Source organism: Nelumbo lutea, chromosome 1, assembly GCF_056320005.1.
Source record: "Nelumbo lutea isolate HS-2025 chromosome 1, American lotus-T2T, whole genome shotgun sequence".
Classification (NCBI taxonomy): domain Eukaryota; kingdom Viridiplantae; phylum Streptophyta; class Magnoliopsida; order Proteales; family Nelumbonaceae; genus Nelumbo; species Nelumbo lutea.
In genome coordinates this window covers 26,723,825-26,868,003 of record NC_142684.1, presented here as the reverse complement: position 1 = coordinate 26,868,003, position 144,179 = coordinate 26,723,825, and the positions used below count along the sequence as shown (strand labels likewise).

At 39.0% G+C, this 144,179-nt stretch overlaps 5 protein-coding genes across 5 annotated transcripts in view; 4 read left to right on the top strand and 1 right to left on the bottom strand.

Moving 5' to 3' along the window:
• The first annotated feature begins 48,921 nt into the window (after nucleotides 1–48,921).
• Nucleotides 48,922–49,356, top strand: LOC148874049 (uncharacterized). Its single transcript, XM_088952582.1, has one exon. The coding sequence runs from the start codon at nucleotides 48,922–48,924 to the stop codon at nucleotides 49,354–49,356; it is 435 nt and encodes a 144-aa protein (XP_088808708.1).
• A 15,626-nt stretch (nucleotides 49,357–64,982) lies between these two features.
• Nucleotides 64,983–87,121, top strand: LOC148874048 (ChaC-like family protein). The gene is made up of 8 exons (XM_088963803.1): nucleotides 64,983–65,578; nucleotides 65,683–65,759; nucleotides 66,417–66,470; nucleotides 86,016–86,072; nucleotides 86,157–86,197; nucleotides 86,295–86,366; nucleotides 86,479–86,558; nucleotides 86,643–87,121. Exons 1-8 carry the CDS (start codon nucleotides 65,470–65,472, stop codon nucleotides 86,720–86,722), a joined length of 570 nt encoding a protein of 189 aa, XP_088819929.1. The 5' UTR covers nucleotides 64,983–65,469; the 3' UTR covers nucleotides 86,723–87,121.
• A 3,802-nt stretch (nucleotides 87,122–90,923) lies between these two features.
• Nucleotides 90,924–117,384, bottom strand: LOC148874047 (elongation factor). Its single transcript, XM_088963520.1, has 6 exons — nucleotides 116,830–117,384; nucleotides 115,622–115,739; nucleotides 115,320–115,522; nucleotides 115,210–115,237; nucleotides 93,226–93,334; nucleotides 90,924–91,288 (listed from the first exon to the last, which is right to left on the bottom strand). The coding sequence occupies exons 1-6, from the start codon at nucleotides 117,109–117,111 to the stop codon at nucleotides 91,207–91,209; spliced, it is 822 nt and encodes a 273-aa protein (XP_088819646.1). The 5' UTR covers nucleotides 117,112–117,384; the 3' UTR covers nucleotides 90,924–91,206.
• An 8,009-nt stretch (nucleotides 117,385–125,393) lies between these two features.
• On the top strand, nucleotides 125,394–125,840 carry LOC148874046 (self-incompatibility protein S1-like). Its single transcript, XM_088952487.1, has one exon. The coding sequence runs from the start codon at nucleotides 125,394–125,396 to the stop codon at nucleotides 125,838–125,840; it is 447 nt and encodes a 148-aa protein (XP_088808613.1).
• A 17,987-nt stretch (nucleotides 125,841–143,827) lies between these two features.
• Nucleotides 143,828–144,179, top strand: part of LOC148874045 (S-protein homolog 24-like) — a 498-nt gene continuing 146 nt past the window's right edge. Inside the window, exon 1 of the mRNA XM_088952377.1 lies at nucleotides 143,828–144,179. This exon is cut by the window's right edge and continues 146 nt beyond it. Coding sequence (XP_088808503.1) covers nucleotides 143,828–144,179 — 352 coding nt within the window.

The following is a 144,179-nucleotide window of genomic DNA, read 5'->3' as shown; positions in this document are numbered from 1 at the left end:
CATTCAACCCATTCTCATGGCACCCATTAAGCAGATGACTAAATCTCCAGTAAATTCCATCTCACAAATATTCTAACCCACAAAACTGTTCTCATTATACCATCTTGAGACTATAGTTTTAACGTCACCACATTTATAAATAAAATGAATCTCTTATGTGTAAGAATAAATAAAGGGGAGCAAGCAATCTTTAATCTTGCAAAATTATACCAATACCATTCATGTATACGAAGAACAAGAAGTCATGTTGCACCCCAAAGAATATCATGCTGCAGTTATCAAGGAGGTTTAAACGTAAATACCTATACCCATTGCAATAGTTGAAACCATTGCGGAATGAGTGATGAATCAATGGTTGGTCGATTGGTGTGGTTTTCCTCAGTTAAATCTTCTTTCTTTCTTAGGTTTTCTCAGCTCTTTAACTCTAATGGGGTAGAGCAAGGGAACCATAACCTAGGAGCCTTTATATTTTGACCTAATAGGATCCCATTAAGCCTATATGAGCCAAAATGTGGTATCCACTCATTAAGCCCCATACCCTTTTGTTGAAGTCTACGGGCTTTGCATAAATGAATCACTTGACTTAACCCACTTACAAGATAGCCCATCAATGCAATTGTTTCACTGAATATGTAAGCCCACTTAACAGAGATTAAAACCTAACATTATGATGATTCTTAACTCTACGATTAGAGATATAACCCGCCATTGTAACTCTATGATTACTTAATAAAGTTTTTCTTGATCGACGATATCAATAAGAGATTCACTCTCTGCATTTGGACCTTCCCTTGTAACGCATTTTATTTTGATGATTTTTTCATGTCATTTTCTTTTGCTTTTTTGGATCGTGATTTAAATTTGGAATTCAAAGATCTTCCGATATCGATGGTGAGAGTTTTATGATTGTGATCTTGTTATTTTCATTTCAGCTAGTCCATGTAGCTATGTGGCTTGGAAAGTCCAAAAGGTTTGTGATACTCGGTTCGGTTCGGTTCCGTGCGTTATGACTTTCATACATCTTATATTTTGTGGTTGGGGATTGACAGGCAAAAGTGATATTTGGATTACTAATTTTGGATAAAGGAGAGCACATGATTGGAAGTGAACACTCTGGTTTTGGTTTCTCACTGCTCCTAAATTTTTAGATACCCAGCCCGTACGAGACGATGTAAACCTTTGAATGAGGTAGAGAATGATGACATATATGGTGACGATAGTCAACAAAAGAGTTCTTTTTTTTTTTTTGAACAAAAGTTTCAACTAATAAGCTCAATAATCCTTTTCCTTGTAATATTAAGAGAAGATATTGGTACCACTAAGAGACAATGTTGCTCCTGTTGGTAAGATGGGGTCACTGTAACTTTGGAGGAGAAGCTCTGAAGCGCATCTTAAGACACTATCTTTAGAACGTTATTTGCCCCCACTCAGTTTCACTGAGTTTGCTATTGGGTTACAGGCAAATTTGTTCCCAGGATACAACAGAGCCTTGTGTGAGAATCTGCAACCAGCAAAGCTGAAGAGTCTCCAAAAAAACCTTCTGTGAGACTGTAGCAGACCGGGCTAAGAGAGAGAGAGAGTGAATTTCGAAATTGTGTGTTTTGGAGTCTGATTTATGCTCCTTAAATAATTTGTGAAGAGGTATGAAGAAAAGATAGGTGCTGGTTTAGAGAAGGCACCTTGAACAGTCAATTTCAAACATTGTGACTGTTTAAAGAGTAGTTAACAGTTGGTGACTGTTAACTTTAAATTGTGCCTCTTGATCACACCCGATCAAATCGTGACCACTGATCTCATCAACGGTGATCAACGGTCAGTAACGCACCAAAACCAAAGCTGCCCATCACGAGCAAAGTGCGAGCAAAGTGCACCTCTAAAGAGTGTAAATTAGTTTCTATTGAAATACTGAAAACAAAAATTATAATTTTCCAATGTGGGACAAGTTCAAAACTGGGTTTTGTAAGAGAAAAACTCATTTTTCAATCAAGTGTGCAGGTGCAATTTCTTATGTAATTAACCAATCAAACCCATTGGATTTAATCTCTTATGAGATCAAAATCCAATAAACCCCCACATTGATTGATCAATTGCATAGTTCTCTCTCAATCCAAACTACTATGACACAATTATGCATATAAAAAGTGTTTATCAACTTAAACCTCTTGTTAGTATAGTTATCTCAGAGCCTTGTCAAAGTTATTGGTGGTAAGACCTTAAACCAATTACTCTCAAGACAGACCGGAAACACCTATACACACAAAAATGTCCAGTCTCTGCAAGAGTTTCAAGTTTTGCTCAACACTGTTATGGCCATGTGCTTCTTTCCTGGTTTCATGAACAATTCCAAGAACAAATCCAAACCCTCATGAGAAGTGACACCACTTCTATATTCACATAGGTGAAGTTCCACTATGTGCTCCGTTATTTGACATTCAAAACTTCATTAAGAGTTTATCTCAACCTCTCATCATAACGGACAACACTGCTTATGTTGTGATGGGAAATTTCTCAATGTCAGTGCTAACAGTCACATTGTTGTAACTTGTTGTTACCCATTAAACCCAATACTAATGGTTTTCAGTTCAGGTTGGGTTCCATTACAGGTGACTAAGTAAAGAATTTTAATCTCATCTCTTTGGTTGTCATTCTTTCTAATTCTCTGGCCAAGCCCTTGGTAAGAGGATCGGCCAAGTTGTTATTTGACCTCACATATGTTATAGTGATGACTCCATCTTGAATCAGTTGCCTAATAAATTCATGTCTCAGACTTATATGTCTGGATTTACCATTATAGGTACCACTGTAGACCCTTGACAGACTTGTCTCACTATCACAGTAAATGGAAATTTGAGGCATAGGACTAGGCCCAAGTTTTATATCCAATAATAAATTTCTAATCCATTCAGCCTCTTTTCCAGCAGCCGCTAAGGCTATGAATTCGAATTCCATGGTCGAATGAGATATACAAGTTTGTCTCTTGGATGCCCAAGAGATTGCACCCCCACCAAGGACGAAAATCCATCTAGATGTGGACTTGTTATATCCATTATCGATAATCCAACTTGCATCAAAATACCATTCTAGTACAACTGGATAATCATAGTAAAACAAGCCAAGTTCCAATGTTCTCTTGAGATACCAAAGAACTCTCCCAATTTCCTTCCATTGCTCTACATCGGGATTACTTGTAAACCAATTGAATTTACTTACTACAAATGCAATATCAGGTCTGGTACAAAGCATAGCATACATCAAGCTTCCTACTGCACTAGCATACTCAAGTTGTGGAATTGCTCTACCAGTATTTTCTACTAGCTTTATACTAGAATCATATGGTGTGCTATATTCTTTAAACCCTAAATGCTTAAATTTCTAAAGTACTTTCTCAATATAATGTTATTAGCTTAATGCATAGCCCCTACTGTGCTTTTTAACTTTTATTCCCAAGATGGTATCTACTTCTCCTAAATCTTTCATCTTGAAGACAAAGGATAAGTAGTTTTTAGTTTCATTTATGCCAACCATATTGGTACCCACAATAAGCATATCATCAACATAAAGACTTACAATTACTTCATAATTTTTAGTGAATTTTGAGTAGATGTATCTATCAACACTATTATGTTTAAAGCCAAAAGATAGAAATGCAAGAATCAAATTTTTCATGCCACTGTTTAGATGTTTGTTTTAATTCCTATAGTGATTTAACCAGTTTACAGACTTTCTTCTCATTTCTAGGAAGAACAAATCCTTCTAGTTATTCCATGTAAACCTCTTCATTCAAATCACCATTTAAGAAAACAGTTTTAACATCCATTTGGTGAACAGACAAGTGATAAATGGATGCTAATGCTATGAGTGTTCTAATAGAAGTTGTTCTAGCCACTGGTGCATAGGTGTCAAAGTAATCAATCCCTTCCTTTTGACTAAATCATTTTGCTACTAATCTAGCCTTAAAAGTTTGTACAGTTCCATCAGTGTTGTATTTTCTTCTAAACATCCATTTACATTTTATTGGTTTTGATCCTGGAGGCAGGTCTACTAGTACCCATGTGTTATTTGACATTATTGAATCCATTTCATCATTTATAGCTTCCTTCTAAAAGGCAGCATCTCTAGAGGTCATGGTCTCACTATAGGTTTTTGAATCATTTTCAATGTTTAGGACAATAGATATCTTATTTAAAATCTTTTCTCTATCAGCCTCAACCAAAAATACAATTGACTGGGTAGAGATAAAATATGAACCTAAGTGTTTCTCTATTCTTTGTCTTTGACTTCTTCTAAGTCCTACTGTAGGTGTTACAATTGTGTTATTTCTTCTTTCAGTCTCACTATTATCAATAGGTATTGAGATTTGAGTTTCTCTATCATTTTCTATGGATTCATTTTCTGTAGGTTCAGAACACAGTTTATTTTCAAAGAATTCAACATCTCTAGTTTCAATTATTATGTTGGACTCTAAGTTTAGAAGCCTATAGGCCTTGCTATGTTCTGCATATCCAACAAACATACTTTTCTTAGTTCTAAGTCCTAATTTGGTTCTTTTAGGATTTGGAACTCTATAATATGCTAAGCACCCCCACACTTTTAGATATGCTAAATTAGGCTTTTTTCCTACCCATAATTCATATGGGCATTTGTTATTAACTCTAAAAACAATTTTGTTATGTAAATGGCAAGTTGTTAGGAGTGCTTCCTCTCACAGGTTTAAGGGTGCATTAGCTTTTAACAAAATGCAATTTATCATTTATGTAAGTGTTCTATTTTTCCTTTCATCCAGACCATTCTATTGAGGGGTATAGGGAGCAAAACACTGATGTATTATTCCAAATTCTTCACAGAAAGAATTAAACTCATTTTTAAAGTATTCAGCACCCCTATCAATTCTAAGGATTTTAATTTTCTTTTCTAGTTGATTTTCAACTTCAGTCTTATATAGTTTAAATATGTCAAAGGCTTCATCCTTAGTTCTCATAAGGTAGACATAGGTGTACCTAGAAAAGTCATCTATAAATATTATGAAGTATCTCTTACCTCCTCTAGTTAACACACCATTAAGTTTACAGATGTCATAATGGATTAGTTCTAGAAGTTGAGAATTTCTTTTAACACTAGGGAAAGGTTTCTTAGCCATTTTAGATTTTACACATATTTCACATTTTTCAATTGATTCATTACTGTAAGCAATTATACAAGTTTGCTTATGTTTTTTATGGATTTAAAATTCAAGTGTGCTAATCTATCATGCCATAAAGAGAAAGAATCAACAATATAAGTAGAAGTTTTTCCTTCATTAATACTTAATTTGAACATACCATTACAACCATATCCCTTTCCAACAAACATCCCATTCTTGGATATGATTAGTTTGTCGGATTCAAAGACAACTTTGAATCCCCTCTTACAAACAAGATTTATTGAGACCAAGTTCTTTCTAATGTCAGGAACATTGAGAAAATTCAGGAGAGTCAGTGACTTTCCGGAGGTGAAGTTCAACTCTACGCTACCTCTTTCAGCAACTTTGGCACATGTTTGGTTTCCCATCTGTACCTCCTGGCCATCAGTCACTTCTTCATATGTATTGAACAAGGACTTGTCCTTGCAAACATGGACTGTGGCGCCTGAATCAAACCACCATCCAGAAGACGATTCCACCATGTTGACTTCAGTAATCATGGCCACAAGATTGTCTTCTACCATGTTTGCAGACTTGGTTCCGCCTTTCCCATAATGTCCCTTCTTTCCACAAACATAGCAGGATCATTTCTTATTGTTGCTCTTCTTGAAGTTCTCATCCTTCTTCTTTACTTGTAATGCAGGATTAGTCTTTTTCGATCCGTTTTCCACAAAATTGACCTTAGAGTTCAACATGCCGATCAAGGTCTTATCCCTACTATCTCTAATTCGAGACTCTTCTTCAATACGAAGGTGTTGCTGAATTTGCTCCAAGGTAAGTTCTTCAGCCTTGTACAGAAGCTTCTTCCTATAATCCTTCCAAGAGAGTGGAAGTTTGGCAATGATTGCTCCCACATGGAAAGATTCAAGAAGGATGATGTTAAGGGATCGAATTTTGTTGACTATCACCTGTAGTTCATGAACTTGCTCCAGTATAGGTTTATGGTCGTTCATGGTAAAGTCAAAGTATTCTGCAATAAGATACTTATTTGTACTTGCTTCTTGCACCTTGTATTTGAATTCCAGGGCCTTCCAGATTTCTTTTGGAGATGTAAGTTCCTTGTAGAAGTTGTAGAGCCAGTCTGATAAAGCATTCAGTATGTGTCATCGGCACAGAAGTGAGTTCCCTTCTCGTTTTGCTCTTTCTTTCTTTAGTTTCTCTGAGTATTTGTTGGTGGGTTCAAGAAGTGATTGCAGATTCGGGTCCAGCAGATAATATAGCTTCAGTGTGGTCAGAAAGAAGATCATCTTCTCTTGCCATCAGCTGAAATTTGCTCCATCGAACTGGTCTAGTCGAACAAGATCTTGATTCATCATCTTGATCGAAGTCATGCTTGCAAGATAACGTTCTAAAATTGTTGGTAAGATGGGGTCACTGTAACTTTGGAGGAGAAGCTCTGAGGCACGTCTGAAGACACTACCTTTAGAACGTTATTTGCCCCCACTCAGTTTCACTGAGTTTGCTGTTGGGTTACAAGAAAATTCGTTCCCATGATACAATAGAGCCTTGGGCGAGAATCTACAACCAGCAAAGTTGAAGAGTCTCCAAAGAAACCTTCTGTGAGACTGTAGTAGACCGGACTGTGAGAGAGAGAGAGAGATAGTGAATTTCAAAATTATGTGTTTTGGAGTCTGATTCATGCTCCTTAAATAATTTGTGAAGAGGTATAAAGAAAAGGTAGGTGCTGGTTTAGAGAAGGCACCTTGAACAGTCACAATTTCAAACATTGTGATTGTTTAAAAAGTAGTTAACAATTGGTGACTGTTAACTTTGAATTGTGCCTCTTGATCACACCCGATCGAATCGTGACCGTTGATCTCATCAACGGTGATCAACGGTCAGCAATGCACCAAAACCAAAACTGCCCATCAGTTTCACTGAGTTTGCTATTGGGTTACAAGAAAATTCGTTCCCATGATACAATAGAGCCTTGGGCGAGAATCTACAACCAGCAAAGTTGAAGAGTCTCCAAAGAAACCTTCTGTGAGACTGTAGTAGACCGGACTGTGAGAGAGAGAGAGAGATAGTGAATTTCAAAATTATGTGTTTTGGAGTCTGATTCATGCTCCTTAAATAATTTGTGAAGAGGTATAAAGAAAAGGTAGGTGCTGGTTTAGAGAAGGAACCTTGAACAGTCACAATTTCAAACATTGTGATTGTTTAAAAAGTAGTTAACAATTGGTGACTGTTAACTTTGAATTGTGCCTCTTGATCACACCCGATCGAATCGTGACCGTTGATCTCATCAACGGTGATCAACGGTCAGCAATGCACCAAAACCAAAACTGCCCATCAGTTTCACTGAGTTTGCTGTTGGGTTACAAGAAAATTCGTTCCCATGATACAATAGAGCCTTGGGCGAGAATCTACAACCAGCAAAGTTGAAGAGTCTCCAAAGAAACCTTCTGTGAGACTGTAGTAGACCGGACTGTGAGAGAGAGAGAGAGATAGTGAATTTCAAAATTATGTGTTTTGGAGTCTGATTCATGCTCCTTAAATAATTTGTGAAGAGGTATAAAGAAAAGGTAGGTGCTGGTTTAGAGAAGGCACCTTGAACAGTCACAATTTCAAACATTGTGATTGTTTAAAAAGTAGTTAACAATTGGTGACTGTTAACTTTGAATTGTGCCTCTTGATCACACCCGATCGAATCGTGACCGTTGATCTCATCAACGGTGATCAACGGTCAGCAATGCACCAAAACCAAAACTGCCCATCAGTTTCACTGAGTTTGCTGTTGGGTTACAAGAAAATTCGTTCCCATGATACAATAGAGCCTTGGGCGAGAATCTACAACCAGCAAAGTTGAAGAGTCTCCAAAGAAACCTTCTGTGAGACTGTAGTAGACCGGACTGTGAGAGAGAGAGAGAGATAGTGAATTTCAAAATTATGTGTTTTGGAGTCTGATTCATGCTCCTTAAATAATTTGTGAAGAGGTATAAAGAAAAGGTAGGTGCTGGTTTAGAGAAGGCACCTTGAACAGTCACAATTTCAAACATTGTGATTGTTTAAAAAGTAGTTAACAATTGGTGACTGTTAACTTTGAATTGTGCCTCTTGATCACACCCGATCGAATCGTGACCGTTGATCTCATCAACGGTGATCAACGGTCAGCAATGCACCAAAACCAAAACTGCCCATCAGTTTCACTGAGTTTGCTGTTGGGTTACAAGAAAATTCGTTCCCATGATACAATAGAGCCTTGGGCGAGAATCTACAACCAGCAAAGTTGAAGAGTCTCCAAAGAAACCTTCTGTGAGACTGTAGTAGACCGGACTGTGAGAGAGAGAGAGAGATAGTGAATTTCAAAATTATGTGTTTTGGAGTCTGATTCATGCTCCTTAAATAATTTGTGAAGAGGTATAAAGAAAAGGTAGGTGCTGGTTTAGAGAAGGCACCTTGAACAGTCACAATTTCAAACATTGTGATTGTTTAATAAGTAGTTAACAATTGGTGACTGTTAACTTTGAATTGTGCCTCTTGATCACACCCGATCGAATCGTGACCGTTGATCTCATCAACGGTGATCAACGGTCAGCAATGCACCAAAACCAAAACTGCCCATCAGTTTCACTGAGTTTGCTGTTGGGTTACAAGAAAATTCGTTCCCATGATACAATAGAGCCTTGGGCGAGAATCTACAACCAGCAAAGTTGAAGAGTCTCCAAAGAAACCTTCTGTGAGACTGTTGTAGACCGGACTGTGAGAGAGAGAGAGAGATAGTGAATTTCAAAATTATGTGTTTTGGAGTCTGATTCATGCTCCTTAAATAATTTGTGAAGAGGTATAAAGAAAAGGTAGGTGCTGGTTTAGAGAAGGCACCTTGAACAGTCACAATTTCAAACATTGTGATTGTTTAAAAAGTAGTTAACAATTGGTGACTGTTAACTTTGAATTGTGCCTCTTGATCACACCCGATCGAATCGTGACCGTTGATCTCATCAACGGTGATCAACGGTCAGCAATGCACCAAAACCAAAACTGCCCATCAGTTTCACTGAGTTTGCTATTGGGTTACAAGAAAATTCGTTCCCATGATACAATAGAGCCTTGGGCGAGAATCTACAACCAGCAAAGTTGAAGAGTCTCCAAAGAAACCTTCTGTGAGACTGTAGTAGACCGGACTGTGAGAGAGAGAGAGAGATAGTGAATTTCAAAATTATGTGTTTTGGAGTCTGATTCATGCTCCTTAAATAATTTGTGAAGAGGTATAAAGAAAAGGTAGGTGCTGGTTTAGAGAAGGCACCTTGAACAGTCACAATTTCAAACATTGTGATTGTTTAAAAAGTAGTTAACAATTGGTGACTGTTAACTTTGAATTGTGCCTCTTGATCACACCCGATCGAATCGTGACCGTTGATCTCATCAACGGTGATCAACGGTCAGCAATGCACCAAAACCAAAACTGCCCATCAGTTTCACTGAGTTTGCTATTGGGTTACAAGAAAATTCGTTCCCATGATACAATAGAGCCTTGGGCGAGAATCTACAACCAGCAAAGTTGAAGAGTCTCCAAAGAAACCTTCTGTGAGACTGTAGTAGACCGGACTGTGAGAGAGAGAGAGAGATAGTGAATTTCAAAATTATGTGTTTTGGAGTCTGATTCATGCTCCTTAAATAATTTGTGAAGAGGTATAAAGAAAAGGTAGGTGCTGGTTTAGAGAAGGCACCTTGAACAGTCACAATTTCAAACATTGTGATTGTTTAAAAAGTAGTTAACAATTGGTGACTGTTAACTTTGAATTGTGCCTCTTGATCACACCCGATCGAATCGTGACCGTTGATCTCATCAACGGTGATCAACGGTCAGCAATGCACCAAAACCAAAACTGCCCATCACGAGCAAAGTGTGAGCAAAGTGCGCCTCATTGTATTGCACACATTGTGCGCGCGTTGCGCGGTATCGAATCCCCATACTCTTCTCTACTAATTCTAAAGAATGTAAATCAGCTCCTATTGAAATACTGAAAACAAAACTTATAATTTTCCAATGTGGGACAAGTTCAAAATTGGGTTTTGCAAGAGAAAAACTCATTTTTCAATTAAGTGTGCAGGTGCAATTTCTCATGTAATTGACCATTCAAACCCATTGGATTTAATCTCTTATGAGATCAAAATCCAACAACTCCATTTCGACAAGACCTTGGGTGGAAAACTTGATGATAAATCATTTCCTCTGAAACCACCACCCACTTTGATGATAAATCTTGATTTTCTTTTTCGCTTTGGTTTTTACCCACTTTTAAACAATACCCACATCACGATTTTCAAATTTCAGAACAAAATTAAATAGGACTAGAAGGTTCAACCCCAACGGAACATCCCATAAACATACAATGAACCATACCCATATCAAGACTTTTCAAATTTTAGAACATAATTAGCGATGATCGATATACAGCACAACCAACGAGAATAGAAAAAAAAAAATGTAGATTGAAGGAAGAAAAAACGTAACAAAGAAATTGAACAAAAAATTGTTATAAAGAAAGCTACGTACCTATAAGGGTGTCGTTCCTAGCCAGCCCAGCCCACAATATCTAGGATTAGTCCAAAGGTTTCCCATACAGGCCCATCCTAGCCCACAATTAATGTGAGGCCAATTCACTTGGGAGTGAGGGAGGGTTATAAAATAACCTTATCGTAGTAGGACTCTTAAAATCTAATGAGCCAAGTCACCGAAACAAAGTAGAACTCTTAGTCAAACTAATGATTAGGATTATACTCTTTTTATTACACATACATAAGGTCAACCTTTGGTTTCTTCTTTCTTTGTCATCTCGTTTTTGTTGTTTCTGTTGACTCTTTAGTGGAAGACTAGAGAATTACAATGAAAAGAAAACCATGGAAAAACGGTGAATCGCTAATTCTCCCACCAAGTATATATAATGAATCCATAACCCTCTAGACTTGGGAAGGCATGAGGAGTCCTCTAGTGGGTATGTTGGAGAGAAACTTGATAAAGGATGTAGTAAGATTTTAGGTGGATTGGGTCATGAACAAGAGGGAAATAGAGAGAAACTTGACGTCTATTATTACTTCTGTTGTCTTTATCTACCAAGTCAAAAGGTAGGAGGAGAAAAATTTTCCTTAGCTGTGAAACTTTTGGTAGAGTTCCAGTTGAATATACATTCTCAAAATCTGAGAGCGCATTTATTCTATCCATGAATCCAACGCATTCAAAGTGAGAGCAGCACCCTAATTGTGCTGATTGAGTCACACTATGTCTTTGACGTTGTTATATGATTTTCTAGAGTCTGCTAAACTGCTAAAGTGGTGCATGAAGCATTGTTTACAAAATTTAAAACCTAGAACCCAAGCCCAGGATCGTTCCATAGAGTGGGCTTGGGCTTCTAATTTGTATGATACAGATGAACATACAACTTCATGTTGGGCTATTCCTACTGCTATGGTTATTTTTTTAATGGATAAGCTATGTTCTTACAATCATGAACTCATCTTTATGTTTTTTAGCCTTCATCTCAGTCTCCGTGGCGAAAATCTAAATTAGATACAATTTTTTTTCACATGGTTAGGATTTGCACATGTTTGTAACCATGATTTGCATCCCTACTTGGTGCAAAATCTGCATCTTATTACCTAATATAAGTGAAATGGGGATTGCACCAACTTCACTTCCTTCACTCTTCTTGGACAGAAATCTTCCTCATTCCTTTAGTCTCTTTTATATAAGGTAGGGGCCATATCATTCTACTTTCCATTTTTTACTATTCACAAGCAAACAAAACAACAATAAATCTCAAACAAAAATAAATGAGAAATTTCATTCAGTGCATTTGCACCATTGCAAATGAAATTTGCATTGCAAACTAACCGAATCTTCATGACAAAACAATTTACAATACAAGTTAATGGACGATCAGGCCTGTCCCTGCTGAGGATGGTTGTAATGAGTTCTTAGTTTTCTAACCAAGGCTCCATTTGGAAGGAGTACAAATACAAATACATAGAGTGCAAAACTTTATATTTTGTATTATTCTATATGTATTTGTATTGTACATATTTGCATTTGTACTCCTTCCAAACTGAGCCCAACGATCATATCTGTATCGATATTTTGATCCTGGTTTGTAACAATACTAGTTAATGAGCAATCCGATTAATAAACAACCATATACCTACATATTTTACTTGGAAACCCCTATCTACATGGCATTTGATGTTTCCTATATATTCATGGCATCTTCCATTATTGTTAAATAATCTATTCCTGAATAATAATCTATTGTTAAATAATCCATTAGTTATAAAAATTATTAAAACTTTCTTGAAAATATTGTACCAAAAATTATGAAATAATTATTTCAGAAACAATACATTATTTAACAAAAATTAAATAATTTAATAATCTAGAAAAAATTAATAAACGATCCATTATTTTGTTCAAAATTTCAATATTTAGAATAATTTACTTAATCATTGTAATTTAATAAGTTTTCATAATTTTTACAATATTAATTTATTAATAACAGATATTACTAATTAGCATAATTTACTAATTTCTATAAAACCAAAAGTTGTAGTTAACAATTACCAAATAATTTAGGGAAAATAACTAATAATCCATGATTAATTTTTAAATAAGTAATTAAAAAAAATAAAAATTAATATATAAAAAAATATTTTCTAAAACTATTTAAATAATAATCCATTGTTACTATTATTATCCAACTAAATAATTATTAAAAAGTTTAGGAAAATTGAATTAGGAAATTAATCTATCAGAAATAGTTTCATAATTATTTAAATAACAATCTATTATTATTATTTCAATAAATAATTACTAAATAAATTTAAGAAAATTATTAAGTCTATCCATACTGATCTAGACCACTTTGTTGACTTCAATCATACCTGGTTTTACATTAATTAACAAAAAATGATTTACTTTTATTTAAAAATGATGTAATTTACCATAATTACATTATTTTCACTATTATTACATTTACTTTGATTAATAGTAAATAATTTAGGCTTAAAAGCAAATAATTTACATTAATTTATTGTTATTGTAAATAATTATACATTGCTACTAATCAATAGCAATTTCAATATTTTTTTTTAAACTATCATAAAATATTATAATTTATTGTTATTTAATTTACCATTAATTAATTAGGTACAAAAAATTATCAAAATTGTAGGGAAGGCAATTTTCCCTATAAAACTGGGAACCTACCCTACTTCGCCTTGAACGGGGCAAATTTTCTCAAGTCTTAAATGAGGATGGGGCAGAGATAAGGTGGTGACAAGGAAAATATTTTTGCCCCAAATTAGGGATGGGGTTTGCATATAATTCCCTGGACCCGATGGTAAATTAGTAAAATATCCATAGATTTAATATTAATTTTTAAATTATCTCTAAGTTTTCCTCATATTCTTATAATCCTAGGATCCCATAATTTCATTTATAAAATACCCCCAAATTGTCATAATCCAATTCCTAAAATACCCCCAAATTTCCATAATCCAATTCCTAAAATACCCCCAAATTTCCATAATCCTATTTGTAAAATATCCATAAATTTGATTTTTTTTAGGTGATTACCTTAGGGTGGGGAAATTTTGGGGATTCCCCATCCCCGACGGGGAATGGGTGCTTTGCCCCAAACTCGCCCTGCCACTAAGGTTTGGGTAGGGATGGCATAGAGTATCTTGACTTATGGAAGTGATGTACAAGCCCCCACTAGTATATATGTATGTAAATATAGAAAGATAAAATTTTTATATGGATATAAACATACTAATTTAAATTTTATTGGATCATATGGTCAGATATAGAAGTGTAAATCGGGTTGGGCTGCTCGCGGCCCGGCACAATTTTGGACCAGGCCAGCACGACGGTTAGCAGGTCGTGCTAGGCCCGACACAAATGTTTGTGTCGTGTTGGGCCAAGGGTTCAAGGCCCATGGGCCGGCACGGCATGGCACGAAGCATGGCTCACCACAGGCTGGCACGGCACATCCCGCCAAGCTCGTAACGGGCCGTGCTCAGCCCGCTTGGGAATATAGCCATTGGGCCCCCCTCCCAAAGGGGCCCAATGGTTACTTTCAGCTTTTGGGGGAGTTTATAGAAATACCCCTCAACAATTATAAACAGCCATATTAGGGGGTATTTCTGTAGTTTGCTTATGGGGGTTGAAAAAATGACATAAATGCCCCCCAATAGCTATATAACAACTAGTTTAGGGGGCCATTTTGGGTAAAGTTATAAGTAACTTTACAATGACCAAAATACCCCTCCCAATAACTAAATAACATATAATTTTTTGGGTATTTTGGGCAATTGAATTATGTTCAATTCCTATAAATAGCCCTATCCTCCACCATTCTCATCACACCAATTCAACAATTCTCTTAATTTTCTCTCTCTCATACTCATACATTCTCAATTATCTACAATCTAAGAAATTATGTTTAGCTGATTGTCTGATTATGCATTCTCCAGTTCTCAAATCTCAACTTTATCGAAGTTTCAACTTTCAACAAGAAGAAGGCTTGCTTAACCAGCTCAAGTATCTCAATTCGGGAGGCTTGGACGTTTAAAGGTTTCAACCATTGAAATCAAGCTAGGACTTTGAACCAGCAATCGAGGTAAGTCGAATTATATTAATTTTTATCTTTTTAGGATTAAAAAAAATGGCATGCCCTTCTCAAAACCAATTTCCCAACATGTTCACCATGGATGACATTCAATCACATCACGATAGTATTAGTGTTAGCACTGATGCCAATGCGTTTGATGTCTATGGAAGTGGATCTTTCACCCCCGGTAGTAGTGATACTAGGGGACAAAGGAGGGCTTCTAAACTAAGTAGCCCGGTTTAGAGTTTTCCAAGTAGAGGATATTGAGGGGAAGGGGAAAAGGGTTGTTTGCCAAAAATGTAGAAAAGACTTTAGTTATTGTAACAAGGGTGGTATGGGTCATTTAAGCAGACATCTGCTCACACATGAGTGAGAGAAAGATGAAGGGAGAGAAACAACCCAAACATAGATTGGGAGGGGGACTAGTTTTGGTATTTTTAGATATTCACAAGAAAAAATAAGACAAGAACTTGCTAAGTATATTGTACATGTAGAACAACCATTTATGTTAGCTCAAGATCCAAAGCTAGAAAAATGGTTGTGTGGTTCTGTAAATTCACAATATAAAAAAGTTTCTAGGAGTACTATAAGAACTGATGCTTTAAAAATTTTTTATTCATATACACAAAATTTAATTTCTTTGTTAGCAAATCTTAATTCTAAAGTTACAATTACTTCAGATGTTTGGACATCCAAATTTGATTTTAGTTATATCTGTGTCACCAACCATTTCATTAATGAAAATTGACTTTTGAATAAAAGAATTTTAAGTTTTACTAGGCTTGAATGGCCACATAGTGGCCCGTTTATTGTTGCAATTATTTTAAATACTTTGCATGCTTATGGAATTGTTTTCTATTAGTGTTGATAATGCTAGCAATAATGATTCTGCAATAAATATTTTAAAATCTCAATTAAAATCATGCTTAAATGGTAAATTATTTCATATTAAATGTGCATGTCACATCTTAAATTTATGTATTCAAGATGCCTTGAATATTATTTCAAATCGTATTTCAAAAATTAGAAATTGTATTATATATATAAAGTTCAGAGGCAAGAAAACAAGAATTTAAATATTTATGCCAAAATTATGGTTTAAAATATAAACATTTTATATCATATGTAAAGCATAGGTGGAATTTTACCTATGCTATGCTAGAAAGTTGTATATCTCATAAACAAATTCTTTCTGATTTTTATAATTTAAAAATGCCTAATGATATGATATTTGAGGAGATTGGGAAATGACGGTCTGTATAAGAGGTTTTTTAAAACATTTTTATGATGCAACAAATGAATTATCTGGAATTTATTATCCAATTAGTTCTAATTTACCGTATCAATTAATGGTAATTAGTGATTGTTTTGCCAAATATAAAAATAATCCACAATTTCAATGTATTATTGAAATTATGGAAAATAAATTTAAAAAATGTTGGGAGAACATTTCTCCCATTTATTGTTTAACTACAATATTAGACCCTAGGATTAGGAAAGATGGTTTAGATATTTTACTTGAAACATATTATGAAAATATGGATATTGATATAGGAAATAAAAAAAAAGAAATTAATAATTTATTATTTGAAATGTATAGTTTGTATGAATCTGAAGTTATAGAAAATATTCTTACAACTTGTTCATCTTCTTCTTCTTCTCCTTCTGACTTTGAGCCCAGTAGTAGAAGAGAAAAGCTTTTTTATTTAATAAGTAGAAGGCGGAAATTTGCTAGTTCTACAACAAGTTCATTTACTGAACTTAATTTTTATTTGCAAGCAATTTTTTTCTAATTTAGTTGAAGTATCAAATAATTTTGATATTTTAGCCTGGTGGAGTGAATACTTGAAAAATTATATGGTTCTCGCATCCATGGCACGTGATCTACTAATCCCTCCAATGTCTACAGTTCTATCAGAGTCTTGTTTTAGTATAGGTACCAGGGTGCTGGATGACAAAAGAAGCTGCATGAATGATGAGAGCATAGATATGTTCATTTGATATATTTTTACAAGACAAGGGAGGGCATGATACAATACCGGATATTTCACCTGAAGCAGATGATGAAAGTCATGAATGATGATTCATGAATTTGACTACTTGTAGAATTTTTCAATTTTTCAAATTATTGTAAAATTTTTAAATTTTATTTAATTTATTTGATATATATTTTTTTATTTTTTAACAATGTAATTTTGTATTTTCAATTTGTAACCATATTGTATTTTTTTATATTTTATTAATTTATTCCATTTTTATATTTCATTCGTCCAAGTATGCAATGATCCAATTATTGTATTTATAATTCACTAATTTGTACCATTCAAATTTAAATGAAATAAAATTTTTATTTTTCTTCCAATTTGTTATTCCATCATTCTTATTTCAATTTGGTTAAGTATTTTTTTTCATTTATGTATTAAATAACTTAGATTTCTCATTTCTTTATTTTTTTAAATAGTTCCTAATTCCCAAAGTTCATAGGAAAGTTAAATATTTTAGTTTTACAATTTTACTTAGAAAATAAATCAAAAATTTCAAAAATAAATAAAAAATAAAAAAAGAAAACAGTGTAGCCGATTTGGCCTAGAACCAAAGGCCCGCCCTGTGACCCAGCCTGGCATGGTCCAAGCCCATGGCACGACCTACAGCCCGGCCTGGCCCAGGCTCACATGCCGGCACAGCATGACATAGGTCCGCTTGGGCCTAGACCATGGGCCTTGCCAGGCCGACCCCCAAAATTTCCATCGGGGAGGACAGCACGGCCCGTGGTGGCCCACGAGCCAACAAAGCATGGCCCGCCTTTAGGGCGAGCCGCCCACAGGTCGTTCCGTGCTGGCCCGGCACAACCCACTTTACACCTCTAGTCAGATAGGGTTAGATCAATATTTGAATTTAAAATTTGATAACCATTAACTAGATTTTATTTGGTAAGCGTAACTAGATGGGGTTTGAAGTTGAATTTAAAAAATGAAATAGGAGAAACAAAATGAAACTACACTTGTTTGAAAATACACTAGTTGGTTTCATGAAAGTACACTTTGTATAAACAAAATGAAATAGGAGGAATAAAGAATCCAGTGCATACATCAAGCAATGGGTATGTGTTTGAAATTTAATCTTCATTCATAGGCCAATCTTGGGATTTCTACAAAGCCTGTTCCTTGGCTTGGGCTTACCCACTAAAGATAGGTATGTCAAGTTGTCAAGAGTACAAGGCATTGTACTCTCATTAAGGGTTTCGATGGATTGTACCCTGTTCAATCCAAAATCAATTTGAACTAATTTCATACACGAACGAAATATTTATTAGATTGATTTGGACCTGATCCGTCCATTAATATAAGACAAGAATATAGGTGTCGAAGGATTAGGTTGAAACCAAATTAAATTAAAACAAATTTAAATAGATTGAAGAAACAGAAATTACATTAATCATTATTCATCAAATTAATGGTTTAGGTAGAAACAGAGATTGTATTAATCATTATTCTCGTATGTAATGTGATAATACATTTCTCTGGTAAATTTGTATTGATCAATTCAAACTGTTTCCCGTAGAAACAACAGTGAGTACTAAATTCGATCTAAACTCAAGGTAAGGTAGGGACCTTCATTCAACACGTGTAAAAAGAGTCCGGATACACTGCTACCCACTACCGTACCTACAACTCAAGACAATACCCGAATATTTATGGTATTTTGGGGTGGATTACAAATAATTCATCTTTATATTTGGTTTTGGATATTTATACTAATTTAAAAAGTACAAATAGCCTCAAGAATATTTATGTAATTTTTTAAAGATAAAACTTCTTTATATTTAAATTTATTGATAAAAAATGAGGGCAAATAGGATAGTTGGTTATTGATATTAAATGAGTTGAAAAGAAGTAATTTTAAGATATTCAATTCTATCTCATTAAATCTAACATTTAAGGTATTAATTTGCATTCAATTTCATTGAATCATATAATTAATGCTTTTTTGTTTTATCTCAACATTAAAATCTATAATTAAATACATACATAATAAATTAATAATTTCAATAACATAAAAACTTATAATTTTAATATCTACCTAGAAAAATAGTATTTTCATCTAGCGGTGGTAAGAAATTAAACCATTTGGGTCAATCGAGCCAATCCATATTGCCACAATTAAATAATAAAATTCAAAAATATATAAAATGCAAAAAATATAGAAATTAAAAAAAATGTGATTGTTTTTAACATCATATATTTGACATATTAAATAATAATCAATATGATAAACAATGTTTCAAAACCAGCCAGAGGTTGACCCACTTTTGCCTTTGGGTCATAGGTCACAGGTCACCGGTTCGACAATCAAGGTCAAATGAGTCAAATAGCTCTGCATCAATACTATGTGAGTGTGTGTGTGTGTGTGTGTGTGTGTGTGTGTGTGTGTGTGTGTGTGTGTAAAAATACATATTTCATCAATAAATAGTACAATTATATTTTACGACATATAATATATGTATTATGTTACATTTATTTATGTTTTTTAATTCAGATTTTAATTTTTTATTTATAAAAATATTAAAATTTCAATTTGGGGCCAAAAAAGGATTTTTTTTCATGAAAATGGCAAGGCAAGGTGCCTAAGGCCCTTGGGATGTATATATCTTGAAAAGTTACTCAAACTAATAAAAAAAATATAACCCCAATCAAACATCGAAGTGCAAAGTTTTAGCTTCCAAAAGTTTGCACATAATTAAGTTTGCAACCTATAACCTGGTTATTAGTTCAAACAGGGCAATGGTTGAACCACTTGGGTTAGATGGTTTTTAATTGAAAGTGAGAGTTTCAACATAACCAAACCTAGGATCAAGGATGAGTGATAGTTCAAACGGTTCAATCGGCCAAGTCAACAATAGGTTGAAAACATTGATGATAAATAAGAAATATTTTTTTTATTAATGATTGAAATGGAATATAAAATTTAAAACCAATTGGAAGTAAAACTGGTTTCCTATTATCTCTCACTAAATCTCATATCTAAGGTATATTCTCTTATTAAATCCTATATTTAAGATATATTTTTCTCATTATTAAATTCTACTAACTAAATCCACAATATTAGTTTTGATAATATAAAAATAAATATTTTGGAAAATAATTTGAAAACAAAACCATTTTTCCCTCTCAGTGGTGGGTAAGCAATTCAATAATTTGGGGTCAAATGCGTTAATAAATAATACCATAATTAAATAATAAAAAATAAAATATATAAAAAAAAAGAATTAGGCATGTCACTAATATTGTATATTCATTATATTGAACAAAAATAAGTATGAAATGTAAGAAGTGTTTTTATAAATGATGAAAATGGAATGTCAAAATAAAAATCAACCTAGAAATGAAATGATGTCATAGTCAAATAATAAAATTTTTAAAAATAGAAAATACAAAGAATCACAAAAATAAATGTTATACATAAGATATAATGTTATATATTTATAAAAAATAAAATATTGGGTACATCTATAATATTATACATTCATTATATTGAACAAAAATAAATATTATACATAAGATATAATTTTATCAATAATGGAAATGTAATACAAAATTTAATGTCAACCTAGAAATCAAACTTTTTTTGAGTCGTGGATTAGTGGTTTGGGTCAAATGGATTAATCAATGATATGATAGTTAAATAATTAATATTTAAAAAGTAATAAAAAGTACAAGTAATCAAAAGAATATATAAAAAATTATATGTTAATTATGTCAAACAAAAATTAAGTGTGATAAGTAAAAATAATTTATATAATGTAGATGGAATATATAATTTAAAACTGATCCAAAAGCAAAGCTATTTTCTTATCTAAATGATGGGTCAGTTATCCAACTTTTCAAAGAAATTTATGATGTCGTAATTGAATAATAAATATTAAAAAAAAAGATTGAACACAAAATAAAAAAAGTAAAAAGTTTTGTCAAAGACATTTTAATTTGAAGCACATCTAATGTTATATAATCATCATATTAAATAAAAATAATTGTTAAAATAAAAATTATATTTATTTAAGACATAAATGGAACACAAAATTCAGTAGTGTAATAGTAGTAATTGTAATTGTAATATAAAATTTCTGCACATACACATCTTGTACAAGTATTAAAGCTTATTTTTAGTCATATTGTTACTTTTATTAATTTTCAATTTATATCTTAACTACGATATATGTAAAATTAAAGTAATTAATATGAAAAAAAAATCCATATGTGCAAGACATATGCTTAATTACTAGTATTTAAATAAGTACATAATATTTTGGTGATTCAATTTGCAGCCCTACTTACATTTAGGTAGCTCAAGTATGTCGTATTCGATATATTGATACACAATTGTATGAATGAATATGGGATATAACTGATATATCATCTGGATGGATCTATTAAAAGCCACTAATTTAATACTGTTTCGGAGGGCTGAATTGAAGATTCAGCATAAATATTTGGAGGGCTGAACAGCCCAATCACCAAGTGACAGGTAATTTGAGCTCTCATTTTTCACCAAACATATATGATTGTTCTTGTCATACCCACGTGGAGAGTCTGAATCTCCTACACTCGGTTGTCCTACACAACTTCTTACACTTCCACAAGATGCCATGATAACATCACATTGGGGTGTTTGGAATTATGGGCGTTCATTTTTTCAATAAATGCTGCCACATAGGTGCCACCTCAGTGTTTGGCGTGATAAATGTTTATTAGAATTTAAATGGCTGTTTGGTGTGATTATTTATTGAGAAAACACTGATAAATGGAAATGGTGGATTTTTGTGCAAGGAGTTTGATGGATGATGATTTGACCCGACCCCTTGAGACGATGACAGATGGACTTGACTCAGCATGAGCAACAGCTCAGCACCATAGCCTAACTGTGACTAAGTAACAAGCCCACAGGGCAGCTTGCTACACCATAGCTCGCTATAAGGGAAGCTCACTACTACGCGAGCTCGCGGTCCCCCAAGCTACTGAAAGGGAATACTCCAAGACAAGTCTATCCCAGCTCGCGAGTTAAGGTAGCCAGCTCACTCCAGCACTTAGGCAGAAAAATTGCCCCAAAGGCAACCTTGAGAGGGGTCACCTCGAAGTACCCCAAGGAGCTCGCTAGCTCACGACAGGATAGCTCGCGACTAAGTGACACAATGCTTTCAGGAAGCTTCTATCTGACAAGACCATACCCGTCAGACTACACCACGTCTCTTGACCGACGACGCAGTCCCTGCCAATTCAACAGACTGCACCCACGTCTCTTGACAGATGGTGGTGTGCCTGTCCTCTCGGGACGTGTCAATCACCCGATTGGGTAGTACCCTACAACGGTTACCTGCGCAGCCCTGGCAGATAATGGCTATGGCAGAAGCCCAATGGTGGTTACGCCCGATTTGACAAGAATGCCTATATAAGAGCCCCTTAGTCGAAGGGGAGGGGATCTGATCTGATTTTGGATCTTGAATCATCTTACTTGCTCTCGAGCTAATCTTGAACACTTAATCTTGCGCGACCTACACTCTTAGCCTTCTTTACACTCTTCACTATTTTTTCCGGCTTTCTAACTTAAGCATCAGAGTATTCCCACCGGGCAAGTCCCCTGGGAGTTCTTCACCATCTTCTTCTCAGGTGTCGCCCGTTGCCAGCTAGAAGCCAGTCAGCATCCAACTAGGAGTGCCCAGATTGCATAGCATCATTTGGCGTCGTTTGTGGGAAGCGCTTCAAAAAGCCTTCCTCTAACCTTCTACAGTTTCCTTTTTGAAAACTTAGCATTCATGGCTTCCTCCAGCAATGTCGGACGTGGTGCTAGCTAGAACACTTATGGGGAGCAACCCCAATTTCCTACTATCTGTATTGGATAGTTCACCGCCTCCCTCTCTATTGACGGGATTCTCAATCTAAGTGTGCCTCTCATAGTGGCACCCGCGATCGCTCCACTCCCTTCCACAGTTGGAGCAACCTTTGCTGAACCTTCGGTTGTGCCCCCAATGGCCAACCCGAACCAGTTGGAAGACTTAATGCAATACATGCGAGCCATGCAAGCTCAAATGCAACAGTTTTAGCAATTCCAGCTCTACCAACAACAAGTGTTGCATCAGGTCTCCCAATACCAGTACCAACAACAGTTTCCATCCTTGCCTCAGACCCAGCTGTCGCTTCCCCCTCGACACCCGGCCACGAAGCAAACCAAGCCCTCCCGCCAGAGCGAACAACCTCACCAGGGAGAAGCCACCAAGGCCCAGGATCCCGCCAAGAGCCAAGCCTCTTCCCATGGTAGGAAGGAGAGGCCAGCCACCCCTGCCTTGCAGCCTGTGGGCAAGTCAGGGGCCTCCCAGCCAACCAAGCCTGTATCGCCCCAACATTCGCAATTCGAGCTCCCACTCACAAAGAACCCGTTCAAGGTCCTAGCCGCAGACTACAGGCAGGGCCCTTTGGTTTAGAGCCACCACCAGCAGTCCGAGCCCATCGAGCTCAATGACACTGAAGCATCAAGCACTAGTGTTGAGCCAGCAAAGCAACAATGAAGACGCCAGTGAGCTTGCCGAACTGCTACCCGGGTATCTCCCGAGCTTAGAGGAAAAGAGGAGGTATGCTTAGGTGAAGTGAAAGTTGCCCCTCTCCTCTCAGTTTCTTCCCCACTGTCTCTAGAACTCCTTGTTGTCCCCATGCCAAGGGACTTCAAGCTCCCTCCACTAGACCAGTATGATGGATCCTTCGATCTGAATGATCATGTGAACACCTTTCACTCCTAGATAAACCAGGCAAGAGCCAGCGAGTCCTGCATGTGCGTGGGCTTTTCCACCACCTTCAAAGGGGTAGCCCGCACCTGGTATCGAAACCTCGCGCCCAGTTCGATAAGAAGCTGAGTGCAGTTCGTGCAAGTTTTCACCTCTCACTTCGTCACTAGCAAGAGGTGCCCGAGAACTCAGGAAAGCCTCCTCGACATAGTTCAAAAGGAAGGGGAGTCCATTCGGAGTTACATCAAGTGGTTCAACGACGCTTGTTTGCAGATACCCGACCTGGATCCCGTAGTTCACCTCAACGTAGCCAAGTGAGGTTTCACCCACAAAGAGTTCAAGTGGCACGTAGTTGTCAATCAGCCCAAGACCTTGACCGAGTTCCTCAAGTTCGCGGACCGATTTATAGGGACGGAGGAAGAGATCAACTAGAAGGGCGAACAGGCCCTCAAGAAAAGGAAGAGGGAACCAGAGCCCCTATCTCAGGGCGACAATAGGAAGAAGAAGGACCCAGCTGGAGGGGCAAAGCCGAATCAGCCTTTCCAAGCTCCAGTAGTAGAAAGGGACTACACACCCCTCAACACGAAGCGGCTCGAGATCCTTATGGCGATCAAGGACGCCCCGTATGTGAAGTGGACACCTCGGCTGAAGGCCGACCCTAATGCTAGAAATAAAAAATTGTATTGTAGCTTTCATAAAGATCACAGTCGTAGCATCGAAACTTGTAAAAATCTCCACGATGAGATAGAAGAACTCATCCATCGCAATATCTGAGAAATTTTGTACAAAGTAATAATAATAATAAAGCAGGTCGGCAAGGGGAGCAGAGTAGAAACGCTCTTGAGTCCAGGAGGCAAGCGGAACAGCCGTAGAAGTAGCCCCCTGAAGAGAGACCAGTTCGGGGGACCATCCACGTCATAGTTGGAGGTTCGATTGTAGCGGGCTTTACCTTAGCTACAGCTCTCGCATCAGCTCGCGAGGCCGCTAGAGAAGAGCAGAACCCCTTAAAGCAGTCAAAGATAGAAGACCCCATCTTCTTCACAGAAGATGACGCGTGCGGGGTCCACTACCCCCATGATGATGCGCTTGTCATAAAGGTGAAGATCAACGATTTTGAAGTCAGGTGCGCCCGCGTCGACTCGGGCAGCTCAGTAGACATCCTCTTCAAAGCAGCCTTCGACCAACTTCAGCTCCCAGAGAGCGACCTAAAGCTTGCGAACACTCCCCTGGTAGGCTTCAGCGGAGAGGAAGTCAGACCCCTGGAAATGATTACAGTACCCGTGGAATTCGGCACTTGGCCTAGCATAGTGAGGTTCAACCATGATTTCTTAGTGGTCGCAACCCCCTCTCCATATAACGCCATAGTAGGTTGGCCGATTACCCATGCCAAATGGGCTGTGGTGTCCACTTACTACTTGGCCATGGAGTTCCCCATGGACTTCAGAATCGGGATAGCGCGAGGTGACCAGCTTGAGTCTCGCAAGTGCTACGTCACCGCCCTCAAAGGGAAAGCCAAGGTGGTCGATGACCTCGAGTTGGAGCATCCTACGGAGCAGAGCGAAGAGTGAGCTGCGCCCACCGAAGAAACCGTCTCCATCCTAGCCTCGACAGAGGACCTAAACTGATATACTTTTCACTTGAAAATGTAGATGTTTTTGCATGGTCCGCGGCATAAATGCCCAACATAGACCCTAGCATCAAAACTCATAAGTTTAATACTGATCATGTAGTTAGGTCCGTTAGACAGAAGAAATGCAACCTAGCCCTAGAGCGATGAAGGGTAGTCGACGAGGAGGTCGGAAAGCTCCTTGCAATTGATTTCATCAGGGGGAAGTCCATTACCTGAGATGGGTGGCCAACCCCGTTCTGGTGAAAATGGCTAACAATAAATGGCGCATGTGCGTTGACTACACCGACCTGAATCGAGTTTGCCCAAAGGACTGCTTCCCACTTCCCAGGATTGACCGTCTGGTGGATGCGACCTTGGGGCATGAGTTGCTGAGCTTTCTAGACACCTACTCGGGCTACAACCAGATCAGGATGGACCCGACAGATGAAGAAAAGACTGCCTTTATAACCAAGCTTGGCCTGTACTACTACAAGGTCATGCCCTTTAGGCTAAAAAATGTTAGGGCAACCTTTCAAAGACTTGTAAATAAGCTGTTTGAGCCATTGATTGGCCAAAAAGTAGAATGTTATGTAGACGACATGGTTGTAAAACCCAGTTTTCATGCGACTTAATACAATACTTGCATTCAGTTTTTGAAATTCTACATAGATTTATTATGAAGTAGAAACTGAATAAGTGTGTCTTTGGCATCACCTCGGGTAAATTCCTGGGATACATTGTAAACCGACGCAACATTGAAACCAACCCAAACAAAATAAAGGCCATTCTAGATATGAGACTACCCCAGAAAATGAAGGAGGTTCACAGGTTGAATGATAGAATAGCCGCTCTGAACCGCTTCATGTCCAAGTCGGCAGACCGCTGCCAACCTTTCTTTAAGGCAATTAAAAGAAAAGGGTTGAATGGACCCCCAGATTGCCAGCTCGCGTTTGACGAGCTCAAGAAGTACCTCGCTAGCATACCGGTCTTAACCCAGCCCGAAGAGGGCGATGTTTTAAAGTTGTACCTCTCGGAAAGTGACAAAGTGGTCAGCTCGGTACTAATAAAAGAAGTAGAACGGGTTTAACGACCTATCTACTATGTTAGTAAAGTGTTGCAGGGAACAGAAACAAGATATCCGGAGATAGAAGAATTAGCCTATGCACTGGTTATTGCAGCCCGAAAGCTCCAACCGTACTTTCAGGCTCAAACTGTTATCGTCCTCAACAACAAACCTCTGAGACAAGTCCTACTCAAGCCCGATGTCTCTAATCGACTGACTAAGTGGATCATTAAGCTCAGCGAGTACGATCTCCAATACAAGCCACGAACTGCTATTAAGGCCCAAGCCTTAGCAGACTTCATCGTGGAGTGCACTTTCAACTCCAAAGTCCCCAGGCCGGTTGAGCATGAGGTCCCTAGTTTGGGTGAGCCCGGAGCTCCCAGAAACTCTGAGACAAGTCCTACTCAAGCCCGATGTCTCTGATCGACTGACGAAGTGGGTCATTAAGCTCAGCGAGTATGATCTCCAATACAAGCCACGAAGTGCTATTACGGCCCAAGCCTTAGCAAACTTCGTTGTGAAGTGTACTTTCAGGTCCAAAGTCCCTAGGCTAGTTGAGCATGAGGTCCCCAGTTCGGGTGAGCCCAGAGCTCCCAGGCCGGTTGAGTCCGAGCACCGTGAGGTAGCCAGCCAATGCAGCACCTCTCCTAGTTAGGCCAAGCGCAAATTGGGATGAGGAGCCCTGGATCCTTCACGTAGATGGCTCCTCGAACTAGTAGGGCAGCGAAGCTGAAATAGTTCTGCACGGCCCAAGTGGCACGAAACTGGAGTACGCACTACGCTTCGAGTTCGCAGCATCCAACAATGAAGCAGAGTACGAAGCGTCGATAGTCGGGCTAGCTCTAGCCAAAGAAATGAAAGCCAAGCATATTATCATCTGCAGCGATTCCCAGCTCGTGGTTAATTAGGCCATAGAAGAATACGAAGCTCACGAACCGACTATGATTGCCTAGTTAGCCAAAGTAAAAGAGACTCTGCTCAACTTCTAGTCACACTTCATCAGGCAAGTCCCGAGGTCGGAGAACGCTGAGGCCGATGCCCTATCCCGGTTATCCAGCACCAGTGATAACACCATGAGAACAGTGTACATAGAGAACCTGCCTCGGACTAGCATCCTCGTGGGGGTAGAGGAGGTCGCTCCTGTCGTTCAAGCAGAGATGAGCTAGATTGGCCCGCTCGCGAGCTTCCTGCTACACGTGACCCTCCCTGTAGACCGCAATGCCGCCAGAAGGGTAGAGCGTCAAGCGGCCAAATACGTCATGATAGACGAACGGCTGCACTGAAGATCCTATACGCTCCCTATCTGTGTTGCTTGCAACCTTCCGAAGCCAAGCTCGTACTCCACAACACTCATGAGGGCCTATGTGGCGGACACTTGGGGGGCAGGGCCCTCGCCCAAAAAGTGCTACGACAGGGGTACTATTAGCCAACAATGAAAGCAAATGCTATTGAGCTTGTCAGAAAGTGTGACAAGTGCCAGAAGCATGCCAATATCCACCATCAGCCCACTGCCGACCTCAAGTATCTCACCAGCCCATGGCCTTTCGCACAATGGGGCATCAATATACTCGGATCGTTTCCACCAGCGTCAAGCCAGAGGATGTTCTTAGTGGTAGTGGTGGATTATTTCACCAAGTGGGTAGAAGTTGAACCTCTCATGACGATCACAGCTCGAAACGTCCAAAACTTCTTTTGGAAGAACATAGTGTGCCACTTCGGGTTACCTTGGGTATTGATTTCTGATAACGGTAAGTAGTTCGAGGACATTAAATTCTAGAACTGGTGCTAAGACATGAGGATCTGACAGAACTTCACTTCAGTCGCACACCCTTAGGCAAACGGTCAAGCAAAAGTCACGAACAGAGTTATCCTCCGTGGACTGAAGGCACGATTAGACCGAGCTAAAGGACTATGGGCGGATGAGCTACCCAGTGTCCTATGGGCCTACCGGACCACAGAGAAGACCGCCACAAGAAAGACTCCCTTCAACCTCACCTACGGCACCGAAGCAGTCATCCTAGCTGAGATCAAGGTTCCCTCGCTACGACTGGAAGCATATGACGACAAGGCAAATGAAGATGAGCTACGTACCAACCTTGACCTACTCGGCGAAATAAGGGACCTCGCATATATCAGGACCGTAGCTTACCAACAAAGAGTAGTTCGGTACTACAATGCCAGGGTCAAAAAGCAAAATCTCCACGTCGGCGACCTGGTCCTTCGTAAAGTTATGGTACCTGAGCCCGGGATTGACAAGCTCGAACCGAATTAGGAAGGACCCTACCGAGTGAAATGGGTGCTCGAGGAAGGATTGTACGCGCTTGAAACCCTTGAAGGGAAACAAGTACATCGGGCATGGAATATTGTCAACTTAAGGCAATTAACCTATAACTACTGAGTAGACCATGCATCACTCTCAAAGCCTAAGTGCCAAAATGCTGAGCTAACACGACCTCAGCGCAATAAGACCCAATCACCTCTATGGCATGGGTGAACTACTGAGTAGATCATGTGTCACTCTCAAAGCCTAAGGGCCAAAATGTTGAGCTAACACGTCCTCGACACAATAAGACCCAATCGCCTCTATGGCATGGGCAAACTCCAAGAGCAGACTATAATTCACGCTCTCAGCCTAAGGGCTAAAATACCAAGCTAACTAAGACCTTGGCATTGTGAAAGACTCAACCGCTTCATTGGTAAAGGCAAGTGTGAAGTACTAGAGACGTAAGTAGCTCGGGTCTGAACCCTATAAAGCATAGCTTGTCTCAGTACATTGGTTGAACCAAATAAGGAACAACCTACAAACATACAGTTCGGGCATACATGATAACTACTTTGCGGCATACGATAAAAATGCCTCAAAACACTAAGGGATAGCTCGGGGTAATAATTACCGAAAAATCCTATTTTGGGTATGTAGCTCTAATAGTTCGAGTGATGAGATCGCTTTGGCAAAAAAATAAAAGAGCACACCATAATTAGCAGAAAAAGGAAAATTTTCAATACTATTTCATAAATAAAAACCGAGCTAAAAAGCTTGGGAAAGTTCAACAATAAGTAAAAAAGGGCACAACTGCCCAAGAAGAAGATTTTTGAAAACCGGGTTCTGGCACCCAGGAACCACCAGAAGTCAATCAGAAGAATAGAAAAACAGAAGAGCCGCCAGCCTCAAGGGTCCACCTCCTCCACCTCGTCGTTGTCCTCCAGGGAGTCAAGCTCCTCCTCCTCTTCCTAGTCTGCCATCTCGGGAACCAAGTTCTTATTGTGATGTCGTCGAGGTTGAGCCCAGAGAATTTCTTTCGGACCAACCAGCGACAAAGCTTGAACCGAAGCGGTACGAGCTTGAGCCATACTCCACTTGGAGGTCGTGAAACTCTTGGGAGTCCTTGAAGTCCCAGACCACCTTAGCCAGCTCGGCCTCCACCATGGTGTCGAAGTTCCGAGTTTGGTCCAGAAGTGTAGACTCCAAGTCTCGAACCTGCTAGCGAAGGAGCTCCCTCTCTGCTACCACCCTCGATGACTCCTCCCTGTAGCGTGCACTCTCCTTAGAAAGCCTGGCGATCTGCGCCTCCTAGTCATGGGCGATCAGCTCCTGGGCCTCGCTCCCTTGCGAGCCTGAAGGATCTCACCTTGGGCCTGTTCAAGCTTGCCTTAGAGCTTTTGGACGTCGGCCCTCTGATTGCGAGCATCGCCGGAGTGGATGTTGGTCTGGAGGGCCATGGCGGGCATGGTGGAGTTCACCTATCAACAAGAGACTAAGGTTAGAAAACAGGAAAAGAAAGGAAAGAATGAGAAGAAAGAGAAAAGACCACTTACCACCATACAGTGAGAAGCGGCGAGCGCCTTGGGCTCCATCTCTCTCCACCTAGTGACCTCCTCATGGCAGATTGCCCTTCGGCTCTTCTACCCAGCCACGATATAGTCATTGACACCCTCCTAGTTCCCCACCAGGAACTGTGGGTAGGGGAATGGACAGGGTGGCCCAAGAGGAAACAGCCCTAGCCTTGGGAGCTCGCCCTCCTTGAGGCCACCTTCTCCCGCAACTCCTTTAGATGGAACCGGTGGAATCTCAGGCGGTGGAGAAAGAAAGTCTGGCTCAGTAGACTCGAACTCAGTGTCCCTAGAAGTGGAAGCTCGATCAAGACGTGACATCTTCGCCTTACGCTTCTGATTATTGGAAAGAAGGTGGCGCACGCCAACACTAGACATGATGGCTGCCAAAAAACCATAAGGTATTAGTCCAGTAAAAAAAAAAAGCAACCTACCTAGACTCAGGCCAGCCTGCGTGAGCTTTTCCTCGATCAAGTAGTCTGAACAAAGAAGACCTACTGCTGCCCAGGACAACAATGTTTTCTGAGTTTCAGGGTCCAACTCAACCCCAGAATCCTAAATGGCAACCCTCCAAGAAGTTGGGAAGGGCCACCCCTTGGGGTTACGGACCACAAAATAGTCTCGCTTCTAGGTCGGAATCCTGTTCGGCAACTCATGCAAGAGCCTGAAGCCGCGGAAGGGGAGAAAAGTAGTAGGAACACTTTTCCGGAGGTGCTCTGGGAGTAGCAATCTTGATTCAGAGAATAGAAGAAAAGATATCAAGATCAAGGAGAAGACAATACTCATAGCACAGAGAAATAGTCCCAACTACATTCCGGATGGCGTTGGGATGGAGCTGGTCAATGGTGACATTGATATGATTCAACACCTCCACTATTAGAGGGTGTAGAGTAAGATGCAGGCTAGCCTCGAGCTATTCCTAGAAAATCACTATGTCATTGGGACCATGCTCCCAGGGAAAGTTACTAGAGGGGAGACTGTAGATGAGGTCCCCGGGAAGGTTAAAGTAGTGAACTAGAGATCTAAGTCTCTCCATCGTCATAGAGAAGGGACCGAAGGTGTCGGGCTCTCTGTCGTGAGAAGTAGAAGCCACCTCGACGGAGGCCTCCCGAGCCTCCGAAGCCTGCTCCCAAGCTCTCCCTGAGCTCGAGGGGGCGTCATCCTTGTTATCGTCCCAGGGATAAACGTGGTACGGATACCCAGACATGATTGACAAAATTATTAGACTCACCGGAAAAGATGAAACGGTGTGAACAGGAGAAGAGCTCGGGCAGACTAAATGGATGCGCGACCTCAGAATCCGAAGACAAAGCAAGTTAACGTGAAAGAAAATGAGACATGGGGGACCTCCTATTTATAGCCACTATGCCCCCAGATCAATGGCCCAGATTGAGACAGATATGACGGTTCACAATCAAGCTGACCGCACGTCTTCTGAAACCGAAATGTGACTGACTGCACGTCTCCCATGATTGAGGTAATGACGGTTTCATGACTCCGGAGTTAAGGTAACCAGCTCGCTCCAGCACTTAGGCAGAAAAACTGCCCCAAAGGCAACCTTGAGAGGGGTCACCTCAAAGTACCCCAAGGAGCTCGCTACAAAGTAGCTCGCTACGCAATGGCATAGCTCGCGACTAAGCGACGCAATGCTTTCAGGAAGCTTCTATCTGACAAGATCGTACCCGTCAGACTACGCCACATCTCCTGACTGGTGGCGTAGTCCCTGCCAATTCAACAGACTTTACCCACGTCTCTCGACAGATGGTGGTGTGCCTGTCTTCCCGGGACGTGTCACTCACCCGATTGGGTAGTACCCTGCAACGGTTACCTGCGCAGCCCTGGCAGATAATGACTACAACAGAAGCCCAGTGGCAGTTACACCAGATTTGACAAGAACGCCTATATAAGAGCCCCTTACTCGAAGGGGAGGAGATCTGATCTGATTTTGGATCTTGAATCGTCTTACTTGCTCTTGAGCTAATCTTGAGCACTCAGTGATCTAGCGCGACCTACACTCTTAGCCTTCTTTACACTCTTCACTATTTTTTCCAACGTTTTAATTTAAGCATCGGAGTATTCCCACTGGGCAAATCCTCGTGGAATTCTTCACCGTCTTCTTCTTAGGTGCCGTCCATTGCCAGTTAGGAACCATTCAACAACCAGCTAGGAGTTTCCGGATTGCACAGCATCTGAGTTGTTGGGGGAATTCATGTTTCACGAAGTGCACATCTGACGTGGTGCTAATGTGGACAATGTGGCGATTGAGGGAGAGAGATTTGATGCTTCGCAGATCATTGAAATTTGACAAAAAAAAACTACCCTACCCTGAACCCTTACCGTTGTGTTTGAGGGACTTTCGCAAGGATAGCCACAAGAGATCCAGAGTCACGAGAGACTTGCACATGGAGATTGCTTTTCACGCAAACTAGAGGGTGTGACACCGGTAAGTTTGTCGTCGACAGCATCAAACCCATCACCTCAACACACCGGCCGTATGTTTCATATTGACCACTTTGCAATTTTTCTTTTTGTTTGGCAAACTTGAAATCCCATGCAAGGTGTTTCGTACAATGAGGAGTCAATCCCTAATCCGACAAGGTGTTGCTGTTGCGTACACCCGAAAGGTACTTCATTGCTGGACGGTATGTCATACCTACCCCTTCCTCTGAAGGTCGATCTTTCGGATGATATCATTTGCTTCAATACGGGTGTTTTCATGATTCCCATATGGCCACTTCTTGAAAGGTGCTACACTGAATCACCCATGTGGTCACTTCTTGAAACGCCCTTCCAAGCAGCACAAGATAGGAAACGTTTCTCATTGCTGAGTTGGCAAGTTCCTTTAAGCGCTATTTCTTGAAACGCCCACAAACTAACTCAACCAAATTACCAAACAACAAAAAGAGAAAACGTTTAAAGTGGCATTTATCACGTAAACATTTTTCTGATAAGCGCCCCCCTAAGAAACTCCAACGGAACCAAATATATACATTATGTGCAGGTCTCCCATGTGTGGTAATCAACATTTCAAATGTCCATTTTATTTTCATTGTCTTCTAATTCCATAGTTTCCCACCCAAATTAAAATTTCCATTGCAATTCAAAACGCCTAGGTGGTGCTGATGTGGCAGGGCTTAAGCTAGAAACGACAATGGTACCTGATGTGTCATGATCTGGGCACTCCTAACTGGCTGCTGACTGGCTCCTATCTGGCTACGAATGGCACCTAAGAAGAAGAAGATGAAGGACTCCTGGGGGATTTGCCCCGTAGGAATACTCTAAAGCTTAAGTTAGAACGCTAGGGAGAAAGCAAAGAGTGTAAAGAGGCTAAGAGTGTAGGTTGTGCTAGATCACTAAGTTCTCAAGATTAGCTCGAGAGTAAGTTTCAGATAGGTCCCTGATGTTCGAGAGAGAGCTTCCCTTTAACTAGGGAGCTCTTATATAAGTGTTCTTGTCAAATCGGGCGTATCCACCACTGGGCTTCTGTCGCAGCCGTTACCTGCTAGGGTTGCGCAGGTGACTGTTACAGGGTACTACCCAATTGGATGGGTGACATGTCCCGGAAGGACAGGCACGCCACCATCTGTCAAGAGACATGGGCACAGTTTGCCGAATGGACAGGGACTGCATCATCAGTTGAGAGAAGTGGTGTAGTCTGATGGGTATGGTCTCGTTAGATAGAAGCTGCCTTGAGAGCGTCGGGTTGCTTAGTTGCGAGCTACCCAGTCATGCAGCGAGCTATCTTGTTACGAGCTACTTCATACCGAGTTACCAGGGGTACTTCGTGGTGACCCTTCTCAAGGTTGTTTTTTTTTGCCTAAGTGTTGGAATGAGTTGGTTACCCTAGCTCGTGGGTTGGGATAGTCTTGGAGTATTCCCTTCTGGTAGCTTGGGGAGCTCGAGCTCGTGCGGTAGTGAGCTCCCCCTATAGAGAGCTATGATGTAGCGAACTGTCCTGCACGCCCGTTACTTAGTCGCAACCAGGCTGCGGTGCTGAGCTGTTGCTCGTGCTGAGTCAGGTCCATGTGTCACTGTATCAAGGGGTTGGGTCAAATCTTCCTCCATCAATTGCCCCCCATTCCTCGAGCTAAGAGTGCTACCTTAGCATGAGGAGTTCATGAAGTGGGACAGGTGGATTTGACCGAAGTTCAAACTTGATTGAATGCACGCATTAAATGCGTGTGCCGAAGTCAAGAGATTTCTACCATTTCGAATGCCGAGAAATGCGCCAAAGCAGCTCTTAACTCTGGGTGTCGTGCAACCGTCATTACCTCAATCATGGGAGACGTGCAGCTAGTCACATTTCGATTTCAGAAGACGTGCGGTCAGCTTGACTGTGAACCGTCAGATATGTCTCAATCTGGGCCGTTGGTCTAGGGGCACAATGGCTATAAATAAGAGGGCCTCCAGGCCTCATTTTCTTCCATGCCAACTTGCTGTTTTCGGATTCTGAGGCCGCACATCCATCTAATCTGCCCGAACTCTCCGGTTCACACCGTTTCATCTTTCTGGTGAGTCATTCATTCTGTCAATCATGTCTGGGTATCCATACCATGTTTATCCCTGGGACGGTGACCAGGATGACAATGCCCCCTCGAGCTCGGAGGGAGCTTGGGTGCAGGCTCTGGAGGCTTGGGAGGCCTCCTGCGATGTGGCTTCTACCTCTCGAGGCAGAGAGCCCGACACCTTCGGTCCCTCCTCTATGACGATGGGGAGGCTCAGATCTCTAGTCTGTCGTTTTCACCTTCCCAAGGACCTTATATACGGTCTCCCCTCGAGTAACTTTCCTTGGGAGCATGGCCCCAATGATATAGTGGTTTTCCAAGAACAGCTCGAGGCTAGCCTGCTTCTTCCTCTGCACCCCCTAATAGTGGAGGTGTTGAATCATTTTAACGTTACCATTGACCAACTCCATCCCAATGCCATCCAGAATGTGGTTGGGACCATTTCCTTGTGCTATGAGTATTGCCTCCCCCTTGACTTCGATATTTTTTCTTCCATTCTCTGTATTAAAATGCTACTCCTGGAGCACCTCTAGAAAGGCGTTCTTATTACTTTTCTCCCCGCCGCGACTTTAAGCTTCTACACAACCTTTCGAATAGGGTTCCTGCCTGGAAGCGAGACTATTTTGTGATCTGTAACCCTGAGGGGTGGCCCTTCCCAACTTCTTGGAGGGGCGCCATCTAGGACCCCGGGGCTGAGTTGGACTCTAAAACTCGAAAAACGCTGTTGTCCTGAGCAGCTGTAGGCTTTTTCTGTTCATATTACATGACCGAGGAGAAGCTCGTGCAGGCTGGCCTGAGCCCGGGTAGGTTGCCTTTTAGGTCACGTAGTGCCCTGTAAATATATCATGTGTATACATATATTTCCTTTTTATTGGACTAATACCTTGTGGTTCCTTGGCAGCCATCATGTCTAGTGTTGACGCGCGCCGCCTTCTCTCTAGCAACCAGAAGCGTAAGGTGAAGAGGTTGCATCCCGACCGAACTCTCACTTCCAGGGGCACTGAGTTTGAGTCTATTGAGCCAGATTTTGTTTCTCCACCGCCTGAAGTTCCACCAGTCCCATCCAAAGGAGGTGCCAGAGAAGGTGGCCTCGAGGAGGACGAGCTCCTGAGGCAAGGAGTGATTCCTTCTGGTCCCTCCCACCCATTTCCCTACCCGTAGTTCCCTATCGGGAACTGGGAGGGTGTTAACGACTACATCATGGCTGGGCAGAAGAGCTGAAGGGCAATCTTCCACGAGGAGGTCGCTAGGTGGGGGGAGATGGAGCCCAAGGCGCTCACTGCATTTGCTGCCTGAAGGGATAGGAAATCCATCACATGGACACCCAAGATTGCGGAATAAAGGGGGCGAATTTCAAAAATTTTTCTCTCCGTTCAACTAGGAATTGAATTCCCTATTTAGAAAATCATATTTTCAAGGATCATTCTTGAACCACAAACTGAACCAGATCTGAACCAAAAGGAGGAGAGAGAGATAATACCTGATACAGAGAAATAATATCTCTCAATGGAGGTGTTCACACCCAAGGTAGAAACTAAAAACTGCTCCCACTGAAGATGGCACAGTGCAAGGTGGAGCAGAATCACCAGTGTCCTTCCTAAGAACTTGATTCTTCCCAAGAATCACCTGGATGGCTTGTGAATACAACTCCTACCAATCTTTTCTCCAAAAGATTGGAATCAAGATCCAATCTTGATTTCTCCCAAACAATGGAGATCGAACTGCTATAGGCGGCGGCTGCAGGAAGGAGGTGCTAGAAAGAATTTGCAGGGTGCAAAATTCTCTCCTCTGTGATCTCAGCTTTGAAGACAAGACTTGAGTCTGTTGGATGTTGTTTGTCTAAAGGCTGCCGTACCCTCTTCCTTTTATAGACTTAAAGGGATCAGCTCCTAATCCCATTAGGAGTTGCTAACCCAAATCATATCTGGATTAGAAGTCCCTTTAAGATAAGGGATAATCCTTATCTTATATGTAGATTAGATCAGCTAGTTCCTAATCTAATTAAGAAGTTTCCAAATCTAAATCTCATTTAGATCTTAGACTCTCTGAGTGGATAGGGTGTGGGCCCAATCCTATCAGCTGATCTTATCTCAGAATTCGCCCCTTAAAGACTAATCAAATTAGCCCAGTTTGAAATGGGCTTAAGGCCCATTTAGGGTTATGTATTCATCAAGCCTTTCAAACTGCTGCCCAGTTGGGCTTCCTTGTATGGCATGGGACCCAAACATTGATCTACACATCAGCCACATGGGTTCAGCCCAGCCTTTGTTACAAGGCCTGGCGAAATACACTGTTATGGACAGTGCACCCCCTGAAACCCATCAGATGGGCTCTATGGGCCCAACACTTACCCTAAGTGGTCCCTGGGCCAAGCCACCTTGTAACACCTAAGGACTGTGGGCAGATGCAAGATTAGCCCATTAGGTATTATCCTCAATGGCCTTACACTTAACCTCTCAGTCCATAATGATCATACACTGCCCGACAAGAGAGGACCTCTCCCTCGGCTGTAAGGAACAGTGTTGCACTCTCTCAAGTATGGATCCCGGGAATTAAAACCTATTTGCAAACATTTTGAAACCATAATATATATACTTTTATATCTCATATAAAATATATTTTGCAAAAAAAAATCTCAACGATTGAAATCGGCTGTCGACAGTCTTGGTTTCCATCCACGCCATCCACGCAATGGCCCTCCAGACCAACATCCACTCCGACAACGCTCGCAATCAAAGGGCCATCGTCCAGAAGCTCCAAGGTGAGCTCCTTCACACTCGCAAGGGGAGCGAGGCCCAGGAGCTGCTCGTCCATGACCAGGAGGTGCAGATCACCAGGCTTTCTGAGGAGAGCACGCACTATAGGGAGGAGTCATCGAGGGTGGCAACAGAGAGGGAGCTCCTTCGCCAACAAGTTCAGGACTTGGAGTCTACACTTCTGGACCAAACTCGAAGCTTCGACACCATGGTGGAGGCCGAGCGGGAGAAGGCAATCTGGGACTTCAAGGACTCCTAGGAGTATCACGACTCCCAAGTGGAGGTATGGCTCGAGCTCATACCGCTTCAGGTTCAAGCTCTGCCATTGGTTGGTCCGAAACAAGTTCTTTGGGCTCAACCTCAACGGCATCACCATGAAGGGCCTGGCTCTTGAGACGGTGGACCAGGTGGAGGAGGAAGAGCCTGATTCCCCGGAGGACGAGGACAAGGTGGAGGAGGTGGACCCTTGAGGCTGGCGGCTCTGTTTTTCTATTCTTCTGACTGATCACTGGTGGTTCCCGAGTGCCAGAACCCGGTCTTCAAAGATCTTCTTGGGTGGTTTTGCCCTTTTTTATCCCTTATTGAACTTTCTCGAGCTGTTTGGCTTGGTTTTTTTTCTTTTGGAATAGCAATGAAATTTCTCTTTTTCTTCTAAGTATGGTTTGCTCTTTTATTTTTTGCCAAAGCGATCTCATCACTCGATCTGTTAGAGCTGCATACCGAAGTAGGATTTTTTGGTAATCGTTATCCCGAGCTATCCCTTAGCATTTAAGGCATCTCTATGGTATACCGCGAAGCGATTACCATGTATGCTCAAACTATATGTTTGTAGGTTGTTCCTTGGTCCAACCGATGTACTAAGATGAGGTACGCTTCGTAGGGCTTAGACCCGAGTTGCTTACGCCTCTAATACTTTGTATTTTCACTGAAGTGGCTAAGCCTTTCTTGATGTCGAGGTCTTAGTTAGCTCGGTGTTTTAGCCCTTAGGCTAGGGGGTGACTTATAGTCTACCCTTAGAGTTTGCCCATGCCATGGAGGTGACTGGGTTTCACTGCACCGAGGTCGTGTTAGCTCGACATTTTGGCCTTAGGCTCTGAGAGTGACACATGATCTACTCAATAGTTGCAGGTAATACTGCCTTAAGTTGACAATATTCCATGCCTGAGGTACTTGTTTCCCTTTAAGGGTTTCGAGCTCGTATGTTCCTTCCCCGAGCACCCATTTCACTCAATAGGGTCCTTCTCAATTCGGTCTGAGCTTGCCAACACCGGGCTTAGGTATCATAACTTTACGAAGGACCAAGTCGCTGACGCAGAGGTTTCGCTTCTTGACCCTGGCATTATAGTATCAAGCTACTCTTTGCTGGTAAGCTACAGTCCTGATATATGTGAGGTCCCTTACTTCGTCGAGTAGGTTGAGGTTGGTGTGTAGCTCGTCTTCATTTGTCTTGTCATCATATGCTTCCATTCGTAGCGAGGGAACATCGACCTCAGCTTGGATAACTACCTCAGTGCCGTAGGTGAGGTTGAAGGGAGTTTCTCCTGTGACGGTCTTCTCGGTGGTTCGGTAGGCCGACAGAACACTATGTAGCTCATCTACCCATAGTTCTTTAGCTCGGTCTAACCGTGCCTTCAGTCCGTGGAGGACAGCTCTGTTCATGACCTCTGCTTGACCGTTTGCTTGAGGGTGTGCGACTGAAGTGAAGTTCTATCGGATCCCCATGTCTTGGCACCAGTTCTAGAATTTAATATCCTCGAACTACTTACCGTTATTAGAAATCAGTACCCGAGGTAGCCTGAAGTGGCATACTATGTTCTTCCAAAAGAAGTTCTGGATGTTTCAAGCTATGATCGTCACGAGAGGTTCATCTTCTACCCACTTGGTGAAATAATCCACTGCTACCACTAGAAACTTCCTCTGACCTGTTGTTGGTGGGAATGGTCCAAGTATATCGATGCCCCATTGTACGAAAGGCCACAGGCTAGTGAGATACTTGAGATCGGCAGTGGGCTGATGGTGGATATTGGCATGCTTCTGGCACTTGTCACACTTTTCGACGAGCTCAATAGCATCTGCTTTCATTGTCGGCCAGTAGAATCCATGCCATAGCGCTTTTCGGGAGGGGGAACTGCCCCCAAGTGTCTGCCGCATAGAACCTCATGAGTGTCGTGGAGTATGAACTCATCCTCAGAAGGTCGCAAGCAGCGTAGGTAGGGGAGCGTGTAGGATCTCTGGTACAGTCGTTCGTCTATCATGACGTATTTGGCCGCCTGACTCTCTACCCTTATGGTAGCATTGCGATCTGTAGGGAGGGTCCCATGTAATAGGAATCTCGCGAGTGGGTTAATCCAGTTTGGCTCTGCTTGAACGACAGGAGCGACCTCCTCTGCCCCCCTGAGAATGATAGGCCGAGGTAGGTTCTCTATGTACACGGTTCTCATGGTGTTATCACTGGTGCTGGCTAACAGGGACAGGGCATCAGCCTCAGCGTTCTCCGACCTCGGGACTTGCCTGATGAAGTGTGACTGGAAATTGAGTAGAGCCTCTCTTACTTTGGCTAACTGGGCAATCATAGTTAGTTCGCGAGCTTCGTATTCACCTATAACCTGATTGACCACGAGTTGGGAGTCGCTACAGATGATAATGTGCTCGGCTTTCATTTCTTTGGCTAGGGCTAGCCCGACTATTAATGCCTCGTACACCGCCTCTTTGTTGGATACCTTGAACTTGAAGCATAGTGCACTCCGTGAGGTACAGTTCTAAAACATTGTCCTCTTAGGGTGACAATCTTGGGTCCATTCAAACCCTTTGCTTTTAATTTCTTTGAAGAAACGTAGGTAGCAATCTGCCGACTTGGACATGAAGCGGATCAGAGCAGCTATTCAGCCATTCAACCTCTGAACCTCCTTCATTTTTTGGGGTGGTCTCATATTTAGGATGGCATTTATTTTGTCCGGGTTGGCTTCAATACCGCACCCGTTTATGATGTATACCAAGAATTACCCGAGTTGACACCAAAGACACTTATTCGGGTTTAGCTTCATATTGAATCTATGCAGGATTTCAAAAACTAAGTTTAAGTCTTGTATTAAATCACATGAGAATTGGGTTTTGACGACTATGTCGTCTACATAACATTCTACTTTTTGGCCAATCAATGGCTCAAACAGTTTATCTATAAGTCTTTGAAAGGTCACCCCAGCATTTTTTAGCCCAAAGGGCATGACCTTGTAGCAGTACAGGCCAAGCTCAGTTATGAAGGCAGTCTTTTCTTCATCTGTCAGGTCCATCCTAATCTGGTTGTAGCCCGAATAGGTGTCTAGAAAGCTGAGCAATTTGTGCCCCGAGGTCGCGTCCACCAGTCGATCGATTATGGGGAGTGGGAAGCAGTCCTTTGGGCAAGCTCGGTTCAGGTTGGTGTAGTCAATGCACACGCACCATTTACCGTTAGCCTTTTACACCAGAACGGGGTTGGCCACCCAGCTCAGGTAGTGGACTTCCCTGATAAAATCGGTTGCAAGGAGCTTCCCGACCTCCTCGTCGACTGCCTTCCATCGCTCTAGGGCTAGATTGCGTTTCTTTTGTCTAACGAGCCTAACTACAAGTTCAGTATTAAGTTTATGAGTTATGATGTCGGGGTCTATGCCAGGCATTTCCACCGTAGACCATGCAAAAACATCTAAATTTCCAAGTAAAAAGCGTACCAATTTAGATTGTAGGGGCTCCTAAGTGGAAGCACCGATCTGGAGAGTTTGGGTTGGGTCCTCCATTGAGGCTAGGATGGAGATGGTCTCTTCCATGGGCGTAGCTCGCTCCTCGCTCTGCTCCGTAGGTCGCTCCCAACTCGAGGTCATTGGCCACCTTGGCTTTCCTTTTAAGGGTGGCGACGTAGCACTTGCGAGACTCAAGCTGGTCACCTCGCATTGTCCCGATCCTGAAGTCCGTGGGGAACTTCATGGCCAAGTAGTAGGTGGACACCACAACCTGTAAGGCATGGGCAATCGATCGACCTACTATGGCATTATACGAGGAGGGGGTTGCGACCACTAAGAAATCGTAGTTGAGCCTCACTATGCTAGTTTAAGTGCCGACCTCCACGGGTACTGTAATCCTTCCCAAGGGCCTAACTTCCTCTTCGTTGAAGCCTAATGGGGGAGTGTTCGTGGGCTTTAGGTCACTCTCCTGGAGCTGCAGTTGGTCAAAGGCTGCCTCGAAGAGGATGTCCGCTGAGCTACTTGAGTCAACGAGGACATGCCTAACTTTGAAGTCATTGATCTTCACCTTTATGACGAGTGCGTCATCATGGGGGTAATGGACACCGCGCACATCGTCTTCGGTGAAGAAGATGGGATCTTCCAACCTTGGCCGCTTTGGGGGGTTTTGCTCTTCCCTGGCAGCTTCGCGAGCTGATGTACAAGCTACAACTAAGGTACAACCTGCCACAATCGAGCCTCCAACTATGACGTGGATGGTCCCCCGAACCGGTCTCTCTTTGGGGGGTTGCTTCTGCGGTTGCCCCGCTTGCCTACTGGACTCGGGAGCGTCCCTACTCTGCTCCCCTTTTCGACTTGTTTTATTATTATTATTATTACTTTGTACAAAATTTCTCAAATATCCACGACGGATGAGTTCTTCTATCTCATCGCGAAAATTTTTACAACTTTTAGTGCTATGATCGTGATCTTTATGAAAGCTACAATACAAATTTTTATTTCTAACATTAGGGTCCACCTTCAATCGAGGTGGCCACTTCATGTATGGAGCATCCTTGATCACCATGAGGATCTCGGCCCGCTTCGCGTTGAAGGGTGTATAGTTCCTTTCTGTTGTTGGAGCTCGGAAAGGCTAACTTGGCTTTGCCCCCCAAGCTTGGTCCTTCTTCTTCCTGTTGTCGCTCTGGGCTGGGGGCTCTGGTTCCCTCTTCCTTTTCTCAAGGGTCTACTCGCCCTTCTAGTTTATTTCCTCCTCCGTCCCTATGAACCGATCCGCGAGCTTAAAGAACTCAGTCATGGTCTTGGGTTGATTAACAACTACGTGCCACTTGAACTCTTTGTAGGTGATACATCGCTTGGATGTGGTGAGGTGAACTGTGGGATCCAGGTCGGGTATCTGCAAACAAGCGTCATTGAACTGCTTGATGTAACTCCGAATGGACTCCCCTTCCTTTTGGACTATGTCGTGGAGGCTTTCCTGAGTTCTCGGACACCTTTTGCTAGTGACGAAGTGGGAGGTAAAAACTGGCATGAACTACGCCCAGCTTCTTATCGAACCAGGTGCGAGGTTACGATGCCATGTACGGGCTACCCCTTTGAAGGTGGTGGAAAAGGCCATGCACATGCAAGATTCATTGGCCCTTGCCAGGTGCATTTGGGACTAGAAGGCATCCACATGATCATTTGGATCGAAGGATCCATCATACTTATCCAGTGAAGGGAGCTTGAAGTCCCTTGGCATGGGGACATCAAGGAGTTCTGAAGATAATGGGGAAGGAACTGAGAGGAGAGGGGTAGCTTTCACTTCACCTGAGCATACCTCCTCTTTTCCTTTGAGCTCGAGAGAGACTCGGGTAGCAGTTCGGCGAGCTCATTGGCGTCTTCGCTGCTGCTTTACTGGCTCAGCGTTGGTGCTTGATGCTTCAGTGTCGTCGAGCTTGATGGGCTCAGACTGCTGGTGATGGCTCTGAATCGAAGGGCCCTGCCTAGAGTCTACAGCCAGGACCTTGAATGGGTTCTCTGAGAGCAGGAGCTCGAACCGCGAAGTTCGGGGCGACACGGGCTTGGTTGGCTAGGAGACCCCCGACCTACCCATAGGATGTGAGGTGGGGGTGGCTGGCCTCTCCTTTTGGCTATGGGAAGAGGCTTGACTCTTGGCAGGATCCTGGGCCTGGGAAGCCTCTCCCCGGCGAGGTCGTTCACTCTGGTGGGAGGGCTTGGCCTGCTTCATGGCCGGATGCCGAGGGAGAAGCGATGGTTGGGCCTGAGGCAAAGAAGGAAACTGCTGCTGATACTGGTAGTGGGAAACTTGGTGCAGAACTTCTTGTTGATAGAGTTGGAATTATTGAAATTGTTGCATTTGAGCTTGCATGGCTCGCATGCACTGCATCAAGTCTTCCAACTAGTTTGAGTTGTCCTCTAGGGGCACAACCGAGGGTTCGGCAAAGGTTGCTCCAACTGTGGATGGGAGTGGAGCGACCACGGGTGCCACTGTGAGAGGCACGTTCAAACTGGAAACTTCATCCATGGAGAGGGGGACAGTAAACTGCCCAATGCAGACAGAAGCTGGAGCAGCTCCCCAAAAATGTTCTGGCTGGCACCACGTCCGCCATTGCTAGAGGAAGCCATGAATTGTGAGTTTTCAGAAAAGGAAACTGTAAAAGCTTAGAGGAAGGCTTCTTGAAGTGATTCCCACAGATGGCGCCAAATGATGCGACACGATTCGGGCACTCCTAGTTGGCTGCTGACTGGCTCCTAGCTGGCAACAGACGACACTGAGAAGAAGAAGATGAAGGACTCCCGAGGGATTTGCCCGGTGGGAATACTCCGAAGCTTAAGTTAGAACGCTGAGGAGAAAGCAAAGAGTGTAAAGAGGCTAAGAGTGTAGGTCATACTAGATCACTGAGTTCTCAAGATTAGCTCAAGAGTAAGTTTCAGATAGGTCCTTAATGTTCGAGAGAGAGCTTCCCTTTAACTAGGGAGCTCTTATATAGGCGTTCTTGTCAAATCAGGCATAACTGCCACTGGCTTCTGTCGCAGCCGTTACCTGCCAGGGCTGCACAGGTGACCGTTGTAGGGTACTACCCAATTGGGTGGGTGACACATCCCAGAAGGACAGGCACGTCACCATCTGTCGAGAGACGTGGGTACAGTCTGCTGAATGGATAGGGATTGCACTGTCAGTTGAGAGAAGTGGCGCAGTCTGATGGGTACGGTCTTGTTAGATAGAAACTTCCTTGATAGTATCGCGTTGCTTAGTTGCGAGCTACCCAGTCACGCAGCGAGCTTTCTTGTCACGAGGTACCTCATAGCGAGTTCCCAGGGGTACTTCGAGGTGACCCTTCTCAAGGTTATTTTTTCTGCCTAAGTGTTGGAGTGAGTTGGTTACCCTATCTCGCAGGTTGGGATAGTCTTGGAGTATTCCCTTTCAGTAGCTCGGGGGAGCTCGAGCTCGCACGGTAGCGAACTCCCCCTATAGTGAGCTATGACGTAGCAAGCTGTCCTGCAGGCCCGTTACTTAGTCGCAACCAGGTTGCAGTGCTGAGCTGTTGCTCGTGCTGAGTCAGGTCCACGTGTCACTGTCTCAAGGGGTTAGGTCAAATCTTCCTCCATCAGTACCAAACATACCCTAATTAGTTGCCAAACTCATCATAACTTCCCATTGGCCAGATGTGACTCAACCAAGAAACCTAATAAGTTCCGTTTGAAGGAAAAGGTAGGGAAAGGAGGAAAACCTATACAAGGTTTGTGAAGGGTTTCCCACCTCTCCCTTTTCCCTATTTTTTCCTTCAAACAAAACACATCTGGCAAAGATTTATTCCCAGCTCACAGAGCACTCCTCACACCAACCTCACAATACAACGCATAGGAGGCATCTTCCCAAGAATGACAACATCAAATTCATGAGATTTTCTCAATGCACAACTGAAAGCATTGTAAGGTTGATGTGAAGCACACTTTGTGAGGAGAAAACCCGGATTCAGCTTTGGTTGCTTATGGTAATCTTTGAAGTTTGAATTGAACGTTATCTTAAATTCTTAGTTCTTTATCCCACTTACAAAGTGTGCCTGGGCAAGCATATTTCATTAAGCTAGAGGTGTAAATTGAGTCATGCCACCCGTGGCGTAGCACGATTTTGAGCCGACCTGGCCTAAAGGTTCACGAGCTGCGCAGCGGCCCAACACAATTGTATGGGTCGATGGGCGTGCCGGGCTTGGGGTTTTAGGTCAGCTGGCCAGGTTGGCACGGCCCACACTGTCATATTGTGTCGTCTATGGCCCATGGGCTAGCACAACCCAACCCGATATATATATAATATAAATTATAATTATATAATAATATATAGTATATAATATATTAATAAAATAAACATTTTTTTTAATTTTATTTAATTATTATATATATAAGCAATTATATACATCAAAATTCATATAAAATTAAATTTTAAATTTTTTACATTTTTTTTAAATAAATAACTTTGGCATAACCCACGGCCTAGCTTAGCCCAAGGCTCAGCCCATGAATCAACCCAATCCAACCCGACAGGGAGCTATGCGGACTCGGGCCATGGGCCATACCGGGCTGATCCCCAAAATACCTCAAGAAAAAAGAAACATAGCTTGCAATGACCTACAGGCCAACTCTAACCTGTATAATGCGCGGGCTGTGTCGTACCGGCCCAAGACGGCCCGTTTACACCTCTACGTTAAGCTTGATGGACTATCATAAACTTATTGTTCTTTTTTGGATCTCAAATAATTAAGAGGGGATTTAGCTGAAACTTGATATCTGTTTTATGGGATGTGGAACAAATTATAACATCCCACGCGGCCACAGCCAGCCATAAAGTGCATAAGCGTGTAAAACATCTATCAAGTTCAATTAGTCCTTTTCTCCAAATGTCCAAATAAATATGTTCATAGCCCATGGGGTTTGCCTTGCCTTCGACAACACCAACCCAACTAAATATCAAATCATGTTGCCATTTTCAGGTACTGACCCTAGCTCAATTTTCAACCCAACAATAATTTTTCTGATTGGGTTTGGCGGAATCTATGGTATTTGGTATTATGGCGTTTTAAACTTTTAATGCTGCATTTGCTAAGAATGCAAATGTCAAACTGAGACAAATTTGCAGTCTGATTCATTTTTGTAGCTGTTTGGTAAGAGTGCAAATTCACCTCGCATAAAATACTTTTTCCTACTATGTTTGCACTCTTTTAGGGAAGGTTTACTTCCAAAAGACCAAAAAGATTGCCAACTTTACACGTCCATTGTCAAGGTAAAAAAATAGGATTCCCTCCACACAATGAAAGGAGACCAACGGTCAAATAAACAAACAAACAAACAAACGTCCATTGTCAAGGTAATATCCAACAAACAAACAACGTAACAGCAAAATTATATTTACCTTGCACCCATAGCAGACAAACGAAATACTGTAAAATTTTCAATGCAAAACAAAACTGAATAGAAAAGTTTTTCCTTCCCTTCTTTCAAACAACCAAACACGGCCTTACTTACGTTGCCCAACCAAACTTGGGTAAAACTTGATCAAGAACCTCACTAGTTCTATTGAGACATTTCGTCTTCCCGAGGGTTGACGAGCAACCAACCAATTAGTTCGATTGGACAAAGCATTTCATCAATAGCGTAGTGCTTCATCCATCTCTTGCGTTGGTTTCCAGCAGCATCATTCATCCACAAGGCTGAGTAATTGAGCATATGCTTCCAAAAGAACCCATGGAGCAGCATCCTTCCACTTGCGGAACAAAGGCGGAACAATTGAGATAGACATGTCAGTGGGTAGGGTTAATTGGTAAAACTGCACTGGCTCACTCCTATCGGGTTAGGGTTGAGTCAACCTTAATTGGGTTTTTAGTTTAGCTTTGGACCTTTTGGTTGAAATGAATGCTAAACCAACGATATTGTAGCAATGAAATATTTGTAAATTTAAGGTATGGTTTTCAAAACCGGATTGGAAAAACCGGAATCAGTCAGATGATCGGTTTCGGTTTTCCTCAAAACTGGATTTTTTTTAAAAACCGTTGATTTTGGTCAACAAACCATTGACCCGGGTGGTGAACCGTTCGAACGGTTTTGAATGTTTTTTATTTTTTAATTTTTTTTTATTTTTTGTCAGAATGGGCCGATTGTTCGGTTCAAACGATTGGACTGTTCAACCTGAAAACTGGACTCCTGACCGATTCATTCTCTGGGTCGATTTAAAAACCTTGATTTAAGGTTGATTGAGTGTAGATGTACTGTACATAAGATGGGGTGGGTGGGTTTGATATCTTCTCTTTATTTAGCTGGATTGGGCTCGGGTTGGTTCGGGTTTAGGTTGCTTTGGGCCTCAGATTCATGATAAACCAGCGTGTACCAAACCCGATCCATTGAATTTGAAACCCCTATGAGGAAAATGACATCTCCCTTGTCATATGGAGGATGTTCCAGAGACAGTGGTGGGGTTCTGTAGGTAGAACTAAAGTGAATGAAAAGAGGTCATAGAGCTTTTTCCTCTCTCTCTCTCTCTCTCTCTCTCTCTCCTCTCTGGCCTTATTAGAAAATTCCCCTAAACCCTTTCATTTGGGAGGGGGACCGGCCAATGGGCAGCCCTGCTTTAGAAGGCTCCTGCAACTGGGCTGCCAGTATTTGGCACTAGCAATGAGATACCTTTCCAGCCTGTTGCCGTGCACAGTGTTGGGACTCCAAGAAGGGAAGTAATGCCACCAACCGAGCCGGTGGCCACAAACTGCAAAATCCACAATTATTAAGTAATTTAAAAGAGCCACCAGTTGCTAGACAATGTCTACTTAGGGTCATGGGCTCATATGGCCCTTAGGCCCACCAGTTCAGATTCCCACCACTAGCCGATAAGAAAGTCCACCTCCCTGCTGTCCCATTTTCTTCTCTTTTTAGTGGACAAAATTGATTTTTTGCATCACTAGTTGCAATTTTTATTACTCAAAAGAAAAGCAGGGATGAAAAAACCCCTATAGGCTTTTGTTCCTAGAAATTCGATTCACAATCACCTTTTTGCAGTATTCCCAACTAAGATTTTTTCCCCCTTTGTTCTAATGCATTTTAGACCTATTTGCCAGTTAGGCTTCTGTTTGTTTGCACTGCCAATCTAAACTGGATGGGTACAATTTTTACACCTAGTTTAGTGCTTTGCATCCATTTATTTGTAATCATGATTTGTACTATTATCTGATATCAAATTTGTCCTTTTTGTATCATTTGCATTCATTTACAGTATAAATTTTGCATCTTAGTTAAAAATTTATGCAAAATTTGCACCACCTACATCAGTTCTTTCTCATATAAAGTGGCCATTGCATCATTTAGCTCCCCACTTCACGTGGGGACAACATCACCTTACTTGCTATTTATTTCTCACAAATAAATAAAGTCAAATATGAAGCCAAAGTAAACAAGAATTTACACTCAGCCTATTTGTGCTTCCATCCATTTATGCTAATGCAAATGAAATTTGTACGGCAACCAAAGTGAGCCTTGGCTCTCTCTTTACAATGCAATTTCACTTGTATTGCAACCTAAAAATGCAATTTATATATATCGTCTTACATTTTATATATTTGTATTCACATTTATTTGCATCTTTTCTAAATGCAGCCTAAACAAACAAGGCATTATGAGATCACTAACAGGACCAATTCTTTGAATGGTTTGAAGATGAATATGTGGGTTCATTGTGGGCAGAGATGTCTTCTCAAAACTTGTAATAGTTTTCCACCGAATTACTCCCTTTTTCTATCTTGTAGAAAATGACCCAGAGAACCCATTACCCATACACTTTATTTGAGCCCCACCATCACATTCATGAATACTATTAGAGTGGTAGAGCTGCACTTGAGCCTCTAGAACATGGAAGCTCTCCTTTCCCAATTCACTCTCCTCTCAAACCAGGCTTTGGAGGACAAGAACTTCGATCCTTCGACGATCGAAGAGCTTATGAAATTCTTCGAAGTAGAAGCCCACAGGTCATGGGCTGCACTGGATGTTGAACAGAAGAATGCAGTTGAAGAAGCTGAAATCTCCATGAGAGAAGCTGAGGACTACCTCAACTTGGTCATGGAGAGGGCCATGGACGACTTCAGGAGCTTTGAAGGGGAGCTGGGTCAGGCAGCAAAGGCTGAACTAGAGAGCCTGGTAAAAGAGGCAAAGGCTGCAAAGAAGAGGGGAAAGTTGATTGAAAGCGCAGCAACAATTGCGTCCAAGAAATACATGGAAGCTGCGCTCTCTTCCGCCACTGCTTCAGTGAAATCAGCATTCAAGGGATCCAAGGTTCATCCTTCTTAAGAGCTCTTTCTGTAACTAATTAGAACATCACCTCTAAATAAATCTATTTGTGGTTCTCATGAAGTTTCTGCTGATGTTTATTTATATATTTTAGAATTTCTGTAATTAATTAAGTAATTGGTTTTTCAGTTTTTTTTTTTTTTTTTTTGGGAAGATTAAGGGTCTGTTTGGTTGCATATAAAATGAAGAAAAATGAACAATTTCCTGAAAGTCATTGCTATTTTATGGTATTTGATCGCTTGTAAAATGGCTGTTGAAAACAAGCATTTCCAAAAAGCAGCACCAACGAAAATGACATTCCCTCCCACTTTCAGCAAGTCATTTTCTAGGCAGAGTTTGGTCCTCTTGATTCATCATCCATGTATTACTCGGGTTGTTTTCTAAATTAAAATAAAGAGTCAAGAAAAGTAGGAACATGATTTGTCTTCGAGAAAATCATTCGTTTTGTTCTTCACTTTACATTCAACCAAACAAAGCCTAATCTTCAATAACAAAATAAATTATGGAAATGCCGGTTGGTTCAGCCCAAAAGCATTAAAAAATATATATATTTTCTTGATTTAGCCAAATCACATCTTGAATTACAAATGCAATCACATCGACTAATTGCTATATTTTCAATATTTGAATGGCTAAGGATCATTATCCAGTGTCTTGGGAGGGGTAGATTGGAAAAAGACCTAACCTTCAGCTTTTTCTTGTACAAAGTGGTTGTTCTCAGACTCAAATTAAATTTCATCTTCATTCTTATGAACTTGCAATTTTACCAGTTTACAAAGCAACGACCCAAGTATATATGAACATGGCCGCGGCAAGCCGCAAAGCAGATTGTTTGTTTTGAAGAATTTCAACTACATCAATCTTAGATTAGGGTTTAGGGCTTTTACGCCTATTAACAATTTAACAAATTCTCAACCCAACCCAAGTTGCAACTTTACTCCAAATACCCAGGATAGACAGAACTAACATTGGATGATGGCCATTCAATTTGTAAATTTAAAATGATCAAAATGTGGTAGGTGGATAATTAACTGGTGGGCCTGAAAATGTTACATGTGAACCAACCATGTATGTCTTTATAACAGGGGAGAAGAGGTTGCTGTTGTTGTATAGCACAATGACCTATATTCAAATTATTGAGTTCCATGAAACCTGTGGTGGAGTGTTTGGCTGCCCCATTCTGCTTGGACTTTTGAAATATAATATCCATGATTTTCCTGATTTTCAAACACAATATTTTTTTTCTTTTTCCTTTTAATGGCTATGCTATTGAGTATTTCATCTTTCATCCAAGGTTTTAGGTGGGAATTCTAAATTTTTAAAATTTAAACCTTTTTAGAAACTTCCTCCTTGGTGTAACTTTTAAAATTTTGGCATTTTATTAGAAATTTTCATTAATACATTTTAAGTATTTTTCTTATTTTTTTAGTATTTTATATTTATATTATTTAATAATATTCTAAAATTTTAGACCAAGTTCTGAAATATGGGCTGAAATTATTCCACCCAACATGTGGCCTTGATTGAAACTGAATTAGCCAATATCTAAAATCATAAAAGTTAATTGGGCTGGAAAGAAGGAGAAGGGGGCAGAGATCGACAAGAAAACCCCTCAAATTCCGAGATTTTCTCTTTGTTTTATTCACTCGGACGGTACGGTTAACCTCGTCAAAATTACAGTACTGGGCCAATCAGTACCCATCACCGCATCATCTAAGTCCGTGAGGACGAGGACAAAGGCAACCGACACAACTGCCAGAACCCACGTGATATTGAATCGATATGTGGTTTCCCTAGTTGCGTACGAGTAGAACTGTAGACGATCCTTAGGTAAGAATGTGTACTCGTATTCTTTGTACACTGCAGTGACCAGTGAACCAATGATTCTTTTTATGAGGAATTGCTTAAGTGGGTTGGGTTAACTTAATGGGGGCTCCAAAATCTGGGCAACATTGTATTGATTCTTGGGCCAAATAATAGTAGAGAGAAAAATTGTTTGGAAATTTTTTTGTTAAATATATATTTATAATAGGGGTGCAATTTTTTTGGTAATGCTAATAAGGGTGCAACTGAATTTAGCTTTAATGGAATAATTCGGGTTAGAATTGATTAGACTGAATTTGAGTTTAATCGCAATAAGTTTAAATCTCATGCCAAGTTTGATTGGTTTTTTAAAACTCGAATTTGACCAATAAAATATTTATCTCAAAAGCTCACGAGTTTGTATATAAGCACAAGGTGACATTTTTATTTAAGCCACAAAAGCTATAACGCGTTGCTTCGTTTTGGATGAAAAGCTGTCGCTAGCTTGCTGCCTCTCAGCCTCTCCCTCTCTCAACGCTCAGCCGTAGTAGTGCTGTTGTTTCTCTGTTACCACTTCTAGCAAAGAATAAGTTTGCATAGTCACAATCACGAAGAATTCAAATTCAAGATCGATGTAGCACGACCTGTGCTGATCCATGTTAGACTAACAGCTCGGATCGATGTAACTAAAAAGGTCGGTAGGTTGGGTCTGCAAAGCAAACACATGTCAGAGAGCCCAGGGAGATGACCAGGGCGAGGGAGCTCTGATGGTCAAATTAGTAAGAGAGAGAGCGAGAGAACTAGCTTATAGCAGAGAGTGAGAGTAAGAGATCTAGTGTGAAGGTACCGTTGGAGGGCGAAGGATCACCCTTATATAGATCCCAAAATCCTATCACAGCATGTCCAACATATTCGAGAGTTATGGGCCTCAACCACCAATACTTAGGGGATACTCCAGAACGATCAGCCCATTAACCAAAATATCCAAAGGTAACCATTGCTAGTGGGCGACGTGTCTCCACAAACTTCAAGGATGTCGAGTGACTCGAACAGATTGGGGGAGCCATGCCACATAGGTTGGTTTTTAGGTTGGATAGTTCGTCAAGTCATTGGTCATCCGAGTCGAACTCGTAGCTTGAGGCTACTATAGGCCACTTAGGTTGGATCTACTAACCTGCCTCCAAATGGGGCTTGTAGTGTTTGAATGGCATAAGACAGTCTCGCTTGAAGCATTTCTCCAAGGTCCTACAATGTATGACTCTAAGGTGTCTTGAGATAGTTCTGGGTCACCACATAGCAGTGTGCAATTGGGGGTTTACTTTACCCTTCATCAGTTGCCCTCCACTTCTGAGCCTGAGGTGAACGGCTGAAGTGAGGGAAGTAGGTCATTCGTGTACGGCTCTTTAAGCACTTTGAGGGCAGTTCTGTTAGATTGTGAGTCGGTGTCGGCCCGGTTTGCATGATCGAGGTTCTCTAATAGGTCAAATGTTGGGCAAATTTGGACTTGACGTGAAATTTAGTTATTGTGGATGTCAAAAACATGCTAAACTAAATTTTATGCCTCAAAAGTTGAACCATCATGCCTTTTGGATCTACATAGTTGAATCAATAACAATTGTTGATGGATCGAGTCTTCCACCTATAAATAATGGAGCCTAGGGGGGTCCATTTCCACTTGTCTTTAGTGAGATCAGAGAGCTCGGCATGGTCAATGAGGTCGGTGAGGTCAGTCAGTTCCTTAGAATCTTTGGGTGAGCCTTCGCCCTTCCTTTCCTTTTCTTTTCCTTCTTTAATTATGTTAGGTGGCGAGTCTAAGAGAGAGGGGTAGTGGGCCGTCTGTGTCGAGGACCCTCCTCGGCACAAGAACAGTGAGGTTCCCATAAAGTGGCCTCGAACTCTCACAGGCAACCCAAGACCAAGTTGGAGTTCAGTCCAACGGAGTTAACAACTGAGGACATTCTCCAGCTTGTATCTCAGTACAAGATTCCCAACTAGTTTGGCTATTCCCTTCCTCTTGGCTACTTTCCTTGGGAGCATGAAAAGGAGGAGGTTTATGTCTTCAAGCACGCATTGAAGGTTGGGCTCAAATTTCCACTTCACCCCTTCATAGTTGTGGTCCTTAAGTATTACAACATTTCCCTAACTCAACTTCACCTGAACTTAATTAGGACCCTAGTCGGCACCATTTCTTTCTATCATAACTTCGGCTTCCCCTTAGTCCTCCAGAACTTTACCAGCCTTTGCCACTTGAAGAAGAACCCTGACAAGAAGTTTAATTTTTACTTGTCTTGCTACCTTGGTTGCAAGTTGTTGGGATACTTCCCTTCCAAGGTGCCAACCTAGAAGATGAAGTATTTCTTTCTCGCTACTAACAGTGGGTGGCCCTTCACCTTGGAGTGGAAGATGACCCTTAAGTTGGTTAGTGAAGTGACCTTGAGTGATCACCTGCAAAAGAGGGTGAGGATTCCGATCAACAAGAAGTCATATGTTAGCGAATTTCTAGCTGATGAGGCATTGATCTGAGCTGAGTTGGGTCCTCCTAGAGGTTGCTATACTGTTGAGGGGCAGGTGAGGTCGAAGGATCACCAGACCAGCGGGTTGTTCACATTAACCTCATTGACTAGGAGACTGAGGTGCCAAGCGACTAGACCTAGCTCAGAAAATAGACTTCCTCGGCCTTGGGCACCAAGTTGACCAAGGTGCCAACCCAAGATGCGAGCATGATTGAGACACAGGCTCTGTGGTTGAGCCTTGACTAGTCAGTGGCAATAGCCAATAGGATCCGAGACCCGAGGGTCATGCTTGAGCTAGACCAAGGCATCCTTCTTCTTGATGACAAAGAGCTACGAGAATGAGCTCACTTTGGTGCTCAACATAAAGCTGATTTGGGTTATCCTCACGATAGGCACATGTTCTAATTTTCTTCAATTGTCAATTTTCTTAACTTGATGTTGAATATTTTTATAGTAGGACAACAACCTGGCCCAAGACATGCTAGGGAGAGAAAAGGCTTCTTCTCACCTATGAGACACCGTAAGGATGTGAAAAGCCTCCAAGGTCAACTTGTGGGGGCCCAATGAGCATTCAATCTATTGTCAGCTATTTAGAGTAGGTGAAGGTGAGGGTAGTCGAGCTACAAGAGAAGCTATTGGAATCCAAGAAGAATGTTGCTGCCCTAACATCCAAGCTAGAGCACAAGGAGGTCGAGCTAGCGAAGCAGAGGTTAAAGTATGGTAAGGACATCCAAATCACCAAAGCAAAGGGTGCCAAGGAGTAGCATGTCGCCGATCTGTTTCGAAAGGAAAGGAACAAATATGCCACCGACTTGTTGAACAAATGATTTAAACTCTACTACCGGCTCGTTGCCTCTCTCTATCCCAATGTCGATCTGAGTTGGGTAAAACGCCTTGTCTCTCACTAAAGAGGTGGCGTAGAAAGTCAATGAGCATCGGTGTAATCCAAACCGGAGGATGATGCTTTTCCAAACGAAGTTTTGGATGTTCCAAGCTATGAAAGTCGTGATGAGATTGGTTTCCACCCACTTCATGAAGTAATCAACGGCCACAGCAAGAAACTTCCACTAATTGGTGGCTGGTGGGAACAATTTAAGGATGTCAATTCTCTACTGAGTGAATGGATAGGGGCTGGTGAGGTATTGTAGGTCAGTTGTTGGCTATCGAGGTACATTGGCATGGCATTGACAGTGATCACAACATTGTACCAATTGGAGGACATCTTCTCTCATGGTGGGCCAATAGTAGCCTTGTTGGAGGGCCTTCTAAGAAAATGATCTGCCCCCTAAGTGCTCACTACATAATCCCGCATGTATCTCCTTGAGTGCATGCTTGGACTTAGTAAGTCGAAGGCACCAGAGGTAAGGGAAAGTGAAGGATCGTCTATAGAGTTGGTCGCCAATGATTGTGTGATGAATTGATTTCTGCTTGATTATTTTACCTTCATTTTGGTTGGTCGACATTGTCCCATCCTGTAGGTAGTCCGAGATCAGATCAATCCAGCTCGATTGCATAATCTATATTGGAGCATCTTCCTCTATTGCCTCCTCAATGATAGGGCGAAGCAGGTAAGGTTGGATTTGAGTCGAGTTGAACCAAATACTTGGCTATTCGAGCTTAGTTTGCTGAAATTGTGTTAGGATCGAGCTCGAGCTCGGCTTGATTTTGACTATAATCTAAGTTTTTTCTAAAAAATAAAATTATACAAATATTTTTTTATTTTACATATAAAAATTAAGAATTATAAAAATTATTTATTACATATATTTATATTTAAATGTATATGTATGTATGTATGTATGCATGTATGTATGTAATAAAAAAATATTTATTTATTATACTAGGCTCACGAGTCTCACGATTCGAGCTTCTCTAGGCTCGAGCTTGGCTCGATAATCATACGAGCCTATATATTAGGCTTAAGCTTGGCTCGAAGCTCAGTTTAAACTGAGACAAGCCGAGCTCAAATAGCTTGTGAGAAGCTCAGCTTGTGGTCACCCCTAGAAGTAGGTCTTCAATGTGGACAATTCGCCTGGTGTTATCCATAGAACTGAACAACCTTAAAAGTGTTTCAGCCTGCATGTTTTCAGTCCTCAATATCTGATGAATGGAAAACAAGTCTAATTATCTAATGAGTTCTCGTACCTTTGCTACATATTTCACCATGGATATATCCTAAGCCTCATAATGTCCATTCACCTGATTGACGACAAGCTAGGAGTCACTATAGGTCTCCAAGTCTTTTATGCCAATATCCTTCGCAAGAGATAGAACAACGATCAAGGCCTCATACTCAACTTCATTATTGGAGTCCTAGAATTCGAACCTAAGTGCATACTCAGGCTTCCCTTCATCGAGTCCCAATAGGATGAGTCTAGCTCCGCTCTCTTTTTTGTTTGATGAGTCATCTATGTGGATGATCCAGGGCTCTACTCCCGACCTAGGGGAGGGTTTTACATTGGTGGATGCCTCCGAGCTAGATGACGACTCACCTGATGTAGGGACAACATGCTGAAAGTGCATTCTGAGATGAAATCTGCTAGAACCTGAGCCTTAATGGCTGGACACGAGTTAAATCAAATGCCATACTCGCTTAGTTTGATGACCCACTTGGTTACTCTTCCCGACACCTCATGCTTTTACAGTATTTGTCACAGGGGTTGGTTGGTGAGTACATCAATCATGAGAGCCTAGAAGTACAACCTCAACTTACTGGCTAAGATGATAAGTTTGAAAGCAAGCCACATTGGGGTATCTAGTCTTGGCTACATGTAGGACTATGGTTACATAGTAAATGGGTCATTGCACTTTGTCGACTATCTGGACCAATACTAAGCTAATGACCTTGTTATTGGCTGACAAGTACAAGAGGAGTTTGTCTCCAAGCTCAGGCCTTGTTAACAATGGTGGCAAGCTCAGGTAATTCTTGAGTTTTTCGAATGCAAACTAGCATTCTTTAGTCATTGGAACTCCTTGCACTTTTTAATTACTTGGAAGAAGGGGAGGCACCACCCTACTGACTTAGACATAAAGCGCTTGAGGGCAGTGACTTGGCCAATAATATTTGGACTTCCTTAACCAACCTTGATGATGGCATGCCCAAGACCACCTGGATCTTTTCGGGATTGGCTTCGATGCCATGTCAGGTCACCATGTGACCAAGAAACTTGCTCGACATAACACCGAACACACACTTATTAAGGTTGAGCTTTAACTTAAATTTCCTTAAAATATTAAAGACCTCAATAAGGTCGGCAATAGTTAGAAAAATGGCTTTTTGCAACCATGCCATCAATATAAATCTCAATTTTATTTCCAATTAATTTAGAAAAGATTTTATTTACAAGTCTATGGTAGGTCGCCCTAGCATTCTTGAGGCCAAAGGGCATAACCTTATAATAGTACAAGCTGATCTCGGTAACAGATGTGGTATTTTCTTGGTTTGTGAGGTCCATATGGATTTGGTTGTAACCCAAGTAGGCATCCATGAATCTTAACAGTTCAAACCCCAATGTGCCATCTACGAACCGATCTATCCTAAGGAGTAGATCAAGGAGCTTCCCAAATTGACATCAAGGAGCACCAAATTGGCAATTCAGTCCGGGTACTCTACTTCTCTAATCAAATTGACATCAAGGAGCTTCCCAACCTCCTTGTCAATGGTCCTCCACTAATCTGTGGTGGAGTTCCGTTTCCCCTAAAATTCGCCATGAGTTTTCAACATTTCTCTTAAACTCATCGTAACTTTTCAAAATGTCTAAAGCTCACAAGTCACTAACTTGACGTTAAATAGACATTAGGGTGTTAATATATTACCATTTTACCCTTCATAGAAAAATATAAAATACATACATACATACATACATATATATATATATATATATATATATATATATATATATATATTAATGTTTTAACTAAAAAGACATGAAAAAAAGAAAAAGGTTCAAAAATATTTTCAAATATAAAATACATAAAAACACAAAAATTACAAAAATATAAAACATTATAGAAATTACAAATAAAATAAAAATTATTTTTAAATTATAGAAACTATATAAATTGAAAAAACAAAAGCAAAAAATAAAAAATGTAGGAAAACACCAAAAATTATAAAAAAAAAACATAGAAACTAAAAATAAATAACAAAAAATATAGAAAAACTTATAGATTCTAGAAAATAGAAAAAATGTAAAAAATATAAATTATTAAAAGCATTGGAAATTAAAACAAAACAATAAAAATGCAAAAAAAAAAGAAAATTAAAAATTGAAAAGGCAAAAAACTTGAAAAATATAAACATTGGATAAAAACATAAATTTCAAATGTACATAAAATGATAGAAGTTATATAGAAAAAAGTAATAAAATGTAGAAAACAAACAAATAATAAATTTTTTCAAAAAAATAATTACAAAAAATACATAAAGTGATAAAAACTATATATATATATATATATATATATATATATATATATCAAATAAAAAAGAAAAAAATTAGAAAAAAGAAATGATCATTTTTTAAAAAATAATATATAAATTTTAGAAAAAATAAAGAATTACAGACAAACTAATAAAATGACAAAAATGTTTAGAAAAATCAAACAAATATTAAACATTGCATCCAAGGAATATTGTAATAAATTTTCAAAAAATATTTTGGACAATCAATAAAAATTTACAAAAATAATTTTGCATAAATTTTTAAAGCCCTTGATGGAGATTTACATTGTATATTCAAGTTGCAAAAATTTACAATACATTGCAAATATTTCAAAACACTAGAAATCTCTGAAATTTCTTATCATTGTTTTTGTTCCTACACATCTTCAAAATAGATATATGAGCAAGTGAGAGAGGGATAGTGATGATCGGACAACAACCTTCAAATAGTAAATCTAAATGATATAGAATGAGAGGGTGGTGGTGGTGTGGTGCCCATGTACTATAGATCTGAGCAAGAGAGGGTGGTGTGGTACCCACCTATTGTAGATCTAAATGAGAGAGGGTGGTGTGGTGGCCACCTATTGTAGATAGAGAGAATGTGAAGGACCAGAAGATCTGAGCAAGATGGTTGGTGCGGCATCTGGAGACGTGAGCAGAGAGAGAGAGAGAGTGAGCGGCTGAAAGATCTAACTGATATGGTTAGTGCAACATCTGGAGATCCGAATTCAACAAATATTTTGGACAATCAATAAAAATTTACAAAAATAATTTTGCATAAATTTATAAATTCCTTGATGGAGATTTACATTATATGTTCAAGTTGCAAAAAATTACAATACATTGCAAATATTTCAAAACACTAGAAATCTCTGAAATTTCTTATCATTGTTTTTGTTCCTACACATCTTCAAAACATAAATATGAGCGAGAGAGGGATAGTGATGGTCGGACGACAACCTTCGAATAGTAAATCTAAGTGATATAGAATGAGAGGGTGGTGGTGGTGTGGTGCCCATGTACTATATATCTGAGCAAGAGAGGGTGGTGTGGTGCCCACCTATTGTAGATCTAAACGAGAGAGGGTGGTGTGGTGGCCACCTATTGTAGAGAGAGAGACTGTGAAGGACCAGAAGATCTGAGCAAGATGGTTGGTGCGGCATCTAGAGACATGAGAAAAGAGAGAGAGAGAGAGAGAGAGAGAGAGAGAGCAGCTGAAAGATCTAAGTGAGATGGTCAGTGCAACATCTGGAGACCCGAACGAAGAGAAAGAGAGAGGGATGGTGCAGATCTAGAAGTTCTAAGCGACAAAGGCAAAGAGAAGATCAACAAAATGAGAGAGAGAGAAATAAGTCTAACCCTAAATTATTTTTTTCTCTAATTCACTAGTAAGGGGCAATTTGGTCATGAGAATTGTATTTATGCTTATGTGGACAACTTCTATTAGTGAATATTAATAGTGCTTTAACAGAAGGTGGGTTTTGGAAAATAAAAACTCACTGACATGGTGTTCTTTGGACGTTTTGAAAACTCACTACAATTTCCCTTTCCCCTACTTTACAAGTTTGACCAAAGGATTTACATTTAGTTTATGGGTTATCACAAAGGGGTCTATGCTGGGCATATCAGTGGCCAACCAAGCAAAAACATTGGATTTTAAATTTAAAAACCTTAGAAGTTTGGTGCACAAAGGTTACTCGAGGAGTGACCTGATCTAGACTTTCTTCTCAGGCTCGTTCTCAAATAGAGGAACTGAGATGGCTTCTTTAATAGGCTATCCTAACTTGTCGTTGGACTCTTCAAGCAGGTCAAGGTCTAACTTGACCACCAATAGTTTCTTTGCTTTGCTTTCCAAGGCCACCATATAACACTTATAGGACTCTAGCTAGTCCCCTTGAACTACCTCAACTCCTTGCTCGGTTGGGAATTTCATGGCCAAGTGGTATGTTGATACCATGGCTTGAAGGGTGTGTAAGATTGGGCGGCCAAGAATGGCATTGTAGGGATATAGAGTATCCACAACTAAAAAATCATGATTAAGCCTCTGCCTGTTCGGTGCGGTCCCTTTGAAACCGGTAGGTTTATTTTCCCTATGGGGTGAACTGCATCCCCACTAAAACTGACCAAAGACACATTAGTTGGGATTAAGTCTTTTTGGTCTAACTTCATCTTTTCAAAGACTTCTAGGGAAAAGGATATCAACTGAACTACCGCTATCAACTAAGATGTGTTTTACCTCATAGTTGGCAATGACAAGCTTCATGACCAATGCCTTGTCATGAGGTGGTCATGAGGGAAGTGGACTCCTCGTAGGTCATCTTCCATGAATGAGATCACCTCTTTGGTCTTTGGCCTTTTTGGTGGGTTTCTCGTCGTCATGCTGTAATTCTTGGATTGAAGCCTTCCCGATGGATGAGCTACACCTGACAACCATCTACCCCTGATGGCTACAACATAATTACACCTATGAGATATTCTTCCCGGGGCTCATTCCCTTGGTTCCTCAACTGCTCGAGTGCTTGGTTGTCTTTCTTGATAAACTGCTTTAGGTACTCATGCCTGTTCAACTCCTTAATCTCATTCTTGAGATCCTGGAAATATTTGGTGTTGTCCCCCTTGGCTTGGTAGAAGTGGTAGTATTGGTCTTGGTTCTTGTTCTTTGGGTTCCCCTTCATGCATAGTGGCCACTTGAGGTAGTCCATCTTCTTAATCTATATGACGATCTCTCCCCTCCTAGTATTTAGTAGTGTATAATTATGGTACTTTGTTGAGGGAGTTCGGGAACACTTAGGTGGTAATTTGGAGCATCTAGATGATGACCTTCTTTCTCATCGGCCTCACATACTGTTGCCTTCATCGCAGTCCTCGTCCTAGTTTTTCCTCTTCCTTTCTCCTTGGTCGCTCTGCTCCTCGATCGACTCCTCTCCATTCATGTAGTTCTCAGTAGACTTGTTCATGGGCCGGGCCGGGCTTTCACTTTATATTAATAGATTTTTCTAAGGCCCGAGCTTGACCCCGGCTCGACCATCGGGCCTACAACTTGGGCTCAACCCCGGCCCTCATTAAAAGGCCGAAGCCCGGGCTTGGGCCTGAGCCTGAAATTTATCCCATGTTGTTACTATTGCTAAAGCGGCTGAATAGAGAGAGAGAGCGTGAGAGAAATTATAAAGAAAAAAAATAAAAAAATGTATATATTAAATTATAAATATATATATATATATATTTCAATAAATATTATATTATTTATATATTTTATATAATATATAAAATACATATTATGTATTTTATAAAATATATAATGCTGAGTTGGGCTGGGCCAGGCTTTTTTGACAAATATCGAGCCCGACACGTAACATAGTCGGGTTTACTATGTTAGGCCTGAGGTCAGGCCTGCGGGCCTAATTACATGACCAAGCCCGATCGGAGTGTCGGCCGGGCCATCGGGCTACCTGGTCCATGAATAGGTCTAGTTCTCAGCACAGGTGCAAGGTGAGGAAGTCCTTCATGTTGTTTGGGGGTTTTTGGACAAGGAGAATCTGAGGTAGCAATCTTTGACACCATGGATGGTGACAGTAGTTACCTGGACAATTGGGTCAAGCCCTCAAACTTGCAAATATTCCAAGTTGAACCTTTAAACATACTCTCGGAGGCTCTCACTGAAGTGTTGGTAAATAGTCATCAGGCTTGTTGTGGTCTTGGTATGTCATTGGTTAGTAGTGAAGTGCATGTCGAAAATCTTGGAGAACTACTTCCAGCTCATGATGGAGTCTTGATGCCAATCCTGAATACCACATCCATGCTATCTGGCAGAAAGTAGTCAGGAAAGCCTGGCACATGCTTGCTTTTGAGGCCCTATGGAGTAGCATAGGGGCTTGGAAGCTCTCCACATGATCTAGTGGATCGGCCATTCCATCATTGGTTTCTAGGTTAAGCATCTTGAAGTCCTTCAAGCGTGGCTTGACGAAGATCTCAACAGATAAGTGCGAGGCAAGAACGAGCTCAAGGATGTCAGAGGTGTCACATCGGCTAGTCATGCAATCCATGATGTGTGTTTCTTGCGCCTATCTTGATGGGAACCTACCACAAAGTGAGGGGTATTGGTCCCTTGTGAGGTAGTCACTTAACTATCCACCTCCTTTGGGACATAGGTAGGGTCCTGTCACATTGGCTAGTCATGTGGTCCACAATGTGAGTGTTTCTTGTGCCTGTCTTGATGGGAACGCACCACAAAGCGAGGGGTATTGGTCCGTTTTAAGGTAGTTACTTGACTATCCACCCCCTTTGGGACATAGTTAGGGTCCTATCACTTTGACTTCTGGGTCCAAGCGAGGTGTTCTTGACTCCGATGATGTGGGGCCTATTGGTTCTTTGAGATGGCATGTTTCTTGCAATGATTATAGGGGAGTTGATGGTCTTGATCCTGAGGTGGCACCTGCATGGGTACTTCAGGCTAGGGGAGTCCCAGTGTAGCCATGTGTTGCTCCCAAGTCTACATGTGGAGGTCCATATATTGGATGTAGCACGTCGGCTCTTGAAACTACTAGGTGTCCACTTCGAATGGGACCACAGAGGAGTCAATGTTTTGCTGTTGTCCCTTAGAAGAGGATCCAGTGATGTTTTGTTGATCCTCTTTTCCATTAGGCAACAACATGTTGAAAAATGATAGAAAGTGTGTAGGGATGACCATTTGCATGTTTCCCACAAATGGTGTCAATTGATGTAGCACGATTTGCGCTGATCTTTACTAGACTAATAGCTTGGATGTAATTGAAGAGGTTTGTAGGTCGGATCTGTAAAGCAAATACAGTTAGAGAGCCCAGGGAGATGACTTGGGCGAGGGAGCTCCGATGGTCAAGTTAGTACCAAGTTGTAAGAGCGAGAAAGGAAGAGAGAGAGAGAGAGAGAGAGAGAGAGAGAGAGAGAGAGAGAGAGAGCTTATAGTAGAGATCAAAGTAGAGAGTGAGAGTGAGAGTATGATAGCTAGTGTTAGCATACCTTTGGAGGGAAAATGATCACCCTTATGTAGATCCCAAAATCCAATCACATTGCACTTGATGTATTTGGGAGTAATGGGCCTCAACCACCTATACTTGGGGACTATTTTAGAATGGTCACCCCATTGACCAGAGCATCTGGAGGTAACCATTGCCAGGTGGGTGACATGCCTCTGTGAACTTAGGGAACATCGAGTGACTTGAACAGATTAGGGAAGCCATGACACGTAGGTCGATCTTTCCAAGGTCGGATAGCTCATCAGATTATCGGTCATCCAAGTTGAATTGGTAGATCGAGGCTACTGTAGGCTGCTTAGGTTGGATCTACCAACCTACCTCAAAGCGGGGCCTATAGTGTTTGAATGGCATGAGTCGGTCTAGCTTGAAATGTTTCTTTGAGGCCCTACCACGTATGGCTTTCAAGTGTCTTGAGACGGTTCTGGGTCACCACGTGGCAGTGCGTAATTGGGGGATTACTTTACCCCTCATTAAAATTATTAGGGAATTTAGGCTATGTTTGGTTTGAAGGAAAATGCATGGAAAGGAAGGGAAAGGTAAGGAAACCTTTACAAACCTTGTAGAGGTTCTCTTGTCTTTCCGTTCCTTTCCCTACCTTTTCCTTCAAACCAAACATAGCCTTAATGTTTAGTTCTAGTTAGTTTATGCAAGTTTTTGTGTTAAAAACTTAGGATAACTAGAAGTGGACCCCTTATGTGGTAAGGGTGGGAGATAGAATAAAATCTCTTTGTTATTTGTTTAAGTAATTTCATATAGAAAAAAAAGATTAAGCAATATGCTTTTGTGATTGTTTATTAATGGTGAAAGTGATCTATGCAAGTTTCATAACACTGTATTTGGTTGCCATGCAATTTTATTTGCCTTAGTCAAATGCTTGGGAATGCAAATAAAAGAATGCAAGTTCTTGTTTAATTTTGTTTTAGATTTTACTTTATTATGTTTGAAGTCTTAACTTAGGTACTGTTTGGCAAGCCTTTTTTGGAAGATCCTCTGGAAGATCTAAAGCCAAAAGACATAGTGCCCATTTGGCAAATATTTTTCAGAATCTGTTGCAAGATCTGACAGTTAAAAGACATGATGAGGTGAGCTTTTGCAAATAGATCTTGAAAGACCAAAAATTGTTTGGTTGAAATATTTTTCATAGATCACTAGAAAGACCATAAAAACTGAAAAGCCATTTCGTAATGTGATGAACACTAATCAGCAGAACACTTTCAAGCAAATTGGCTGAAACATATTGTTACAAAATTCTCTTCCATGATCTTTATATTTGTCAAATATATGTGAAGTTCCATGGGTCTAACTTGGAACTTTTAGTAAGATGTATATTTTTTCGTGGAGAATTTTTCTGTCATGAATTTCATCATTATTGAGTGGGCTTTTTTCTCTTTTGGTTTCAACTTCCAACAGAGAAGGTGCATCAAATTATTGCAAGAACTGCTTTATTTGTTTGCAAACATGGAGGATAGTCAGAAAATTGTGTTGAAGGTGAAAAAAGGAGACAACCCAACATTTGGGTTCTTGATGCATGATCATCTTCATGCATATTTCAAATATTGAATGCTATCAATAAATTATAAACCGAAACTCTGTTATTGATAAAAAAAATTAATTATTAGCTAAAACTGATCATGAATAAACTAAAACTCTGTTGTTAATAAAACAAACCAAATTACGACTTTGATATTGTATATCATGAATAAAATGAATTGAAAATAAGTTCATTGAGACTTGAGCCTTATAACTCTTTAGAAAACATGCAACATTCAAAACAAATAGCAACAGTCATTTAAAGAGATGATTCATCAGGTGGTAACCGTGGTATTAATCAAATTGATAAAAAAAAACCATGGTATTAATCAAAATTATCAAGGGCTCTTTGTTGGTCAAAGCTCTTCGGATACCATCTTTTCCGGTATCATATATTCCCCCCGCCCAAATAGAAAACAAATACTTCAGCTTAATCGTTGACACCCATTGGGAAAGCCAGAATCCGCTGCTCTTCATCCCTCCCGAAAGCACTGCTTTATGGGCTGTTTGCCTCAGTTCCTTTAGCTTATCCGGAGCGCCACAAAGCACGACCAGCTTAGCTCGGCTTAGCCCTCCCAAAGCCACAAAGCGCCCTTTATTGGCGCTGAATAACTTACCAGAACCACGTTGTTCTTCTACGCCTCTGCTGATTGGGTTCCCTGATCCCTCTCCTCTTTACTCTCTGTCTGCAGTTACCAGTTAGTGGGGGGAGAGAGTAACATCCAAGGATCCATCGCCTTGTCTTTCTCTTGGTTCTATTGAACCAAGCAGGCTTCAGTCTTCTTGAAGACGGAGAAAAGCAGCGACATCGAGGATGGTGTTGTGGGTATTTGGATATGGGTCCTTAATTTGGAGAGCTGGCTTTCATTACGATGATCGCCTTGTCTGTTTCATCAGAGGCTATCGTCGAGTCTTCTACCAAGGTCTCTCTCTCTCTCTCTCTCTCTCTCTCTCTCTCTCTACTTGTGTTTGTTTCTTAATACGAAGTTCTCACTGAATTTAATGGTTCGTGTTGGTTACTTGGCAGGCAGCACAGACCATCGAGGGACGCCAGAGTACCCGGGTAGAACAGTGACATTGGATCCTGCAGAGGACGAAATCTGTGTTAGTACCCATGACCCAAATGCCCATTTTCAATTCAATTCCTTCCTGTCTTCTATTAATCTCTCCAACTCAGAATCCAAGGTTGTAAAATCCCGAGTTTGAAGCTGAGGTTATGACCCTTCATTGGTTCCTGTGCAATTACCAATTTCACTGAGCGTGAGAACAGTGTAGAGTATCCTATGAAGAGGCATGCAAAAAAGATTAAAACTTGATTGGGAATAAGAAATATAAATGAGTCTGTGTTAATTGATTGATGTTGAATCTTGAACAAGAAGATCAATTACATACTGATATTACTCAACATGTAAAACAAATAACAACAAAATGACAAACTTTCTGACCAATGGAATTTTCTCTTACAATCATATTATAATCATTTTAGTTATGGTGCTTTACTAAGAGGAGAAAATTTAAATCAAAGTACGATTGGACAAAAACATGGCTGTAGAAAATACTGGATGGCTGCTTTAAGTTCTTGGATTACTTGATTCATTGTGCTAAATATATATATTTTTTCTATCCCACTGAATTAAAGATATATGGGAGAATTGATTTTTCTCATTCTTTCTGTTAGTTTCCTTCAGCTTTATATTCAATACCACTTATGCACTTTTACTTTACATAAAAATCATGTTCTCATCTTTTGCAAGGTTATAGTGGGGAGTTGCTTATAAGGTCTCAGGGGAGGAGGATGAACAGATTGCGTTGGAGGTATGATTTTGAATTGCTTTATCATGACCTATATCTAAAAGTTTTAAGCTTGTTTCTTATGCCAATGCCTTTGCTTTCATTACAAATGATTATTGCCACTCAAGACTCAACAAACAGGTACTGCTTTCTTTACATTTCATTTCTTTTCTCCCTGATATTTTCCTTGCTGCAAATAAAGTATGCCAATTAATATTTTTTGTGAAGATTCTGTTGTACTTATCCATCAGTAAAACAAAGTACTGTAGGCATTCATGTAGGGTTGTAATAATAATGTTTCAAATTCTGACAAAAAAAAGTAGGATGATAAGTCCTATTCAGAAATGTTTCTTACCTTAAATAGAAATTGCAAAGAAAATGAGATCATTCACCATGAGATAGTAAAAGTTATGGGCTTTCTTTGCAAAACATCACATGCACTCAAGGATTAAGAACTTTTAGGTGTCAACGTTCATTATCAAATCTTATTTATAAAAAATTTATGCCTTCATCTTCAGATAAATCGTATGGAATGTGAGAGAATAGCAGAATTGATGTAGGACGGGGTAGGGATCCTACTAATTTAAGATGTGGTTTACGGGGGTAAAAGAAGGGCTTTGGATCTGGGATGAAAAATAAGGGTAGAAAAGCAAGTAGATAGCTTTTTGTCCACTGAAGAATGATCAATAACCTAGAAAGAGAGTCCTGTTATCTATCAAAAAAAAACTTAGAAAGAGAGAGGAGAACTCATAAAAAAAACAAAAAACAAAAAACAAAAACTAAAAGAAAGAGAAAGAGATAGATAGATAGATAGATGGTTGACTACACATTTTAGGGTAGTCGACTATTATCTCTCGGTCTGGTGTTTCATGCCTCAGCTATAAGAATGTGTAGAAGATGAGCAGTGGACTCAAATAACTGCAGTAGGTAGGTGCAAGTAACAACATATTGTAGCTATCAAAAGCAAATGAACAAGGTAGAAAAGTAAAGGCTGCAAACATATTCTTTGTGCAAATGTAATGCAGTTAGTGAGAGTAAGGAGTGTAAGTAGATGCAAAAGCTTCAGGGCAAGAATAGAGAAAAGCACAAAGAAGGAAGAAACAATCGACACATATTTGTATAGAGGTTCACCAAAATCCCTTGCCTATGTCCTCTATCTCAGACACCCTCTGAGGATTTCCACTAAAACAACCAGCTGGGTTTCACGGGCACCAATAAAGCCTTTATAATTGTAGGTTTTTCAAGGCTCCTACATCCTTGGATAGGATAGACTTTGGTGTGCTACCTAAACTCAGTAGGACTTTGAGTGCTTACCCAATCTAAAGTGGTAGATCTTCCTGGTCTCTACCAAACCCCGACTGGTATTCTAGGTTCTGATCAAAACCTTTCCAAGTGTTTTCATCCTTGAACACCATTCCTTTACATTAGATATTACATTGAAGCTCGGATATATGAATATGCCTCTTAGATAGGCTGATGAAACAAACACAAGCTCAAACAGTAGCCCAAATGCAAGATAATACTTTGAAAGAATCAGGGTTCAAATGGTGCAAATCTTCACTCAAAAGCTCTAGGGTTTTCACCTTCCAACCCAAGGGGAACATAGAAGATCTATACTCTTGTAAGCACACAAATCCTTTTGGTTTACTTGCAAAGAATCCTTCCATCTTCACATGATTGCTAGATGTTTCTTCTTCTCACGTATCTTTATAGGTTCAAGAATGTAACTGTTTTTTGGCTGTTATTTGAATGTTGGAGCTCATTAATCCTTTGTTGGTACAATTTCAAAATGTTGTCCAACTTGTTTGAACCATTTCCCAAGGAGGATAGAGCTGTTGGAATTCAAACGGTCTAATAGAAATAATGTGAGAAGTTTTTCTTTGTATTTTAGTTGACTAATACGAGCTGTCAGTTGACTACAATGCTTCTGAATCATTGCTGTTAAGGGTAGTTGGCTGTGCTGTGATTTTTCTCTCTCTTGTCAAGGGTAGTTGGCTATAGATTTTGGCTAGTTGACTAAGTAGTCAATCAAGACTACAATCAGTCTTCAGTTCAAAAGAAAAGAAAGAAGAAATTTCAGAAGAGAAGAAGAAGAGAGGGAGAAAAGAAGAAGCACACAAAGAGATTTTGAAAAGAGAGAGAGGGTTGATTAGTTGATCTGCCGACCCACTCTTAATATTTATATATGTTGACTAATTGTAAAAAGGTTGAATTGCCCTTATTGCTTACATAGAAAATAAACTAATAATAAAGCTGAAATAAGAAGCTGTCATAACAAACTGAAATAACTACCAACTAACACTGACATAACTAATAAAAATAAACTAACAAAAAATATGCTGCCATACGAACACAGTGGGGACCACAGTAGTGGGGTCCACATTAGTGTTCTCTACACTCCCCCTCAAGTTGGGAATAGATATTTGTCATTCCCAACTTGCATAGGTCTGTCTCTAACTTCTTCCTTGGAACAGCCTCGGTGAGAAGATCTGTGAGCTGCATGCTGGAGGTGATATACAGGAGACACTTTTTGAGACGAAACCCTTTCTCTGACAAAATGTCGGTCGACTTCGATATGCTTAGTTCTGTCATGCTGTACCGGATTATGAGCTATATTAATAACAGTCTGATTATCACAATACAACATTAAGAGATTCTCATAAGCAATACCCAACTCCTCAAATAATGACTTCAGCCATAGGATTTCAGCCACATCATTAGCCATAGATCTATATTCAGCTTCAACACTAGAACGAGAAACAACACTTTGTTTCTTACTCCTCTAGGAGACAAGGTTACCTCCTACAAAAGGCACAATATCCAGATGTAGACCTCCTGTCATCAACACTCCTAGCCTAATCAGCATCTGTATAAACGTCTATCTTCATGTGATCATTATTCTTGAATAATATACCTCTACCTGGACATTTCTTCAAGTATGCTAATATCCTCTCAACTGCAAGGAGGTGAATAGTTCTAGGAGAGTGCATATATTGACTGACAACGCTAACTGCATAACTGATGTCCGGTCGTGTGAGATAAAGATAGAGGAGTTTTCCAACTAACCATTGGAACATAGCTTTGTCTTCAAGTGGCTCTCCACCCTCTGCACTGATCTTGTGGTTTTGTTCAATAGGTGTATCTGCAGGTTTAACACCCAACTTTCCAGTTTCTTCCAATAGATCTAGAACATACTTCATTTGAGAAATAAAAATCCCATGTTTAGATCTAGCAACCTCAATACCCATCGTAGCTTTCCCAGATCTTTCACCTTAAGCTTTTGATGGAGGAGTTGTTTAAGAGACTCAATCTCACTGTTATCATTCCCTGTCACTACAATATCATCCACATATACAGCAAGCAAAGTCAAGGAAGAGTCCACTCTTTTAATGAACAATGTATGGTCTAACTGGACCTGTACATAGCCGAATTTTTCAAGGGCTTGTCTGAATCTATCAAACCAAGTTCTGGGGGATTGCTTTAATTCATACAAGGCTTTAGTCAACCGAAAAACCTTCTTTCCCGTCTCTGCATCATAAAATCCAGGAGGTAATTGCATGTAGACTTCTTCTTGTAAGTCTCCATTGAGGAAGGCATTTTTAACATCCATTTGGAACAAGGGCCAAGAATAACTGGCTGCAAGGGATAACAAAACTCTAATAGTGGTCGTCTTTGCTATTGGAGCAAAAGTCTCCAAGTAGTCTATACCATAAGTCTGAGTAAATCCCTTTGCAACTAACCGGGCCTTATACCTGTTAGACAGTTGTATGCCCTTAACTCCAATCAGAATGATGTACATTATGAATTTATTGTAAATGAATTGTAAATGAATAAAGTACATATTTGATTCATGTTCCTGTGGTGTGTTTCTGTGTAATACCCTTAAACTGGACACTCATGAGACTCGTGTTAGTTTAAAATGTTCATAGCCGTTGGATAAATCTGGGGAGATTTATCCTGCCAAGGTTGACATTAGTGTGCTACCAAATGTTGGGGTGGCCTGTCTCAGCCACTAGGGTGAGACCCAAGGCACATGCAGTGTAGGATTAATTGAATATTTGAACCGAACCAGATTTCCAGTATTGCCTTGGACCTTGGAGATTGATGGGCAAAACTGGAAAGTTACACCTGACCCGTAGACTCAATTATGATACTGCTAGATGTCGGATTGGGTTGTCTTTGATATGCCAATTAGTGAGATCCTTAGCGGGGGTCAAAACCTGAGTATGTTGGGACAGTCTAAGAGTTCATCTGAGTGGGTGATCATAGTGACAGGATCAGCCCCTTTGTCGGACAAAGGTAATGATCGAGAATGCACTCTCTGATGGAAACCAAGATTGTCGGTAACCGATTTCAATTGTTGAGATTTGTTTTGCAAAATATATTTTATATGAGATATAAAAGTATATATATTATGGTTTCCAAACGTTTGCAAAATATTTTAATTCCCGGAATCCATGTGAGTAGAGAGTGCAACACTGTTCCTTGCAGCCGAAGGAGAGGTCCTCTCTTGTCGGGCAGTGTTTGATCATTATGGGCTGAGAGGTTAAGTGTAAGACCATTTAGGGTAATACCTGATGGGCTATTCTTGCATCTGCCTACAGTCCCTGGGTGTTACAAGGTGGTTTGGCCTAGGGACCACTTAGGGTAAGTGTTGGGCCCATAGAGCCCATGTGATAGGTTTCAGGGGGTGCACTGTCCATAACAGTGTACTCGGTTAGGCCTTGTAACAAAGGCTGGGCTGAACCCATGTGGCTGATGTGTAGATTAATGTTTGGGTCCCACGCCATACAAGGAAGCTCAACTGGGTAGCAGTTTGGAAGGCTAAGTGAGCACATAACCTTATTGGGCCTGAAGCCCATTTCGAACTGGGCTGATTTGATCAGTTAAATAAGGGGTGAATTCTGAGATTGGATTAGCAGATAGGATTGGGCCTTAACCCTATCCACTCAGAGAGTCCAGATCTAAATGTGATTCAGATCTGGAAACCTCCTAATGAGATTAGGAGAAGGCTAATCTAATTTGTAGATAAGATAAGGGTTTACTCTTATCACTTGAAGGGAGTTCTGATCTAAATATGATTTGGATCAGCAACTTCTAATGGGATTAGGAGCTGATCCCTTTAAGGTTATAAAAAGAGGAGGGGGCGGCAACCTTTAGACACAACAAGATCACCATCTGTCTTCAGAGCTGAAATCACAAAAGAGAGAATTCAGCACATCTGCGAAAATTCTCTCTTGCTGCCTCCTTCCTGCCGCCGCCACACCTGCCAGTTCGATCTCCAGTTCAGTGGGAGAAATCAAGATTGGATTTTGATATCCGTTCCTTGTGAAGGGATTGATAGGAAGCTGTGCTCACGTGTTGTCTTGCTAATTCTTGCGAAGGATTAGGTTCTTGGGAAGAACACTGCTGATTTTGCTCCGTCTTGCACTGCGTCGTCTTTAGTGGGAGCAGTCTTTGGATCCTTCCTTGGGCGTGAACACCTTCGTTGGGAGATATTATTTCTCCGTATCAGGTATATCCTTCTCCTACTGTTTTGTTTAGACCTGGTTCGGTTCTTGGTTCAAGATTGATCATTGAAAAATATGATTTTTCTAAAATAGGGAATACGATTCCTAATAGGATGGAGAGAAATTTTTTGAAATTCGCCCATTCTATTCCGCAAGATTTGGGCGTCCATACGATGGATATCTCATCCCTTCAATGGTATCAGAGCCAGGTTCAAGTCTTGAACCGAATTGGATCAAATCTGAACCTGCGCACATGGGCAGAAGGGGTTCTACCCGATTTGTGCAGATATAAGGTTTTTCTGAAAAATTTGTTTCCAGTTAATGGGCGATTAATCTGAAATTGAATTTTATAAATTTGATCATTATTTAGAACTGTTCTTTATAATTTTCTTGATTTATGGGCTGTTCGTACACATGGAGATTGAAATCTTGATTGGCGCAGTGAACCTGCGATTTTGCAGTTTCTTGATTTATTTTATTTTACATTTGGTTTGTAAAATAATTTTTAAACTGAATGTATATGCATTCGATCTGATGTAATTATAATAGAAATTAGGTTTTCTATTTATTTTTATTTTGGATCGAAGATGGTGGCACAAGGAAGGAGTTTTCGCAGATGGGAAAATCGCTATCTGCGATTTGTAATTTATGAAACTACAAACTATGATCTAACCTCTGTTTTGCAGGATGGATTGTGCGAACAGCCCTATCTGACTGATTCTTGATTATCTTTTATCAGTATTTAATTTCAGATTAATTTCTTGAATTAAATCTTTAATTAAAGATTAAACCCTAGACCCATTCGAACCAGATTAGTCCAAACTGGTTGGACCGAATCTAGGGTTCGATCAAGGCTGAATGTCAGCCCTAATTCTCCCATAAATGGGCCTAAGGATTGATGATTTATTGAATATTTAATTCAGCCCAACCTGTAAAGGCCCAGTTTTAATTTGTTAAAACTGCTAAAAGCCCACCTCGCAGATAAAGCTATATGGATCAAATTGATCAACCCTACTTTCGGCCCATATACCTAGATAATATTAATGGTTAATATTATGGGCTTTACAGATATTAATTGATTGGATCAATTCTTCCCTGCATGTGATGTATGGATGTGTGATGTGTTACGTTCATGGGCCATAAGTGCTTGGCCCATTCTGATTCGATAGTGGCTCTTGCGCACACCATGGTTGAATGCACATCATTGCCACGGTGTCTCTGCTGGTCATTGGATGACCTCCCTCAGTGGTGGGCCCCACACCTCCTGAAGAGGATACGTGCGAAACGCTAGCCGATTTGGGCCCACCGAAATCTGACTTTATGAAAGTCAGTGGGAGCCACTTTGGCTTGACTTAAATCAAACTAGGGCATAATCATTCGTTCCCTCCAGCAAATATGAGTGCATGTGATAGGGAGATTCATGAGATGAACTCTCTAAAGGCCTTCCATCATTAGCATGAGGATGGGTCCTTCAGTAATGAGGAAACACACCAAAAAATGAGCTATCCATTTGCTATTGGGCTTGTCCGAGTGTTTCATAAGATGATAGGGGTGTCATAGACCGATGTGGGAGGGACTTCACCAGAAAATGGGAACTCTCTCATGGTACCTTGGTGTTCACGAATATGATGGGTGAACACTCACTGGACAGAAAGGTTTACCTGAAAATGGCTCTGAACCTTGTTTGACAGAGGCCAAAGGGAAAACTCATATGATGAGTGGATATGATCATTCACAGAAAGGTGGTGGGGTTTTGCAGCTGAAACAGTTGGTTCCATGCACCCTATGTGAGGGAAATCTCAGAGATAAACAAATAGAAATGAAACATAGATTAAAAGCCATATCTATGTAATGAAAATGAATCAAATTAGGTTGTGGACTAATGTTTGCTGTTTTACCAGAAAATGGCAAATGGACAATTTGCAAAGCTTCTTGATGACAACAAGCTTAAGGGCCCGAACTATGCCGATTGGTACCGTAACCTCATGCTGGTCCTAACATCTGAAAAATTGGATAAGGTAGTTAAAAATCCTGCCCCGGAGCGTTCGAGCGACAGGGCTTCTGAGGCCAGAAGGAGGGAATTCCAAGATTGGGAGGATAAAACCTCCCTAGCCCGCTGCTATGTCATTGCCTCTCTAGACAATCCGATACAGAGGCAGTTCGATCAGATTGAACTAGCCAAGGACATATTGGATAGTTTGAAGACAATGTACGAAGAGTAGAATCTTTCTACTCGGCAGAAGGTCTTGAAACAGTTCATGACCGCTCAAATGTCCAAGGGGCAACAGGTTCACGACCATTGTCTTCGGATGATGGGATATATCAATGAACTTGAAGCTCTTGGATCCGAGCTAGATCTTGGCACGCAAGTGGATGCCATCCTTAACTCTTTGCCTCCTTCCTTCAACCCGTTTATAATGAATTACAATATGAACAAGCTGAATGTTAGCGTCCAGGAACTTAGCAACATGTTGTAGAGGGCCGAGGATTTAATTAGGAAGGATGAGCCTGTGGCTATGCTTGTCGAAGCTAGCAAATCGGGCAAGAAAAAGAGGAAGGCAAAGAAGCCTCAGAAGAAAGCTGCCAAACCCAAGAAGCAGAAGAAAGACAGGGCATTGGATGCATGTCACTTCTGCAAACAGATCGGCCACTGGAAGAGGAATTGTCCTCAGTACTTGGAATCCAAGAAAGGTAGGTTCGAATCTTGTGTCATAGAAACCAATTTATTGGTGGCTTCTGCGTCCTGGTGTATTGACTCCAGGGCTTCAACTCATGCGTGTAACTCACTGCAGGGGTTCAAGGTAAGCAGAAGGCTGAATGAAGGCGAAGTGATGCTCTACTTGGGGAATTCTGTAAGTGTTGCAGCTACAGCGATAGGAACCGTAGAGTTACTTTTTAGAAGAATTCATTGTACTTAAAAATTGTCTTTTTGTGCAAAATTTAAGAAGAAATTTGATTTCTGTCTCAAAACTGTGCGGATGAATATTTTGTTTTTTCTAGTAATACGATTACTATTAAAAGAAATAACAGATTCATCGCATATGGGGAACTGGAGAGCGGTCTCTATGTTCTACATCATTCTCTAGAAACTGACATAGCCAAAACTACGTCGGTTGATATCCCCAAGAAAAGAGTGCGTGATACAATTAATCCCACGTGCCTGTGGCATTACCGACTTAGTCATATCGGTATTGACCGAAACACAAGACTGGTAAAGGATGGTCCTTTGGATTTTCTAATTGTAGAAAATCTTCCCACTTATGAGCCTTGCCTTCATGGTAAAATGACAAAGAGGCCACGGTAAACCTGAAAGATGTACAGGTACGCTTGACCTTATACATACTGATGTATGTGGTCCCTTGAGTGTTAGGACCCGTAACCAGCACGTGTACTTCATTACATTTACCGATGATTATTCTCGGTATGGTTACGTGTACCTAATGAGACATAAGTCTGAATCCTTTGAAAAGTTCTAAGAGTTCAGACAAGAGGTCGAGAAATTAAGATCCTTCGATCAGATCGAGGTGGCGAGTATCTCTCTGACAAATTCAGGGACTACCTAAAGGTCAACGGGATAGTATCACAGTTGGCTCCTCTTGCTACACCACAACTTAACGGTGTTTCAGAGAGGAGGAATAGGACCTTATTGGATATGGTCCGGTCACTTTTCGTCGGTTTAGAATTACCCACATCTTTTTGGGGATACACATTAGAGACTGCGATATACATGCTGAACCGGGTTCCAACCAAATCAGTTCTGAAGACTCCCTATGATCTTTGGACCGGAAAGAAACCAAGTGTACGACACTTGAAGATTTGGGGTTGTCTAGCACACGTTAAAAGAACGAGTCCGGACAAATTGGAATCCAAGACTAGCTGTTGCCTATTTGTAGGCTACCCAAAAGGTTCTGTAGTTACCTATTCTATGATCCAAGTGAGCAGAAGGTGTTCTGCAGTCGAGATGCACAATTCTTGGAAAATGATTACATCTTGGACAATCATCATCAGGAAATTGTTCTTGATGAGAAGAGCTCGGATGTAGTGGGAGGTGTCCCACAAGTTCCAGGTAATGACCAACCTAGAAGATCTACTCGGGTATCCAGGCCACTAGTCCATTTTGGCTATGACCAGGATAGTTACCTGGTGGAAAGCCTTGACTAGTGAGGAGGATCCCGTGACTTATGCGGAAGCTATGTTGGACATAGACTCCCTTAAGTGGGTAGATGCCATGAGAGCTGAGATGGACTCAATGGAGACCAATGGAGTCTGGACTCTAGTAGATCCGCCCCCTGGGGTAAAAGAAACTGGTTACAAATGGATTTACAAGAGGAAGAAGGGCCCCGATGGCAGGGTTGAGACCTACAAAGCTCGTCTAGTGGCGAAAGGGTACACTCAGAAATAGGGCATCAATTATGAGGAAACCTTTTCGCCTGTGACCATGCTCAAGTCCATTAGGATCCTGCTAGCTGTAGTAGCATACCATGACTATGAGATTTGGCAAATGGATGTCAAAACTGCGTTCTTGAATGGAGATTTTACTGAAGATATCTATATGCAGTAGCCGCAAGGCTTCATAGCTGCAGGTCAAGAACACATGGTGTGTAAATTGAATAGATCCGTATATGGACTTAAGCAAGCTTCTGGGAGTTGGAACATCCGATTTGACTCTACTGTCAAAACGTTTGACTTTGAGCAGAATCCGGATGAGCCTTGTGTTTGTAGGAAGACCAGTGGAGACAATGTTACGTTCTTGGTTCTGTATGTAGACGATATTCTACTCATTGGGAATGATGTAGGAATGTTGACTACGGTGAAAGTGTGGCTTTTACAGCAATTCTCCATGAAAGATCATGGAGAAGCTTCCTATATACTGGGTCTTCGACTCTATAGAGATAGATCGAAGCGGATAATAGGATTATCCCAATTTGCTTACGTTGACAAAATTGTCAAGAGATACACCATGGAGAACTTCAAGAAGGGAAATGTTCCTTTCAGGCACGGAGTCACTCTCTCCAAGAAGATGTCTCCCAAGACCTCTGAGGAGATTGAGGGCATGAAGGACGTTCCCTATGCCTCAGCCGTAGGGAGCATCATGTATGCCATGCTGTGCACTCGACCTGACATTGCTCAGGCAGTGAGTGTAGTAAGCAGATTTCAGGCCAACCTAGGGCAGGAGCATTGGATTGTTGTGAAAAACATACTTAGATACCTCCGAAAAACAACAAAAGAGTTTTGTCTAGTATTCGATGGTAGTTCACTACAGATCCAGGGGTATACTGATGCCGATTTTCAATCAGATCCAGATGATAGAAAGTCTACATCTAGATATGTTTTCACGATAGGATCGTGTGTTGTTTCCTGGAAAAGCAACAAACAGGGGTCCACGGCAGACTCCACAACCGAAGCCGAATACATTGCCATAAGTGAAGCTGCCAAGGAAGTCGTGTGTATGAATAAGTTCATTCACGAATTGGGAGTAGTTCCATCCAACACATCACCCATCCCGTTGTTGTATGACAACAATGGAGTGATTGCTCAGGCTAAGGAGCCACGAGCCCACTCGAAGTCGAAGCACATCGAGAGGAAGTACCACGTACTGCGGGAGATTGTTGGTAAAGGGGATGTCTTGATTCAGAAGGTAGCGTCAGCGGAGAATGTAGTAGACCCATTGACTAAGCCACTGACACAGAAAGAGTTCAAGAAACACGTGGAAAGTATGGGATTCCGGCTTATAGCAGATTGGACCTAAGTGCAAGTGGGAGCTGTTAGACAATTGTATGCCCTTAGCTCCAACAGAATGATGTACATTATGAATTTATTGTAAATGAATTGTAAATGAATAAAGTACATATTTGATTCATGTTCCTGTGGTGTGTTTCTGTGTGATACCCTTAAACTGGACACTCATGAGACTCGTGTTAGTTTAAAATGTTCATAGCCGTTGGATAAGTCTAGGGAGATTTATCCTGCTAGGGCTGACACTGGTGTGCTACGAAATGTTGGGGTGGTTTGTCTCAGCCACTAGGGTGAGACCAAAGGCACATGCAGTGTAGGATTAATTGAATATTTGAACCGGACCAGATTTCCAGTATTGCCCTGGACCTTGGAGATTGATGGGCAAAACTGGAAAGTTACACCTGACCCCTAGTCTCGATTATGATACTGCACTAGATGTCAGATTGGGTCGTCTTTGATATGCCAATCAGTGAGATCCTTAGCGGGGGTCAAAACCTGAGTATGTTGGGACAGTCTAAGAGTTCATCTGAGTGGGTGATCATAGTGACAGGATCAGCCCCTTTGTCGGACAAAGATAATGATCGGGAATGCACTCTCTGATGGAAACCAAGATTGTCGGCAACCGATTTCAATTGTTGAGATTTGTTTTGCAAAATATATTTTATATGAGATATAAAAGTATATATATTATGGTTTCCAAACGTTTGCAAAATATTTTAATTCCCGGAATCCATGTGAGTAGAGAGTGCAACACTGTTCCTTGTAGCCGAAGGAGAGGTCCTCTCTTATCGAGCAGTGTTTGATCATTATGGGCTGAGAGGTTAAGTGTAAGACCATTTAGGGTAATACCTGATGGGCTATTCTTGCATCTGCCCACAGTCCCTGGGTGTTACAAGGTGGTTTGGCCTAGGGACCACTTAGGGTAAGTGTTGGGCCCATAGAGCCCATGTGATGGGTTTCAGGGGGTGCACTGTCCATAACAGTGTACTCGGTTAGGCCTTGTAACAAAGGCTGGGCTGAACCCATGTGGCTGATGTGTAGATTAATGTTTGGGTCCCACGCCATACAAGGAAGCTCAACTGGGTAGCAGTTTGGAAGGCTAAGTGAGCACATAACCTTATTGGGCCTGAAGCCCATATCGAATTGGGCTGATTTGATCAGTTAAATGAGAGGCGAATTCTGAGATTGGATTAGCAGATAGGATTGGGCCTTAACCCTATCCACTCAGAGAGTCCAGATCTAAATGTGATTCAGATCTGGAAACCTCCTAATGAGATTAGGAGAAGGCTAATCTAATTTGCAGATAAGATAAGGGTTTACTCTTATCACTTAAAGGGAATTCTGATCCAAATATGATTTGGATCAGCAACTTCTAATGGGATTAGGAGCTGATCCCTTTAAGGTTATAAAAGGAGGAGGGGCGGTAGCCTTTAGACACAACATGATCACCATCTGTCTTCAGAGCTGAAATCACAAAAGAGAGAATTCAACACATTTGCGAAAATTCTCTCTTGCCGCCTCCTTCCTGTCGCCGCCACACCTGCTAGTTCGATCTCCAGTTCAGTGGGAGAAATCAAGATTGGATCTTGATATCAGTTCCTTGTGAAGGGACTGATATGAAGCTGTGCTCACGTGCCGTCCTGCTAATTCTTGCGAAGTATTAGGTTCTTGGGAAGAACATTGTTGATTCTGCTCCATCCTGCACTGCGCCGTCTTTAGTGGGAGCAGTCTTTGGATCCTTCCTTGTGCGTGAACACCTTCATTGGGAGATATTATTTCTCCGTATCAGGTATATCCCTCTCCTACTGTTTTGTTTAGATCTGGTTCGGTTCTTGGTTCAAGATTGATCATTGAAAAATATGATTTTTCTAAAATAGGGAATACGATTCCTAGTAGTATGGAAAGAAATTTTTTGAAAATTTCCCATTCTATTCCGCAAGATTCGGGCGTCCATACGATGGATATCTCATCCCTTCAATACCTTTCAATGGAACCATCGGCGTTATGTTTCACAGTAAATACTCATCTACATCCAACCGGTTTCTTTCCTTTAGGACGGTCAACTAGCTCCCAAGTATTATTCCTCAGAAGAGCATCCATTTCAACCTTCATTTCATCTTTCCACTCAGGAACTGACAAGGCTTCCTGCACTGTTCTGGGAATAGGAATATCAGCAATGGATGTGAGAAAGGACCTATAAGAGGGGGACAGGTGATCATAGGACAGGAACTGGGAAATGTAGTGAGCTGTGGATGTGGTGCAACACCGTTTGCCTTTACGGACTTCAATGGGGAGGTCAAGGTCATCCAAAGGAGGTAAAGTAGCAACAGTGGAAGGTATCTCAGTGGGACTTGGATCTGATAAAGGGACTGTGGTACCTGGATCTGGATCTGTAAAAGGAACTGGGGCTGGCTTGGACTGCTGATGACCAAAATCAGCCTGCCTCCACCGCTTGTGATAGACTCTCGAATCCTGACACCTCTGACAACCTTCCATATTACATCCCTCATCACTCAATGGAATATGTAAAGGAACTTCTGATGAGTTAACCCCACTCTCACTACTCTCCCCCTGAGGAGAAACCCTAGGGTAATAGGGTACCTTCTCAAAGAAAGTAACATCCACCGAGACAAATCTCCTCCCAGAAGTAGGTTCATAGCAGCAATAACCCTTTTGAGTTTGTGCATAACCGAGAAAAATACATTTGGAGGCCTTAGGATCAAATTTGGAACGATGAGGTCCAAGAATCTAAACAAAGCAAATGCAACCAAAGGTTTTAAGGGGAATAGTAAACAATTCTTTATCGGGGTATAGAAGGGTAAATGGAGGCTTCTTGTCAAGAACCCGTGAAGGAACTCGATTAAGGAGATACACTTCTGTAAGAATAGCATCTCTCCTAAAACGAATAGGCACATTGGAGTTAAACATAATGCTTCTAGCCACCTCCAATATGTGCCTATTCTTCCTCTCAGCAACCCTATTTTGCTGTGGTGTATAAGGACAAGTACTCTGGTGAATAATCCCATGATCAAGCAAATAAGAGGCTAATGGGTTGGTAAAGTATTCTTTCGCATTATTGGATCTAAAGATTTTGATTTTGACCCCAAACTAGGTTAAAATCATCTGATGAAAGATCTGGGTCAAAGCAGGAACCTCATCTCGAGAACGCATAAGGTAAATCCAAGAAAACGGGTGTAATCATCAACAAACAACAAGAAATATCTATACCCCCCATAGAAGTGATGTGATACGGGCCCCAGACATCGGTATGCACAATATCAAAAGAATTACTACTTCTTTTATTACTCAAGGAATAAGATAAAATACAATGCTTTGCAAGCTCACAACTCTCACATCTCAAATTTGACATCTGAACAGACTCAAACAAATTTGGAAACAAACTCTTCAAAGACCGAAAGGATAAATGACCCAACCGATTATGCCAAAGCATAACCTGACTAACAGACTGAGAAACAAAAGACTTTCTATCTTCACGATCTTCCCAATGAGAACTCTCTCCAAGCAGATAGATCCCATTCGTCTCACGACCAGTCCCAATCACCTTCCTTGTCTCCAAGTCCTGAAAAACACATCGGTCAGGGAAAAAAGTTACTGAACAATTCTGATGTTTTTTAATACTACTAACTGAAAGCAAGTTAATATCAAGCTTAGGAACATGTAGAACTGAAGATAAGGAAATGGTATTAGACAACTTGATGTCTCCCTTTCCAGAAATCGGAACAAGGGAACCATCAACAATGGACACTTTATCTCTACCAGAAGATAAGTGATAGGTAGTGAACAGTGATGGCAAGCTAGTCATATGGTCAGATGCACCTGAGTCTATTATCCAACAATGTTTAGTGTTACCTGGAGATGAAGCATGGTAAGATGAGGCCCGAGTACCTGAATGAGCAAAGGCTGATGTGAGAGGAGCTGATGGTGGCTGAGATGATTGAGCTGAATTCCCAACTTCCTTTTCCAACTGAGTTAGGGCAGCCCGGACAGCAGCTAGGGTGTCTAGAGGCATGTCTTTTGTGCCCGATGAGGATGTAGAATCGGTATTAACAGCCATATGAGCATTACCCCTTTTGTCCTCAGTTTTGCTGGAATTAGATGAGGGTGTAGCTTCCAACATGTGTCTTTAGTATGCTTAGGTTTCTTGCAATGTTCACACACTAGATCCCGCTTATCTTCCTTCTTTATAACCCTCTCTGTATCACCTCTATACTTAGGTTTAACCGCTGCCAAGGCTGGTGGGAAGGGCTGATGCTGCATCATAACCTTTATCCTAGTCTTTTTACTATGCACCAAGGAGTAGGCTTGAGATAAGGTCACACTGTCCCTTGTTAGTATTTGCTGTCTCACAATATCATAGTCAGGATTCAGACCAGCTAGGAATTCAAAAACCCTATTAGTCTCAACTTGCTTTCTATGAGTCTGTGCATCCTTCTGACTTTCCCACTCAAGTGTTTCTAGGTGGTCAATTTCATGCCACAAAGATTTCAAGGTAGAGAAGTAAACCAAGACTGGTTTCTCTCATTTCTTAAGGTTGTTAACCTCACACTTCAATTCATAAGCCCTAGCAACATTAAGGGGTTGGGAGTAAGTCTCTTTCATGGAATCCTAGATTTCTTTGGCTGTTTTTGCCTACAAATAGTTCCGGCTGATATGTGGCTGCATAGAGTTGCACAACCATGTCATAACCAAATAGTTCTCCTGAACTCATTTGGTATAAGTTTGGTCCTCCTTAGTTGGTTCTTTCACATCTCCCAACAAGTAGTTGAGTTTTCCTCTACCCCCAATGGCCATCATGGCCGATTGAACCCATTCTAAGTAGTTTGATCCATCAAACTTCACAGTTGTAATCTGAAAGACATTCTCAGACATGTTACCAGAATTGCTAGTCCCAAAAACACCTTCCCCCTGATTCTTGAACTCCATTCTTGGTCAAGAATTAATAATAAAAAACCTTTTAAAACTATTGTAATAGAAAACAACACCCAAACAACTGATAACAGCCGGCCTAGGTCTTCCAAAGAACAAAGAAAACAGAATTCTTTATGAAACCAGTTCAAAATCTGATCTGAAACCAACAACAGTTCTGAATTTTAGGGTTTTCTCTCAAAACCCTAAAGGAAGAAAACAGATTTTCCAGACGCACCTCTCAGAATAGACCAAGATTTTTTCCGACGTTATTCTCAAGAAAAAACTTACTTTATGAAAGAAAATTTCTGGCCGCCACCTTCTGTCTGATGCAAAACCCTAATCTTGAGGATCTGAAGCCTTTTCTAATTCTTCCTGACTACTGGAACTCTCCCAGCCTTCTACAATCTTCTTAGTAGTAGCCGCACACTACCAATAACCTCCAAGAATCAGCCGATCGTCCTTCTTTGTTGAAAAACTTCTAAAGCTAGGAAATTCTCATGTAGTCAATCTAATTAGACTAACATAAGAGCTCCTAAGTCGGCTCTGATACCAAGTAGTTGATCAAGACTACAATCAGTCTTGAATTCAAAAGAAAAGAAAGAAGAAATTTCAGAAGAGAAGAAGAAAGGGAGAAAATAAGCACACGAAGAGATTTTGAAAAGAGAGAGAGGGTTGATTAGTTGATCTGCCGACCCACTCTTAATATTTATATATGTTGACTAATTGTTAAAGGGCTGAATTGCCCTTATTGCTTACATGGAAAATAAACTAATAATAAAGATGAAATAAGAAGCTGTAATAACAAACTGAAATAACTACCAACTAACACTGACATAACTAACAAAAATAAACCAACAAAAAATATGCTGCCATACGAACACAGTGGGGTCCACATCAGTGTTCTCTACAGACTACATGCACTATTCACAGCATTTTACTGTACAAAGTAGTCTACTACTTTGATAACTTAAACCTTAGAACACTTAGAGATTTGTATTCTAAAATGCTTGGTAATCAATCTCTTAGGCTTCCAAACATGATTTTTTCACATTCTTAACTCAATTAAAGTCTATGAAAGCCCAGGAACCACACACAACTTTAGCCATTTGGTCTCTAAGGTAGGGTCAACACTAATTTCTTTAAAACTAAGACAAATCCATAAGCAGCATAAATTTATGTGAATCTTAATAGATTCACATAAATTTAAGAACAAGATGTAAGCTATCATCATGGATGGAGGTAATGGCATCAAAGGTTGTGATTAAATTGTGGAATGTAATGACTTGGCCCCACAAGAGGTTAAGGCTTTTAGAGAGTTGGAGCAAAAGAGTAGGATGAAAGAGAAAATAAGTAAATCAGCTGGTGGTCTTATTTTTGACAATATGGAGATCCAACAGAGGGTGACTCTTGTTGGGGTTGGTGGGGACTGTTTAGGAGGGGGCGAGAAGGATGTGATGGCTTTGGAGACATAGAGGAGAAGTGATAGTTCTAGGAGTTTGAAAGAAGCTGAGAAAGCTCCTAATGTAGGTAGACGTTTCAGAAGTCGAAGAACCAGCATCAAATTCAGGTTTCAAAGGTGTTTGCCAAGCACATTAGAGCAAGTAACAAGGAAATAAATGGAACCAAGACATAACTTTCTTTTGATCTAAGTTCTAGAAAACTTGTCCAAATTCATCCAGGTTTGCCAAAATAATCTTTCAGTGGGTCTTGGCTCAAACAAAATTAAGTCTAGGTCCATCATATAATATTGACTTAAGCCCAAATTCACTTAGTATACTTTAAAGAACTAGATTGAAAGAAAAATGCCTAAGTAAAGATTAGGCTATCAAGGGCTTTGTTAATATGTTGGGTTAGAACACTAAAAGCTACAAACTTACAAGCCAATCAATGCAACTTATCTCTCTTCAATGTATGGCCCCATGGTAACACAATGGATGCCCATATGCTCAAAGAGAGAGGGAAGGAGGGAATCAACCCAAAACAAAAAAAAAAAAAAATGCATACTAAATGGTCAACCATTTCAAATAAATAATAAGAAAAACACTTAAAACCTCATGGAATTTTCATTGGATGCCTGAAATACTTGAGCTCGGTTGGAAACTTGGGATTAGCTTGGATTATTATGAAGACCATGAAGGCACTTCAAATCAAATATGTAGCTAGAATGAAATAGATGTGGTACCATAGTTGTCAAGGTGATGCCTAGGAACCTAGGCAACGTCTAGTGCCCATGAACCATGGAGGGTCATCCTATTTAATTGCCAAGCTAATTTGTACATGGCACTATGAAATATTTTTATATTCTTTTTTAAGATTATAATGATAAAATAGACATTACTAAACTAAAATATTCATTTTGTGGGTTTATATATTAGTTTCTTTTTTATTATTTTCTTATTTTTAGGTTTCAATTAATACATGTGTTGGTATATGCTGTCTTGAACCCTCAAAGACTTTGAAACTTGAACCAATATGCAGGGAAGAACTTAAAATCTTGTCTAATCAACACAATCTTCTTCCACCTTTTCTTTTCTTCTTTTCCTAGGAGAAAAGAACACATAAAACATATTCTTTTCTTTTTCTTTGTTTTTCTCCAAAACTAACGCTAGAAATATGTTCCTGATTTTCTGGTTTCAAAGATGTGATTTCCTGTTGCTAATTTGATATCATGTTCAACAAAATATACATTCTGAACAAATAGGTTCTTTGGCCTTGTATCTTATGTTTCGGATCCAAGTCTATTTAAATGCATACAACACAGAGTAGTAAACCACATCTTCTGGTGGAAAATTAATGATCCATCTCGTAAATCTGAGATTCTTTTTGGACTCTGAAGTTTTAATTGTGAAAATCAAGAACCCATACTGGATGTACAACACAAGGATTCACCAAACCAAACTGTAACTTTTCAATTGCCTATAGAAGAAACTCTAAGAGGTCTGTGAATGTTGATGCTAATCCCTGATCTAGTAGGTCTTAGTAAGGTTAGTTTCATGAAGATTCAGTTTCTTTATGGGGAAATGAAATTGAAATTATGAAACTTCAGCCTGAAAATTCTCAATTGAAATTTTAAAATTTGACTGAATATTAGTGGGTTTTGTTCCTATCCATGGTTTTGCACCTATCAAATTACCCAAGACACTGTTAATCTATCTGGCGTTCATGAATAAGGAATGAAGTATTCATATGCACAATTCATGCAGTAATAAGTCATTTATTATTAAAGAGCTTCTCTCCTGTTTACAACATCTTGCATTCCTATGCACCAACTCAGTCCTATGTTTGCATCACTTATCTCTCAGTGTTCATATGTACAGCTAAAAATGATGTTTTACTATTGTCATGCCAACTGTTTTTAATTATTATATTCTTCCTGTGGTGGTCTGACATGAAGTATTTAGAAGTAAGGGAGAAGCAGTATGATGTGAAGGCTTATCTTGACGTCTTTACTGTAAGTTATGTAAATTTTATTGGAATTCCATTTTTTTAGGATTGTCATCATGTAATTTAATGTGCAAACATAAAATGGTTTCAGGATCTAGAGTCTACAACTCCCGAAGTCTCTGGGGTAATGGTGTAAGTATTAGAAAGGACCATGCCCTTACATGATTGTTAAACTCTTCCCTCCTAAAAGGGGTGCAATTAGATTCCTTCTCACACTTATCCCATTTAGGTACATAGCATCATCAGACAAGATGTCCAATAAGAATTACTTGGGCCCTGCATCACTAGAAGAGATGGCCAAGTATGCTAATCCTTGTTTTCTTATTCTGCCCCATTTTTTTTTATACGCAATCCTTTCTTGGTGGTACTGCATTCTCATTTTCTCACCAATACTTATACTTTGTCTTATGCAGCCAAATTGTCCATGCAGAAGGCCCCTCGGGACCCAATAGAGACTATCTTTTCCATCTTGAGAAAGCTCTTCTTCAATTAGGTAAATATACTTCAGATCTTGAATTGAAAGCTAAAGTCTGATTCTTGTTTAATTATTCTTTCTAGTAACTTTTAACGCATGTAGGATGTGAAGATAATCATGTCATGGAACTTGCGAAAGTAGTTAGACAAAAGCTCTCACAGAGCAAGGAGACGGATTCATGACCAGTGCAGAGTATGCATCTGGGGCTTGTTGAGCCTCCATGATTGTTTTATTTTCAAAGTTGATGTGCAATAACAACATTGTTTGTGCAGAACACTACTCAGCCCATTATTAGCTGCCCAAGAAAGTAAAATACTAGATTCCTTGAGTTCATTGCATATTTATCCTCCATTGTGATAAAAATTTCTCATGGTTATGGTATAGGATTCTCTGAAAAATTATCTGCTTTGCTGATATCAGGATCAGGAACACCAGATTGAGCTTCAGTAGTTCTAGTAATTGTTAAATGCATGATTGTATTAGCACATAAACTTCATACATATATCGTGATTCATGAGGATCAAGTGTTAAATTTCTGAACTCCAGAGAAATTCAATTTCATGAAATTGCTTGGCATTGTACTTTCATGCTTCGATAGAATTTACCATGGATAGTGTAAATTGTAGTTGTCATCAATTCCACTCTATGATCCAATATTGCAGGTAACATTTCTGGGTTATTAGCACATGAATTTCCTAGATATATCATGATTCATGAGGATCAAGTGTTGCATCTCTGCACTCACTCATGAATGCAATTTCATGAAACTTTGGTATTCTACTTTCATGTTCCCATGAATAGAGGTGTAAATTGCGGTCCAGTATAGTGGTTGAACCGTCGAACTATCGACTCGAACAACGATTTTTTGCTGTTTTTTTTTTTTTTTTAATTTATTATTTTTTTGTCTGAGAGGGCCGTCTGTTTGGTTCAAACGGTCAGACTGTTCAACCCGGGAACCGGACCCTAAAACGATTCCTTGTCCGATCCTGTTTTAAAAACCTTGCTTAAAATAGTACATATTTTCTTTCTCAAATAGAAGCATCATTCTTTTGGAGACGTTTCTATCTATTCTCAATAGAAAAACATGACCTCCAAATAGTAGTTACCTCGATTGGTGGTAGTAATCTTCCTTGAAAAGAGGAAAAAAAACTCATTTCAAATGCAAGATTCATATGGGTTGTTTTTTTAGAAATAAAACGTGATTTATCACTTAAATTAAATAATATATATAACTAAATTACAGAACGGAAAAGAAACTAACAGGAATTGAAACCTTACTGGTCGTTGCATTGAGCAGGAGTTCGGCAGATCCGAACTCATTGAGTAGTTAGGACACTAGTTATGGAGAAAAATGATTAACCCCAGTCCGAATGATCCAGAATTGTGGTCCAACCAACCCTTCCACTACTGAGGTACGGTTGTAGGATTGAAGGATCTTGTATACCACATCTACAGCTGAAAAAGACTAAACATATTTTCCAAAATGTGGAGTTGCCTATAGTGAACCGCAATGTGGATATCGTCCAGTTCGAGCTGGACCAATGAGTCAATGTAATATTCAACTTGGTCCTTCTTCCCACTCTGGGAGGTTTTGGCTCTGGGACCGATGGTTTAGATCCCATGAAAACAAAGTATTCTCTGCGTCACAACGAGACCTTGAGAAAGAGAGAGAGAGAGAGAGCTTAATCAACATAATTTAGTATTTTGTTTGAAGCTATAAGGCAATTCTGTTCAACAACAAAACTAGTTACATTGTTCAGTCTCAATAAGATGAGAAATAATAGAAGGGATAACTGTCAATGTTTGGAGGTGTTATCCAAGGTTCAAAGCATCAATACAGGCCGATACGCTGTCGGCCTGTATTGGTATTTTTTTGAAGTTTTATTTATATTTTTCAAAATCAGTTCAGAGGGGTCAGCTTAATGCCCGACTACCCTCTGAACCATGGTCTGACCCGATACAACCCCTGGAGAGTAGAGATGAGCTGCTGAGGTGGTGGTGATAACCAATGAGTGGAGATGAAGGCACGAAAACCATGCTGCAAATTAGGTGAATGGTTCACAGTGGCACACGCATAACGCAGAGTCAAAAAATCTTATTTTCAAGCACAATTCTGGATATGCCAACAAATGTAAAGAGCCTTCCAAACTATAGAATCATTGGTAATATCATGGTTTTGAAAACCAGACTGGATTGGATGGTTGGACCAGTTAATCTAGGAATTAGTCAGGCAATTGGTTCCATTTCACCTTAAAACTGTTCTTGGGCCAACAATTGTTGATTTGGTTAGCGAACCATTAATCTGGGTGGTTGAACCATTAAACCACCAACCCGGATAACGTTTTTTTTGTTATTTTATTTATTTTAATTATTTTTGAAAATTTTATTATTATTTTTTTAAATCAGAATGGGCCATCTTTTCGAACTAGAGAATTAGTCCCAAGACAGTTTTGTATCCGGTCTGTTTTTTAAAACCTTGGATAATATGGTTTGAGCCATCAAGTGAATATCACAAATTGAACCACGTATCGAACTTCCAAGTTCCAATCAGCATGGACCTCCGTTTAACAATTCAAGGACCCATTTGAGAACAACTGGACATAATAGACTGTCACGACTCACGAATCTCAAACTGACTGTTGGGCTGATGATTCATAACAAACCACCCTATAGACTCCAATATTCAGGTAAAGGAAAACCTATGATGTCAGACAGATAATGGTCCATGTCAGTTAATGGTTTGACTGGGTCTCATGCTCACAATGACACAAGCATTGAACTCAGTTTGGAAAGAGTACAAAAAGAAATATGTAGAGTGCAAAATCTTCTAATTAATAGTGCAAGGACCGTTTTAACAACTTGTATAGGAATATCTCCCCATTCCCATGAAATAAAATAGTCCCAATGCAAAGCTGTGTAAAGGCTGTTCGAACGGGTATTGCACTGACTGAAGCCGTTCTCTATTTTGTATGCAATTTTACTGTACATATTTCTATTTGTACTCTTTTCAAACTGAGCCTAACAGACAATGTAACGAATCAGTGAATCACCTGGTTTTGTCATCGATTCACCGGTCACAAGATTTTGGCCCACCGGTTTATTGGTGGTCTAATTTTCAATTTATTGTAGCTGACTAGCTGATTGGAAATTTTGAAAGGGTACTAACCTCTACGCTCTGTTTATTTGGCCCACCGGTTTATTGGCGCTCTAACCTCTACTCACACTAATGTCGCAACTTGCAAAAAAAACCTCTCGAGATAAATGGATGAGCCTGGATCTCGTGCAAACAATAATTCTGCGCACAAAATTCTTACATCAGGAAGATCTCTCGTAGGTACATTTTCTTTATTTATTATTTCTTTTTTGAATCTGATTCAGGGGGATCGGTTTAAGACCCATTTACACCTTGAACCATTGTCTGACCCGAAATATCCCCCTCAGGGCATATAAAGAAGGCCCCAATACGATACACATTGGCCTGATACGTATCAAAATTTTAAATTTACATACATATTAAAATTACAGGGAGATGTTCCCAATATATTAGTGTGTACAGAGTTTTTGCTTGCAAAAAATCCCTTCGCCAACTTGTAACTCCAGCCATAAACCATTGATTTAAAATACCAGATAGAAAATCAGAATGATGGATCTCACACTCTTTCAATTATCGGCAAATTGATTTATTTTTAGCCCTTTTATTAACATATTTTTTTTGACAACTGTAACAGATTGTTTTCCCAAAATCAAACATTCTGAGAAAGGGTGATATGGTTGAAAATCATATCATTTTTTTAAATGATAATATTTTTTTTTTTAAACCACAATGCAAAAGAGGCTGCTGGCTGCTTAATCCTTGTTCATTTTTCTTAAACCATATTTTTTCTATATTATCATCAATATCCGTGCGTATCAATATGACCAATTCTATGTTTTTTCTATATTATCAGCATTATACCAATATTCATGCATCCTTTCGTCTCCATGGTCACCAACATGGATGTGATAATATTTTAATCCTTGATACAGTCATCATCAAACGGAAATATTATGCCAACACCCCCTAAATTTAACGGTGGTTTAAGGATCAAGGTAACGAATGAAAATTACTCCAATATTTAAACGAGTAATACCAGTAAACAAGAATGATGCCTTTGTCACCGACTCTGTTTTCCTCACCCAACGTACAAGGTGGACCCTTATGAAGACAGTCTAATTTTATCTTCTAGTGTGTCTTTTCAGGTTCGACGATGCTCATTGGTCAAAGAATCCAAGAATTGCACAGAACTGGATGTTCACCACCATTATTTCTCTGTTAAACTCCGTTTGGTCATGGGATGTACCACCCACGTATCTCAATTTTAGAAGTTTAGGACCCCGCCAAAATTGTAAAACTAGAGATAAAGAGTTGTAGATTAAGCAACGTATGTGCTACAGAAATCAATGAAACAATCATTCACCAGATTAGTGATTCAGATTTCTGAAACAATAATGGAAGTGAATGCAAAGGCCATCACTTTTACAAAGAATGCAAAGGCCACCACTATATACAGCCACAGGACATGCAACACAATGAAAAACGCATTTATACAGTGATAGTCTGGTTTCATGCATTAAACAATATATGGAAGTTTCTTTTAGCGCATTTAATCCAAGGGATCATCCATCTTCAGAGGACCCTCATAACAGCTTTGCTGGATACTGCAACTCCTTTGGCTGCCACTTTCAAGATAGCACGATGCCTATACAACCTGTAAATTAACAACACAATTATCTCGGTTAGCCCTGTGATACCTCTCTTATTTCCAAGTAGACTTGTATAGTCTTATGAGTTCAGATCTGCTGACCACATAGCACTAGCCAGTAGCAACATCGTGTGCACAAGACACTACAGCTGCATATTGGGAACATCTCCCAATGAATTACAACGGAGCACAAGAGATGTTCCCCAAGTGCAGCTGTAGGCTCTTGTGGCCAGCATTTCGTGGTCAGCAAATCCAGACTAGTCTTCTTTCCCAAACCACTGAGAATATCCACCATCTTTTGAGCTACATTGTGTTTGTGGTGTTATTACTACAGAAACTTTTCCACTTATGATCAGCCCTATATGCATACCAGCCAAGTTATATCTTATGTTTATAATTATGAACTGATTCATCCTTTTTTCGAGGTAAAACACTAGTCTTCAATACACTACCAAAATATACTGGTGAGTGGTGACATCATCACGAATAAATTGTCTTTTCATTAAATTGTCATGATTTTGATATTGTGTCATTACATGTTCTTTATATTTTAATGTGAACCTATGTAAATGAAGGTTTATTAATCGAAAGTAATCCAAAGATACTGCGTTTTTTGAAAGGCAAAAACTTTCATAAATGGAGGGAAGAGGGAGAGATTCCCTTGTATACAAAGTGTTGTCACCTAGACAATCCATTTGCCCAGCCAGAAACCCATACCATGGCAGTAACCATTACAAAACTATAGTTTCTACATGTATAAACCACTATTTAACATTATTTTTATACTTAATAATATTAATGAATATATGGAATAATTAAATATTATATTGTTTAAATATACTTAATTATATTAATCCTGTTAAGAGTATGGTTATGTCCTCATCTCTAAGGGGAGGTAACATCTCGTGCCTCCTCTTAGGGTGAATGTATACTTCTTTTATTAATAAAATCATTATTCGCTTATCAAAAGAACATTATATTGTTTAAATATAATGAATTGAAAACTCTTTTAGGGTAGTTAATAATTAAATACTTATTTTTACTATGACAAAGAAGTGGTAAAAGGGAAAGGGAGGACATAGGAGAAAGAGCTATGTAAATTACAATATCTGTATTCTTCTAGAGAAAAAAAGTGAACCTGTGTGTATGTTTCTACAATCCTTGTTTATTAATAACAGCTTTATAGCTTGATACCTATGTTTATCTGAAATTTAATAAATGTATTTTTATCTCTGGTCCCAACTCCTGAGGCCAAATGCCTACATTTCACCGAGGAGCCTCAAACTTCACCATTTAAAACTTCTACATACATACCAAAAGGCACTTATTGTATGCTTAGTAGAACACTGATTTTGAATACAACTGATAAATTTAATAGACTTTTGTTGTTGTCAGTACATTATTTACTTCATTTTTTCCAATATAAATGACTGGTTAAATGTCTTTAGGATGGGTGAAGAACAATTGTCAAGTCTCCATGGGTCGACTAGACCACCAATGACCCAGTAGTTGAGATGGTCAGTCAGCTCCCTCCAAAATAGGAGGCACAGGATCAAACCCGTGGAACTGCAGGCTCTCTGTGGCATGGCCAATGGGCCTCATGTTTACTCTGCTTTGTCCCCACCCCTGATTCCTCTGTTATCTGTCCTATGTAATGCCAATAGAAGGGATTGAGTAACCATATATATTAGTCCTTCCCCAAACACCAAAACTCCCTGAAGCCTGAACCATGATGAAGACAGGATTTAATCCCTGATATCCTCTTCAAGCAGGAGACTTTACCAACAAGCTAGCTGGCATCTTCAAAATTTACCCAAACAGTTATCTTTTATCGAGGAAGTATATCCTTTTTTATTTTCTTTTTTGGTTCTATGTATGTGGATTGTAAACTTCATAGAAGGATTCCACAAACAGAACTAAACTAAAATAGGTAAAAAACTCACCCTGCAAAAGCAAGTCCCCAAGTAGATAGTGCATAAAACATCTTCCCAGCATGCCAAATGCTTAACATCTTCTCCAACTTGTTCACACTACCCAAGGCCTTCACCACAGCTGCAAGTTACCAAATTTAAGAGTTAAATATCACCAAACATTAATTAATGAACAAGCAACAAAAGAAACAAGTTCATCTCCATTCCATTGGTTGATTAGCATCCAGTCTAAACTGCTAAACGTGACACTCAAAGTATGTCTAAGGTCATCTCTGTATCTCTGTGAATTAACACAATGGTTTTCATACTAGGTGCTTGAGGTATCAGGTTAACTTGACTGTTCTACTGCTTATTCACTTTTTTATAGTCCTATTCTGCTGCTTATTCACTTTTTAATTATATTTCTTGTTCTTCTTTCTTTCTTTCTTTTTTTGGTATTACATAGTACACATTACAAGGGACTTGGGTGAGGACAGAGCAGGGGGCACATGAGGCCTACTGGCCATACCATGGAGAGCCTGCAGTTCCAAAGCTTTGATCCCACACCTTTTTTGAAGGGATGCTGAGTGACCACCTCAACTACTCATTCAAAAAAATTTAACCATTACTGATAAAAAGTTATCCCTATATAGTTGGGATAAGACTTGGATGATGATGCTAAGCCTTTTTTTTTTTGAATAGTAATGAAGAAAATTTTATTAAAATAGAAAAGATAGATACAATCTTATTGGATGTCAAGGTAACACCCAACCAACAAGACACTAGGAAAACAAGTTTACATGAACCCTGTTTTGCCATTCCATTCTGTTTAATGCCATATCCATTGTTAAATTGTGAGTGCTTGAATCATTTCTTACTGCTTTGACCCATGTTCTTTTTAGTCTAACCCTAGCCTTTCTAGTCCCTTCAACTTTGTAACTGATTGCTTTTTCTTACAGGGTGCCAAAGCAGTAATAGAGAGAGAGAGAGAGAGAGAGAGAGATGGCAAAGTCGAAAAAAGATGCATTTTAGAAGAGAATGCATGTGACACTCGTTTATGAAACTATGGCCAATCACCAACCTAATCATGTGATACTCGTCCATTTTAGAAGATAATGCTGGAAATGTGATTCCAGTGGGCAATAAAACAGAGAAAGAAGGATCTTGGAAAATGAATGAACCTCTCATTGAAAAATCTAAATTTGATAAAGATGGTGTTGGTAATGTCATTTCCATATGCTCATTTAAAGACAAGATTCTTTATACATTCATGATTAAATTAACGAATTGAGACTTTTATATGAGGTATAATAGTTGTAGTCTATGTGTTAGTGTGAGTGGAAGGTTCTCACTCAAGTAATATTGTAAGCCATCTAGGTGTTGAGTGGGACTTACCCATAGGAGATTTAAATGACCTAGATCCTTGAAGACCTGAGACATCGCAATTGCGGATGAGGCTGGGCAACTCACTTGTATGGTTGACATAGTGGTCGTTGGATGTGGACCATGTGGTAGTGATTTTTCAACCATTTGAGTGAGACTCTAGACTTACATATGGATACAAAATACAAACTGACATGATCCAGTTGAGAAGATTCATTGAATATCACTTTCATTTTCAGACATGAACTACTTAGATGTAAAAGCAATTTTATTTTCCGACCTGAAAAATTCTAAAAACAAAGGGGTTATGTCAAATCACATTGATATACCAAGGGCATCATGTAAATGACAAATACCTGTATGTTGGTATTGTTTCAGTTTATTTATTTATTTTCTAGTTGTAGGTTCTGTTTTTGAGAATTTTATTCCTATTTTACTACTTATGGTAACTTTCAGGCTTACTATTATAGTAATTCCCATTATTACTATTTTTAGTAAATTCACGATTTACTATTTTTAATAAGTTCTAGTGTCTTTACATTTAGTTTTAGTAAGATTAGGAAAGTATTATTAGAGTTGTTTTAAGAGTTAAGAGTCCTTGTTTCATGGGCAAGATGTACCAGTCATATTCATGGACTTTAGCATGTTTGTAGGGAAGTGGAAAGTACCTCTAAGGACCTAAATGTTGAATTTAAGTGGGTTAGAAGGACTGGAAATGGGATGGATGATACTCTTGCTAAACAGAGCGTCATGAGGCAGCAACTCTTTTGGGCTTCACTGTAAATTTGTTTGGTTTTTGGGTTGGCAGTCTATCCATCATGTTGTATTAACCTCTTTCATATGTTAATAAAATAAACTTTTTCTTGCTGATCAAAAAAAAAAAAAGAGTTAAGAGTCCTTACTTAAGTATCCTTATGAGTTACCTATGGATTTGTCTTAGCTCTAAAGCAATTAGAAGTTCACTTGGGTCAGTTTTCTAGTCCAAATTGGAGTTTGTAAAGAGACATTATAAATTGAATTGTAAATGCAGTAAAAGGAGAGTTGACTTGATTGAACAAAGTTAAGTTTGGAAATTCTGGTTGTTACCAAAAATTTTTCTCTGTTTTTTCCCACTCTCACACCTATTTCTTCTTATAAGTAATCTGTCTCATTGTTGTTTATCCTACAACAACAGTTCTCTCTCTTTCTAATTTCTTTTCTTTTTTTTTGATAATTTCTTTTCATTCTTTGGTTGAAAGCATCTTAGGTCACCCAAAACCCTTCTTTCACCCTACAAAGCCCACCACTAGAACTTAAATTAGTAGGACCCTTACCCTGTCCTGCATACTAGGAATGCTAGTGAAGAATCGTAACTGAATTTCTAGTATTCTACCTCAGGATGACCTCAAGATGAATATGGAATGAGTCTTGGCATAGTTGTCAAATACTATGCTTTTCTGTGTGGGTGATGATTTAGAATGGGCTAAGGATCTGAAATTGGTGGTGCAACTGTTTGAAAGAATGCCAAATTTAAAAATAAATTTTGAAAAGAGTAGTATAGTTAGGATAAATATGGAAGAAGGGGAAACAGCAGAATGTGCAAATCTCTTTGGGTGTAATATTGCTCAGTGGCCTCTCACTTATTTAGGGCTGCCTAAGAAGCAAGGTTTTGGAATCCAGTGGTTGATAGGTTCTCTAAAAGGCTCGCTAGTTGGAAGAAAGTGTATCCAACCTATTGGGGAAGGGGGGCAGAATTACCTTGATTAGATCGACATTATCCAACCTACCTATATACTATATGCCAGTCATTAAGATTCCGATGGGTGTGAGCTGGAAGATAGAAAAGATAATGAGAGATTTTCTTTGGGAACCAGGGGAAAGAAAGAGAGATCATAGGATTAACTAGGAAGTGGTTAGCAGAGGTAAGAATGCAGGAGGATTGGGACTAGGTAATATACAGAAAAGAAATTTAGCTCTCTTGGGAAAATGGCTATGGAGAATGCCAAAAGACAGTGACAAGTTGTGGGCAAAGGTGGTAGTGAGCATTCATGGGCTCTTGGTTAACAGCTGGGATGCTGGAGCGCTGGCAAGGGCAACTCGAGCTTCTCCTTGGAAGGCCATCAGTGGGGTACTACCTCTGTTTCTACCTTTTATTAAAAACAATCCTTGTAATGGTAATCGTATTAAATTTTGGGAACATGCCAGGATGAGGTCAGCCCCTTTGAAGGAACATTTCCCCTCACTGTTTGCATTCTCTGGCTTCAAAAATGAACCTATTTCCAAGTTCTTTGTTCCTTCAAATTCGAGTAATGGCATTAATTGGGACTTGGGATTTCAAAGGGGCATAAGAGACTATGAATTTCAGAATGTACTAACCCAACTTGAATTGTTGGAGAAAGTCTTTCTTGACCCTTCCAAGGATGACAACTGAATTTGGACTTGTACTCCTTCCAGCTCCTTTTCTTCTGTATCTTTTTTCCAAGCCTTGTTTCAACCCTTTCTTAGCTCTCTGCTTCCTTTCCTTACTAAGGAGATATGGTATAAGCCTATTCCACCTAGAGTTGGAGCCTTTTGTTGGAATGCTGTTCATGGAAAGATTAATACTTGTGACTTGCTTCAAAGAAAGCAATCAAAGTGGTGCTTATCCCCTCATTGGCATAATCTATGTAAAGCTAATGGTGAGAGCTACTATCACTTACTTATTTCTTGCCTCTTTACTACTATTGGGAATGGTCTTTCTCCTTGTTTGGGTGCAGGTGGAATCCACCGCTGGATGTTCAAAGCCTATTTGCACCATCTTCCTTTGCATGGCCAAATAAAAAGGGAAAATCTATGTGGAGGTGTCTGAAATCTGCAGAGTACAGTTTGGGAAGAACGAAATTCTAGAGTTTTTCTAGAAAAAGAGAAAAGCTTTGAAGAGGTTAGGGACACAGTTTTGATTAGAGCAGTACACTGGCTGAAATCCATAGATGCTTTTTCAAATGTATCAATGGACAATCTGCTCAGAAACTGGAAAGAAGTTGCTGAATCTTCATTACCTAAGGTTGTTTCTAATTACCAATGACATCCACCAGAAAGAGGCTGTATTAAATTCAACTTTGATGGTAGTAGTTTGGGAAACCCAGGAAGATCAGGTATAGGTGGAGTATTCAGAGATGAGGAAGGTAAAATCATTGCTCTCTTTTCGGGTCCAGTTGGGGAAGGAGACTCTCTCAGAGAAGAAGTTCTAACCATGATGGAGGGTATACAAAGGGCAAAAGAACTGACTATTAGAAAACTGATTATTGAGGGAGATTCGAGATTTGTAATTAATTGGATACAAAGTGATGAGATGATGATGTTCATCTACAGCAATGAAAAGAAGAAATTTAGATGGCTAACAAAAAAGATGGAAATCTCTTTCAACTGGATAAAGCATTGTGCTAATTCTGTAGCAGATGCTTAGCCAAACAAAGGTGGGAAGAGAAACATTTTTCGGGGAACAATTGTAAATTAGAAACTTGGGTGTGGTGAGAGATGAGAGTTTTTATCTCTCATTGTATTTTTACCATGTAACTTTGTACTTATCTGCCATGTACTATTAGCATATATTTTCTAATGAAAGTTTGATGTCATTGATCACAAACAACAAAAAACAATTAAGCTATAAGATTACCCATGGAAGGTCATTTTGCTGAAGTACCTAGCTATTTTATACATGGTGCTATAAAAAATTTTTATATTCTTAATTTTTTTTAGATTATAATAATAAAGTAAACATTATTACACTAAATTATCCATTTTGTGGGTCTACTAGTTTTTTTAGTATTTCTTATTTGTAGTGTTCAATCAACACACATGTTGGTGATGTCTACTTCCACCCTTCCTGTTTTTCCTTTCCCAAGACAAAAATAGGACCTCAACCCCTATATATATATATATATATATATATATTGGAAATTCATTTCTTTTTCCCTTTCTTTCCATGAATATGTTGATTATCTACATTTTAAAATAAATTTTATAGTTTTTATTGAAAATTAGTGAAAACGATGGTTAGTTGCTACGGAACCGAAGGAATTACCCTAGGATTCAGGGTTTTTATTAGGGAAAAAGAACAAATCATCTAGGCTTTTGCAATAAGGCACCTCTTAATGCCTAGCCTAACTTTAGCGTCTTAAAAGCTGTCTTGGTCAGTTGGTTGTATTGAAAGTTTCTTAGAAACTGTCCTAAAGTGACCTGATCATATTGGGACTCTGTTGGAACCCAAACACTCCCTCCGAACCCAACTATAGGAGTGGAGCAGGCCACCACCGAACAGCATTTCACTAGAAGACAAAGAGGCTAGTGTGACACGCGATAGAGCCTCCCAGAGTTAGTTACACTCGGAGCCTTCTAGAGTTAGTTACACTGCCACCAGAAGATATTCTCTCCATGATTGCACACATGTAGGCCAGCTATATAAGGCCATGATCATGTAATAAGTGGCATGTGTTGTCAGTTGTTTATGTTTATGTATTCAGGTTTAGTACCATAAGGGTACTGATGTAATTTCCTCTTGTATTACTGTTCGGTTGTACTAGTATAAATAATAATAGATCATTCTTTCACCCCCTAGGTTCAATAGGGGCTTTCAGTCCTCTCGGCTCTCCTCTCCTCTCTCCCTCTCTTCTCTCCTCTTGTCTATCACTTGCTCTTGCTCAACATGGTATCATAGCAAGTTCGTCCAGGCCTGAAAACAAATTAGTTGAGGTCATTCTCCAATGCCGAGTAGATTGCCTCTTCATCTCCTAGAAGATGTATCCCTGATGCTCGATTTCAAGAAGGAAGAAGGTGCCGGCCTAACTGTTCAGCTTCCTAGCGCAGAAAAGAGTTCTGGTACAGAATCTTTTCGTATTCCAGCCCATATGCTGTTTTCATTGATTGCTTGGCTGTAGAGAGGCTGTCACCTGTTGTACGAAGAGGAGGTTCTGGTTTGCAGAGAGGCTGAAGTTCAAGAAGGTATTGTCCATCTGCTGTTCGGGTGCCCTGGTATTCAACTGAAACTGTTTTTTGTTGTTCTTTCTTCTTGCACCCTTCGATGGACTGTTGATGCCCTAAAGTTCGAATGTGGCGTTCTCCTCTGGTGTGTCACTACTATTCGGCTACATTGTTGATGGACTGAAGTTTTTTCCTTGACTATTCTTGCTGTTCGGCTACATTATTGATCTCAGTGACTGTTCGGATACCCTGAAGTTGGTGTCAGTCGATTAGGTGTATGGTGAACCATCACCTTGTGTTTCTCTTCTACTAAGGAGTTGTATGAAAAACTGTAAAACCGTAGGTCATATTGACCTGGTTATGTACTGCATTGCAGTGTTTGTATGTTTGTTCATTGGATTCCTACAAAAATTGTAGATCATACAGACTAGTCCAAGTGCTGCAGCAACAGTGCTTGTTCTTGGCTCTCTGTAAAACAGCAGGTCAGAAGTACCTAGTTGTATGCTGAAATAGCAAGTGCTTCTTCTTTTGTGGACTGAAGGACATAAGATCCCTTTTTCTGTAACAGCTCTGTGAGGCAGTGTGCCTTCGGTGTTGTGTGTTCTTAAACCTGAAATCATGAATAGTGAAGATTCAGCCACATCTGGAATCTCCACGATATTGAATGGAATGAGTGGGGGTGGTGACCTATCCTTCCCTATGGCTGTTGTTCCTCTTGATGGATTAAATTACCTAGAATGGTCAAGAGGGATCAAGTTATACATCACTGCAAGAGGGAAGATAGGCTACATTAATGGGAGGATAAAAGAACCATCCTCCGGGAGTGCTGAATATGATAGATGGAATCAAGAGAACAGTATTGTTATGTCCTGGCTCTTGGTTTCCATGCAGCCTCAAATCAGGAAGAGTTTCATGTGGGCTGAAACTGCGAATGAAATCTGGGAACAAACAAAGTCTACATATTCAGAATTGAGACACTATGCCAAAATTTATCAACTGCAGGCAACATCTTCTACTTGTAGACAGGGGGAGAGGTGTTTATCGGTCTATTACTCTGACTTAACATCTGCCTGGAAGGAGTTGGATCACTACCAGAGTGTGGATTGGAAATGTGATGAGGATGTTAAGAAGTACAAACAGATTGTCTCCCAGCAAAGGGTGTTTGCATTCTTACATGGTCTAAATCCTATGTATGAATCTATCAGAGTTCAGATTCTCAGCTCTAAGGATCTCCCTTCTGTTCAGGAAGTCTATGCTCTTGTACAATCTGAAGAAAGTAGGAGAATTTTGATGAACAGCCTTGGGGGGGATGCTATTGTGTTAGTTGCAAAGGGGGGTGTATCTACTGGTGGGGGATCTTCTTCCCGGAAAGGAGATCTCTAGAAAAAAAACAAAAGATAAGGAAAAATTGTGGTGCACTCATTGCCAGAAACCCCGACACACCAAAGATACCTATTGGGATCTGGATGGGAAACCAAAATGGGCTCAAGATCTGACTAAGAAGCAAAGTTCAGAGGTGAATAAGAAGTACGGGCAGCAAAATACAAAGAAACATCACATGGCTAACATGGCTACTCGGGAGCATCAGCCTACCATTTCTACTGTGACTCAGACACATCTCACTAGACCTGACCCGAGGGAGGGCATTATGAATTCCTTCCGTGACCATTTAGAGATCTATGGTAGAGCAATTCGTCAAATGGAAACTCCTCCCTCAACCTCATTTGCATCTACATCAGGTAACCCTGCCACTGCTTTCCATGTTAATTCTCACACCCATGGATACTCTTCCATAGCTGGTCAAGGAACCCTCTCTCTTCCTCTTGGCCTTACCCTCTCTGATGTTCTTCATGTCCCAAACTTTCCCATTAATTTGTTCTCTATTAGTAGTGTTACTAATTCCTTAAATTGCTCAGTGACTTTTTTCCCTTCTCATTGTGTGATTCAGGATCTGGCCTCGGGGAGGACGGTTGGTAGGGGTCGTATGGCTGATGGACTTTACATGCTAGAGAATAAGGCTGGTCTTCATGTTACAGAGTCTATGAGTCAGTCCTGTAAGAAAAAAGTCTATTTATGGCATTGTCGTCTTGGTCATTTCTCTTTTGAGTCTTTGAAAGTTGTATTCCCAGATCTGTTTAAGTCAATGTCTGTCTCTGACTTTTCTTGTCAAACGTGTCAGTTGAGTAAACATTGTAGAACTCATTTTCTTCAAAGACATAGTAAATCTGAATCTCCATTTCACATTGTTCATTCTGATGTGTGGGGCCCTGTTACTTTACCATCTGAGAGTGGCTACAAGTATTTCATTACCCTCATTCATGATTATTCTAGATTTACATGGGTATATCCGATGCGAACTAGGGAAGAAGTACCAAAACTCATTCAAGATTTCCAGCGGATGGTCTTCACTCAATTTCAAACTGAAATCCAAATTTTCCAATCAGATAATGCAAAAGAATTTTTTCATAGCGACCTCACGGAATTTTTTGCTTCGCATGGTTCCATTCACCGTAGCTCTTGTGCCCGCACACCACAACAAAATGGTGTGGCCGAGCGGAAGAACCGACATCTCCTTGAAGTGGCTCGAGGTTTACTACTTCATATGAATGTTCCCAAACGGTTTTGGCTTGAAGCGGTTCTTTGTTCCACTTACCTTATAAACCGTATGCCCTCTCATCGGTTAGAGTACAAAGCCCCACATCAACTTCTCTTTCCTAAGGATCCCCTTCTTTCTATTCCTCCTCGTGTCTTTGGTTGTCGGTGTTTTGTCCAAAATCTGTCTCCCACCCGTGGGAAATTGGACTCTCGTGCTATACCTTGCATATTTCTTGGTTACTCCTTCACTCAAAAGGGCTACCGTGTTTTTGATCCTGTTTCTCGTAAATTCTATGTCTCCATGGATGTTTCTTTCTTTGAAGATGAGCCTTTCTATCCCGTTTCTCCTCGGGGGGAGTGTAGACATGAGGAGAAACTAGTTCACCTTCCCTCTCTCCCTGACCCTCCACCTTTTCGTGTTTTTTCTCGCCATCGCAAAGGCCAGCCAAATCCAAGAGCTGTAGAGAATCCAGAAGTTGTACCTCTTGTGCCACCAGACTCCTCGAGGGATGATCATACTCACTCAGGTATTTTAGCTCCCAATGATGTCCTTGAACCTATTGAAAATGATTCCTCTACTGCTAATGATCTTGACCATCCTATTGCTCATAGGAAGGGGGTCAGATTGTGCACCACAAAACATCCCATTTCCAACTTTGTCTCCTATGAGAACATTTCACCCTCATTCCGTGCCTTCCTTACCTCTATTGACAGTGTTCCTATCCCTAAGAATGTGGCAGAAGCTCTTTCAGTTCCTGAATGGACAAATGCCATGAGGGAAGAAGTTAATGCCCTTCACAAAAATGGCACATGGGAACTTGTTGATCTTCCCAAGGAAAAGGTTCCAGTTGGATGTAAATGGGTGTTCACAGTCAAACATAAGGCGGATGGAACAATGGAAAGGTATAAAGCTCGCTTAGTGGCAAAGGGATTTACTCAAGTGTATGGAGTTGATTATGCTGAAACTTTTGCCCTCGTTGCTAAGATGAATTCCATTAGAGTCCTTTTCTCTCTTGCAGCCAATCTGGATTGGGTCTTACACCAACTGGACATCAAGAATGCATTCTTGAATGGTGACCTTGAAGAGGAAGTGTACATGATTCAACCTCCTGGGTTTCTAGCCCAAGGCAATGAACAAAAAGTGTGCAAGTTGAAGAAGTCCTTATACGGGCTGAAACAATCACCAAGAGCTTGGTTCAGTAGATTCCATGTGGCAGTTCAGCAGAAAGGATACAGGCAATGTCAGTCAGATCACACACTGTTCGTGAAAAAAGGAGAAGGTAAAATTGCTGCTCTAATTGTTTATGTGGATGGCATAATTGTTACTGATGATTGGGAGGATGAAATTCAGAAATTGAAACTTTTCCGTGCAACTCAGTTTGAAGTGAAGGATCTAGGACCTGCCAGATACTTCCTTGGAATTGAAGTTGCCCGATCAAAGAAGGGTATCTTCATTTCTCAAAGGAAATACGTCTTAGATTTACTTCAGGACACTGGAAAGATGGGGGTGAAGCCAGTTGACTCTCCCATCGACCCCAACCATAAATTAGGTGACAACTGTGGTGAATCACTCAAGGATGTGAAACAGTTTTAGAGACTTGTAGGGAGATTGTTATACCTTTCTATGACTCGCCCAGACATTGCATATGCTGTTGGTGTCCTCAGTCAATTCATGCATGCTCCTAGGTCTTCTCATCTTGAAGCAGTAGAGAGAATCCTCCGATATTTGAAGAAGTATCCGGGTACCGGTTTGTTGTTTCAAAAGCATGGACATTTGAATGTTGAAGTTTATACAGATGCAGATTGGGCTGGATCCCAAAGTGACAGAAAGTCTACTAGTGGCTACTGCACCTTCATAGGAGGGAACCTTGTTACATGGAGAAGTAAAAAGCAAAATGTGATAGCTAGATCCAGTGCTGAAGCTGAATGTCGTGCTATGGCCCACGGGGTTGCTGAAGGCATGTGGATAAAGAATTTGTTGGGGGAGTTGGGTTTTCCAGTGACCAAACCTATAACTCTATTTTGTGATAACAAAGTAGCTATAAGCATTGCTGCCAATCCGGTGCTACATGATAGAACAAAACACATCGAAGTTGACAAGCATTTTATCAGAGAGAAAGTTATCACAGGCGAAGTGTGTACCCCCTATGTCACTTCTGAGAACCAGCTTGCAGACATCTTTACAAAGGGTTTAAACCTTTCCAAACATCATGATCTTTGTGACAAGTTGGGCATGATTGATATTTATGCTCCAACTTGAGGGGGGAGTGTTGTCAGTTGTTTATGTTTATGTATTCAGGTTTAGTACCATAAGGGTATTGATGTAATTTCCTCTTGTATTACTGTTTGGCTGTACTAGCATAAATAATAATAGATCATTCTTTCGCCCCCTAAGTTCAATAGGGGCTTTCAGTCCTCTCGGCTCTCCTCTACTCTCTCCCTCTCCTCTCCTCTTGTCTATTACTTGCTCTTGCTCAACAGCATGAATGAATATCTCTTTTATCTCTCTTTGAGCCATTTTCTTCCTACCCTTCTCTTCTCCCCTTCATCTTCTGTTTCAGGAGGTTAAGCCACCCTCGAAGAGGCTTCCAAGGTGAGCGGTAACTCATCAGTTGGTATCAGAGCCAAGCTATCCAAATCCCAGGCTTCACGATGCCACAGACACGTTCCACTATCGTGGATGATAGGATCGACTAGCTTGAGGTTGGATTCCACCAGGTGTTGAACGAACTCAAGGAACTCAAAGTAGTCGTCTCCAGCTTCGCCTCTTAGCAACAGTCCGGCGAGACCAGTCACCCAGCAGAAGCGGAAGCCTTTGCTTCCAGTAGCCAAAGAACAGGGTATTACCCCACCGGAAAAGTCACTAAGATCAACTTTCCCAACTATTCCGGTGGAGAGCCCATTCCTTGGATCTTCAGAGTAGAAAGATTTTTCGAATACCACGAAACTCCCGCACACCAGCGTGTCTCCATCGCTTCCATTCATCTAGAAGGAGATGTGATTCTATGGCTCCAGTGGTATCGCCAAAATCATCCCTAGGTAACTTGGGCGGAGTTCACCAAAGCTTTGTGCATCCGCTTTGGGCCGACGGCGTTCGTGGACTACGACGAGCTTATCACTCGGTTGAAGCAGACTGGAACGTAGCAGAATACCAGCTCGAGTTCGAGCGAATGGCGACCAGGGTACACGGCTGGCTGGAGAAAGCCTTAGTAGGATGTTTCGTGGGAGGTCTCAAAAAGGATATCCGTCTAGAAGTGAGGGCTCTCCATCCGGCTACTGTCATGGCTGCGGTGGGATTGGCTCGCCTGCAAGAAGAAAAAATCAACAACCTACACAAAGCCAGCAAACCGACCTACCCGAATTTGAGGACTCCTCCATGGGTCGATCAACAGCCCATGAAACCGGCTAGGGATCATCAGAAGCCCATATTGCCCCGGCCCACTATGCCCTTCTAACGTCTCTCATGGGCTGAGATGCAGGCCCAGCGCGAGAAAGGCCTTTGTTATAACTGTGATGATATGTTTGGATCGGGCCATAAATGCTGGGTCCAGCGGGTGTTTCTCCTACAGACAGAGGAAGAGCCGAAAAGACAGAACCAGAGCACTTAAATGACTGTGAACTGATTCCAAACAGACTAGAACCTGATGGGGCCGAGATCTCCTTACACGCCCTCATGGGCCTCAACTCTCTTCAGTCCATGCGCGTAGAAGGAAGATTCGTAGGCCGGACCATGATGATTTTGATTGACAGTGGCTCTACCCTGAATTTCATCACTTGTCGTTTGGCAAAGCAACTAGGTATGACCATACAACCCACTCCTCTCTTTTCAATCCATGTGGCTAATGGGAGTCAGATGTCATGTAATGGTGTATGTAAGAAGGAAATCAACCTCATACAGGGCCATAATTTTGTGGCGGATCTCCACCCATTGGATTTCTCGGGGGTTGATATTATTTTGGGGATTCATTGGTTGCGTGGCCTGGGCCCTGCTCTATGTGATTGAGCCAAAATGACAATGGATTTTCACCAGGATGGCCAGACTTGTCATTTACAAGGGGTGCGGCCCCCTAGTCCACAAGGTGGCACTTCTCAAAGGATGCTAGCCAACCCTTATTTATGCATTTAGGCATTCGGCCCACAGTCCCAATTCTAAACAACCAGGGTTGTGTTCACCCCACAGAAGCCCAACATAAGGCCTTACAATCGATACTTGATCAGTTTGGTGATGTATTCAAAGAGTCGAACCAATTACCTCCACCCTGGGGTCATGATCATCAGATACCTCTCTTACCAGGTTCTAAACTGGCCAATGTGAGGCCATATAGATACCCTTACTTCTAGAAGCTGGAAATTGAGAAGGCAGTGAGAGAACTATTGAAAAAAGGGCATATACAAACCAGCACCAACCCTTTTTCATCCCCTGTACTCTTAGTGAAGAAGAAGGATGGTAGTTGGCGCTTTTGCGTAGATTACCGGGCCTTGAATCAGATTACAGTGAAGGACAAGTTTCCTATACCCCTCATTGATGAACTACTGGACGAGTTAGGAGAGGCACGGGTGTTCTCCAAATTAGACCTGTGGTCCGAGTATCATTAGATTCGGGTCCACCAGGCTGACATCCACAAGACGGCCTTTAGGACCCACGATGGCCATTATGAGTTTTTGGTCATGCCTTTTGGACTCACCAACGCCCCCTCCACCTTTCAGGCCCTCATGAATGACATCTTTAGGCCATTCCTAAGGCGATTTATTCTGGTGTTTTTCGATGATATTCTGGTATACAGCAGGGATTGGGACACACATATGGAACATCTGAAACTCACCCTCACAACTCTAAGGGGGCACCAGTTACATGCCAAAATGACAAAGTGTTCCTTTGGACAAGGACAAATTCAGTACTTAGGCCATGTGGTTGCAACAGGGCGGGTCATGGCAGACCCAAAAAAGGTAGACGCCATCCAAAAGTGGTCCAAGCCCACTACTGTAAAAGCTCTACAGGGCTTTCTTGGGCTTACCGGATATTATAGGCGCTTCATTAAGGGGTATGGGCTTATGGCCTCCCCTCTAACGCGTCTATTAAAGAAGGATTCCTTCGGTTGGGCTGATAAAGCCCAATGGGCTTTTGAAGACTTAAAGATAGCAGTTTCTAGCCCTCCAATCCTCACTCTTCCAGACTTCTCTCAGCCCTTTGAAATAGAATGTGATGCATCGGGTGTAGGAGTAGGGGCCATCTTGATGCAGAAGGGGCACCCATTGCTTATTTCAGCAAGGCTCTCTCAGCAGCTCACCAAAGTCAGTCCACTTATGTCAAAGAAATGATGGTTGTGGTAATGGTAGTGCAAAAGTGGCATGCATACTTATTGGGACGCCAATTTGTTATAAGGACAGACCAATGAAGTTTGAAGTACATAGCAGAGCAAAGGGTGCACACCTCGGAGCAGCAAAAATGGCTTAGTAAACTGATGGGCTTTGACTACCTCATAGAATATAAGCCGGGGCCCACAAATAGAGTAGTTGATGCCTTGTCACGAGTGGAAGAGTTAGCCCATCTGACCTGCTCTTAGCCCAGCTTTCCTTTGTTTGAAGTTATACGGCAAGAAGCCAGGTCTGATCCGCAGTTGCAGGTCATTAGAGATAAGTGGAGTCGAGACCCTTCCCAAGTTGCTGGTTACCAAGTTGTGGGGCCTGATCTTTTCTTTAGGGGTCGGTTTGTTGTTGCCTAGAATTCGGCCCACAAAGCTGAACTGCTAAGGTTGTTTAATGACTCCGCCTTGGGGGGGGCACTCAGGGGTGCTACAGACCCTAAAGAAGCTCAGTAGCCACTATCACTGGGTAGGAATGCATAAGGATGTAATGCACTATGTATCCGAATGCCAAACCTGCTAACAGCAGAAATACTTGTCACAGTCTCCCGCTGGCCTTCTACAACCCCTCAAGATTCCAGAGCAAGTGTGGGAAGACCTCTCCATGGACTTCATCACAGGACTTCCTCGTTCTATAGGAAAGGAGGTTATCATGGTAGTGGTTGACCGTCTCACCAAGTACAACCATTTCTCTGCATTACCTCACCCTTACGCCGCAGCAATGGTGGTTGACATCTTCATACGGGACGTCGCCAAGCTGCATGGAACCCAAGATCCATTGTTTCAGATCGGGACCCTGCTTTCCTGAGTTCATTCTGGAAGGATGGTAGTTGGCGCTTTTGCGTAGATTACCGGCCCTTGAATCAGATTACAGTGAAGGACAAGTTTCCTATACCCCTCATTGATGAACTACTGGACGAGTTAGGAGAGGCACGGGTGTTCTCCAAATTAGACCTGTGGTCCGAGTATCATTAGATTCGGGTCCACCAGGCTGACATCCACAAGACGGCCTTTAGGACCCACGATGGCCATTATGAGTTTTTGGTCATGCCTTTTGGACTCACCAACGCCCCCTCCACCTTTCAAGCCCTTATGAATGACATCTTCAGGCCATTCCTAAGGCGATTTATTCTGGTGTTTTTTGATGATATTCTGGTATACAGCAGGGATTGGGACATACATATGGAACATCTGAAACTCACCCTCACAACTCTAAGGGGGCACCAGTTACATGCCAAAATGACAAAGTGTTCCTTTGGACAAGGACAAATTCAGTACTTAGGCCATGTGGTTGCAACAGGGCGGGTCATGGCAGACCAAAAAAAGGTAGACGCCATCCAAAAGTGGTCCAAGCCCACTACTGTAAAAGCTCTACAGGGCTTTCTTGGGCTTACCGGATATTATAGGCGCTTCATTAAGGGGTATGGGCTTATGGCCTCCCCTCTAACGCGTCTATTAAAGAAGGATTCCTTCGGTTGGGCTGATAATGCCCAATGGGCTTTTGAAGACTTAAAGATAGCAGTTTCTAGCCCTCCAATCCTCACTCTTCAAGACTTCTCTCAGCCCTTTGAAATAGAATGTGATGCATCGGGTGTAGGAGTAGGGGCCATCTTGATGCAGAAGGGGCAACCCATTGCTTATTTCAGCAAGGCTCTCTCAGCAGCTCACCAAAGTCAGTCCACTTATGTCAAAGAAATGATGGTTGTGGTAATGGCAGTGCAAAAGTGGCATGCATACTTATTGGGACGCCAATTTGTTATAAGGACAGACCAATGAAGTTTGAAGTACATAGCAGAGCAAAGGGTGCACACCTCGGAGCAGCAAAAATGGCTTAGTAAACTGATGGGCTTTGACTACCTCATAGAATATAAGCCGGGGCCCACAAACAGAGTAGTTGATGTCTTGTCACGAGTGGAAGAGTTAGCCCATCTGACCTGCTCTTAGCCCAGCTTTCCTTTGTTTGAAGCTATACGGCAAGAAGCCAGGTCTGATCCGCAGTTGCAGGTCATTAGAGATAAGTGGAGTCGAGACCCTTCCCAAGTTGCTGGTTACCAAGTTGTGGGGCCTGATCTTTTCTTTAGGGGTCGGTTTGTTGTTGCCCAGAATTCGGCCCACAAAGCTGAACTGCTAAGGTTGTTTTATGACTCCGCCTTGGGGGGGGCACTCAGGGGTGCTACGGACCCTAAAGAAGCTCAGTAGCCACTATCACTGGGTAGGAATGCATAAGGATGTAATGCACTATGTATCCGAATGCCAAACCTGCTAACAGCAGAAATACTTGTCACAGTCTCCCGCTGGCCTTCTACAACCCCTCAAGATTCCAGAGCAAGTGTGGGAAGACCTCTCCATGGACTTCATCACAGGACTTCCTCGTTCTATAGGAAAGGAGGTTATCATGGTAGTGGTTGACCGTCTCACCAAGTACAACCATTTCTCTGCATTACCTCACCCTTACGCCGCAGCAATGGTGGTTGACATCTTCATACGGGACGTCGCCAAGCTGCATGGAACCCAAGATCCATTGTTTCAGATCGGGACCTTGCTTTCCTGAGTTCATTCTGGAAGGAATATTTTCGATTGCAAGGAACCCAACTGCACCCCTCCACGAGTTATCACCCGCAGACTGATGGGTAGACTGAAGTTCTTAATCGATGCTTGGAGGCCCACCTTAGATGCTTCATAGGGGAGAAGCCTCGACAGTGGGCTCACTGGCTTCCATGGGCATAATACTGGTACAATTCGACTTATCATCCGGCTACTAGAATGACACCCTTCAAAGCTCTATATGGCAGAGAACCCCCTCCCATATTACCTTATGAATATGGGTCGTCCAAGGTGGCAAAAGTAGAGACCCGTCTACTTGCGAGGAACGAGATTCTTAGATTGCTTAAGTCCAACTTGACGAAGGCCCAACAGCGAATGAAGGCCTACTATGACACTCACCACCGCCCATTAGAATTTCAGGTGGGTGACTTTGTTTACCTAAGCTCCAACCTTACCGCCAGATCTCGGTAGTAAGACGGGCTTGGCACAAGCTAGCACCAAGGTATTATGGGCCTTATAAGGTTCTGGAGAGAGTAGGCCTTGTTGCTTATCGGTTGGACCTCCTTGCAACCTCAAAGCTTCATCCAGTGTTTCACATCTCACTTCTTAAGAAGGCAATGGGAAATCATACACCTGTCTCATCCAACTTACCACAATTCACTGAAGAAGGGGACATTGACACGGAGCCTATCAGAATTGTGGATTTCCGCTGGGTTCGACAAGGTGGTCAGGTTGTGCCAGAAGCCAAGGTAGAATGGGTTGGGCTTCCTCCAGATGACGCCACTTGGGAACCTTATCTAAGGCTGAACGAGAGGTTTCCAAACCTACACCTTGAGGGCAAAGTCAATGCTAAGGGGGGAGGAATTGTTGGAACCCAAACACTCCCTCCGAACCCAACTATAGGAGTGGAGCAGGCCACCACCGAACAGCGTTTCACTAGAAGACAGAGAGGCTAGTGTGACACGCGGCAAAGCCTCCTAGAGTTAGTTACACTCAGAGCCTTCCAGAGTTAGTTACACTGCCACCAGAAGATATTCTCTCCATGATTGCACACATGTAGGCCAGCTATATAAGGCCCTGATCATGTAATAAGTGGCATGAATGAATATCTCTTTTATCTCTCTCTGAGCCATTTTCTTCCTACCCTTCTCTTCTCCCCTTCATCTTCTGTTTCAAGAGGTTAAGCCACCCTCGAAGGGGCTTCCGAGGTGAGCGGTAACTCATCAGACTCTTATAACACACAAGTGGACATTTTATAGTATCTACTCTAAAAGAATTATGAACCCTATTTATTATGTATTAAGTATTAATTTTGCAAAATGGTTTTTGGAATAACATGTTTTGAGGTCTCATGGTAGTAATAGAACTCTTGGATAAATTCCATGTGATTGTGATTGGGTAAGACAGTGATCTTACAGTAGTTTTCTGGTCAAATTATGACACTACTGCGTGGAAGGACAAAAATTTCATTTCTTCCAAAATGACTGCTTTGATAATTTCCACAATCTCAAGGGTGTATTGCAAATGTGTTGGTTAACCTCTTTGCAATTGTAGGAAGGCTTTCTAATCTTGATCACTAACTAGTATGAATAGAGTGAAGATTCTAACTTGAAGGTTGAGAGATAGTGAACATCATTGCTCATGCCTCATCCTAAACTCTATGAGATGAAAACCCTAACAGGATCTCACACCTAGGCATTTTAGACTATATAAATATAAATAGACTTCAAAGAGTGCTAGATGTCCAGACCTGGAGGTTACCAATTGTAAGCATTAGCCTATTTAGATGACATTCTAGAATCTGGATTCTGTCCAGAATCATATTCTAGTGAGAATCCAAGGTAGTTAATGCTGCAGCATCAATGGTCCTTACTATTGTGGTCTTAAGCTCATACAAATTGTGCTACCATAGTGTCTACATGCCCCACAACTAATGATAACTCTCTCTATGGAAGATCATTTACCATCTTCTCATATGCAAGCCCATACCTAGCCCACTCTAACAGGTCCAATGCATAAGGTGCCAGAAAGAGAATATTCCAAGGAAAATCCCAAAAAGATAAGATTGGCATTCTTGTAATATTGTTTTCTTTCCTAGCAGTAGCCATTACTTAGTGTAATGATAAAATCTTGGGCTGGCAAGTGTGAGAACATGGTTTCGAGTATGAGGGCGACCACTTTGGGTAATGGCCTTTTGTTTTCTTGCCTATCAATACAACCTAACCTTCTCCTATAATAGGCATTGACCTGCACTTTCATTTTAGAATAGATACAGTTTGATCCCTACAACTTGTAGTTGAAAAGTGAAGACCATTCTCCCAATTGTGACACTCCACCATCTCTGCCTTCTTCATGCCCTTGCACCCTTGCCTTGGATTTTGCATTATGTCAATTAGGGTGTCCACTGTTCAACTTGGTTCATTTTTGAAAGTTGGACCCTTTTTTGATTGAATATTCTTTTTGTATATTCTCAATGTACATTGTAGTATTTACATGGGAAGATGTATCTCTTGTTGTCATAATTATATTAATACAATGCCTTACCTTCTTTGAAAAGAAAAAAATCCATAATCCAGCCAGACTAAAATCCATGCACATCTTGGTTATGGGATTTTGAGCAGTCAGTTTTGGCAAAAAGATCAGCATTCCCAGTATTACAAATTATATGGAATCTTACAAAATTGGATTTTAGACTCCTGGTTATAGAATGCTACTGGCCTTCTGAAAAAAAATCCAAAATCCAGCCCAACTAAAATCCATGCACATCTTGGTTATGGGATTTTGAGCAGTCAGTTTTAGCAAAAAGATCAGAATTCCCAGTATTACAAATTATATGGAATCTTATAAAATTGGATTTTGAACTCCTGATTATAGAATGTTACTGGCCTTCTGAATGCTATAATAACAGCCCCTAAAGCAATAGGCAAGCTACAAAAGAGGCCATTACCAAAGTAGGTCCTAGATATCCAAGGTCCCGAGTGGTGGTGATGGGAATCATAAACAGCCTTTAAGGACATACTTAAGAAGGAAAAAAGACCAAAATACAATTGCTAATATTCTCAAGAATTTGGCTGATTCTATTCATAGGGGCACTTTGGTCATTTTTCTAATCTTAGTTTAGCTGCAGTGAAATTTTCAGTTATTTTTGATATACTACATCAGTTATTGATTAAGCAATTTAAGAATTATTTAATGCTTTTTTTATTTGGAGTATGAGAAGCAGAATTATAATATTGACTTTTATTAGTTTATGATGGAATTTGGCTGATGCTGAACAGTATATATGTGTTTCTGTGTGTAAAGTTACAAAAATGTGGCTAATGAATTTGGAGATTATTTTCTGCTATTTGTGTCTTCTACTGAACAATCCCAAAGCCCTATGGTGGTTTTAAAAACCCTAAAATGATTCTTAGGTTTTCTTCTTCTCTCCCCTTTCTCTCATCTTCACTAGCAAATTTTCTCAGTTAAGCAATAATAGCCGCCAAGCACCTGGGACAAAACCATCAAAAGCTACCATATGACACTAGATAAAGGATGAATTGATTCTGGCCATTCAATTTCCCTCATTTTTCAAACTTCACACACTTTTCTGTAGAGAGAAGTTTCTCTCTAAATCGCCCCTGTCAAATCTTGGTGAAACCAGGTCTTATTCATCCCTCTCCATATTTTAGGCCCTTTTTCATCTCATAAAACAGCTTTAAAAAAAATCTTCTAAAATCCATAGATTTCAAAACTTCCCAATCTTGGGAATTCTCATCCTTGTGTGAAACCATCTCAAAATCCTTTCATATTCCATCATCTTCCCTAAACACAACTTGAAGAAATTCTATCCTATGTCAAGATATTAGTTTTTTTATTTAGCTATCTAGAAGTTTCTGCATAGTTCATATTGCTGGAATTTCAGCTCAAAAATAGTTTTCTAATCAAATCAAATAGTCCAATAACCGTAGGTAAACCCTCATCCACCTTCCTTAGACCTCTCCCTAGCCACACAAACCCAAACCTCGACTTAACCCCATAAAAACATTATTTCCTTTTTCAATTTTCCCTTAAAATTGTTTATAGTCCAGCCTTGGATGATATTAGTCCTACCTTATGTAGATTATATATGGACCTAACTACCAGCATTTTAGTATGGAGTTACCTCTAATTAGACTTAAAACAAAGTAAGCTGGAACTTCTGAACAAATCTTTCCTGCCTCCAGTTAAGTTCCAAGAGCAGTAATTCATCATTATATTTGTGGTTCTTTTCCATTGCTGGTCTCGTATGTAAGGACAATTATTTAACTGTAAGGTTTCACCCCCCCCCCCTGCTTTCTTTTCTTTTTCTTTTATTCTCAGTACAAATTAACCAAACCTTCTATCAAAAGGAAAAGGTTTCGATGATAAAAGAAGAGAGATCAAAAGAGATAGAAGGCACCCTTTGTATGGATAAATTTATTCGATGATAGAACAACATGCTATGGGAATAATACTCCAAATTTCACAACAAAAACAGAAATAAAAAAACATCATACAGTTTTTTTTTTTTAATCCTAAGAGGTCCTCACCTAGACATAATTCTTTTTGAAGAAAAAGGTAAGGTAAGAATTTTGTTAAGCAGTAGAACATTCAATACAGTACAACAAGGTTCCCAAGAGAGGAGGCACAGACACAGCCTCATCTCCGAATGAGGAGCAAAATACATAGTTAAAACATACAAGTCCCACAAGCTTTTAGAGTTCTCCTAAAAATATATGGCTATGGTTATGGTTATGGTTATGGTTTACCAAAAAACAATAAACAAATTTATGGCTATGGTTTACAGTTACAAGTCCCACTACCTGATTCATGGTTATGGTTTACCAAAAAACAAATTTATGGCTATGATTCTTTCACACATTTATGGTGAAAGAACAAAATAGTCTAGCTCCACTGAGCCACTACAACAGTGTAAAGCTCAAGCAATGAAAAAGTCTTCAAATTGTCTAACTAACTTAATGCCTAGAAGTGTACTCAAAAGGTTTTCTTTAACAGTTGTTATCTTCACAAAAATATAGATGTAACTATCATATCAAAAGGAGAGGATATACAGCTAAGAGTAACAAAATTCACATATAACTGTGCTAATTTCAATCTTCAAATATATGCATAATCTTATCAAACACATTTTACCCAGAATAGATTTCAATCAACAGGGTCCCAACAAACTTACTTTTCTGCAGTTGCTCTGGACTCAGTCTCTGCAATTTTGGCATTACCAATCTTCATTAGATACGACTACATGGTTTGAAGACAAAATAAGGGGCTTCGGTATTCATATACCTTAGCTTTGGGGTTTGAGACAATGCATTTGGCTATGAAATTAGCAACCCCTTCAACTACATGTTCCTCACTAACAATCACATAACTTTCATTATCAATTCCACTCCACTCTTCTGTAATCATTTCATCTGTGACCCACACCCACCAACTAGGTTCCTCCTGATCAACATTTATCAGAATTTCAACTGAATGCAGATCATCTCCTAATTCAATAATCAAAATCAACAAAAAAAGAAAATTAAGTTAATGAGAGATTAGGAAAAAATGTTGGCAACTACTAGCATTTGAACATATAAAAGAACCTGTAACTTCTTTAAAGGGAAATGTATTGCTTGTTGCATCTCTAGATTCCTGATGGAGTGATTCCAATTGAGTCAAAAAGTCTTTAGAATCCACAGTAGCAATGAGACAAGTGTATAGCTGAAAATTGAAACAGATTCTTCAAAATCAGTTTTGGCTCCGGATAATAATCATAATATTACTCATGCTGATAAAGTGTAAAATGAAAAGAACAGTTTGTAACTACTTAAATCCAGTAATAGGAAGTTTGGAACAACACCACTAGATGAGCTTTAGACCAAGTTGAGCTTAACCATAATAGAGAATGCAGTAAAATAGTGTTGAATCCACTTCAAATCCTAATTTCCAACTGCAGCCTCTATCATCATCTTTTATCTCCTACTTAGCTCCTTTAGCAAGAAGTAGAATATCATGCAGTAAAATGGTGCCGAATGATTAGTTGCATTAAATAAGAATACTTTTTAAGTTGCACTCCACGTTAAAGTGCTTGATCTGATTACTGGTGAAGGTCCATGCCCAATTCTTCCCTTTTAGTTTCTAGATTAATTTCAACCTCAGACAATGGAACAGCAGTGGAGATATACAGAAGCTGGTTCATAGAAGAGATTCTTCTAATTGAACTGCTTCTGATAGAGCTTCTTCTAATTGAACAGCAGTGGAGATAGAGCGTTGTTGGGTTCCATGTCCAGTTCCTAAGTTCTTAATGGTCTCTTGATAGAGCTTAAGAATCAAAGGAAAAAGAGAAATTATGAAAATTAGATGATACATAGCATTTGTAAGTTTGGGGTCAATAAAACAATTGAATCCCAACAAAGGATGGCCGAATGAAGTTCCCGATTACTCCCTGAGCTTAAAGAGGAAGGAGCCGAGGAGGATTCCGTCCACACAAATACCACTATGAATCTAACCAACACAGTTTAAATAGAAGCCAACCGATATTCAACATAAACTAAGTCAACCAAACAACAAGATTTGCTAGATATCCAAACGAGTGAATTGTGAAACGTTCAGAATTTGCAAAACATATCTTCAACATGTAGATAACCGCGTTAAGTTTTCCCTTTCTGATGAACACGAAAAGAAGAAATTCCCTTCGTTACAAAAACTACTCAGTTCAGAATATAGTATCCACAAAAATAACCCTGAATCAAAGCCACCTAGTTAGGAATTAGGAAAGAAAAGGATCAAGGGGAAACGATAATATACGCACATCGGGAGGACAATCTTTCAATAGATACGGAGATTGGGAGAGCTGTTGGAGGAGCTTTAGATTCTGCTCAAGTAAGCTTCTGAGGCGGCGATTCTCGGAGCAGAGGGCTGCTAATTCCTCGTCAGGAGAGGCGCAACCGTGCTCGTTGTCAGCTGGGCCATGGTCGCCATGGTGGCAGAGATGGCGGCAATGCTCAACAGCGCTCCAAGCGACATCGGCCACCTCTAAGACCGTCTCCGCCACCTCCAGGGGATGAATTATGCCATGTCCGCGTCCCACCATCCCTCTATCTCTGGAAATTTTGCCGTCCTTTTGCTTGCAAACCTTCCTTTCTATTTCTCTCCACTCTTACAACTTTACAAGCGAGAGATAGCGTGTTGATCGTGTTAGGCCACAGAGCCGGGTAACAGTTTTACAGACTCGGCCTGCATTGGAAATTGTGGCTACAGCTAGAACAAAGTTAGAATTGGATCGAGCAAGCCCGATCCACCCGGGCCAAATAATGCAGAAATATTATTTGACCACTACTTGGTGGGTAGAGTTAACTGGAGCTGTGGAGCGATTTTGATAGGATGTCAATTTTCTCCATCTCACTCCGCCCCGTCGACCCGATGGAGTGGGGATGGAGATTGATTTGGCGGAGGAGATTAATAAGAACCCGATCGGGGAGGGAACAGATACGGCGAGTGAAGTCCCGCTTCACCCGAGTCCGGATCTACTCTAACGGATCGCTCCTCACACTGATCTCACAGATTGTCCTGGCGGATCTGCTCCTCACACTGGTCTTACAATTTGTCCTGGCCGTGAGGCCCGTGTATGGAGCGCTCTGTGAAGAGTAGATCCCAATTATATATATATATATATATATATATATATATATATATATATAGATCTGCTCCTCACACTGGTCTTACAATTTGTCCTGGGCGTGAGGCTCGTGTGTGGAGCGCTCTGGGATATATATCTGCTCCTCACACTGGTCTTACAATTTGTCCTGGCCGTGAGGCCCGTGTGTGGAGCGCTCTGTGAAGAGTAGATATATATATATATCACACTGGTCTTACAATTTGTCCTAGCCGTCAGGCCCGTGTGTGGAGCGCTCTGTGAAGAGTAGATCCCAATTATATATATTATATATTAAAATATATTTAAAATATTATTTATATTTTAAAAGTTTTTTTTATTTTAAGTAAATTTGGTTTTCAAAACTATTTTTGATTAAAAATTTTTAAAAATTCAAGTAAAATCCATCTCTCTTAAGATTGAGGATGGAGGGTAACTTTTATCCTTGACACAGGGGTCGGGGTTGAAGACAAGGATTTGTTTCAAAATTGGGATTGAGGACAAGGAATATGGTTCCCACCCCAAACTCATCCCATTACCATCCCCCATTTTATTAAATTTGGACCAGATAGAAACCATGAATGTTCATTGGGTTAAATTTATATTAGTTAATAGATGGTTAAACCAACATTAAATCGTGAAAACCATGTATCACCGAAACATTGGTTCAACTTTTTAGTGGTACTGAGGTAAAGCCAATGCAAATATCATCATGTAATAAAGATACAAATGATAATACCATAAAGTTGAATACAAACAATGGATGGCTTGGTTTTCACATGGTACCATGTATAGAAGTGTAAATCGGGTCATGATTCCCTCCCTTAGGATACTTTAGGAGGTTGGCCTGGCACGGCCCCTGAGACCGTGCAAGCCTGTTTTGGGCTGTGTCGTGACACAAGGTTGGGTTGGGCAGGCTGTGGGTCATACAATGTGTGGGCCTAGCCCGTGTTAGGCTAGGCTGCAGGCCAAGCCTTGGGCTTGGGCCGAACTAAGCCAAACTGTTTTTTTTTTTTTACATTTTGATTTTTTTTTTTTTGCTAAGTAAGCACTAGAACTAAAATACTTCATTTTCCTTAGTTCCTTTGAGCTTTGGAAACAAATTGGAAAAATAAAATCTAACAAAGAAATAAAAAAAAATACTTAAATACTTAACAAAATACAAAATGGACAACAAATTGGAAAAAAATAGAAATTTTATTTCTTGAATTTGAACAATACAATAGTCAATGGATGAATGAAATATAGAAAATGGAATAAAATATAAAAAAATGTAATACAATTATAAATTGAAAATAAAAAATAACATTGTTGAAAAAATAACAACTAATTTAAATAAAATTGAAAAAATACAATAGTTGAAATATTGAGTATACAAAAAATAGAAAATATTGACTTCATAATTTTTCTTCAAGCTCCACCTCCACCTGCATTTTCATCATCTGCTTCAGGTGAAACATTAGGTGTAATGTCATGCCTCCTTTGACTTGTAATCAATCATCGGCCATCCAACCAATCTTTAAGGCAAATGCACATCTCTAAACTTTCATCATTCATACAACTTCTCTTGTTGTCCAACTTGCTAGTACTTGCACTAAAATAAGACTCCGATGGGTAAACACTAGAGGAGTTAGTAGATCACGTTCCATGAAGGCAATGACTGGACAGTTTTTTTTTTATGTCCTCTCCACCAGGCTAAAATATCAAAACTATCCCATTCCTCTGAATCGCAGGAATCAACTAAAGTAGAAAAACTTGCTTGTAAATGAAGAGGTAGTAGATTTTTGCATCTTATTTATTAGAGACTGAATTTTATCTTTTCCACTATTGGAACTAGCTATTTCAGATGTGGAACCTGCACCTATACAAGATTTCCTATGCCCTACCACTTAAGATTCATATAAACTATACATTTTAAATAATAAACTATTAATTTCTTCTTTTTTTTTATTTCCAATTTCAATATTCATATTTTCACAATATGATTCAAGTAAAACTTGTAAGCCATATTTCCTAATCCTATGATCTAATATTGTAGTTAAGCAATAAAGGGTAGAAATTTTCTCCTAATATTTTTTAAATTTATTTTCTATTATTTCAAAAATACTTTGAAATTGTGGATTTTTCCTATATTTTGCAAAACATTCACTAATCATAAATAATTGATTAACTAAAAGACAACTATTTAAGTAATAAACACCTGAAAATTCATTAATTGCATCGTAAAAAAATTATAAAAAATCTTTTATACAAATTGTCATTTCCCAATCTTCCTCAAGTATCATATCGTGTGACATTTTTAGCATTATAAAAATCAATAAGAATTTGTTTGTAAACAATACAACTTTCTAACATAGAATAGGTAGAATTTCATCTATGTTGAACATCTAATACAAAATGTTTATATTTTAAACCATAATTTTGACATAAATATTTAAATTCTTGTTTTCTTGCTGTAAAACTTTTAATATATATTATATAATTTTTTAACTTTAGAAATATAATGAGAAATAATATTTTAAGCATCTTGAATACATAAATTTAAGATATGACATGCACATCTAATATGAAATAATTTACCATCTAAACATAGTTTTAATTGAGATTTTAAAATATTTATTATCATTATCAAAATTGATAGAAAAAAATTTATTTCCAATTTCATAAATATGTAAAGTATTTAAAATACTCGCATTAATAATTAAGCTAGTATGTGGCCATTCAAGCCTAGTAAAACATAAAATTCTTTTATGTAAAAACAATTTTTCATCAATAAAATTAGTAGTAACACAAATATAACTTATATTAAATCTAGATGTCTAAATATTAGAAGTAATTGCAATTTTAGAATTAAGATTTGATAACATAGGAATTAAATTTTGTTTATATGAATAAAAAAAATTTAAAGCATATGTTCTAATAATATTTCTAGAAAGTTTTTAAATTGTTGATTTATAAATCTATGTAAAAATTTTTCAAGTTTAGTATCTTCAGCTAATAAAAATGGATTTTCAGCATGCACAATATATTTTGCTAACTCTTGCCTCATTTTTTCTTGGAAATATTTAAAAGTACCAAAAATATCACTTCCTATTTGTGCTTGTGATGTTTCTTTTCCTTCTTCTTCTTCTTCTTCTTTCATCATATGGCGTCTCAAATGTCTGCCCAAGTGGACAGTACCACTACTACTACTGTAGCTAAAGTCACTCATACATTTTTTATAAATGGCTCTCTTTTCCTTCCCCTCTACCTCCTCTATTTTAAATGTTGTCCAAATCAGGATAATCAACCTAGTGTTCTTCTTTTTCTTTCCCCTACCTCTAGCAGTAGTAATAGGGGTGAGAATGTCAATAATATTAGCAACATCCATATCGGTGTTAACACTATCATATTGCGACTGAACATCGACGTCGTCGACATTAACCACATTGGGGAATTGGTGTTAAGAGCGAGAGGAGGAGCTGACCATTTTTTTAATTATAAAAAAAATAAAAATTAATTTTATTGCACTTACCCGGATTGCCAATTCAGAATCTCAACTTGATTTCAATTGTTGAAGCCTCTAAGTTTCCCAAATTGCTAACTTGAGATACCCGAGCAAGCCTTCTTCTTATTGAAACTTGAATCAAGTTGAGAATTGGAGATTAGAGGGAGTATGAGAGTATATGTGAGAGTATGAATGTATGATGTATGAGAGATTGAGATTTGAGAGAGTATAAGAGAGTATGAGAATTGATGTGATGAGAATGGTGGAGGATAAGGCTATTTATAGGAATTGGAAATAATTTAATTCTCCAAAATACCCTAAAAACTAGCCATTTTTAATTATTAGGAGGGGTATTTTGGTTATTATAAAGTCATTTATCACTTTACCTAAATACCCCCTAAACTAGCTGTTATATAATTGTTGGGGGCATTATTGTCATTTTATCTCCCCTTGAAGCCAAAATACATAAATACTCCCCTATATAACTGTTTATAGCTATTGGGGGTATTTCTGTAAAAAAACCCCAAAAAGTTGAAACTAGCCATGGGGGGGTCTCCAATGGCTAGTTCTTTGGGCGGGAAACGCTCGGCCTACTACGGGTTTGTGGGTCGGGTCGTGCTAGCCCACGGGCCACAGGTAGTGGCATGTTAGTGCGGGTCGTGCCAACCTAGCCCGTAGACCTAAAACCCCAAGCCTGGCACGACCCATACAATTGTACCATGCTGTGGCACAACCCATGACCATCAGGCTGGTATGGCTCAAAATTGTGTTACACCTCTAACTATATTTGTGAAGCCAGGCAAGTATCGTATTATATAGTAAAGATTTTGTTTGGGCATTAAAGTAGATTGTAGGAAAAAATTTGGTGGAATGGAAAAGGAAGTGATGGAATGAATGAGAAAGGGAAAAATGGTGAAAGTTTTCATATTCCATTGTTTGATTGCAAAAGGGAAAATAAACCATAATAACAATTATTAATTAATTAATTAATTGGAGAACTTAAGATCCCTTCTATATACGATACAACTGTTGTCTGATAAATGATTGAAATATGCAGGGCATGAGGCATACCTGCACCCTAGAATGTCCCATGCTTGTTTTGAAAACTCGACACCCACCATATAGGGTAGGGTAGAGGTTGAAAATGTAGCGTGAATCCAAGACAGAAGCATTTGATCCTTTTCATACTATGATACGAAAGCATGATCATTCTTAGTTAGAGCTGGACTAGAACCATTAATGATTGGTGACATCAAGCTTGATGGGTACTAGATTAGTGATATTTGAAATCACCTTTGAAGGAGATGATTACTAGCATTAAAGTTGTAATGGTATCCTCAAAGTGTTGAGATTCATTCAAAGCCATGACTGGATCAGATCGAGGTCTGTTGTGAAGCAGGTGCTCTTTATCTTTGTAAGAATACAAGATAATGATGAGAGATTACAAGACAAAGATAAGTACAAGTACAACATTTTAGTGTAACACATAACAGGAGGATAAGATATATCAAAGAAGATACAATAGTGGGGTGTTTACATATAAGCCACACGTGCTGAATTGTATTAATCCACTATCAACACGGCCCTCATCCTAGGGTGGAGACTCTACACCACGTAACTATGATGCAGAAAAGCTTCTTGGAGGTGTGAAACCTATTTTCCTTGCGGTTAGCCTAAGAACAAACGGGTCCCAAAGAAAAATAATTTCTAAAAAATTCATAGTTTATACCATCAAATAGTTCTCCCATGGTCTAAGAAGGCTTCAATCATTATTTACTTCTCTCTGTTCCAATCAAATCCTGTTTGCTTAAATCTTAATTTTGTTAATTCTTTATACCAACACTTTAGATCTTGTATTTTGTTAATAAGACTTAATTTAGAAGGAGTACAAATGTAAATACGCAGAGTGCAAAATCTTATATTTTGTATTATTTTTTACATATTTGTACTGAAATATTTGTATTTGTACTCTTTTCCAAACTGAGCCTAAAGGCTTTGGTGTTGAACTTCAAGCAAACTTCTAATTAAAAACTTTGTCAAATCTCTTTCCAAGCATTTGGTTTTAGCCAGCTTGAAACCACTCCCCTACTTTGTACTTGCATTACTAGTAAATCTATGAAAACATTTTTTTTTAACAAAAGTCTAATTTGCATTACTACTGGGATGTATCATCAAATTATGTGGTGTTGACTACATTATTTGGCATCAATTACAATCAAACACATTGATTATTATCAAAGTTCTACATCATTCTACTACAATTAGTGTTATTGAAGCATACATGTCAGCCATATGCACACACAATTAATTATATGTAGGGGTGATCATGGGTCAGGTCGGGCTGGGTTTAGCACTAATGATAAGTGCTTTAACCTAGACTCAAGCCCGGCCTGGCCCAGCCCTACATGGACCTGGGTCGGCTTACGGCTTTTCAAGCCTATGACATCTAATAATAAAAATTTAGTTATTTAATTATTTGTTTTAAATTAAATTAAATAAAATGTAATATATACAAAAAAATACCGCACAAGTCCAAGGTAATTTTTGGGCTTGGCTAAGCTTTGGGCTTATCTACAAAAGAAGGCATGTGCCTCATTTAATTCTTTGAGTTGGAATAACACTAAATATCAAGTGTCTTTCCAAGCCTCACATTGCTTAGACAATGAGAATGAAGGCCTTGCCTTCATCTATATAAAAGCCTTGCCTAAGAGAACAATTTATATATTTGTATTGGCTTAAATGTTCACACAAGTATTGACATGTGCCAACTAATTAATATTTATTTATATGTTAAAACTTAAAACATTTAACTTGTATATATATAACATATATAATATAATGTTATAATATAAATTTAAAAATATATATTATATTGTATTACAAGTTGGGCCAAGCCTGAGTTGGGTTAGAAGTGTTGGGCCCATGCCTGATTCAAAAAATTCTTGGCTTGATGCAGGCCGGGTTTACACACAAAAACCTAAGGCCAGGCTTAGAAATTTGCAGGCTGGGCTGGACCAGGCGAAGAATGATCACCCCTAAATATATGCATCTAATAGGAGAAATTGTATATGTGGTCAAAGTCACAAGTTATTTGAGATCGACGACTCATTGAAAGCTTGATCAATAATTCAAATTGTCTAAATCAAGTTTTAGCCCAATATATAAGCTTGTTTACTAATCAAGACCAATGAACCTTGGTTTATGAAGCTCATAAACTTAATTGAGCTTATATTATATATAATATTTTTAGTTTTGATATGTATAATAATAAATATTTTTAACTTTTTATTTGTATAAATTTTTATTTTTTTATACAAAGCCTGAACACAAACTCGAACCTTAAGTTTTTCTGCTTAGCTAGGTTGAAATGGTCAAATATTCAACTTGACTTTGATTCAGATCCACCTATAATCTTGATTAGTAATTGGTTCAGTTTTGAATGTATGACCCCGTTTGATTCAAATACCTAGTAAATGCAATTACCTTGGTAAGCTTTTCCTGAGAAACAATTACCCAAGTAAGTGCATTTATCCATGTTCTTTTATTTATCATATAAATAAGGCAATGACCATTTTAGCTGTAAAAATCTATTATTAAAAAGGGTATTTTTGTCCCATTCAAGTGTTGGCAACTTTTTCCCTAGGTGGAAATGTTATTTATCCACCTAGAAGATTCTTTGGTCCCCTCTCAAAACTTGAAAAATAACATGTGATTCTTGTTGAATGAGAACCAAAACCCCATTGACCAATTTCCCCCTCTCAAAATCCTAAAAAATAACGTCCCCTCTATATAATAGAACCGATAATGATGAGAATACATGTGATGCATGAGTTCCATACATGCATGGAAGCTAATCAATGCGGGGACGGTTTCCTTCTTTTAATGAATTAATAGAACAACAGACAGACAAGCATACTTGTCTTGCTTGACTTAATTTCTAGGAGTGATATGATCCAGTGGAAGCATTCACGTTGGATGGGAACCGTGAACCCTAACATGTTCACCTCTCAATTGGGTCGGAAGTTTTCCAACCAATGACTGATGTGATGAACATAGTATAGGACTCATCAGATGGGCCCACTCACTAGAACCACTACTCCTAGTGTCTGAAATTTCACTACCTAATTAATTAATGTCCTTTGTCAACTATTAAATACGCTTAATTAGCTCTCTCTGTCTCTCTATATATATAAATTGCCAAGTATTGCAAAGACAGATCACCAAGAGATCCAAAATGGGTAGTCAGTTCCGCTACTGGAGTTTCATGCCTGTTGTAGCCATGGCAATGATAATAGTGCTCAGTTTGAGCCATTCATCAATGGTATCGGGAGCTTTCTACTCACAAATTGAAGTGACATTGGTCAACATATTGGAGCCCGGGAAGATCCTCCACGTCCACTGCAAATCGAGGGATGACGATTTGGGTGATCACTACATTCCTTATTCTCAGCCCTGGTATTGGAGTTTTTATGACAACCTGTTCGACACCACACTCTTCTGGTGTAAGATGGATTGGAACAAGACAGGAGGGCCTATGGTAAGCGGTAGCTTCGAAATATACCATGCAAGAAGGGATTTATATCGATGCGGCAGTGAATGTTTCTGGAGAATAGCGGAAGATGGCCTTTACTCTTTAAATAGCCGCAAGAATGTTTGGCAAAAGTTATTCAACTGGCCTTAGATTTAGTGTCTCAAATGGAGTACTATGAAGTCTGAAAATTTCTTGTCTGCAGAAACCATGAATAAAAGGGTTTTTCTTTTTCCCTGCAATTGTTAATTTAGATTTAGTTTGAATGTTTGATGCAAGAAAGCTTAGTTCTTTGGTTGTGTTTGTATTTCTTTCCTTCAGTTCTACATTAATTTCACTGGTTGTGGTCGTGACATGTCCCCTTCTCAAATCTTCATCTTTGGATTCCTGACCAGCTTTAGGTTTAGTGCTTGTTAATTATTATAGTTTTATATATATATATATTGGGTTTGAACTTTTAAGATGCTAAGCAATTAATCATCGTTCTTCATTGCAAACTATTAATTGGATGGGTTCATGCTCATCTTTGCTCACTGAACTAAAAATTTTGGTATTATAAAAAGGCCAAATTTGGTATTATGTCAAAATATTTGGAGAGAGTAGAAATACAAGTATTTGCAGGTAGCAAACCAGCACATTCAGTCTCCCTTCTCAGCTAGATAACAGTGCTGCAAAAGGTGGCAAATGTGCTGTTACAGGTGGTAAACCAACACACCTGTCTCACTTTCAGGTGTATTGACAGTGCACTGAGTTAGCTTGCTGAAAGTTTTTTGATAGATAATGTTAGAGTCTTGAGCTCAAACTCAGCTCGAGTCAAAAACTCGTAAGCTCAAGCTCGACTCAGCTCGAGCTTGATTTGAGAAAAAAAATGTTTTATAAAAATAAAAAATTATATATAAACAATATTTTTATTTAATATTTTAAAAATAAAGAATTATAAGAATTAGTTATTATTATATATAAAAATTAAAATATTATATATATAATATTTTTATTATAATATTAAGAATTATAATAAACCATCAATGCTTAGACAAAAAGGATTCCAAACACTGAAGTGGGCTGAGGTATTGAAGCACCAGCTTACTCTACGAAGGAAGAAAAAGGTAAAGAGAGGGGACCCAACCCATGTTGGCATCGTCACCCCGAATGCCATTAACCATACTATGGCTTTTTTCTTTTCTAGGAAATCAACGTGTAAATGGTTTTCTCAAAGATGGTGTGGGCAGTAAAACAGATGGCTAATTAATTTAATGAATACTATATATATCGAAGCAAACAAATTAGATTTGGCCACACAACTACTAATTAAGCTAGACTTTTCTCTGCACATGAACCATGGAAAAGATATTTTTATTATATTACTATTACTGTGAAAGTAAGATCACACAAGGTAAACTCCAACCCTTCAAAATAAATAAAAAAAGATATCTTAACGGTGGTAGACTGTAGACAAATCTGAAGGACAATATGGCACATTAGTGAAGCCAAACCTAACTTACAGAGGAAACATATAAGAGGCTACGACTCTTAGGTCAATGAGTCAAAATTAATTGTATTATTTTGTATGCATTTGCATTGCAAAATTTTGTATTTATATTATTTCTAAACTGAGCCTTAGCTTATATTGTAAATCAGAAAGCATTAGCCATTTGAAATGGTTGAAGTAACTAGCTATTAGTCTAATTAATACAGACAATATGTAAGATAACACCCATTCATGTGTAAGATTTAGGCATTGTTTGGGAAGAGTGCAAAACTAAAATTCCAACTTGACCTTACTAGTATCATGAAACATGCACTCACAATTTTAAACTCTTTCTTGTGCAATTCCTCTAGAGCCCTTTCAAGAAATCCACATTCCTCCAACAGAGATATCTGCATAAGAAAATAAAAACATGCACTCATAATTGAAGTTTGTCCCACTATATATCAAAATTTAGTTACAAACCAAAGCCAAAGAAAGATGGTCCAAAACAAACTCATGGCATCAGGCACCAATGTTTTTAGCTGGATTATTACAAAAGCTGACCCAATTTAAAATTGAAAAAATTGAAAAAAAAATCTATCTGGCCTAGAAAAATGAAGGAAATAGGAAACATGAAGGACTGGGATCTATGGAGAATGATGAAAATTAGGCAAAAGCACTTGCACATGATTAACACTATCAAAGGTTAGATAAAACCTCCATGGATTGTCAAAGGTTAGCTAACATTGGATTAGGTGTTGTTATTGTGATGTGGGGCCACTAATTTTAAGCCCCAAATCTCAGACTCTTGCTTTCTAGAGGCCATGTGGGCAATGGTTTAATGCCACAGGTTTAAGGTTTCTTTTTCTACAGTATCTTTAAACTACTTTGGTTTTCCTAAGTCATTGATTATGCATGTACCAACTGAACATATGAATAAGTGGATGCCAAAGTGGATTGGGCTGCCCTTTTATCATGGCTTTATCTCTGTTCTGTGTGAAACATTAAATTAAGAGGTACGTTGGTGTATAACAACCCAAACATCATCTGTTCTGTTCTCTTTTCTTTTTTTCTCTCCTTCCCTAATCTTGTATAAATCAAGTAAAATGTCCACCCTCTATGTAGGTCAAAAGCTCTCACTTTGTACTAGTGGAACAGAGGTTAGAAACTACAGGTTCTGTATTAGGATCCTTGGTATGGAAAACACCAAAGCTTAAGCGTCTGAGGGCGCCTCAGAATACTGATAGCCCCTGGTGTCTATGCAACATATATCAGATGACAGAATTTTGCCTATAGTCAGAAACAGGCATGCCACTAATAACAGATATCCTGATGGAAATCTCTGCCACCTTACATACCGGATGACAGAATTTCATTTAGAGTACCATCAGCATCATCTTCTTTGAGGTCCTTTCACATTTTCCAGAGTTGACCAAGATCCTGCTTTTTGCCAGGTTTAGCAAACATATTATGACTAGCTTGTAGGAGGGTGCATGGATTCTCTATGTCTACTACAATGTCGTGTTTATTGGACAAGCAATCTTAGGTTCACATTTATCCTACCTACAACAGAAATGTGGAATATTCTTAATACAGTTCCCCCTCCTCTTCTTTGTTAAGATGGTTGATTCTTCTACATATTGAATCAAAGCAAAGCAAAAAAAGGAATAGAAATATAGAATCTACTATTGTAAAAATCCAAGGAGCAATGCTGCAAAATGAATCAATAGAGCCACAAATACAAAAGCACTTATGCGTATGGTAACCACATCCTGCCTGCATTTAGCAGAGAAGTTTGATCGAGTCAGACGCGATTATCCTTATTAGGGATGGACATGAACTGATTTTTTCACAAGTTATTTGAGATTGACTCATGAAAAGCCCAATATATAAGCTTGTTTACTAATCAAGACCAATGAACCTTGGTTTGTGAAGCTCATTAACTTAATTGAGCTTATATTATATATAATATTTTTAGTTTTAATATGTATAATAATAAATATTTTTAACTTTTTATATGTATAATTTTTTATTTTTTTATACAAAGCCTGAACCCAAACTCGAACCTCAAGTTTTTCTGCCTAGCTAAGTTGAAAAGGTCAAATGTTCAACTCGACTTTGATTCAGATCCACCCATAATCCTGAGTAGTAATTGGTTCGGTTTTGAATGTTTATAATAGAATCGATACTGATGAATACCTGAGCAGCCCCTAATACAACGTAATTCATTTATAAAGACTACAGATTATTCATGACTTCCATACATGCATGGAAGCCAAACAATGCGGGGACGGTTTCCTTCTTTTAAGGAATGAATAGAACAACAGACAGAGAAGCATACTTGTCTTGTTTGACTTAATTTCTAGGAGTGATATGATCCAGTGGCAGCATTCACGTTCGATGGGAACTGTTTGTTAATAATTTATTGTTTTTGTTAAAAATCATTAATATAATTAATTGAAATTACTAAATTACTAAATCATAGCATTAATAAAATATAGATTAATTATTTTAAAAAACATAACATTCCTTCCTTATAATAGTTATCGGTTTTCATTATCGTTGACAAATTCTGTGCATCACAAGGGTCTTTGCTAGTAAAACATAAACTAATAAATTCCTTAATTAGTGTTTAAATTTCTTATTTCTATTAGTATTCATTATGTTTGATTTTTAAGTGAAATTGAAGCACTTTTATTTAGAGTTTTTTAAGGAAACCAAATAGATAAATGGTGGTGAGAAAGGATAGCCATGTTACACTACACGTCTTATTATATATAGGGCATATCCAGATCCAATCCGACTTGAAGATCTGGTCAGATCTAACATATGGTGATTTATATTCGAATCCATTAAGGAAAATCTAATATCCGAATCGGATCGAATCTTTAATAGGTTGAGGTTAAACAATAAAACATAAAACAACAAATTTCTTAATCAACGTTTAAATTTCTTAATTAGTATTTATTAAGTTTGATTTTAAGTGAAATTGAAACATTTTTAATTAACATCCAAGGAAACCAAATTTCTTAACTATGTTTTATTAATAATTATTATAATATTTTGAAAACAGGATTGGAATCGAAAATGGATTCGGAATCAAAATCAGAATCAGAATCAGAATTAGAATCACCTATTCCTAACGCCTATTTGGTTCAGTTGGGAACCGAAATTGGATTTTATTATGTTTTACTTTCTTATATTAATTATATAAGAATCATTACTTAATTACTATTATATTATTAATAATAATATTTCTTTACATTGTGTAAAAATATTTATATATTATTGTATTTAAAAATTCATATATTTATACATTATTATTAATTTATTAATATTTTATGACTACATTTTTCATGGGTCTCTTTAAAACTCATGAATAGGAATTCCATCTCTAGGGAGGCCTAAAATACCCAAACGTCTCTCTCTCTCTCTCTCTCTCTCTCTCTCATTCCATTCCTTAGGGGGCCTAATAAACTATCCAACCTCTCTCTCTCTCTCTCTCTCTCTCATTCCATTCCTTAGGGGGCCTAATAAACTATCCAACCTCTCTCTATCTCTCATTAACACACTCTTAATTCTCTCTCTCTAATAATATTATATTTCTCTCTCTCTAATAATGTAATATTTCTCTCTCTTTAATAATATAACATGTCTCTCTCGTTAATACAGTCTAATTCTCTCTCTTTAATAATATAATAATCCTTTCTCTCTCTTTCTTTAGTAATATAATATATTGATAATAGTGTAAAGCTTTATTAGTGACATATAATAGTCTACAAATTTATTAGATTTATTGATGATAATGATTACTGTTTATATTTTTAAGGGAAATTGTCTAAAACTCACAATGAGTTTTCAGCATTTATATTAAACTCTAAGCTAACCACAACTTTTCAAAACGTCTAAAATTCACCATGTTAGTAAGTTTTTATTTTCCAAAACTCACCTTCCGTTGGTGCAACGTTAATTTTTCTTAACAGAGGTGTCCATGTCAGCATAAATAACACTTTTATAACCAAATCGCCCTTGAATGGAAAGTTAGAGGAAAAGGGTCTTTTTCATTTTTCAACTTTACTTTTTTTTACATTTTTAGTGTTTTTGCTTTTTGTATTTTCTTACATTTTTCTATTTTCTACCATCTATTAAATTTCTTGTATTTTTTGTTATTTAATGTTTCTTAACAGACGTGTCCATTGGTGTGTCTGGAAGCATGTCGTTAGCCATTTCGAAACACCAGTTTTAATATTTATAAATTTACCGTTTCTCACAAAAAATATAAATGCAGTAAATGGGTGAGAACGGGTCGTATCCACAGGGAAGCAAGGGAAAAATAATTATGTACTTAGATCCGGGAAAGAGAACACAAAGGGGAGTTGTAGAAATATAAAATTAATTAATTAAAAAGAAAAAATGGAATTCATTAAAACCAAATTCAAACAGTACTGAGAATAACAAGTGCATAAAAATAAATTACAGAAATAAATAAATAAAAGGAACGAAATAAAAATGTCTGAGAATCCGATTAGAGGTAGTAGTGTCTAGATCTCTCCTTCGACCCTAGAACTTCTCGAGCTAGGCCTTCCGTCTTACTTGATCGAATTTCAGATCTGTAGAAAAGAAATAAAGTACAAATTAAATCTAATAAAAGTAAAATTTATAGAAAGGAAAAATAAACTGAAAATTAAAGAATAGAAAGTAATTCTAAAACTGAAGAAAAAATGGTTGGGATTCAAATCTAGAGGTGGTAGTAGTGGTGTTGGCGAACTGCAAGTAGGAACCCCTCCTCTTGCTCAGGTGTCCTTCTCTTCCTCTATCCTTGAACTTCTCAAGATCAGCCTTCTTTCTTACCTGGGTGAATTGACCAACCCCTTCTCCAGGGCCCTTGGGGTCATTTTTATTTATAATGGTGGATATAACTGGAATTAGAGAGAAAGAGGGGGGTGATAGCTAGGTTTTAGCAAAAATATGGGTGCCCTAAGGTGTAGAATGAAGGGTTAGGATGTTTTTAGGGTGATCCTAAGGCTAAGAAAAAAAGGAGAGGGTGATCAATATTATGTAGGGCTGAGATTTAATGGCTAGAAGCTGAATGGTGAAGATTAGAAGTTAGGTGGCTCCCTAGGGTTAGAATGCTAAAAAGAGAGTGCATTAGAATGGATGGTGGAGATTAGAAGGGATGAAAGGTGAGGATTTAGTAGTTAGGGGCGGCTAGGATTTGTTAAGGATGAAAAGAATGAGTTAGAAGGCGCCCTAGGGTTTCCTAAGGCGTGGGGAGCATGATAATACAGTAGGAGGGGCGCCAAACTGGGTTTAGCAACTAGGAGGCGCCCTCCTGCTTTTAGTTTTTCACAAAAACACCCCCTCTCTTAGCTGGATTTCACACAAGCTTCCCAAAATCTGCATTTTAGCCATTAAAACTTCATAGTTTTCCCTAGAATTTGCATAGAGACCCTTAGAGGCCACAACATTGCATTTAACTGGGAAAATGATACATCTTGACTATTCTAAGGCCGAAGATACCCCTGAATTGATGCCCTTAAGGCATCAAAATGCAGAATTATCACACCCCCTAACTTAAACATTGTTAGTCCCTTAGCAATTCAGCCTTAAAATTACATTGATCATAGAGATCTTTCCCATCTCAAGATCATCCCTGACAGAATTAGTCAAGCATCCTAATTCCAGCGTCCTCAAACTCCGTATAAATCAGTATTGGGCTTAAGGGGTAAAACTGTCTTACTTTGAATATTACAGAAACTTGGTTTAAAAATCTTATTTACCCTTCCATTTGCAGATTGTCTTGATAAGCTGATGTTGAATTTTAAAATCAGACATGTATTCTTCTTACCATTTCTGATAGTGGATTTCTACCCCTAAACTTGATATGCACACTTATATATATATATATATATATATATATATTGCTACCTTCCACCGTTTGACGCAAATCTCGACACTTGCATTAGGTGAAGAGACCCAGTTACTAAGTGTTAGGTGAGTTTGTTTGGCATTCCCTTTTTCATTTGATGCAAATCTCGACACTTGACTTAGGTAAAGAGACCCGATTACTAAGTCTAGGGTGTCCATTAACCTTTTATTCTCTCTCTATCCCCCCCTTTTTTTTTACAGAAGCACAGTTTAGGGTAATCCACTGTTTCTAACAATTTTGAAGATTTTTTTTGTCTAATTTCTCAATCTTTCTCTTCTTATCTTCATAGGGGCAAACTTGGGAGTATTTTCAAATTTCTAAACGGTTTTGACAATATTCAAATAAGACCAATTTTTGACTCCTATCACATTTGTACAGAATTCAATATTCTTTTATTAGTTTTCTTAACTATTTCTGTTTGGGAGTCTCTTTTAATGGAAAAAATTTTTAAAATTTTTAGTGAAATTTTAATTCTACATATTTAAAGGCTTATCTTCTCAAATTTTTTTTTTCTCTCTCTCTCTTTCCTCACTCCCAACTTAAATGCCATTGTCCCTAATGGCATGACTAGAATGATGCAAAAAGGATTTGGGCCAAAGGGAACAATTAATAGGGTTTTCCTATGGGGTTCAAGATCTGCCACATGGTCTCGAATCAAGATTAGAAAAACTCTAATCCTAAAAGTAACTGAAAATTACATTGGGTTGCCTTCCAACTAGCGCTAAGTTTAACGTCTTCAATCGGACACATTCATGCACTTTCTTCATCTAAACTCTTCGACTCACTTTCATCTTCCGACAGGCATGGTTCAGATTGGGCTAACCAAGGGGTAGGCAGGGCATCTAAAAGATCATCCACTATATCCTCCTTGCACTCATCCTAGGTTTGGATACTTAGAGGCACTAAAAATGTTTAATCGGACATTTTGCTCCCCAAATGAAATGTCCATTTCTCCCAATTTACAGTTAGTGTTTGCATTAGTCGTTGCTAGAAACGGACATCTTAAGATTATCGATATGTGATTCAGTTCCTTAGTTGGGCTCATGCTTGGGACGATAAAATCCATTAGGAAGTGACAACCCTCTACGTTGATAATGACGTCCTCAATAACACTTCAATGAGTCTTGACTGACCAATCGGCGAGTTGTAGAATTACCAGGGTAGGTTCTAAACTTGTCATGAATTGACAAAAGCATATTTATACTGACCCCTAGATCCAATAATGCCCGATCGAAGGTGATTTCAGAGATGACACAACTTATGAGAGGAGCATTAAGGTCATTCATTTTTCGGGGAAAGTGGTTTAAGAGAGCTGCACTAACATCTGCCGAGAGCATTATTCTTTGTGGGGCTGATCGTGGTTCCATCACTTGAGTACACAACTCTTTTAAAAACTTGGCATAGGCCGAGACATGTTGGATTGCGTCAAGGAAAGGGAAGTTAATATGGACTTCCCTACTATCCTCGTTGCGAGTCTCTTTCTTCTTTTGACTGACTCAACTGTGAGTGCAGTTGAAAAGGGAACTACGGGTTGGTTCACTAAAGGTTATTATTCTGAAGTTTCCTTTCCTTCTTCTTCTCCCCCCAACTTAGGGTCTTCTGCTCATTTTCTTCTTCATTAACTCTCTTTTTCTCACACGGGTCCTCTAACATCCTCCCACTCCTTAAGGTTGTAACAGTTTTGGCATTTTTAGGCTGAGGGTTCTTAGGAGGTGGTTAAATTTGTTGTGGAGGAAAACCTAGTAGATGATTTCTAGGAGACACCGGTTGACTCGGTATTTCCCCTACTTCTCTCCTCGCCTTGGCTTCAGCTAGCCATCCTATTTGGCTTTCTAATCTATCAATGAACTGCTGCTGATTTAGGATCAATTGCTGAAGCTACATGAATTGGTCATCTATTGTACGGGTTTGAGAAGGTTGAGGGTAAGCCTGATATAGTTGGGCTGGTTGGTTCCTAGGATACATCTGTTGGAATTGGGTTTGCCCTTGTGGCCTCTGAAATCGCTAGGCCATGGAGTTAGATGAATGGTACTACTGGGACTGTTTGTTGGTTTGACATGGTTGAGTTGGCTGAGTCTCAGGTTAATCATTGTACTCCCAGTGGGTCTGTCCTTCAGACCATTAAGAGTGCACATTTGGTGGGGTTTTCTTGGGCTAGGGCCCTGTAAGTGAAGTTGGGCTGATTTTCTCACCCAAGGTTATATGGACTAAAGAGTGGGTTAGCATTGGGTTGGAACATGCGGCCCTGTAAGTTTGTTGGCCGCATGTACTTGGTTTGGACTAACCGGTTGACATGGGCCTGCCGCAGGGCACTGACTAACATGATGGGCCGGGCTTGCACAGATGGAACATGATGGATAGGCTGACAAGGTTGGGTATGGGCCATTTTGTTAACGATATGCAAGGACTTGGTCAATTCTGTGGGCCATCCCATTAATCTTGTCCTGTTGTCAAGACACATGGTTTCAATCTTTTTGTGACTTAGGTTGGAAGTTGTTTTTCATTCCACAAACTCCAACATTGAATTCATTTTATCTTATTTTAACCCCCATTTTCTTCTTTTTTTTTTTCAAATCTGAAATTTAAAATTTGAATTTTAACTTCAAATTTAGATTTTGAAATTTAAATTCTGAAATTTAAACTAAATTTTGACTTTTTAATTTTTTCTTCATTTTTCTTTTTTTTTTATTTTTTTTATTTGAATTTTGAAATTTAAATTCAAATTTAGATTTTAAAATTTAAATTTATGAAACTTGAATTCAAATTTGAGTTTTTAAAATTTTAAAATTTTATTATTTATTTATTTTTTGAAATTTGAAATTTGAAAATTTTAAATTAAAAAAAAATGCAAGCAAATCAACCACACGACTTAGGGGCTGACCTAGGGTTTCCTAAACTAGTGGTTCAATGTGAACCCTTTTAGGTTCACTTGGAATTACACCACTTCCTTTGGTTACCCAGGTAAGATGTGGGGATGTGGGAGGCTCCCCTTGCTCTCGCAAGAACCTAATTACGTAACCATAAAACCGCTTAGGCTTAGCCATTTAACCTCTTTCCTTAGACACCAACCGTCGGTTATGGAAAATAATTTCAAGCTCTCCTAAAATTCAACACACTTTTGAACCAAATGTGTGGCTTCCCTAAAAGATCTTTCTAGCCAAATTTTAAATTAGGGTTAGGGTGATCCGCACATGAATGGTGGTGATTTTTGGGCCAAGGAAGGGTGATGAAATCCCCACCTTATCTTATTTAAGTTGGATTGCCCTTAAATGGAATAACAGAAAGAAAGCAAAATAAACAAAGCAAATGCAACTAATTACAATGTATGAACAATTATTTCTAATATGCAATTCAGCAATTTAACATAAAAGAATAAAGCAAACAACTAAAGGAACAATTAAAATAATAAAAAGAATACCTAACACATTCACAACTAGCAATAATAATTCCAGCAAATAAATAAGCCTATATGATGCATGCTCTGGAATATCATACCCTAAATATTGGAATGAAAATGCAAGAAAAATATTAACCAATTTTTTTTGATATATTTTGATATTTTTTTAATTAAAAAATTAAAATTTTGGGAGTTTAATTTCAAATTCAGATCTTGAAATTTAAATTCCTAAAATTTAAAATTGATTTTTTTTTAAATTATTAACTTTTTTTTTTAGTTTTTTTTCAATTTTTTTAAGTTTGATAATTTAGAATTTAAATTTAGAAAATTGAAATTGAAAATTGGATTTGAGTTAAAATTTAAATTTAAATTCAGATTTGAAATTTAAATTCAAATTCAAAAATTTCAACAATTTCCTATTTAGCAATTAATTATTCAGTTAAACAAATAAAAGAAAAGGAATTAAATAACACAACAAATAATAATTGCAAATAGAAAATAAAACAACAATTAATTGTGCTAAACAGAATTAACAACTACCAAAACTAAATTCTAACAAACTAATTGCTAATCTAAAAATTAAACTGAAAATAAAATGATAATAAAGAAAATTATGCAAGAAATAGATAAAATAAAATAAAAAAATTACAAATATAAAAAAATTAAACTGAAAATAAAATAAACAAAACAAAAAATATTCTGAAAATTTTTTATATTTTTTTGATTTTTTTAATAAAAGTAAAACACAAATCTAAAAATTAATAAGAAAATAAAATTAATGAAACAAAAAAACGCTGCAAAAATAAATAAAATATAATATATGAAAATTTTTTATTTCTTTTTTTGTTTTTATCTAAAATAAAACAAAAGAAAATTATGTTGCAAGAAATAAAATAAATGATTTTTTTTGTTTTTATATTTTTAATCTGAAATAAACGAAAAACACAAATACAATAAAACAAAAAAAAATCGAACAAGAAATTAAAATAAAGAAAAAAGTAGATCTAGAAACAAAACGGAGGAAAAATAATACTAAAAAAATAAATAAATAAATTGGATCTAGAAAAAAAATAATTAAATATTCAAAAATAACTATTCTATCAAAAAAAGAGTTTGAAAATAAAAATAAGAAAATTAAAAATAAAATGGGATGACTACATCTGAAACACAATCCAATTTCTTTTCTCTTCTCTTCTGTCCCGCATTCCCGCAACGCTCCGGTACCCCACCTTTCGCTATTCCGTCTTGCAGAATCAAAGAGAAATAAGAACTAAACTGAGATAACAGATCAAGTAATAAAGTAATCAAAGAGAAACAAGAACTCGCTATTCCGTCCTTTGAGGCCACAACATTGCATTTAATTGGGAAAATGACACATCTTGACTATTCTAAGGCCGAAAATGCCCTTGAATTAATGCTCTTAAGCCATCAAAATGTAGAGTTATCATCTACGTCTGCATAAATAACAATTTTTATAACCAAATCATCATTGAATGGTGAGTTTGAGGAAAATGGTCTTCTTTCATTTGTCAATTTTCATTTTTTTACATTTTTAGTGTTTTGTTATAATTTCTAATGTTTCTTATAGTCTTTGTTTTTTACACATTTTCTTTTTTTTTTTTTTACATTTTTCCTTTCTACCATCTATAAATTTTCCTATATTTTTTGTTATTTATTTTCTTTTTCTGTGTTTTTCTATAATTTTTGGTGTTTTTTCTACAATTTTTATTTTCTGAATTTGTTTTTCAATTTCTATAATTTCTATAATCTAAAAATAATTTTTTATTTTGTGTGCAATTTCTATAATTTTTTACATTTTTTTTAATTTTTGTGTTTTTATGTATTTTATATTTGAAAATATATTTTGAACTTTTCCCTTTTCTTCTTATCTAAATATTAAACTATATGTATATATTTTATATTTTTCTATGAAGATCAAAATGGTAATATATTTATAGCTGTTAGTCTCTTGAAAAGTTGTGGTGAATTTAAGAGAAATGCTAAAAACTCATGGTGAGTTTTTGACAACTTTCCTATTTTTAAAACCAAAGAAAATTGGAAAAATGCATAAAATAAAGAAAATAGATAAATAACTTCTCTCAAGCGAGAGACATCAACCATCCAATTTTATTATATATACATATATATTATAAAATTAAGATTCCTTATATTATATATTATATGTTATGTATTATATATTATATATATTACATATTATATAGCAAAGTTTGGTTAATTTGATTTTTTTTGGTTAATTGAATATATAACTCTAAAAGTCAAAGAAAAAACTGAAATATTGAAAAATGAGGTAACCAAAACCTAAAAAGAACTAGAAAAACCAAAGCCAAAATTTTTAGTGTGAGTTTTTGGATTTAATGGAATAATTCTCACCCCTACTCAACTTAACTAAGAGGGGGTCTTGTTGGAATTTGAAAATTTAGGGGGTCTTTGTTGCAAATTAAAGTTCAAGGATAATTGCCATTATAATACAGGATACCTATCTGTAATTTACCAAAAAAAAATCTTTATTCGGAAAGTAGCTTCAGTGGTTATCTTTATTTAAAAGAGTAATGGCCCCTATAGGAGTGTGAGGCATTGATTAATACCAATTTAGAAAAAAATTAAAAGACCATACTACCTTTTGTTTTCTACCAACAAAGGTGTGAAGGAGGTGAAGAAAGAAGTGGGATCTATATCTATATATACTTTAAAATGCAATGTGCCAAACTCGCACTTTCCTGCTTTATGGTTTATTCTCAAAGCCAATTATCCTTTTTTTTTCTGGTCTCTTCTCAAAGACACTTATCTTTTCTCTGGTTATTTTGAATTTTCTAATTTTAGAATTGAATACTAACTAAAGTAACCATTCACTTTTAAGACTTTTAACATTCCTCATTAAAACACTATTAACTCTCTCTCTCTCTCTCTCTCTCTCTCTCTCTCTCTCTCTCTCTCTCTCTCTCTCTCTCTCCCATTAACTCTTTTAATAATCTCTCCTCATTAATTATGCCATTAATTCTCTCCTTCAATAACTCATGCCACTAATCCTCTCTCATCTCCACTCCGGTAAATTATATAAAATTGATTAACTTTGTCTATATATATCCATTTCAATTTAACTAATATATATATACATACAAATGCTTGTAGTAAATGTGCACGTGCATTGTGCACACATGAAAATTTTAAATTCTAATAAAAATTATTATTATTATTATTATTATTTGTGTTCAGTTTCAGTCATAAGTTTTAATAATTTTTATTTTAACATTTTTTATTTAATATGATGAATTTATAACATTAGAAATGTTTCCAAATGTTTTTTTTTCAGCAAAATTCTGTACTTTTCATTTTTTTGTGTTTTTGTTTTTAAATATTTATTATTCAATTATGACATTCTCTAAAAAGTTAGATCATATATTGACCATCTAGATAAGAAAATAGCTTTGCTTCGATTTAGTTTTAAATTACATATTTCATTTACTTTATAATCACAATTAATTTTTGTTTGACATAATAAATATATAATTATATATATTTTCTTTTTATTACTTGTACTTTTTTATTATATTTTAAATATTTATTATGTAACTATCATATCATCAATTAATCCATTTTACCTAAACCACTAACTCACCATTCAAAAAGAAAAATAGTTTAAATTCAATGTCTTACATTTTCATCATTGATAAAATTATTTTTTATGTATAATACTTATTTACATTCAATATAATGAATGTATAATATTAGAGATGTACCCAATATTTTATCTATTATAAATATATAACATTAGGTATTTGCCCAAAACTTTTTCTATTTTTTTTATTTATTTGATTCTTCGTATTTTTTAAATTTTTATTATTTGACTATGATAGCATTTCATTTCTAGGTTGATTTTAAACTTGACATTTCATTTTCATCATTTAAATTTCATACTTTTTTTTTGTTTTCTATAGTAAATATACAATATTAGAGATATGCCCAATTCTTCTTTTTTGTATTATATATTTAATTTGTTTCCTTTTTATTATTTAATTTGGCATTATTTATTAACACATTTGATCCCAAATGGTTGAATTGCTTACCCACCGTCAAGAGGGAAGAAAATGATTTTGTTTTCAATTTACTTTTCAAAATATTTATTTTATAATATTAAAATTCATGTTGTGGATTTAATTAGTGGAATTTAATGAGAGAATATACCTTAAATATATGAGTTAATGAGAGAATATACCTTGAATATGAGATTCAATTAGAGAGAATAGGAAAATAATTTTTTTCCAATTGGTTTTAAAGATTTATATTCCATTTTCATCATTAATAAAAACATCTCTTATTTATCATACTTGTTATTGTTTAATATGTCGATATATAATGTTAAAAATGTTCTCACTTTTTTAAATATACATATATTTGCATTTTATCTATTTTTGAGTTTTATTATTTAATTGTGGCAACATGGATTAGCCCATTTGATCCAAAACGGTTTAATTTCTTACCACCACCTAGATGAAAAAGTTATTTATTTTTTCAGATAGATTTTAAAAATTTAATTTTTATGGTATTAGAATTATTAATTTATTATGTATGTACTTAATTAATAGAATTTAATGATGTGAAGAAACAAAAATGCGTTAAATGTATGATTTAATGAAGGTGATTACAAGTTGGCATCTTAAATGTTGGATTTAATGAGAGGGAATTGAATGCATTGAATAACTTAATTAAATTTATCTCTTTTCAACTCATTTAATATTAATAACTAATTACCCTATTTATCCTTATTTTTTATCAATAAATTTAAAAATAAAGGGGTAATTTTTGTCCTTAGAAAATTTGAGAAATATTTTTAGGCTATTTGTACTTTTTAAAATAGTATAGATATGTATGTATGTATGTATGTATGTATGTATGTATGTATATGTATGTATGTATGTATGTATGTATGTATGTATATATGTATATATATGTATGTATGTATGTATGTATGTATGTATGTATGTATGTATGTATGTATTAGATATGTTGCATGCATTAAACTGTAATTATCAGAAATATTAATTATAATCCATTTATATTCTATTTGAAAATAATAGGAACTGATTAACGATAATAAAAATAATTTAGTAAGTTACTTAAATAAAAAATAATTTTTAATTATTGTTATTGATAAAAATATTTTATTAAAACAATAAAATGGATTTAATTAATAAAAGGAATATGATAAATTAATATAAAATTAATACAAAATTGTCTAACAATTATTAGTTTTATAATTAAATTTTATCAATTTAAAACTAACTTAAATTCCACTAAAAATAAAAATTTATATAGTTAATTAAATTTCATATAAGGAATCTAAATTTAATAAAAATTTAATATACTTAAATAGATTCAATTTTTACTAATGTCAAAAATTAACAAAATATATTAGTTTTAAACATAGTTTAATTATTTTGAAATTGTGAGCTCTAGGAAGCTCATGGCTGAATCAAAGAGTTGGAGTCGCCACCCATTTTTTAGAGGAAATGGGCCTTCATTTTCGGGTTTGGAAAGATTTGAATTGAGCCCTTGATAGTGATTCCGTTCTTAACCAAGGAAAGCACTTAACCGAGAGACCTTGGGTTCAACGGATTGGGAGAGGGAAAGTGTTAGGCACTTCTTTGTTCAATCTGTTATAGCAGCTCGAAATGGGAGAAGTTAAGGCTCAAATTCTGTCATGGGTTTTAGGTTTGAGGAGCGTTGTAGTGTTAAATATGTCGAAATGAAATCTCTAATGAATGTTGGCTAAATCTAGGAATTTAGGGTTGAAATCTTGTGTGATTATTTGCTTGAGGGTTTTGTTTTACGTGATGGAGTTTGGTCGGGGATCAAGTATGGTGATGTGGCATAGTCAAGACTGTTGAAAGGGAATCATGTAGGTTTAACGATGGATTTATGGGCTTTTAGGGTAAAATTTAGTTTCTTAGAATTTATGCTTGTTTTAGAGTGATTGGTATGGTCCGATCAGGCATCCAAAATGTAGGAGATGGGTTAAAGAAGAGACTGAGCAAAAATTGGGTGCTAACAAAAATCAATTTAAGTTTCATTTAAGAATAAGGAAAATTATAATGTATGTGTTTGGTTCTGTTTATGTTTATTGAATAAACATTTGTAATTTGTTTGCTGGTAAAACTGAGAAAAGCAATAATTGCAGCCATTTATGACAAGTAGGCACCACTAGGCACCACTTCAGCGTAATAGTGAATAAACGCCTGGCCGTTTGTGGAAGCTTCAAAAAATAACTTCTACAAATGGCTGGCATGCACGTAAACCAAAGTTCACTTTTTACACTTTCGATGTATGTAGAAGAGCAAGAGAGAGAAAAATGCTAAGATGGCGCCTATGTGGCACTATCAATATGCATTTAATGAATAAACATAAACGGAACCAAACACCCTCAATAACCTCCATGGATTTTCTAACAATCCTATGAAACTCCCCAATATTTTGACCCTAACAAAAACTTCCTCTACTGTTTTGAAAAAAAGGTGCAAATACCTTTTTTTTGCCAGCATTCCAAATAAAAAAATGTTTATGTAATGCATTAATTTTACTTCATTTCAGCCTTTTAATTACATTTGTCCAAAAAGAATAAGGAGAATTATTCTTTGAAATTTGTACAGAAAAATAAATTAATAAGGCAGGGGTATAAAATTGAAACTTTAAGTTATGTATCATAATGCATTAACAATGATAAAAACTGTAATTATGTCGGCTTGGACTAATATAGCACATCCCCTGAGGCTGTAATTATGTCAATTTGGATCGGATTTAGCTGCATCAATAAACCCTGGTGAAGAAAAGAGTCATTCCAAGTCTCAGCCAGCCAGAGACCTTACGAACTGAGCTAATCGGCACCATTACGTTACTATCTTGTGGACGTACGTTTACATGAAACGTACTTGTCGACGTACGTTTACATGCACAGTACACAGCCTGTTCCTCAAGGGAGAAACCAACTTCAACGTCTAGTACAACATCAAAGCTTACGTTGAGAGACTCTAATAAACGGAGCCAAGTCTGCAAGTTCAAAGAGTGGTGATCCAGAGAGAAGGGGGTCACGCTGGGTAAACTCAGTGAGCCCTAGCTTGCCATTTCTCATTGGTTTAAAAGTTCTACAGCCAACCAGTGATGAACAAGCTATGGTTCACTCAGCGTAGCCACTCCTACTGGATCATCACACTCCGCTAAAAGGAGTTAACTCTCTTCTTCCCTCCCACCATTAATTAGTCTCATCATCAGTTATATATAAATATATACCAACCAACGTTGAACAACATTAACAGCATACCAAGAGATCCGAAATGGGTACTCAGTTTCGCTGGAGCTTCTTCATGTATGCGGTAGCCATGGCGCTGATAGTACTCAGTTTGAGCCATTCATCAATGGTGGTATCAGGAGCTTACTACAAAAAAATTCAAGTGGTATTGTACAACATGTTGGAGCCTGGGAAGAACCTCCACGTTCACTGCAAATCGAAGGATGACGATGTGGGTGACCACGTCATCGGTTATTACCAGAACTATACTTGGAGTTTTCATGACAACCTGTTCGACACCACACTCTTCTGGTGTCGGATGGATTGGACAAGGACAGGAGGGAATACTGTAAGCGGTAGCTTCGAAATATACCATGCAAAAAGAGATTTATATCGAT

What these genes read in the sequence shown, in the direction of transcription:
- LOC148874049 (XM_088952582.1), top strand. Translation starts at nt 48,922, where the DNA reads ATGGAAGCTCTCCTTTCCCAATTCACTCTCCTCTCAAACCAGGCTTTG.
- LOC148874048 (XM_088963803.1), top strand. Translation starts at nt 65,470, where the DNA reads ATGGTGTTGTGGGTATTTGGATATGGGTCCTTAATTTGGAGAGCTGGC. An exon ending in ATGAACAGATTGCGTTGGAG is followed by an intron (nt 66,471 to 86,015) that starts GTATGATTTTGA and finishes TCTGACATGAAG; the next exon opens with TATTTAGAAGTAAGGGAGAA. An exon ending in GAAAGCTCTTCTTCAATTAG is followed by an intron (nt 86,559 to 86,642) that starts GTAAATATACTT and finishes TAACGCATGTAG; the next exon opens with GATGTGAAGATAATCATGTC.
- LOC148874047 (XM_088963520.1), bottom strand. Translation starts at nt 117,111, where the DNA reads ATGGTGGGACGCGGACATGGCATAATTCATCCCCTGGAGGTGGCGGAG. An exon ending in TCCCTTTAAAGAAGTTACAG is followed by an intron (nt 115,523 to 115,621) that starts GTTCTTTTATAT and finishes TTATTGAATTAG; the next exon opens with GAGATGATCTGCATTCAGTT. An exon ending in TCCAGAGCAACTGCAGAAAA is followed by an intron (nt 93,335 to 115,209) that starts GTAAGTTTGTTG and finishes GGTAACTTGCAG; the next exon opens with CTGTGGTGAAGGCCTTGGGT.
- LOC148874046 (XM_088952487.1), top strand. Translation starts at nt 125,394, where the DNA reads ATGGGTAGTCAGTTCCGCTACTGGAGTTTCATGCCTGTTGTAGCCATG.